This window comes from Solanum dulcamara, chromosome 5, assembly GCF_947179165.1.
Source record: "Solanum dulcamara chromosome 5, daSolDulc1.2, whole genome shotgun sequence".
Classification (NCBI taxonomy): Eukaryota; Viridiplantae; Streptophyta; class Magnoliopsida; order Solanales; family Solanaceae; genus Solanum; species Solanum dulcamara.
This window is the reverse complement of record NC_077241.1, coordinates 5167145-5311323: the sequence shown is the minus strand read 5'-3', so window position 1 is coordinate 5311323 and position 144179 is coordinate 5167145. Positions and strand designations below refer to the sequence as shown.

Here is a 144179-nt window from a genome sequence, read left to right as displayed (position 1 = left end):
TTGAGTTACATTTTTGTGATAAGGCTGTTGTATCCTGGAGGGGACAAGTCAAGAGGACTACTGCTGGACCAGTGAAAAGATTTACTGCAGTGAGCTTGAATCTCCTTAAAGAGAGCGAGATATCCGCGCCTCAGCCAAGAAGTGAAATTAATTTCTTCATTTTATTTTTCAATTGTAATTTGTAATTTTGTAATTTCAACAACAAGAAGGAAAAGAAAGGAAGCAGAACCGAGAAAGTAAAGATCCAAAGCACAATGCTATGCGGCTATGCCAAATAAGCAGAGGAACCAGGGCAACCAGTAGCAGAACCGCGGACTTAAAAAAGGCAAAAGCAGAACATTTTGTGGCCCTGGTTCTGTTAACAGAACATGCATAGACTTGAAAAGATTCGGTGGAGCAGTGTCAAAGGCCAAGTAAATGTAGATGAAGCACAAACACAAGATAAGACTACTCAGTGAGGAACTGTATATGTTGGGAGTTCAAAAAAGATGTACGGAAGAGGATGCAAGGTTGGACTTCAATAACAATTATGAGTAGCAAAGGATAAAATGACTAGTATGTTGATAAAAAAAAAGTGATATGAAATACGAATAGAGATAGTAGTTTACGCCACAGTTTCTTGTTTCTATTAGATGAAAAATGATATATGTATTACACACTTTAAACAACCAAACAAAAAGGAAAAAGATTCTATCCAAGACGTATTGTTTATAAAGACCACACAGAATAGTAGTGCATATGATAATGAAAAAGATCATCAAAGAAACAAGAGGCTGGTTAGATGAGAAAACTTACCCTGAAACTTTCTCTTTGAATTTTTTGAATCATTAACAACATGAAATTTCCATATAGGTGTCTCACCATCACTAACAATCTCAAACATAATACGATCTCCCAGATTTAAGCTATTATCAGCAATGAATTCACGCCATCCATCTCCAATAAAGGTTTGAGTTTCACAAGAATGTAGCTTTAAATTCCACGACCTTTGCTTTTCATCTCTTATAAGCAAATCATACTTCTTGTTCATGATACGATCGTTTGCAAATGCAACATGCTTAGGAATACGCTGACATAGTGTATAACCATTTACACACATCATTAAACAGTTCATATTCTTCATAGTCTCACTTAACAAAGATAAAAAAAAATAACAAAAATGGTGCACATGCTTCCTTTAGCCAGAAGATTCTTGAAGAGTTTACATGAAATTCATGAGTTTTGAGACTTACCAAGTAACCATATGTAAAGCAATATGGCCTAATATTGCATATAAAACAAGAATGACCAAAAGGCTTGTGGGTAGCAGCTTCAGAATGGGAAGAAGCCTTGTCTGATGACTCAATTCTGGCGCTCGATTTTTCTGTTACATCATCAGTAAATTAAATTTCTTAAAGGGCTTAAATGGTACATGGATGATGAGGATCAATATAGCCAACCTAACTTATTTGGGATTGAGGCATAGTTGCTTGTATTTATCATGATATTCAAATTATCTCTATTCAAGTTTTTCGTCTTATAACAGAAGTTTAGAACGCGGAATAGAGCACAAATAGGCCTTAAATAACCTTACCTTTGAATTCAAAATCCATGGAAGTTTCTTCAACAGTATGAGCTGCTTCTTCTTCTTCTTCGACGACATCATCATCGTCGTCGTCGTCGTCGTCTTGTTCTTCTTGTTTTTGTTCTTGTTCTATTTGCAAATACTCCACATATTCTCTGTCACAGTGAGTTGAATCAAATATGGAAACATCAAACTCCATGTCTCCTTCATGTCTGAAAACCAACAAATCTCCTAACTGCAAATCATGGTCCTTGGTGAACTTTTTCCATCCTTCTTTGAATCGCCGGCCATTCACTTTCACCAGCCATTTTTTACCAGCCCTTTTCAATAATGCATGTTCAATATGTTCATGTCCCCTCAAATACTTCAAGAAACCTATAGGAATATTCTGCAATACAACAATATATATAATCAGAATAACCTTGTTCCAATATGATATCCTCCTTTTTTACAAGCCATAAATTCTAAATGGGAGTTAAAGACACTACACTTATAACTATGTCTCCGTCGCAAACAAGCTGAGATCGACTTTACGAAATCTCACTTATTCATATAAGCTCATTTCATATCATCATACAACAACAAATTCAATATAATCACACAAGTGGAGTCCGGGGATGATAGAGCATACTCAGACCTTATCCTCCTAGTCCGAGACGCTATTTCCAATGAACCCTAGGCTCAAGAAAAAAGTCAAAACAGGTCCCAAAAAAAGAATTAACAGGAGTGAAGAAGTTGTAACAAAATACTATAGATAGCATATCAAAGCATTTTTACCAAAAAAAAAAAGCCTAACTACAACAAAATAATACAACTATCCAAAGAATTAAAAGGAGTGTAAAGAAGTCATGGCATATCAAAGCATTTTGACCAAAAAAATGCTTAACTACAACAAAATAATACTACTATCAAATGAAAAAGTGGTGACAAAATACTATAGAGTGCATATCAAAGCATTTTGACCGGAAAAAAAACATAACTACAACAAAATAATACTACTATCCAAGAAAACAACATTTAATAACAGACATAGAAGAACAAGAAACTCCCTACACATATATAAAACTAATAGTATAACTTTTCAGGGATACATAACAATAAAACAATAAAAGAACATGCATTTAGATTATACTTTTTTTCCCAACAAAGATTATATTTTGAACTCATAATAGTAAACTTCAACAACCAAGAACTTGAAATCTGAATCTTCCAAAGACTATATTATACATAGAGCAGATAAATTAAAGGAAAAAAGATGAAAAGTATTAGTACTACTTACAAGTCCATTCTTGAACCCTGGCAAAATAGGTTTGAAAAAATGAGGTTTTTTTGGAGGAATATTCATGGAAGACAGAGTTTATGTAATTTTAGAGAAGAGAAAAGATGGGTTTTTTTCCTTTTTCCCATTAGATATAGAATGAAGAAATTTCAGAGAAAAAATTTCAATGAAATATTGTACAGAATTTTGAAAGCTTAACAAATGAAATGAAAAACAGTCATGTCAGAGGGACTGCTGTAAACAAATACTCCACTAGTATGATTCTATCAAAAATAAACTGAAAGGATTCAAGTTTGATGAATACAAAAAGCAACAAGGAAATCAGTTTTTTGTATGTTAGCTGAATAAGGAAAACATATTTTTCTCATAAACATGTGTATTCATTTATGAAAAAATCGTCCCGGTTTTCAAAAATGCTTCACTGTAGTTGTAACTTGTACTACTTGTCCGTAAGAGTTGTGATGAAATGATAAATACTCTTTTATTTTTAATGGATGATCTTAGATTCGAGTTTTTCTAATACAAAATCTTTGTTAGGAAGCTCTTTACCCCTCTTCAATGTGTTATTTTTCAGCGTGAATTCAAATTTAGTCGGAATTTCAATATGATATCGGACATTGGATGAAAAAAGAAAAAACTTTGTACTATGAACTACTTTACAAAATATATTTAAATTATTATTTTTTTACGAATTTTTATAACTAAAAAATTATGTCCAAATATATTTTTGATCATCAACTTAAAGAAAAATGATATTCCCTAGGCTCGTTTTTGTTATCATGCTCGCTAAAAATAAGTCAAAATAGTTATTATTTTAAAAAATTAAAAATATAAAAAATTATTAATTTTCATCTTTAATTTAATCAAAATATATATTGTTCCCCAATATCATTATAATTATGGCTTAATTGATAATCTCTTAAACTTGCGAATAAGTTTTACTCCTTCGTTTTGAAATTCAAACAAGTCTTTCTTAAATTGTAAATTTTTTATTTGTCTTTCAAATATCTTAAATTATCAATTATTGTGACTTATAGTCTTTTTATGAATTTTTCAAATATGTAAATTTATTTCAAAAAACTTAAAAATTTCATATCCGAAGAAATTCGAATTGTGCCATATAAATTGAGATAAAGAGAGTATTTAGACACTCAAACTATGACATATTTTAAATAAGGACTTAAATATTTAATAAAATGTATACATACTGCATAGCGGGAGCTTAAGTGCACCGAGCTGCCCTTTTTTTTATACATACTGCATATCAAATTTTGAAAATGCTTTTGCTAATGTTTTCGAGTGCTTATCACGTAGATGTCACCTACTTTAATTATCTACATCAACATCATTTGAAAAACACATGAGGTTCTATGACTTAATGAGACTAATACATATAATTAATAAAGATAATATATTTTATATAGTTAACTTATCTATATAACGAATATTTGAGAACACGTGCAAAAAAATTCTAAATTTAAGTCAAATGTGTCTAAAAATAATATTATATTATATGTTCAGGTGCTTAATCAAACTAAATCATACTATAGAGGGAAAAAAATTTAAACCTATTAAAATGCATTTGGTAATAAGAAATCAAAAAAGGCATACAACTAAGGTAATGGGCCCATGTTTTCATATAGTTGTACTGAGCATCTATGTTTCTAAGAGATAAATTAGTCCAATAGATACAAAAATTGAGATGCAGCTACAGTATTTCCTTTTAAGCGAAACTTACATAAATATATAATATTAAAAAAATATTTATCATTTATAGCAATAAAAAAATAATTTCACTGAATACTTATAATACATTTATAATACAGTTTTAATACATATTGCAGAGAACTATTTATAAAACATATATAATACAAGTTTTATAGATGGATAATACATTTATCACATATTTTAATAGACTTATAATACATTATGTTAGTTTCTTACTACACAAACATAATATATATTTTAAAACACTTATAATACATTTATATTGTATGCATAATTCACTTTTAATACAAGTGTAGATTTATCATAATATTGCTATATATTGCTATAAATGGTAATAAATAAAAAATATCGCTAAAATCAGTAATTAATTTTTAAAAAGCACTCAGGTAATTTTTTCTTCCTTTAACTAACCAATTGAATTAATATGGGAAAATTACTCATTTACACATGTTATATTACCATATTTACTAATACTCCCAACTAGTTGGAAAAATATCAAAAATCCCTATTTTTTTAACTATCTCCCTATTTCACTGATACATCACTTTTACCTTATATCAGTTACCTAAATTTACGCCTATTCTTTAGCCTCCTTGATGGCAGTTTCTTGTTTTCAATTTCAGTCCATCTATTACTCAATTTCAAGAATCCAAGTAAGATATATTCAAGTTTTTCCTTTAATGGTGTCTCACTTTATTCTCACCTTCTTCGATTTCCTCTGTTTTCTTCTGTAATTTTTTTTCTCACATTGTTCACTGATTCACATGGAATCCGCTCCATCTTTTAGTGTTGGTCTCACTCAGTTGAATAAAAATCAAAAAAATCTTGATTCACCGGACGAGGTTAGATCCAAACATCGTAACGATCTATCAGTGATGGATAAGCTCCGTGAGAAATTGAAATCAAAATCTCAAGTTCAACATTCACCCAAAGAAGCCAACAAGAAGATTGAAGGAGTTTCAACACGCCCTTTTTTTAATGTGGTTTTTTACTGCTCCTGATACATATAATTTTATGTATCAGATTCGTATGTATCAAGCTTGCATGAGAATCTGATACATCCTGTTTATATTTTTTTAAATGTCATTTTTATAAAGTTTTACTAATTCCTGATACATATACTTTATGTATCAGATTCTTATCTATTTCATGATACATTGTCTTTTTGTATCAAATGCTCATATATCACGATTTACTGCTTCTGATACATGTTATTTATATATCAGATTCTCAAGTATCAAGCTTACATGAGAATTTGATACATCTTGTTTATATAATTTTTTTAAATGTCATTTTTCTAAAGTTTTACTGATTCCTGATACATCTATTCTATGTATCAGATTCTTATCTTTTTTTTGATACATCATTTTTTTTATCGGATTTTCATGTATCAAACGTTAATGCTCCTGATACATCTTGTTTATGTATTAAGATATAATGCTTCTGATACATCATGTTTAAATATAAAAATTAAGTTGTATTTAATCAGTTTTCATGTCAATGTAGGGAATGAAGTACGTCATCAAGAAGATCCCCTCACACTCCCTAAGATTCGGCACTACATATACGACTAATTTTATTGATGATTTCAAATCATAAATAAGTGATAAAGCTATACAATTATTTCGACAAACCATACTTGGTCACTATCTAGATATGCCACAGTGCAATTTTCAAGGGCAAATAATCAAATGCCTCTTACTTCTTGAGGTCGAGCAAAACAACAGAGAGGAATTGCACAATATGGGTGCATGTCTGTAATGTCTGGAAGGCCAAGGATGGTTATGTTAGCGACAACGATGATCCAAAAAAACCTAAGAGATATTTCATACATCCTGGTCAAGGAGAACCGATGGACGTCGAGTAGTTTTTTTTTTAATTTTATAGTAATAGAATGTACAATTATATTTTTGCACCAATAATAAATATTTTTTTTGGCTATTCAACAATTTAGCAGACTTTTAAGTTTTTCTAATATTTATGTATCATATTTTGATTTATCAAACTTGAATGCTTCCGATACATCTACTTCATGTATCACATTGTAATATATCAAGATTTAATGATTCTGATACATCTACATTTTTGTATCAAAATCTCATGCATCAATATTTACAGCTTCTGATACATATTGTTTATGTATCAGATTGTAATGTATCAAGATTTAATAATTCTGATACATCTACATTTATGTATCAGAATCTCATGCATCAATCTTTACAGCTTCTGATACATATTGTTAATATATCAGATTGTAATGTATCAAGATTTAATGATTCTGATACATCTACATTTATGTATCATAATTCATGCATCAATCTTTACAGCTTCTGATACATATTGTTTATGTATCAGATTGTAATGTATCAAGATTTAATGATTCTAATACATCTACATTTATGTATCAGAATCTCATGCATCAATCTTTACAACTTCTGATACATCTACAACCTATATCAATACAACATGTTATGTATCAACCATAATCCAGTTGACAAACTAATACAACAACCTTTAAAGTATCAACCTTAATACGTCGAATGTTTATGTATCTGCTATTCATATGTATCAGATTCGAAATTACTATCAATACCAAGTAACTTACAATGAACATAATTACCAACCATCCATATATCAATTATTGATATTCAATTACTATTCTGGTTAATTGATATATGTATCAAATACAACCCACAATGTAAAAAAAAACTATGTAAATGTAAGTACATGATCCAAATAAAATGTATCCTGGCATAACAAAATATTATTTCTCTTTGAGAATGAAATTACAAGTCTTTCTGTTATGGCCTTCATGGCCACAACGACTACAAGAATTTGTGCTCGTTCTTATCTTCTCACTAGAGTACTTTTTTCTTCCTTTCTTTGGTCTTCCTGGCATCCTTTTGTATCTTGGTGGCAAGACGAATTCTTCCAAAATTTCTTTCAGAATAGAACAATCTTTCTTATCTGGCATTGGAACCATTGGAAATTCATAAGTAATTGCCAACGCCTCTGGCTTGTAGTAATCAGAACAATATGGGTGCATGTCTGTAATGTTCTTGCTCTTCAACACTATAATTGCGTGTGGACATGGTATCTCGTCTAATTGAAACCTGCCACAATTGCATGTTTTTCTTTCAAGACACACAATGTATCTTATACCTGAATCATAAACAGAATAAAGATATTCTGATGAAGTGTAACATCCCCTAAAAACGTTGTATACGATGTTTCAATTCTCGCCTAAATATGATATAACCTCTATATTTTGGGCATAACTTTTCATAAGAATATCCAAATTAGGTGATTCAAATTTCTGAGTAACCACAAGATCTTTACCTACAACTCTTGTGAAGACCATATTTTAAGTTTCAGAGGTTAAGTAGGTCAAATAAATTAATTATTGTAAGAAAGAATGCTGTGACGGAAAAGAGTGTTTATAGAAGAAAAATCATATCTTACTGTAGGATTATCCAAATTGGTTGATTCTTGAACGACATAAAACTAGACTTCTATATCTACAATTCTTATGAAGACACCAAATCCTAATAAGGAATTTATCCTATTCAAACGCAGCTCCGAAAAGGAGTATTCTGTCAAAGATAACTCATTTCACCTACCATGGAAAGATCTAGATACATTTGACATCACTCATGACATAAATTGTCCTCCATTTAACATCATCCATGACATCAATATATTCCATTAAATTTTCAAATTTTTCTTTATAATTATTTTATTTATTGTTAGGTCTCTCTTTCCCACCTATAAATACCCACCTTATTTCCTCATTTTATTCATCAAGCTTTCTCAAGCAAGTCTTCTCTCTATACACTTCTTTACACATTCTCAAATATAGTTTTTGTTCTTAGTAGTGAAGAAATACTATTCCGGTGATTCATATACTCCGGGTAGTACACAAAACGTTCCGGCGGGGAGAAAAGTTAGGACTCAATAGTGTTCATTAAGTCTTTCGGTTTCGACTAAAGCTTCGGATTCCAGGTATGTAAGGCTTTAATGAGAGTATTCCTTCCACTCTCATGTCTAAATTATTTTGATTATATGATAAATTATATTTATTTTGTTTAAGCTCTACTCTAAGTTATGTGTGTGTTTATCCATGGGTTCTTCCACCCATGTAGTCCAAAAACTCTTTCAATTAAATATCTTGATTTCAAGTAATATTTTCTTATGGTAAATTCTTATTTTTACTTAATAGTATGAATCATGGTTAAACTAATGATTATTGCTCTATTTTGATGCAACATAATTTCATATATATGAATTGATGATTTACAAGTAATTCCTCTATTTATCTATTTAAAGGTTCTTGAAATTCATGGTGGGTTGTTTAAAGCATGATTTTTAATTAATGGATCAATAAGTATTTATGAATATTTATTTACATACATATTTGCAAGTTGAAGTGATTTGAACCCACCTAGTTTTACTATGTTTTTAATAAAGTTTGACTTGAAAGCTTTGACTCCAAATAAATGTTTATGAAAGCAATATCTATGATCAAAAAGGGAGTCTTATGAAATGAAAGAATGATGAAATGATATGAATGATGGATTCTTTATGCAATAAGGACAATTCTTGCATATTTGAATTATCAAATGTTTTAATGTGCTATTCTACCGAATATGATGTTTGAATTCTCAAGTTATATGCTATGAATATTTTGAAGTATTAAACTATTCCGTGGGATTGACTTAGCACCGAATGAGGCATTGAGGTGAGATTCGGTAAGGGAATCCTAGTAGCAACCCCTTGTCTCATTAACTATGTGCCAACATAGGAGCCCTTGTAGGCTTAGGCTAATGGATCCATAAATAGCCCTTAAAGTTAAAGTTAAAGAAATGAATGAAGTTGACGGAGTTCTACCCGGCAAGTAGTCTCCCCGGCCAACGTAGGGGGTTATGTTGGATTCCATGTAATAGCTCGCATGGTCTTAAATGTCGGTTATGGTTAATTTCCCACAAAATGAATGTTTTAAAGGATATATATATGATTTATTATGCATATATTAAATTATGTTCCATATTACATAAATGTTTTAATGTTTTCCTCAATGTTCATGCATCCTTACATACTTAGTACATTCAAAGTACTAACACATACTCTTTTGCCTACATGATATCACCATGTAGGGATCAGTGCTCCTCCTCGTTCTCCTCCACGTGGCTAGTTGATATTCCATTGAAGACTACTTTTGGTGAGTTCCCATGTTCCGGGAATAATACTCCTTTATCTTTCTAGCTTATGATATGTTAAGATATTTTACTATGGCATTTCTTCTATTATAATTAAGGGTGAGCTAGGGACTTGTTTTAGCCCCATTAAATCTAATAGTTAGAGGTATTGTTGGACATATGTAAGTTGAAGAATTACTATTATGATTTCCGCTTATTTATTTATCATCATTACCTATGAAAGGCTAAAAGAATGCTAAGAGGCTTGATTGAGGTACTTTCGGGTTCCTCATTCGCCATGTCACGTCTAGGCCCTAGGCTTGGGTCGTGACATGAAGCAACAATCTGCATTAAATAATTATCACAGATATGTATTAGCAATGATGTATCAAATACAGAAATGATGTATCAGAACTGATGTATCAGGTAATACTGATAACAGAAAATACAAAACTGATGTATCCTATAGCTATGTATCAAGCAACTATGTATCAAGTAGATAACTTTTCCAATTTAACTGTGATCTCTTTTATTTAGTTAACTAGCCTTTTTTTGGTGTGTGGTGAGATAACTGCTGCGATCCTCTGTTGTGCAGACAAAATTACTTAAAAAAAATAACTGGTGTGTACCTTCATTCTCGAACACTTCATTGTGTTTGATACTAGGATATCTTTAAATTTCCTACCCAAAGTATATTTTGTATAAGCTGTTATTTCCCTATTTTTGCAGTTCCAAGCACCAAATAACATTCTCGTTTGCTCCAAAAAGTCAATTATAGGCAGCTCTCGTGCTTCAACAAGACATCCATTGATATGCTCTATTTTTTAGTTTTCTTTCATAGTCAAGATCTGTTTCTTTTTTTAAAGAATTCTTTGCCTTAATTAGCATGGTAATTGATTGAAACAATCAATCATAACTTGAATTACGTTACTTTCCATAATTAACCCAACAACATTAATTGTTTTACACCCAAAAACTGATGTATCAGCTCAGCAAGTAATGTATCAGAAATTTGAAAAAAAAGGGAAATCGCGTAATTTCACAAAAATAAGGGATACATTGTAATTGAGCCTTTTCACTTTTCAGTATGTGATTTAGGTAAAGTTTACAATTAATATTACAAAAATAGCCTCTTAGGACTTTTCATTCGCTCTCTTAATAGTAGGAATATATATCCCCATTTACCAGTAGTTGATTCCACAAGCTCTTATTAATAGTAGGAATATATATCCTCATTTACATTCCACATCTGATTCTTGATTTATCTTGAATCTTTTCTAAAACTTTCCAACTCAACCCCTATGTCTTCTTCTTCTTCTACCCATTATCGGTGTTGACACAGCCGCCTCTTCTGCCATCTCCAACCATTAGGCAAGGCTGTTAATATCAAATTAAATATGAATTTGATTTGATTAAGAATGTGCATGCTTGATAGTCATCCATACGTAATTATTGATACGAAGTATACCAACATGCATTTTTAAAGTGCCATCTTTTCTAAATCTTAATCTTTATAATATTGAGTTAATGAAGTCCAACGTCGACTCTATGAAGTTATCCAATTAGGGATCACATTGAACAATGAAGCTGACAATCTTCCTACATTTCTCCGTTGTAGTAGTACTGGATGCATCTGGGCAATAAACCTATATGATTTTGATGTTTCGAATGATTATTCGGCAAAAAGTTCATTCACTTCTTGGTGAACATGGCTTTAATTTTGGGAAAGTAAGAAGCTTTGTGGTGATGGAGAATGACTTAGCCGCCCTACTAGTCACTTCTGGACTTGTAGGTAAAAGAAACAAAGTCAAAGCTTATATCGTGTGTTTCAAGGTGCGTTTGAGCTTATATCTTGTTGGGTGAGTTTCTTGAGGAATTGAAAATCAAATTCGGCTAATTTTATGATGGCAAGTATTTGATGAAAAATGTTCATCTTCTGGGGGTTTGAATATGGTGGCAGAGAGCATGAGTTTAAAATCTGCATTTTCCTTTCATTTTTTTTAAAAATAATTTTACCAAAGTTGCTAAAATATGAAATAATAATTACTCCCATTCTACTACTTTACACTACAATTAACTAGCGGCGGTCACGGATCTATTTGGGTCGGTTATTGGTCAAAATCATAACCAAATCAATTTTAATCGATTTTAAAAGGGAAACTTACATATATATACAATATTAAGAAAATATTTATCATCTATAGCAATAAAAAAAAATTTCACTGAACACTTATATTACATTTATAATACAGTTTTACTTTCTATGCTTTGATTACTCTATTTTACCTGTGACGCTTTCATTATTTATTTAATCGTTATTTGTTATTTGTATTTATTTATTTGTATTTATTTGTTATCTATTCGTTATTTGTTTGTTGTTTTTCTCATAAAGCTTTTAATTTCCTATTCTTATCTAACATTTTTTTATGCATTTATGCTTTTACTGAGCCGAGGGTCTCCAGGAAACAGCCGTCCTACCTTGATAGGAGTAAGGTCTGCGTACATTCTACCCTCCCCAGACCCCATGTTGTGGGATTTCACTGGGTTGTTGTTGTTGTTGTTGTTGTTGTTGTTGTTGTTGTATATAATACAAGTTCTATAGATGGATAATACATTTTTCACATACTTTAATAAACTTATAATACATTATGTCAGTTTCTTACTACACAAACATAATATATATTTTAAAACACTTATAATACATTTATATTATATGCATAATTCACTTTTAATACAAATGTATATTTATCATAATATTGTTATGTATTGCTATAAATTATAATAAATAAAAAATATCGTTAAAATCAGTAATTAATTTTTAAAAAGCACTCAATTAAGTAATTTTTCCATTTCAAAATTGGTATAACCAAACCATACTAAATAAAATATACATTCATCAATTTGGTTGTTATCGATTTCGATTTGGTTTGGTTCGGTTATTAACTATACACAAAAATAAAAGAAATGATTCATTCAAAAGAGAAAAAAGATAACAATTCATTCAAAATAAATAAATTGTCTTCGTAGCAATTTGAATCTTATACTAGAACTTTAATTATGTTTAACTTTCTACTTGTATGGTTAGTTAATCCAATGTACTAAACAACATAAAGTTACTGAATAATGCATAAGCTAATGATATTATTGTACAAATAAAAGACACATCATACCTTACTATTTTAAATTAGCGCATTTTTTTTTGCATAAAAAGTGTTCATAAAAAATAATATATTATGTATATGTAATTATAAAAAAATATGTATATAATTTGTTGGTTCAATTCGATTATTTCTTTGGTTTTTTGAACAAAACCAAAACCAAAACCAAAACCAAACTAAATATTATCGATTTTTAATAATGTAAAATCAAACCAAATAAAAAATTAATTTAATTTAATTTTTTGATTTAAATTAATTTTTATTCAAACCGTGAGCAATTAACTAAGGTGATCGACTACTGCTTAAATGGGAAGCCGTGCCTTATTAAATTTTCTCCACACTAACTATATTTGGTGTCATCAATTATTTTTACTTTTTCTTGGAAATTCGAAAAACACGTTTACTTTAGAATTTTTAAGAATTTCAAAAATAATAAAAAGGTGCTTCATTACCAAATACAACTCCAATTTTTAAAAAATCTTTTTTTTTCAACAATACTGTTTACTTGAGCATTCACTCTTAATTTCTTCAAATTAGGACTCGAACCTGAGACCTCTGATTAAGAAAGGAACAACTCATCCACTGCACTACATCCTTTGGTGATGTGAAATTTTCCTTCAAACATGGAAGGAAATTCAGATGACAATGTTTATAACCATAAGTACAATGTATTTATTGATTGAAAGCTCAATATGTCTATCGGATCATTTTTGCTTCTAATATTCATGAGTGTGACTTTAAGGCATTTTGATCGTCTAGGAGATTTTAAAAAGGCTGATGAGCAATCCCATCTTGACTAAGAAAAGGATTACTATAACTAATTAACTGTACACTTAACCGTTAGAACTAAAAAAAAAGCTGGGATGTATAATCTATGTATACGGACTAGGAAAAGTTAATAATGAACCTGGTGGCCTATTTGTGTAAAGGAAAAAAAATTGTATTCTTCTATGCTAATTTTCCTTGTAGATTACCAGCTGCTGATTTATATTTGTCAATCAGTCCCAGAATATTTACCTGCAAAATTTTGTACAAAACAACTAATTAAATAATAATTCAAATCTAATGGTAAATTTTTTCTTTCTGAAAATTTCATACATCCCTAGTCCCTACTATGAAATTTTTTCAATAGAGTTGCATAATATTTTTGACAACGCAGGATACCTCGAGATCCCCCTCTTATTCGGTGCATACTACGAGATCATTGAAATCTAAGGTAGATTCTTTCGTTCAGAGAATTTATTTCCTAAAGCAGAATATCCCAATTCCCAACTAATAAAATCTTTCAATAGAGTTGCATAATATTTTAAAGAAGACAGAATATCTTAAGACTCTCCTAAACTTGGCACGTTTTATTCAATGCATACTACGAGATCATTGAAATCTAAGGTAAATTCTTTCGTTCGGAAAATTTCCTAAAGAGATACATCCCAACTACTATTATTTTCAAGACAAAATACCTTGAGACCCTCCTAAACTTGACACGTTTTATTCGGTGCATATTACGTAGTCATTAAAATCTAAGGTAGATTCTTTCGTTCAGAGAATTTCTTCCAGAGATACATCCCAACTATTAAGACCTTTTCAATAGAGTTGCATAATATTTTCAAGAAGGCAAAATATCTCGAACTCTCCTAAACTTGACATGTTTTATTCCATGCATACTACGTAGCCATTAAAATCTAAGGTAGATTCTTTCATTCGGAGAATTTTCTAAAGCGAACATCCCAACTGTTAGAACCTTACAATAGAGTTGCATAACATTTTCAATAAGGCAGAATACTAAAACCTTTCAATTAATAGAGTTACATAACATTTTCAAGAATACCTCCACACCTCCCTAAACTTGACAGGTTTTATTCGATGCACACTACATAATCATTGAAATCTAAGGTAGATATTTTTGTTCGGAAAACTTCCTAAAGCGGTACATCCTGACTATTAGAACCTTCCAATAGAGTTACATAACATTTTCAAGAATCTCACTAGCACTTGCAGTATATGGCACAATAGTATGATGCCATCACTATAATAGATGAATTTGTTTGTGGTTCCACAAGATTTACCATTTTCTAATAGCTTAATTAAGTGGCAAAGAAGAAGAAAATGAAACATGTATAAGTAGAGGAACGCAATGAAAGAAAAGGAAGTAATCAAGTAAACATATCACAATGGAAATATGCTATAGGTATCGTGCCATTGTCGATGAGTTCAAACTTATAAGTATCTCCGACTTGGACAACATTTGCTTCCCTGAAATGTCGCCATCCCTTGGTAATTGCAATGTGATTCCCATTGGTGTTAGCCGCATTGACCATGATCTCTGTTTCTCATCTCTGAGAATCATCTTACAACGTCTATTCACCAAGCCACTTGATTTTAAAAAAAAAAAGAGAAAAAAAAAGAGAAGAGAGGAACTACTACTGAAGATCTTAGCTAATAAGGGCTTAACTAAATTTAATCCAAATTACTTACGAGAAAAGGACTGCGGATGCAATAGGGATTCATAGTAGAAACAAATTGAGGGTTAGCATTAGCAAATGTTGAAGCAGGTACATCTGCTTCATTACTTCGGGCTGAAACTCTTTAGCGTCCAAATTAGGCTCCTTTCCTTCGGGATGAAATGATGCATTTGCTCTCGTACCTAGTTTTTAAATTGAATTTTTTTTTGTTAGAACTGAAATGAGAGATTAATTCTAAACCATAAGTAGTAAGTTGAACTGTTGAAGTAGAAAAGAGTTGTTATTGTTACAATTCAGAAAGAAAATGAAGTTTGAGTGGAGAAGAGATGACAGAATTTCAGAGGCTAATTCACTCTTGATAATAGTAAGAGCACAACAATCTTGAGATTGTGTTTTTTAGACAAAGAAATCTCCGAGGGTCAGTGGTGCAAAGTTCGAAACTAGGTGGATGATGGTCAGTCCCTCTAACCTTCTCCACTTAAAAAATTTGAGATTGTTAATAACTGTGTATTTTCCCTGATTTATCAAAAGATTTAAAAGGAATATGTCACAAACAAAGGAACATATCAATAATTCAGCATGATAGAACCTGTCTTTAGACTGTCTTTCCTACTATATGCAGTTTTTTGTATAGTAAAACTACTTTTAAGTCTAGAAGTTCATATACCTACCAATTTCCAGTTCTCTTGGACTATCAGTCTAGAATAAGCTTGTTAATAGCAGAATGAAACAACAATGTCAGAACCGAAATATGAAGACGATTTAAAACCAACATAACGTTATTGAAGCAAAACAGAATTGTTATCGTCATAATTCAAAAGGAAAATAAATACCGAGGGGATAAAGAAAGAGATGAAGAAGTATAAAACGGAAGGACTATTTCAACTCCTAATGGTCGTGATGAGTAACAAAAAGAGATTGCTTCACACGAGCATTTCTCACTGGAGATTGATCCTGAAAATCTTATGAAGCGGGAAAAAAAACATGATGAAATAATCCTGGTTGACAACTATATTCAAGAACCTCACCAGCACAGCACTTCCAATATGTAGCACAATAGTATGATGCCATCACTATATACCATTTTCTAATAGCCTTAGTGGCAAAGAAGAAGAAAATAAAACGAGTATAAGTTGGAGGAACGTAATGGAAAGAAAGGGAAGTAAAACATATACTCACGATGAAAATACGCTACAGGTATCGTGCCATTGTCAATGAGTTCAAACTTATAAGTATCTCCTACTTGGACAGCATTTGTTTCTCTGAACTGTCGCCATCCCTTGGTAATTCCAAAACGACGTCCCACTTCTCCTAGTTGCACTGGCCACAATCTCTGTTTCTCATTCCTGAGAATCATCTTACAACATCTCATCAACCCATTTAATCTTGCAAAATCTGATGGAAGATACTGCTTGAGTTTATCCAAATATGTAGATCAATTCCACGTTATATCACACACACAAAAAAAGTACTACCGAAGATATTAAATATTAAGGGCTTAACTCAAATTACTTTTAATAAAAAGAAAAGAAAAAAGCATCTGAGGGTGAACCAATGAAGTGGGTTGACAATCATGAGGTCTTAGGTTCAAATCCCAGAAGAGACAAAAACACTAGGTGATTTCTTCCCATGTGTCCTATCCTAGCCTTGGTGTACAAAGTTACCTGGCAACCATTGTTGGTGGGAGGTGACAAGTATCTCGTGGAATCCATCGAGGTGCGGGCAAGCTAGCTCGGACACCACTATTATCAAAATAGAAAACAAAACAAAAAAAAAGTTAATTCAAATTACTTACAAAAAGAGCTCTGATGATGGCATAAGTCTTGATAATAGAAACAAATTGGCTATTGGCATTAGCAGATGTTGAAGCAGGTACATTTGCTTCTTTCCTTCGGGATAAAACTATTTCAGCATCCAAATTAGGCTTCTTTCCTTCGAGCTGAAGTGATGCATTTGCTCTCACGTCTAGTTTTAAATTGAAAAAACAATGTCAGAACTGAAGTATAACTAAAGACGAATCTAAAACCAAAGGCAGAACATTAAGTTGAAGTGGAAAAGAGTTGTAATTGTCTAATTCAGAAAGAAACTAAAGTTCGACGGGAGAAGAGGTGATAGAATTAAAGGGCTAATTCACTGTTGATAGTATTAAAGAGCTCAACAATCTTGAGAATGTTTTTTTTCTTCGTATGACCAAGAAATCCGAGAGGTCTAGTGGTTCAGGGTTCAAAACTAGATGGATAATGGCCCGTTCCTCTACCCTTCTCCACTTAGAAACCTTGAGATCATTTTACAGAAGCATTTATCTCAGCAGATTGATTTTGAAAATTTGAAGGGGGTAAAAATCTCGTTAACAACTGTGTATTTTACCCTGACAAATCAAAGATAAGGCAACACACACCGCGAAACTTTAAGGATAGTTACATAGACTTTAATACCTAGACGAATTGCATAAATAAAAATAATACTATCATTTCATTACATTATTATTTAAAGAAGGGAAAATAATAGGTAAAAAAGTGGAAAATGGATGAAATTTAAGAGAAGGGCTCAGATGAGAAACTTGCCGTAATATCTTAATACAGGATTCATTCCATTTTCAACTATCTCAAGCATTATTTGATCTCCTTCCTTTAAGCGATTTGCGATGTAGAATTCACTCCATATGCCTTTAATGTAGGTGTGTGCGCAAGACGAATATAGTGTAAATGTCCAAGACCTTTGCTCATCCCTTATCGTTATCGTACATTTCCTGTCCGTGAGACTGTTTTCCCGCGCAAATGGTACTAGAAGTTGCTGAAATAGTTTTCAAACCAATAGCACAAAAACAGTTCATGTTTATGCTTCATACTTTCAAATTATCAAGGAAAAAGTAGTTCATAACAAAATGAGTTTGTCCTTTTCCCTTTTACTTTTTTTTAATTGAGCATATCAAATGAAGTAGAACTTAGTTTCGAACTTACCACATGGTCCCTTGAAAGGCAATAAGGTGTGACAGTATAAATGAAACGAGGGTGACCGAGAGGCATGTTCTCTGCAGCTTCTACTTTGGGGAAAATCTCATGTGATGACTTGACCTTGGCCTTTGGCTTTTCTGTTGTTTTTGCTAGTAACAAAAAAATTACATGTAAAAGATATGAAAAAGAAGACTTATGGATAGTTTAACACGATTGAATCTGCGTCGAAGGCAATCTTTCTTACTATGTACAGCATTGTAAAATTATTTCTCGAAGTATGAGGTTGTATCATCTACTAGTTAGAAATTCTATTAATTGTACTACATGATCATCTTTTAGTCAAATATCGAGTTATCATTATTGTGAATAAATCAATTAATTTCCACAGTTTGGTTAATTAAGCTAGCATTCCTTGTGTGACACATCATTCATGAAAAGAAAAAAGTTCTGCGTTCAATTCTCTCCATTAGTTACTGTGTTTCAGCTTAGTAGCATATCTTAGCACAGAAATTATAATCATGTAATCCTTGTGGCTTGTAGTCTATGAGATCTACAAGAAACCTCGAAAAGCCTTATATCCAAGTCTATGTACCAAAGGATGTAGTTTAGTGGTCAATGAAGCGGGAAGAGTACCATGAGGTCTCAAGTTCAAATCCCACTGATGGCAAAAAAAAACAAAAAAAAAACTAAACTAGTCATGATTTTGTCCCATTCACCCAAGTCTTGATGAATAGAGTTACTTGGTATCTAGTGAAATAGTTGAAGTGCACGATAGCTGGACCCGGACACCACCGTTAGAAAAGAAAATAGGAATCTATGTGAAGGATAAGTAAGAATACTATTAAATCTCTCGAAATATTCAGGTAAAATGAGACCTATATACCTCAAGTCTTACTACAGAACTATAGAGCATCAAACAAGGGCTCAAACTATATACAAAGTTAGAAGTGGAAACAGACTATCTACTTGTTGTCACGCTCATCCAAGAGAAGGACATACACTTTCACTCTCTTAGGGCTATTATTGAAGATCGTAAATACTTGCTCAAAGTCAACAAGGCAAATATTTTTTCATATCTAGAGGAAGACAAATAAATGTGCAGATTTTCTGGGGAATGAAGGTCGAGATTTGGTACTCAGGAAAGATGCAATCATAAAGTTTTTGCTCCTAGGCAATTCAAGCAATATAGCTTATGCATGATTTTAAGCAGTTTAATATTTTGCAATGTACAATTGAAAAAGAAAATAAAAGTGACCAAATTCCAAACCTTGTGATATGAGTTTCTTGCAAGTATGATCTATTTCCTCTCTTCCTCCATTAACTCCTTCCGGAGTCTGTTCGTATTCTCTCTCAAAGTGATTTGAACCAAAGATGGAAACTTCAAACTCCATTTTTCCTTCATGTCTGAAAATCAAGCAATCTCCCAACTGTAAACCATGTTCCTTTGCAAATTTTCCCCAACCCTCTTCTAATAACCGTCCGTTCACTTTCACTAACCATTTCTTACCATCCCTTCTCAATACTACATGTTCTTGATTACATCCTTTCAGATGCTTGGAGAAAGCTACCGGAATTTTCTGCAAGATATATATAGTATTTAAAACACTCCAATCGACTAAATATAAAGATTATTGCAATTGAAAACATCAATAATCCTTAAATCCCTAATAGATTCAAGAAGTTTCACAAATCATTCTGGCATTGTCACTAGAATACGACCAACATGAATTTTTAAGGGTTCAAAATTCAGACCAGAGTCAAGATTTCAACTTTATAAAAGGGCAGCCCGGTGCACTAAAGCTCCCGCTATGTGCGGGGTCCGGGGAAGGGCCTGACCACAAGGGTCTATTGTACGCAGCCTTGCCTTGCATTTCTGCCAGAGGCTGTTTTCAAGGCTTGAACCCGTGACCTCCTGGTCACATGGCAGCAACTTTACCAGTTACTCCAAGGCTCCCCTTCAAGATTTCAACTTTATGAGTTCAGAATTTACAACAACGAGTTCAAGTACTAATAACTGGATTCCAGAAAGAAAAAAATAAAAAAACTTTCCTGTATCTCAAAATTCCTAGTTATATGTGGTAACAACTTAATAATAACAGCATCAACCCCCACCCCAAACCCAAGTTTGCATGTATTTACCAACATGGTTGTGGTACACGATTGTTCTTCCCTTAATCAGACGTCTCGGGTTCGAGTTCTGAGTATGAAAAAAATTCTATTAGAAGTGCCACCCCAAATGAGCCCTATAAAGCGCAATTCGAATTTACTCGTAGCTCTATCGGCTCCGCATACTGGGTGGAAACCAAAAAAAAAAGTTTACATGTATTTTTTTTTTTGCCTTCAAATCTTGTTGTATGACTTCTTGATCACTCAATTAAATGTTATTATCTAAGAAAGTGAATTCAACTATGTGACAAATCAACTCTCAAATATAATAAAGAGAGAAACTTTATCTTTTTATGTTAAAAAAAGAAGGAAAAAAAAAGCCCTCCTCCTCCATCCTCCTGGGATTTTGTATGTATACATAAAAGATGAACTAAAAAAGTAATAATAATAAGAAAAACTCACAATTCCATGCTTGAAATTTGGTAAAATAGGTTTAAAGAAGTGAGGCTTCTTTGGAGCAACTTTCATGGCGCTCTTCTCTTCTTTTTTTTTTTTTTCTCTTTTGGGTCCGCGCGGCAGTTAATATAAAGTAAATTTATAAGTTTTATTGAAGTAAGGGTCCTATAAAAATAATGCTAAATAGAATTTATTAGTAATGTTTGTATTAATAATATTTATATTAGTTATGCTTATATTAATTATATATAGAATATTTCTTATGCATTGTTTGATTTAGTGTATTAAAAATAGCATGCATTGCATAAAAATATTTATTTACAAAAATTTCTCTAATAATTATAGTGGAAAAGATGTAAATAGAATTTTGAGAGGTAATTAGGTCTTTAATCATGTAAATACATGCATTAAATTTCTTTGCAATACTAATACCTAAAGATTCATGGTATTAGTAATACACACCTTAATACACAGTAAAGTGAAACATTAGTTATACATAACATAAAAAAATATATCAAATAAGATACTATTAATACATCTAATTAATACATGCATTAAATTTTTTACTATTTTATTCCTAAAACATTTAGAAATAAACTACATAAAACGTAAACCCTATCTGTATGCTTCAATATTTTCAGTTTTTGAATTCTTAAAATGTTATATTAAAATCTAATCTAATCAATATGGTTTGATTTATACGGTTTGAGTATATAGCACCATAAAAAAGGAGTCACACACAATGCTATAAATATGTTATATCATCATCTAAACACTGATGGATACCAGGATGGTATAAAGTTAAATATCATCATTGCCTATAATAATCAATAATAAACACAAGGAATAAACGATTGCGAATTATAGTAGAATTTTGTGCATCTGTCCTTTTTTAGAGTCACGTGAGAGAATATTACCCAATGGTATGTTGAGTGAGAATACAACTTGTATATAAATAGAACATTACACGATGATACGTTGAGGGGGAATACAACATGTACATAAATAGAACGTTAGATATGTTGAGGGGGAATACAACATGTACATAAATAGAACGTTAGATATGTTGAGGGGGAATTCAACATGTATATAAATAGAACGTTACATGATGATATGTTGAGGGGGAATACAACATGTACATAAATAGAACGTTACACGATGATATGTTGAGAGGAATACAACATGTATATAAGGCGATGACGGAGCATCAACTTGAAGTAATGTTGCTAGACTTTCTGAATGTTGTATGTCATTGGTAACGTTTTGTATGCTAAAAATGATTAAATGGCATAGAAAGACCAAAATATGACCATTCCTGTAGTTCTCCCATGACAAAAAAGCAACAATTCCAAACTTAAGGAACCAACAGTTTAAAAGCATAATAAACATTTGCTCACACTGTAAAATACATATTGCTTTAGTAGTATAGCTAATCAAATATCTCATGATTTCACAGAAAATCGGGTGCACGATGTACATTACCGTCTCTCTCTACTGAAGAATCCTTAAGATAAACTTGGTATTATCCACAGTGGCAGCGAAAATGCAAAGTCGGATATATCTTCCTGAAGAAGAGGTTGTACCCTGAGATTCTGAACGTTGTAAATACCCATATCATAGCCATGTACTACATTGTAATGAACTCCGGAGAAGTCATCTGTGAAGTATATGCAATTACTCTCACATTCTGGGTAAGCAGAGCATGGAATTGAGAAGGAATGATTGTTTCCGACAAAAATAGACCAATCACCCAAAGATTTCACTTCTTCACACTTGTCGTTGCAGACATCCAACTTGTAAATTTTGAAACACCAAGTGTTTAGACAAGGAGTATCTGTGATTCTTGTATCAAACAAAAGCCTCATTATGGCATATATTTGGCCCTTTACCTCGACAAGATATGTAGTAGCATACACCAAATTATCCAGATCACGAGATGGTGGAAAAGCTATTCTCTTCAACAAAGAGCCGGCTAAGTCCCACATCAGAATTTCGCCAAAAGTGTCGATGGCATAAAACTTCCCATCGTGACACATGGCATCATCAACATGGCCATGGATGCAACTCAAGGGAGTCCAAGCAACATCACCTGGCTTTGTAAATGCCATCTTCCAATTATCAGAATAGATAGCAAAAAGAACACAATTTGACGAGCACGGACTAGCAGACAAGATAACTTTGTAAACAAACGAGTCGCGAAAGCTCTTTCCTGTACAAACCAGATTCAAATTAGGGCATTTATGCAGTGGGGGGAGTGAAATTTGGCCCCCTGATAATGGATTCAGCAAGTGCATCTCAAAATTGGCACCAAGAGTGACCAACCAACCATGAGAAGAACCCCAACAGCGTTTATCTAGAGCATCTGGCAAACATATATCATAACTCTTACAGTTGAAAGGACTACAAAATCTGCGCGAGCTTTCATGTTTCCTCTGAGGAAGCATCAGCCAAGGAAGGAATAAGCGTGAAGAATTGCCATTTTGTATTACACAAATTCTCCATGACTTACACACTGCTCCAAACCGCACCCAGTCTTCAGCAAAATGCAGCCGACTAGCAATTAACCCCAAAAGTTCCACTGGCAACTTACACCAATCTGATGTTAACTGGAAAAACAAAAGAAATAAAAATAAAACACAGAAAGGACAATTAGAACTTTTAAAAATCTGATTAAAGAGCTAGTATACTACACATCTTACTGAAATATCAGGGCTATGCAAGATGATCAACTATGTGTTCTGATATGGTAGACTGGTTTAATTCTCTTATTGGAATTTCAAAACTAACTCTCTGAACTATAGGTGTGGTCGCTATGGAGGATAATGTTCAAGAAAATTATCTTTGAAGATGCTTTACCTTTGGAGAATTTTTTTAAAAATCATTTTCAAGTGTTTGGATGGATATAGAAAGTTGGTAACAACCAGTAATCATACAAACTGTAGGATAAAGTATAAATATTGTATTTTGACGATATTATTAAGTACCAAAGGTAGATAATAATGAAGTGAGTGATGTGGAATCGGAGTTTGGATACTGATAAAGGAAAAATGACTTCCACCCTTATTTTTGAGAAACTGCTTTGCCTAACTCAAGATAACTTACGTCCATCATACCAAAAACATCCTTAAATTCCTTTTCCTATTCACATTCCTGAAAGTAGTAAGTAGAAACCTTACCATTACAGTACTGAACCACCGAAAGAGCTTGCAACGTTTTGCTCTGAAAATCTTGAAATTCTGAAATAAATAAATAAATAAGAGACTTAGACCCAAGATACAACATATTAGAGAGAGAAAATTGACCATTATAACTTCTAACCCTATCATAAGTTGGAACAACCTTGAACTTCCCTTCATAAAGTACATACAGAAAAATTCATGACCAATATAAAGAATTGTGTGGCTAAACGAAACAATATTTGACTTTGCACCAGAAAGGTGTGTATATGTATGTGTGTATAAGTAAATATATTCTCATTCTGAACCTCACTGACTCTAAATTCTGAAATAACATCAAGTCACACTCACACCCAACACCCTTATTACTTTTAGAAGCCTAAGGAGAGGCTGTTATCACTTGCCCTGAAACAAAAGACACCTCATACTATTAATCTTATGAGTTGTGAGAGACAAATGCTGATCAGGGTGCAAAAAAAAAAACTGAGTCTTTCTGCAGCAACTTTAACAGAGACATTTTATCACACAGTTGGGCGACAGTAAGGATCTCAAGAACTTGGATAACAAAAAGGAGTCTTTTTGCCTCAACTTTCACACAGACATTCTATCAATATTTGGGCGACAGTAAGGATCTCAATTCTCAAGAACTTAGATAACAAAAAAGAGTCTTTCTGCCCCAACTTATACAAAGACATTTTATCAAACAGTTGGACGACAATTAGGATCTCAAGTACTTAGTTAACAAAAAGGGAGTCTTCCTACCCCAACTTTCACAGACATTTTATCAAACAATTGGATGAAAGTAAAGAATCTCAAGAACTTAGATAACAAAAAAGAAGTCTTTCTGCGTCAACTTTCACAGACATTTTATCAAACAGTTGGGCAACAGGAAAGAATCTCAATAACTTAGATTGCAAAAAAAGAGTCTTTCTGCCACAACTTTCACACACACATTTTATCGAACAGTTGGATGACAGTAAAGGATCTCAAGAATTTGGATAACAAAAAAGGAGTCTTTCTGCTGCAACTTTCACACAGACATTTTATCAAACATTTGGGCTACAGTAAGATCTCAAGAATTTGGATAACAAAAAAAATTCTTACCTCGGAAAATTCCTGCCGGATAACAACCAAATCAATACATTTTTCGCAACACAGATCAGATTTCCCAGTAACCAGTTTATGCAGTAAGCCAGTCGAACAAAACTCCCAAAGTTTTAATAGGAAAGAATAACAAAGGCACAATGAATTACCTTTTGTTTACACTTTATGCCATTTTTATATTTTAACTTTATATTGATTATAAAAAAGTAAAAAATAAAAATAAACTAAAGAAATGTTAGATGTACAAAATTGTACTTCATTTTGTAGTCTTAAACATATTAGGTAAGAATTGAACAAATGTTTTTTTATAAGATGCACAAATTGAAACGGAAGAAGTATTTGTCTTCCAAAAAAAAGAAGTAAATTAATGATCTCCAAAAATATCATTTTTCTTTTAAAAAATAATCCACATAATTAAGAAAATTGCTTGCTCTACAATTTTATGTTAAAAGAAATTAATTTATTCAACTTTTGAACCATATACATTTTTCTCTTCTAATCTCAAAATGTGATCATTAATTGATGATATTATAAGATGTAGTTTTGTTTTATCTTTTTAGTTATCAATGTAAGCTTATTACATCCGTGTTATCGGCTAATAACTATTGACATAATAGAAAACATGTAATTCTAATAAGTAGCAACAGTATCAACGTCATGGGTTCAATGAAAGTGTACAATGATACAAATTAGAGTCATGATTAAACATGACCATATAATTAGTATACACTTCCTCTTCTTTTTTTTTGTGATGACAAGAGATTGTAAGTGTGTAACAGAAACAAACTACAAGGGAGCACAGCGGTAGAGTAGTTATTATTATTCTCCTTTTTTATACAATTGGGGGCAGAGGAAGGGGAAAATGAGGGAGGGGATTACAAGACGAAGAATCAAACCCCTCACCAACAAAGTGAAAGTTCAGGTAGCGCAACACTAGATACTACACAACTTATGTTGCAAAATTTGATCCCATTAACATCTCCTGGTCATTTGTGACTGCGCACTTGGGGACATCTAGTAATTGAGGAGGAGGATTCCTAAAAGTTGTATTTTCACTATCCAGATTTGTCACGGAAGCCATACATACTAAGATATTTTGCTCCATGTAGATATGATGCAGTGGTGGATCATCCAAAAGCTGAAAGAGGTACCTGCAGTCATCAAGAACAGGCCAATGAAGATCATTATGAGCATGTATCAATATAATTACCTCCTTAGCATCGATATTAATCTGCAAAGGTGTAAACCCATGCTGCAGGGTTAGCTGTAAAACCCGAAGCAAAGCATCTGTGTTACCATTTTTGGGAGGTTCCCATTAGACATACAACAGGATAGTTTTTCTTTCTTTTTTTTGCAGGGGAGTCCGTAAGATTTTGAAGAATTACATTCTGATTTAAAGTGAAAGTGAGTCCTTCAAAGATGTATCTATTGCGACTCTTCCATGTGAGTCACAAGGTAAGGGATAAAATGAGTAAAAGAGGGATGTTGGAAGCAGTACTATAGGCTGCTTTATTATTAGATTGATTAAGTAGAGCAGGCAACCAGTTGGCAACTTCCAGAGAACGAGTATCAAGTTGGTTTATGAAAGGTAGGAACACCTAATTGAGCCTAAATTGGGCGAACCTTGGGACACAAAAGGAATAGATGATTAATAGTTTCATCACAGTCAGTGTAGCAAAGTTTGCATTTTGGAGAAGGCACAATTTTGAGGAAATGCAAAAAGCAGGCTGTTGGGAGACAACCATGAAGACATTGCCAAGGGAAATGGATTACTTTTGGTGGGAGATGCAAATGTCACAGCCATGAAAAAATTGTTCATGTGAGTTGGTTGAAGTAGGCAGCGATAACAAGGGTTAACAGTAAATCGACCTGTAGAATAGTTTTGTCATACTGCCTTGAGTACTGGGGAATATATATATATGACTTCAATACGAGATGAGATATCTTCAGGTAATTCAAAGGAAAGAGAGGTCAAGTCTCAAGAGTTGTGCAGTCTATAATGAGCAATATTATGGCTATGGTCAAACTTGTGCAAAAGACCTCAATAATATACACTTCATCAATCCATATAACTCAATTCCTTAATTTAATGTTGTGCAGCTATTCAACCATCAATTTGTATCCTTATGATAACAATATAAGCATTCATATTTAAGCACTTTTATTTTAAGGTTAAGCAAATACAATTAATCTCATAGGATTTTGCATTGGGTCCTCCCTACAAGTTAATGCAACACTTTCAAGTTACTGTTTTCTCCCTCTCTAACAAAGGACCAGCTTGTAAATATTAGTATGTACGGAGCCTACCAGATGCATCATAGCTAATAAGTTATTCCAGAAAAAGAATTCTCGGATTTCCAGTTCATCTACATAGATAGAATATGGTAAATACAAATCATAGTAAAGAGAAAACACAAGGAGAACAAAAAATACATGCATGATGCTCTTAACGCATCTGCAGATTTAGGATTTAAATTTGATTAGTTCAACCTTTAAAGTTGTTAGACTGAACCCATTTTATTTTTGAAATTCGGGATTCAGAATTTAATATTTGTTGAAATCTTAGTGGATTTTCACAATTAACACACATTTAATTTCTGTAAAGAAATATTGTGTCCAGTTGAATCCATTAAATATAGGTTGCATCTGTCTGCTCAAATGTACATAAGAAAATATCGTATCACCAAGCATACCTGCTGCTATAGTCATAAAACCCTTCTAATTCCTTCATCATCACCACCGTCACCATAATGCACTTTGCAATGATTTTTTGCTTCCACATGCTTCTGAACTGCTTCTAAACTACCGAAAGAATGACATCCATCGGTGCAATACAGGCACATATAATACTAACCCGAGGACATAAAGAGAGCTTTAACTTTGTTATTGTCATCAGTTTTCTGATTAAATAAACCACCCATAAATATCTAAGTAAACTTGAAGAGTAGACAAGAAAAAGAAACCAATAATATTACCCTGAGACTAAGAAATGTGAGGAAGCCGTTAGGATCCTTCAGATACTTGACATCAGGTATGAAGAACCCATGCTTCCTGTGCATATGGACCAAAAATGTTACTGATGAATAACTTTTGGAAGATCTACTATACACCCGGTAGTATTTTGAAGGACCTGAGAAACAGAGTCTCAAAACATGTGTTTCTCTGCGGAAAAACTGCTCATGGGTACACATTAATACTGTTTTTCACATTCTCTTGAATTGCTTCTTTGTCCTTCCCAGCATAGCAGAGCTTCCATTTTAATCTGTGGTGGAGTCCACTGTACTCCATGTTAGTTAAGAAATATGCAGCATATCTGCTATGATCAGTTGCAGTGCAAAAATAGAGCTGTTGATGATGACAGTTTTGTACCATTTTAAGCCATGAGAACTCCAAGCTGCTGCCTTAGTTGACTCTCTCAAAAAAGAACTTGATGATACATAACACACCTATCTTCTTTGCAGACGATTGAAAGAACAAGGAAAAGAATCATTGATTTTCTCCATCGGTACTTCTAATATGCCTGTCTTCATGTCCACACATGGATCAATAAATTGAAACCATGCAAGTAGAATCAATTTGAAGAAACTAGGGGCAAAGAAAATTAACGTTTTGATTTAGCTTGTCCATCAATCAACCTGTTATAAGTAGCAATGTCAGGTATAAACCCCAAATCCAACATCTCTTCCACCAAAGCTTCAGATTCCTTCTTTCTACCCTCCCTCTTAAAACCTGATACTAAAATATTATATGTCACAGTATCAGGATCCAAGCCCTTGCTTAAACCCAATAACCTCATCTTATTCGCTTCCTTTGCTCTTCCTGCATCACACATGTCACTAAGTAGACAATTAAACGTTACACTATCCGGAAGCATACATTCCTGCAGCATTTTCTCCATAATTTCATATGCTTCGTCAATCTTTCTTGTTCTCCTTAAGCCTTCAATTAAGATTGTACAAGCGATCAAGCTTGGAGAATTCCCGTCCCTCCATAACTCAAGCACTAATTCCATTGCTCTGGCCACATTCCCTTCCTCACAAAGCCTCTCAACTAACCCAAAATAATCAAATGTTCTTGGCAGCACCCCTTTCCTTGAAAAGTCAACCAATAAATCACATGCTTTCAACATCATTCCTTTCCTGCAAAGCCCATCAACCAAAATCTCACAAGTCACTGCCGAAATCTCCCATCCCATCTCAGACATCTCATAGGCCATCCCAATCCCCTCCTCAATCTTACCATCCAAAAGAAACCATTTAATTAGAGTATTAAAACTAACTACATTTGGAGCACATCCATGAGTTTTCATCTCCTTAAACATTTGTAAAGCCAGGCCCAATTGCGAGTTCTTACAGTACCCAGAAATCAAAGTATTGAATGTAATTACATCAGGCTTTACTCGTTCTCCAATCATCCTATGGTAAAACTCCAGGGCCTTATCAAAATGCTTAAACTTCACAAATCCATGAATTATTATATTGCAAACAGCAACATCAGGCTTTCCATCAATCAATCTTCTCATTGTGTCAAAAGCTAACAATGCATCATCAAATCTACCAGCTTTGCAATAAGCATTGATGGCAAAACGAAAAATAGGTTCAGTTTTGGGGCAAGAGAAAATACCATCAGCACAAGGGCAGGGGTTAGAAGAAATAAATTGGAGGAGAGTAGTAAGAAATTGGAGGCGGTGGGTGGTGGCAAGAGTGCGGACCATCCACTCAAAGGTGGTGTGATCATGACGGAACGAATCGACAGAAGCAGCATAGTTGAAGAGGTAGAAGTCAAGGTTAGTGAGGATAGGGTGGTAATGGACACGGTTCTTGAGAAAAGAGAGAAAATCTTTGGCTGTGAAAGAGGGTTTGAGGTGGGTTTCCATGAGTTGGTTCAGTTGGTTTTGAGCAACAGACGTGAGGTTGTTAGTGGTGCACAATGAGGAATCTATCGTTCTCACAGTAAGAGGTAGCAGTGAAGTCCGATCAGAAGCTGTTGGTTTTGGAATGGATTTGAGAAATTTCTGAAATCCCATTTTCTCTTTGTTCAACGATCCTTGGCTGAATTTATCGTCCCTCACTTCTCAGGTAGCTATATTTTCATGAAAAACCTGTAACGTGAAATCATGTCATTCTAAAATCAAACTAACAATTAGTTACTTTGATCAAGAGATTGCATCGCACAAATTGTAGGATTAAGTAAAAAAATTCATGTTTTGTCGATACCGCTGGGTACCAAAGGCTGGTAACAATGTCTAAAGGTGTGTTCGGTTAAATGTTTTCCAATTTTTCCATGTTCGGTTGGTCAAATATTCTGGAAAATATTTTCTCTAGGAAAACAAGCTCCTTAAAAATGAGTAAAATAACTTCCCTAATGAAAGTAGGGAAAACAAGTTCCACTAGTGACATTCCACATAGATTGTATCCTCCCCACCCCCAGGATACCTCATCTTCACCCCCACCTACCATAGTCCTCATCCACACGACCCCACGACCCTACCCCCAACCTCCCCACCCCCACCTCCCATAGTATTTGTCTAAATTATATACAAATGCTTTTAGGATAATAATTTTTCTTACCTACCGATCACAAGAAAATAACACTTATTTTCCTAGAAAATATTTTTCAAGAAAACATTTCCCTTCATACTGAACACACCCTAAGTGTTAACAGAAGTGAGTGCTATAGAGTTGGAGTTTGGACACTGATCAAGGAAAAATGACATCCGCACATAAATAAGGAAGTTTTTCTTCCCCCTTTAGTGGAAAATATTTTTCTTTGCGAAAGTGTCTTCCATAATTTAAGGTAGCTAATTTCTATCATAACAAACCACCTTTAAATTTCTTTTCTTATTCTCATTCCTCAAAGCAGTAAGTGGAAACCTACCATTATAGTACTGAACCACAGGAAGAGTTTTGCAAGGTTTTGCTCTGAGAATCTTGTGATCCTGAAATCAATTTAAGCAAAACAAAAGAAAAACTTGATACAACGTATCCAGGATACCAATTGACCATTGGAAAATCTAATCCTATCACGTGTAGGAACAACCTTGAACTTTGATTCCGAAAATACATACAAAAAATTCACGAGCAATATAAAGAGTTATGTTGCTAAACTAAAGCCAAAGTTGATTTTGCATCCGAAATGTGTGTGTGTGTGTGTGTATATATATATATGCTTATACAACTAAATATTTTAATAACCTATTTGGCCAAGCTTTTAAGCAGCCAAAAGTGTTTATTTTAAAATAAGTGAATGTTTGGACAAGTTTTTGGGAGAAAAGAAGTGTTCCAGAAGCAAAAAGTTTGGTCAAACACTAACTGATGCTCAAAAGTATTTTTAAAATTTCAGTAGAGACAAAAATATACTAGGTGATTCTTTCCATGTGTCCTTAGTGGACATAGTTACTTAGTAGTTGTTGCTGGTGGGAGCTAGCATTTATCCCGTGGAATTTGTCGAGCAGCACAAAAGTTGGCCCGAATGCCACGGTCATAAAAAAAATAGTATTTTTTAAATTTATTAGTCAATCACAAATTGCTTCTCGCAAAAATTACTTAATGCTTTTCAAAATAAGTTTTGTTTTAGAAACTTGGCCAAACATGCCATGAACAATAGACTAAATTCTGAACTAAGATCAAGTCATATGCCAGCACCCATATAAGAAGCCTAAGTAAAGCCTGCTATCACTTGCCAATAAACACACCAGACCTCATACTAGTGATATAATAAGTTACAAGCAATAATTCTTACGTGGGTGCACAAAAAAGGAGTCTTTCTGCACCAACTTTCACAGAGACATTTTATCAAACAGTTGAGCGACAATAAGGATCTCAAGTACTTTGATAACAAAAAACTTTCTTACCTCGGAGAAGCAGCAATTTCTTGCAGCAGAAATCTTGCCGGAAAACAACCAAATCAATGCCTCGCTCTTAAAACTGATCGGATTTTCAAGATTCTTCTTTAGTGTGTGGCTTTTGTAGGAGGTATATATGTTTTCACAAAACAAAAAATATTATTACTAATATTAATAAAAAGAGACTTACATAAATGATTGCCAATTTTTTAATTATTTGGCTTAATACATTTTTTAAACTTGTTAGATGGTGTGTAAATAGGCTTTTATTAGCCCTGACTTAGAAAGGTTAAAGATATTATTTTTTATTGATCTCAAATTTATCATACAATGCCAAATATTTTTTATTTACGCAAAGAAAATAATTATGTGATTTAAAATTTAATGACTCAGTATTCGAAGATAAATATATATATCGACTTAGTATGATTTTATTATTTCTATATTTTTTTGTGCAATATCCATATATTTTTAGCATATATTTTTCATAAATAGTCTCTCATTAGTAAGACACTAAGACTAGAGGGACAATTAATCTAATTATTGTAGTTGTCTAATGAGAAAATTACTTTCAATCAAGCAAGTAATTCAAATAAGATAAATCATAATATGTCTATCCAACTACCGACAAAATGCTACGTTCATAGGCTAAAATGAATTGAGTCGCCCAGGCTGCAAGCCACAAAAAGAAAAATTTCAGACTAAAAAAGCAATGACTATCATTGTTGAAGTTAAGCATCACGAATAGTCTAAGCTAGTGGCTCAATTCAAAAAGTCAGATCGTCTATATTCAACATGAATTCTTTTTAATTATTTATATTTAATAGAACAAAATATTTTCTCTAAAAAAATAAATTTATTTTTTCAAACTTTTTATCATCAAAATAGGTAGGGAGTGAGTAATTTATTTACTTAACAAAATCTAAAAGTAAAATTACCTTTGGATTTCAATTATACGTGGCAATCTCTCATTGGCTAGACCTATATCCAACGGGTCCCACTTTTGATTCCGCAAAATCCACGTGTTTGGCTCAGAACAATCATCTAAACAAAAACAAGTTCTCCATCGTTCCTCTTCGAAATGCCAAAATCACCATGGCCACTTACGTCGTCGCCGGCACCACTGCCGCCACTGCTCTCATCGGAACTCCTCGTCGGAGATCCTCTTTAGCCTCTCAATCGAGTTCGCAGCTAGCACTTAACTTTCCTCAAAACCACTCTTACCGTCACCGGACGTCGAAAACATTTTCCCCAATCTATGCTTCTGTATCGGCATCGACGGCGCCGGTGACTAAACCGGATGACCTCGTCGGTACCATTCTTTCTAAGGTACATATACTGAACTTCATTTGCTGAACGATTTTTTTTAGAAGAAAGGGGGAAATTGATGAAATAATTAGTAAATTAGAGTTCCTTTTAGACATAATAGTAAGCTAGTTACTTTTTGCAGTCTATAACTAGTAATTAACCTTAATTTGGCGATACAAACAGCTTGTATGCTTAATTTACTCACTGAGTCCAAACTATCAACAGTGATAAACTGATAGCAAGCCTTGGGTTGAGAACCATGAGCTCTCGGGATGTCTCAGGTTCAAATCTCATCAGAGTCAAAATCTCGTTTACCCAAAACCTATGCCTGTTGAGAGGTAGCAAGTACCATGGAATTAGTCGAGGGGTGCCAAAGTGGCCTAGACACCACGTTTATATATATAAAAAGATCCCTTTATTTAAACACGGGAGCTCCCACCTTTTTGCTTCCTTAATTACTCGAACCCACAACCTTATAGTTGGGGCTGGAGGGTGCTTACCATCGCAGCAACTCCTCTTATCTGGTTCTTTGTGTTATGCAACCAAAAACATGAAGTTCACCATCTTTAACTTTCTTTGGCATCTTAACTACTATTGCTTGTTGTCTGTTCCAAACTGTTTGCTTAATGAAGCGTCTCCGATTGTTTAGTGCCTTTAAATTGACCTTTCCTCTTGTGGTTGTTAACCACTTACCCAAAGCCTCTTCAAATTAAGGCAGCAAAGTATGCCAAAATTTTTGATGAAGTAGGATGTTGTATTTGAAAGGCATCAAGGAGATGCAAACAAAAAAAACATGGTTAACAATCAGGGAGTTACCCACAAGAAAAAGAATGATCTCTGAGACATATTGAGGGAGCTAATGATATCTTAGAGGGGTAATATGTCATTTACAGGGTTTAAATTGCTCCAATGGAAGAGGTTAAGAAGGCAAAAGGATTTCAAACTGCTAATTGTAGTTGAGATACCATCAAAACATCTGAGATTCCTTTCCTTCCAAATACACCAAAAAATACATGATGGAATCATCTGCCAGGTCTTCTTGATGGGGCTATCAGCTTTTCTAAGATCTCCAACTTTCCACTGTTTCTTTGACACTCTGGGGGAGAATCCAGTTGATGCCAGCAATTGAAATGAACATATTCCAAAGAGCTTCTGCCACTGGACAGTGCAGAAACAAATGATTCACTGATTCCAGGCTATTGAGATTTGTGGCACATGAAGCATCTGTTTTCTAGCGGCAGTTTCCTCCTATTTAGATTGTCCAGCATTAGGGTAGCATTCCTGAGGGTAGTCTAGGTGAAGCACTTGATTTTAGCTGGTAGTCTAGTCTTCCAAATCAGTTTCCATGGCCACTGGTCTATCATGTCATTTGAAGAGCACAACTTGTGGTATCCTTCCTTCACTGTGTATATTCCTTTTTCAGAGCTGCCCCATTTTAAGCTATTAGGCAAGTGAGGGGACATTGAGGCTCCTTTTAGAAATCTGAAAAAATCAAAGAGCTCATTAAGCTCCCAGGCCTGAAAATTCCTCCTACAGTGAGGTGCCCATATTCCATCTTTTCTATTTTGTGTCAGAGGCTTTCTGGTAAATTAGAAGGTGGGAGACATTGACAGATTGATTGTTAAGCCACCTATCTTTCCAAAATTTAACTGAGCTACCATTTCCGATCCTGAAGGACACCTCTTGGAAGAACTCCTCCCTTAGATTGTTAATGTACTTCCAAGGTCCAACTCCATAAGGGTCAATATTCTGCTTGGTACTCCGTCTGTCTTGCCTCCCATATTTAGCATTCACCACCTCTTTCCAGATACTTGTTGGTTGGTTCCTGAGCATACCTCCACCACCCATTTCATTAACAGACTCTTTTTGTGTTTCTTTAAATCTCTGATTCCCAGACCTCCCTGCTGCTTTGGCAGCCTCCCATATTTAGCATTCACTACCTCTTTCCAGATACTTGTTGGTTGGTTCTTGAGCATACCTCCACCACCCATTTCACTAACAGACTCTTGTTGTGCTGCTTTAAATCTCTGATTCCCAGACCTCCCTGCTTCTTTGGCATAATTACATTTTCCCACTTCACAAGATGGAACTATGGCCCTCATAGCTCCCCTTCCAAAATTCAGCACAACCCTGGCCTATCATGGCAATTTGCTGCACTGGGTAAAAAACAGATACCTCTGTACTTCAGAAAGAACCCAAAAGGAAAAAAGAAGCTCAATAAAATTTGTGTGTGTGCATTCCCTAGGCTCACCCACTTTAACACCGGTCCTGTTTTGGGGATCAAATAGTTTGGAAAAAAATAGGCAAGTGCGTCCTGGTAGATTGTAAATGCTTGCCAAAAGATTAGGGGAAATCTTGACTAAGAGACTAACTGAATTGTGCTGCTTCATAAAGTAGTGAAACTAACATCTCAAGGTTAATGAAACACGATAGCTACCTACCCAACCATATGGGAAATGCCTTGCATAGAAGCAGTTAGCCAATCGGTTGTGTTTTAATAGCATGTGTTACTTACATTATAATTGCATTCTGAGTACTTTTGTTTGGAAGTTTTAATAACATCAACCAAGCATCATCACTTAACCAGGTTATGCAAACAGATCGAGGGGTTTTGCTGACAGGGGATGAGCACAAAAGTGTAGCCGAAGTGGCTCAAGAATTGCAACGTTTTTGTGTGGATGAACCTGTGAAATGCCCTCTTATATTTGGAGGTAAACATTAATGTTATTTGTTAGAAGAAACAGAGTTCCATTAAACTTTCTATGCCCCCTTTCATATTAATATCTCAACGTTTGACATATTAGTTATCAGTAATTATTTATCCTCATATGTCCGGCCTACTTATTTTCTCCTATATTGTGCCTATTTCTAGTAACGCATTGAGTGCGCCATTCTTCTGAAGAAATTCCTGCCAACTCCTTTTTTTGTTTAGAACAATTTGTGCACGCAAATTAACATACTCTGCATATATATTAGACTTTCCACTTCACAAGTCTGCAGATATGATCACTGATGAAATACTGTCCAAGAATGTATGAATTCGTATATCATAGAGCAAAATGCACCAAAATAGGGAATTACCTCTGTAGTTATAACTTATACGTGAGGTAGCTTGAAACATAGACAATCTAGAACCTGTTAAAGAAGTTGGATGCTCACATTGCCTATTTGCACTTAGCATCAACTGTTTTGGATGATAAGTAAAATAACTGCTTTAAAAACTTAGCACCTGTTGTGTGATTATCATGTAGTTATTTGTAATATGAGTCCGTGTGTGTGTATGTGAGCATTAAACTGTTAGATGTGCTGCTGACGAAAGATGTTAGTTATTTCTCTGGTTATCTGAAGAGCAATAGTTGCTGAAGTTTAATTCTAGCAGTTTTATGCATAAATGCCATAATTATGTTAACCATGTCTTATAGCAAATACGAAGCTCCTAAACTGCAATTAATAATGAATTCCTTGCAGAATGGGATGTGGTGTACTGTTCAAATCCCACTTCACCTGGGGGTGGCTATAGGAGTGCATTTGGTCGTCTTTTCTTCAAAACGAACGAAATGCTTCAGGTTGTTGAAGCCCCTGACATTGTCAGGAACAGAGTGTCCTTTTCGCTTTTTGGTTTCCTTGACGGTGAGGTTTCCCTAAAAGGTATGAAAATAGAGGCAAATTTATCTCTTCTTGCATATCCTTTTCTGCTTTATAGAGGAGAAATGTCTTGGTGTGTATATGGTAAATGTCAATTGCTGCATTAAGTTCCAAACATAAGAAGGGAACACTCTCAGTTGACATGTCACTGCGTGTAATTCACATATTCTCCATGACATATACGTTGACTGTTTCTCGCTTTTAAGTTATCTGTCTTTTTTGTTCTCAATCTGCTCTATGAAGTCCCTAAATAAGGATGTTGTGAAATATAAACAATGGGATCGATGTAGTACAATCCCCCGCCCTGACACTCAAAAATTCTTTTTGTATCTTCCGCTTTTCACCATTCCTGTGTTACGCCAGCTCGATAGCCGTTATGTAATCAATCAACCAATGTTTCAATAGAAAACGACTTGGGACTGACTATATGAATCCTATATATTCATTACGGTCCATTGTTTCAAGACTAATACATGATTTGTTCTTCTAAGGCAAAACTACTGGTTCTCCAAAACTATGCACCACTAGCCCTTGGAGATTTCTTGGTTATCAAATAAAAAACAGTTGAGCTTTAATATCTACTAGTTGCTTCTATTACGTTCTATTAAAGATTGTAATGCAATTCAGCATACGGGATGTGATCTTCTGTGCTAGGTAGCCATGTAGTCCTGAATCAGTTTCTAGCGTAATTATTTCTTAGATTTAAGTATTAGTATTGCGAGGTCGAGCATTTGATATATACTACTTTCATGCCCCAAAACAAAACTTGGTAGGTGTGTGATGTGTGTCCAGTTCTTTTTACCATTCTAATCTGGGGTTATTCTAACCACGAGCTTTCTGATGCAGGAAAATTGAATGTTTTAGATGAAAAATGGATCCAAGTTGTGTTTGAGCCACCTGAACTCAAGGTAGGAGGGTTAAATTTTCAGTATGGTGGTGAGAGTGAAGTTAAACTAGAAATCACATACGTTGATGAGAAGATCAGATTGGGAAAAGGCTCAAGAGGTTCCTTGTTTGTGTTTCAAAGACGTAAACCTTGAAATGAAGAAGTCTTTCGAGTTACTCCTCCTGACACTTTACAGCCAGTTGTATGTACAAACATATTGTAGAAAGTGAAACACAAATGTGGAGCATTGTTCTAAGAGGGCAACGCATTGCGTTATTCTGGATGTATAGTTTAAAACTGTCAACAGCTTCCAGCCTTTGTGATCATATTTATCAAACTCACAATGAAAGTGAATTGATCTTTTGTATCTCTGTGATTGAGGAATGAAAATTGCTGGTAGAAAATGTACTTTGCCCCACTTTTTAAAAGATGCATTCACCTCAGCAAAAACAGCTTGTTTGAGGTTCAATAACTATTGCTACATGTAGCATTTTTGTGCCATACTCCCTCCGCATTGAAGTACTTGTCATATTTCATTTTTGATTGACCAACCTTCTGAGATACATAATTTTTTTGTCATATTGATATGAAAAAAATTGCTAACATATAAAACTTTTCACATAATTTTTGAATATCTAAATTATAATTTTAATTTAATTTAACTCTAACAATTAACCAAATTGACTCTCAAGAAACAAACCTGACAACTAACATGGAAAGGCTGGGATAGAGGAAGGTGAAATGAGGGAAGAGATTCAATGTAGAAAATTAAATCCTCATTAACAAAGTGAAAGTTCAAATAGCTAACCAATTGAGCTACTAAGATTCCCTTAATCATTTGGAATCGTCAGCTGTTTTAGCAAAACTATTGGCGTAACTAGTTGAAATCACAATAACAGTAGTAATGTGACTTCTCAGAGAAGCAAGAGATATCGAAATTAACAAGGCATCGAGCCCAAGAAACAAGCAGCAGTTTACAGCTTAAGGCAACTTGACTTGAATTCAAGACTCAAAACAATCCATAGCATGCACAAAACGACAGGGAAAAATGGAGTTTCCAAAGACTGGTTCATCTTAGCCAGGACCAACTTTAGGAATGTCATAATGCTCGGTAAGATTAGCTAGGAATCGATTAAATTCTTGAATTCTATCGCGGTGGGACTTCGTGGCTTCTTTTGCCAGTCGTTTGATGTTAAGTTTCTCCCACTGCTCGAGGTATCTTCTCTCTGCTGGTGTCAGATGATCCTCATTCTTGGCTGCTTGTTCTCTCTTCAAGATATTGAGATTAAAATCGTCTATATCATCCTCAAGTTGGTTTGTTGTCAACGTGTTGTTTCCACCTGCCATCCACAAACAAGTTTTACATTCAGCATACAAAAGTTAGATCCAAGTCGAATGGACATAACATCCAAACATGGATGAGTTAAGATATTGTAGTAATGAACACTAGAGAAGACATAATTGAACAAGATTCATATATTACTAGCATACAAAAATCAATGTTCAATCTTGAAGAGCTATTCAATAATGATAATTACCCTTCCACAACTATGAACCATGATATTAATAAGGCATACTACGACACTCAAACTTAGCCTCAGCTAGAAAGTAAGCACTCCTACTTTGAGAGTGCACATATAGACACCTCAACTTGGTGTCAACTGACAACTAGACATTCCAACTCGTCTTCACTGCGTCTCATGGACACCCAATGCTGACGTGACACATAAATTTTGGAGGTGTCTAGATGACCATTTTGTAAAAGAGAGTGTTCAACTGTCGGTGTAGATGACTTTAGGTGTCTAGATGTGCATACTCAAAGTTGGAGTTTTTTTACTTGCCATCAGAGGCCAAATTTGAAGGTATGTTTATGTATTATGCCTATAACAACTAGCATTACTACCCTAACATCACCTAACATTTATCATAACAAATCATATGCCAGAAGATTTTAGTCAATAAGCAAATTGTAGGTGTTTATGTGTATTATCAAGATGAACTATAAGCAAGCTGGAGAAAAGAAAAGAGTGATGCACCAACTCAAAAGGGAAGAACAACATCTGATCACTTTGATGTTATTCTATACATGTAGATGATGGTATCTGATATAGATTGATTTTCTTCGATATCCTTCTTCATCTTCTTTGTATCATCTTCGCTGAAACAATAAGAAATAGCTGCTGATCTCAAATAAAATTACGTGTCTTATGCTCAATTCCCTTTGCTAAAATCCGCTAGACTTTAAATAACAAGGTTGTGAAACTTATATTGACACTACAAAGTATGAGATTGACAACGGAGACGCATAAGATAAAGTGAACTTAGTGAACAAGTTATTTGACGTTTACAAGGATGAGCATGAGCACGTGATGAAATACAACATTAATTCGCTGCAGTAAAACTCTACCACATGTTCTTCTCACATAAGTTATAACCACAAAGAATTGACTATTCAGTATAGGTCGTTAAGATTTTTCTTCTAAAGTTCAGATAGGTTGTTAAAGCGCATGACATAATTTTTCTCATGAAGTAGGTTGAATACCATAACGTATACATATACACTGCGGCTAGCAATAAGAAGTGCAGTTGAATGTTAAACCAACTACTATCTTAAAAAATGCTCACACCTAGCCTGCTCTTAGAATACCATTTTAACAAACTCAAGAAAACTAGAAACGAACAAAAAGCACCACCCATAAGTAGGGTAAAATGAAGTAACCAATTCTTATTTAGGCATGATAACAGAGAGAACAAGATATGATTTCCAATGAGCTAAAGAATGATGCTACAAACTCTTTGGGTTGGTTATTACCTGTCACTTGATTCACTAGATCATACTGATGCTTGTGCTTCTTTTTCTTTTTTATCCCGCTAGATTTCACATCTAAAGCTTTTCCCTTTAATCCCAACTTCCCAGCAACAAGGTTTTTGTAAGCCGACATCTCACCTGATAGAAGAAGTTCAAATAAAACTCAGAACCTTAAACTGGAAGACTCGCAATGTATAACTAGTTCAACACCCTCCCCCCTTTCCAGGTTATCATTTTGTTTTGGAAATGCTTTATCTATAATACATATTTTCTCCCCCCCCCCCCCCCCCCAAAAAAAAAAAAAACTTTGAAAGATTGAAGATTCCTCCCCTCCCTTCTCCCTCCAATCCCAAAATGAAAGATACAATGATAAATAAAGACAGCACCCCATAATCTGTAAGGACAAAGCATATTCTAGGACTTTAGTCAAGATGGAACTATTCAACAATGACTGCCCGAAGCAAAAACATTGCATTGCCGGGACTGACAACATATTAGGATTTGTTAGCAGTTTACATCATCTGAAATCAATATCACTTGATTATTTTTTTCCACTCCGATTTTTCACTGCTACTGTATTGAAGATATGTTGGACTAAATTGCCCTGATATCTTATGAATATAGGTTTAGAGCGAAGTCTCTTGTGCTATTTTGACAGGCAAGTAATTCCATTGCCGATAAGACTTTCTTTTTCCCTAGTGTTTAAAGAGTGAATAGGTTCAAAAGCTCATTTTACATCAAGCAACCATGAGGAAACATGAATAAAGTTAGTCATTCATATACTTCTGTTATAAACTTCAGTCTTTGGTTGGCCAAGGGAAGTGAAGCTCCTTCAAGTAAGCCTTTCCTTCTTTGCTTAATCATAGTTATAAATCACTCTGATACTTCTAATAGAAGCATTTATTTACCAGATATAAACCATTAGATGCCTTATATCCAGTTTCCAGTGAATAGTTTAAAGGGTATTGATTTAGATATTCTTTCTTTTAATCTAAAACACTCCCCTACCACCAACAAACCAGCGTAATTCCAAAAGTGTGATCTGAGAAGAATAGTGTGTACGCAGATCTTAATCTTATCTTATTGAGATAGGAGATTGTTTCCAAAGACCTTCGAGCTCAACGAAAGGTGAAAAGAACAACAATAACAACAAGCAGAAACAACAACATGATAAAAGGACAACCAAAGCAAAAAAAACAACAGAACCCTTGTTGGAATAAGGGAACATGTTATTTGAGGCTATTGAAGCGTACCTGATTGAATGTGACGAAGAGAGATCATTACAATCATCAATTGCTATGGAAGGAACCTCCATTTTAGAGCATCTGTTTGCTTTCTCGAACATTCTCGGAGTCGCTGGAAACCAAGAAAAAAAATGAGGAGGAAATAAGGGTAGGGTGAACTAAATTTTCTACACAAAATAGACCAAACTATTTACTTAAATTGAAGCTATCCTAACTTGTTTACCCTAATTGGACCGAAGGCCCAAAGTAATTATAGCACTGCTCTATTCTTTTTTCATGTGATCACGTTCATGTCTATTTTTGCGTGATCATAATGATACTGTCAGAATATATATTTATACTATGATGAGGCAGATGAGTGTTTGCTGTCAGCCCCAATCCTTCGGTTTCATATTAAGAAATAATTGAACTGTTTTTACTGTCGTATTTTTTTTTCATGATTCTATTAGAGTATATATACAGTCATATATATTCTGATAGTATTAAGAAGTAATTGAACAGTTTATTCAATGATTGATTGATTTTTACTCCTTGATAATAGCACAGTATATATATACTCTGAAGGTATTTAAAGACAATTAAGTATTTTAACTGCAAAGTTATTCAGATATTGATACTTTCATGATATACATATATATATAATGATAGTATCAAGAAATAATTAAACATTAGTTTTTCATTCATGATATTGTTATATATATACTTTGATGATATCAAGGAGACGCACAAACTCCTTTTTGGGGCATGAAAATAGTGAGGTATACAATGATAAATAGTTTCCCTTTTTGGTATAACAATAATTATCTCCTTTTTTTAATCCATGTCATATCTTTTTTATAAAATTATAAATTAATTTATTTATTAACTTTTTCTTGTTCATTATATAGTTTAAAATGATGATGATGATAAATAAAATACAAAATTATGTATTTATTCTACTATATTATTGTTATTAACTATATATTTTAAAACGTTAAGTTTAACTTTCAATACTTCAATAACTTTGGAAAATAGTTAACTACTAAACAAAGATACAAATGGCAAATATTATTAATTTACTCTGAATTTGCTAAAATTAACAATTAAAAAGAAAATCTAATTTTAATATATTAAAAATATAAAGAGAATAGAGGAAGTATCTCTCAAGGATAAAATCGAAAATTTCAAAATTAAAATTATTTTTAAATATGAATAAAAATATATTTTTTTTAAAAACTAACAAAAATATATCACATAAATTAAGCTATTGAAAAGTCTCTTTATTCAATAGTGATGATTTCGGATGCTTTATACAATAAAGAATTATATATATATGTTAAAAATTACCACACCCTTTTTTTTTTTTTAATAGAGAAACATTTTAAGTTTTTAATGAAATTTTTGTTAGAAAGTTAAACTTATTCTCTGGCCAGATTTCCAGCTTCCTAGTTTACTAATTCAAGAAGAAGATAAAAGGCATTTTTTCTAACAAGAAATAAAGGATAAACGTGTTAAAAAGTTTTGGAATAAAATTCAACAGCAATTTCACTACATTAATCTGGTCAAAGTAAGACGTTAACTTAGAACCCTCCTACAATTCTCACACTGAACTACTGCCATTCTCTTCCAGTTAGTTTTCTTCTTCACGAATCTGCGGCGACAGCAACTGCAGCAGTTTCTGGCAAGGAAAAGATTTTCACAGGTGAAGTTTGGGTTTTGAGTGGGATGTGTGAAGAACCAAGTAACTCCTTCTCCTTTTGAATACCAGCACCAACAATTTCAAGAACTTTCCGCACTTCATTTGCCAGCTCTATGATGTAATCATCTTCGTGATCAATATCGTACAGAGCCTTCTCCATTTTGAATATGTATTCTCTGTTGTTCCCACAGGGACCATGAGCAGTCGCAATTTGCCTGCAAATTTAGTTGTTTTGTATCTCAGACAAACGAAGGGTTTTATACATAAGAGATCTGGAAATGTCATTTTCTTTCTATTCAATTTGTAAGTACACAACAACAGACTACTTATGGAGCTGAAAATAAAGGAACCAAGTCTTTACCAGGCCATCTCTTCCAATGGGGCAGGCCCTAGATAGTACTTATTATTCACTTTGTCAGGAGTGGATGTAAACCTGAAATGAAAAATCGGAACAATCAACTCTGTGCTTTTTTTGTCCGCATTAATCAACTATGTGAAGTTCTTGCACTTAAACGGAGTGCGGAAGAGAAAGTATGAGAGCAGCTAAAGAACTTACACTATTACTCCTGTTAAAGCTGGCTGAGCAGAGTCTTCATCCTGAAAGAGTGAAAAAAGAGAACATAATGAGGAAAGGAATTTGTTTTCTTATCCAGTAAGATAATTCCCTGTTAACTTTCTTCGACAGGGTGCTTTGTTACCATTCCATAAAGCGATGCAATCAAAACTCAAATACGTTACAGACTTACCGTGTAGAAGTCTACTAAGGTCTTGCTGTCGTACTCGCACTCTCTTCTTTCAAGATACTGTAAAGTACAGATTAAAGATTCAACATCAGAGTCAAGACATGCAAGTGCTATGAAAGGATCTGTAGACTAATTAAAGCCAGAGGTCTGAAGATGGACAATGGAACAACCATGAACATTATGAGAGATCATTAAGGAATAATTCACATACCTCCATTGCCTTTTTTTCCTTTTCAGGCCCTCCTCGGACACAATAAACAGCACCCCACTGAAAGAAAATGCACATATTAGTAAATTGACATAAGAAATGGCAAGAACATTCTGCGAGAAATTGAAAAAACAACAAGAACTCAATATCACCATATTACAACATTAACCACCACCACAACAACAAACCCAGTGTAATCCCACAAGTGGGGTCGGGGGAGAAAAGAGTGTACGCAAATCTTACCCCTACCTTTGAGAAAGTAGAGAGGTTGTTTCCGAAAGACCCTCATATAACATTAACCACAAGCATAGTCTAAATCACCGAAAGTAGAGTGCAGCAATTATACTCTGAGCTATTGTTTTCACTACATGAGGATGCAACACAAAAGAGTCTTGCATTGTGATTGGCTTTCGAAGAGACTATGTTATACAATTTATGATAAGGTCTCCAGAGCATTAAAGAGACAAAGAAATAAATGCAACATTTCTGCTCAAAGACATTCTCATGTAGAATAGATTATACTCTGCAGGTAATGGAAGTAACTAAGATAACATCCACTTACGCAAATAGCTCCTTCACTTTCTTCCAATGTGCAAGTTCTTGCAGGGTGTTCTGGTGTACCTCTGTGATCAATGCAAGCTGATGCATTCACATAAACACAATTAACATCAAATTAAAAATTCTATGAACAAATATCAAAACTTGAAGCAATGATAAACCTCGGTGTAACAACATCATACCAAGATCAAACACACGCTTGTAATCCTTGATGTAACCAATCATTTTCTTATCATATTCAAAACCTGGATTCCATACCAAGGAGCCATAGCCAAAAATCCAGAAGACCATGATTGTGAAAGTTTCTTTGAGCTGAGAACTGCACTATCAACCATAAAATGAATTATTCAATATTTACAAACACAAAAATATACTTTTTTTTTCTTCTCAACAACAACTATAAAAGCAAAAATTTGCTTTTGTCCCCACTAGAGATAGAGACATCATTTCAGAGCAGGACAAAAAACATTAAAAAAATACAACTGGATTTGGTTCTTCTCTATTTGTCACATTGCAATGCACCAAAAAGGTTAAAGGGACCTGTTTGTTAAAGAAACAAAAAGGGAACATCTACTTTATTTCCTAAACAAATACTCCTAGTAGTTATTATTTTCCATAAAAGTAACAGCCAAAATATATATTTTCCTAAACAAACTCTTCCAAAGCGAACCCAAAAAGCACAAATTGTATTCCCAAAATAAAAAATGTTTTATAGCCATAAACATGTGGCTCGTACTCTTAAAAAATTGTCACGTGTTGGATCCTCCAAAAGTATTGCATTTTCAGAGAATCTGACACAAGTGCAGCTGCATTTATGGAAAGTCCAAGCAACATATAAAGCCACACAAAACAGTTCTAGTAAAAGGTGAAACCACAGTGTACGAGCAATAAAACACACTGTACAAGCTCTAAAGCACAATATACAAGTGATTAAGCTCAATGTCCAAGCATTACGAAAAGATACGTTTTTAGCACATTTTGCTTGTCAGAATGACATTAATCTTACTGTTCATCCACAAAAACCTAATTTGAAAGAAGAATAAATGTCCAGAAACAAGACTGTGGGCTAAAAATATGAAGAGAAAACCAGGAAACTTAGAAAATGATAAGTAATTTCTAAGATATGAGGAAATCGCAAAACCCCATGAAGAGAAATAAAACAAAATTAAATCCCCAGAAAAGAAAAATTCGCAAAATCTTAATAGCTCAGTTGATTTCAATTCCACGTCTTGTAAACCCGTCCCTATTTCCCTTACCCCCAATTTCATTTTTCTTTTTTTAAGAAAAAAAAACCGGAATAAAATGGAGATCAAGCTAAGACTTACCAATAAAATGGAGAAACCCATGAAGAAAAAAACAAAAAATCTTAGTGATTCAGTGTATTGACTAGTGAACTTTCACCTTGATGGTGAGTTCAGATTTTGATTCGATTCCCCATATTGTAATTCCCTCCTCATTTCCCCTTCCCCTACCCCCAATTTAATCAAAAAAAAGAAAAATCTGGAATAAAATGGAGATGAAGCAAAGACTTACCAATATATGCTTTATGTTCAAATGGATCAAAGGCAATGTCTTTCAATTCAGAAGAGAGGTAAATATGGAAGATTTGAGAAAAAAGAGAAACCCTAGAGGAGAGAGAAAGAGAGAAACAACGATGTTTGTTTCTTTTTGTATTTTCTCTCTTTCTCTATAATGGGTTTCCAGGGATGGAGGAGGAACAGGTTCTGCCGAAAATAAAGTATTTATAGGTGAACCAGAAAGAAAGGGAAATTCTATTCATTTTGTATCTAGACACCATTTGGATATATGGTCCATTAACATCTATGCATCTATCCACTTTTCATGTTTCATTGAGGGTTGGTTCTCATTCCACTTTTTTATCTGGAATCTGTATTATATTAGTTGTCCATATTATTGAAAATAAAATTAATTAGTATTTTTTAATTTTATTTTTATAATTAATTTTTTTTACTAAAAATATAAACAAGATTGTAAAGTTTCTGAAGGGGTGATTTCTTAACACTCGATTTGGACAGTTGTTACGTATTGTTTCATAATAGTATTGTACTTACTTTAATGAATATAATATTTGAATAGATTATATCGTTCTCCATCATTATATAATGTCATATATCAATAATTTAAATGATAAACCTACAAGAAATGTAGGATTAGGAAAGAGTTGTTTTAGGCACAGACCACGAACCTAATATACGGGGTAGAGCTATTATAAAAGGAAAGGTAAAGAATAAAATATGATTATTAAATACTCTCTTCATTCATTTTTAGTTGTAATGTATTGTCACGATCCGAGTCTATATCCTAGCAAAGATATGATACTTGAAATCACAAGTGATACCAAGCTAACCTTTGACATAGCATATCTAAGCATATCATATGAAAACTGAAGCGGAAGTTGTAAAGTAAAACCATAACTAAAATAGATTTCAAGAATAAGTCTATTACAATTGAATATTAATGTATAAAAGCCTTTAAAATGAATAAAATGATTTGCCGAGACAAAGCCCCAATCTAGCCATAAAATAAGGTGTCGTTTGGCCCCAAGTAGTTTTTGAAAAAAACTTGAAAATTTCTTGGGAACTACTAACTAGTGTTTGTCCATATAATTTATCATTACTTGACAAATATATTTGGTAAACATCCCAAGTTTCCAATCTAGAACTTGGGAAGTTTTAAAATTTTAAAAATTACCCCAAATTTTTATATTTTATAAAAACACTCATTATTTATTAACTCCAACTAATATTTATCTACCAACTTACTCAATTAATGTGGCCAACCAACACCATTAAATAATATGTTTATATATTAATAAATAATCGGACTATTCCTTTCTACCATATATCTATAAAGAATGTCCACCAACCCTCTTAAATGAAATTTATCTATAAAAATATCCACCAACCCTCTTAAATAAAACTTCTCTCAATGTGAAAATAAAAGCAGTGATAAAATATTCACTGAATATGAAAGTGATGATATGATCGTTGATGAAAATGATGAACAATCAACTCAGAGTAACAATATTATTTTATTTTTTCGGTCGTCTGATCTAGAAATGAAAGCTTGTTAGGAAGAGATTATTCGTAGAATGTGGGAATATTTTACAAAAGAATAGTTTGTTATTACCTCCTCCGAAAAAGAATAGTTTGAATGAAAAAATTGAAAAAAAAGAATAATTTATTTTTAATTCGATTAATATATTTCTCTTGCCCATATTGTTATTTTGTTGTTGTTGATTGATATCAATTATGTTATAAGATTTTTTTAAAGGAACATGTTCATTATAAAATGATAACACAAACTTATGGGTATTTTAAATAATTTTTAGAATTTACAAATACAAAATAATATTTTTTGAAATAGTCAAAAATTCTTGGAAAAATTGTGGCCAAACGCATGGTGAAACTTCATAAAAATTTCACCCAAAATAACTTGCCAAGAATATTTGTGAACTTGGGGCCAAAAACTTACTAAGTCTGAAATAAATATAGAAACAACTAAATTATGTCCCCGAATGAGGAGGACTCACCAACTGCTGAACTACATGAATGACTATTCTCTATCCACAAGCTTGAGAATGATCACTCGTATCTATATCACATAAAAAATGTAGCGCAGAAAAGGTATGTGATTTGTACATAAAAGGTACTGAGTATGTAGGAACAACAATAATATACCTAATGAAATTCCACTAAGTGGCATCTAGAAAGGGTAGAGTGTACATAGACCTTACCACTATCTCGAGGAGGTAAAGAGGTTGATTCTGATAGATCCTCGGCTCAAGTGCATCAAAATCAATGAAAATTTAATAATTAAAACAATGTAGAGTTTACAAGAAAGATCAGTAACATCAGCAATTGAGTGATAATCGGAACACGATAAACAACATATGATAATAACTACAAGGAACCTTCCCAAGGCAAGACAACACACCACCCCTACTAACCTTCTATCCTAATACGCGAACTCTACTCTTTTCTATTTAGAGTCACGCCCTCAGTAATCTGAAGTTGCGTCAAGTTATGTCCAATTATTTCTTCCCAATAATTTTTCAGCCTACTTCTATCCCTTTGCGTACCCCATACCATAAGCCTCTCACACCTCCTCATCGAGGCGTCAACACACCTCTTTTTCACACATCAAAACCATCTCAGTCACACTTTTCTCATCTTGTCCACCATAAAGACCACTCCAACGTTCTCTCAGATAACCTCATTTTTAATCTTATTTCTCCTATTATGTCCACACATCTATCTCAGCATCCCCATCTCCGCAACATGCATCTTTTGAACATATGAGTTCTTGACCGGCCAATACTTCACCCTATACAACAAGGAAGGTCTAACCACCACTCTGTAGAACTTACATTTAAGTTTAGGTACTGCATTTTTATCACACAAGACTCCAGAGGCAATCCTCCATGTCATCCATGTCTCCCTAATGCGATGTGTGACATCATCGTTGATGTCCCCATTATCCTGAATTGTAAACCCAAGATACTTAAAACTTGCTCTCTTGGGGATCGTATGAGCGGCAAGCCTTACTTCCACGTCCGCTTCATCCAATGCCACACTGCATTTGCACTCCAAATTTGGTCTTGCTCAATCTAGACTCTTTGAACTCCAAAATTTGTCTCCAAACCTCTAATCTAGTATTAACTCTATCCTGAATCTCATAAATCAGCACAATGTCGTTCGTAAATAACATACACCATGAAACTTCATTCTGAATAGACCGCGTGAACTCATCCATCACTAATACAAATAAGAAAGGCTAAGAACTAATCCCTAGTGCAACCTATCTCAACTGAAAAGTGATTCAAATCTCCTCTCATCATACATGTCCTTTATCGCCCTAATATAAACCATCAGGACACCCCTAACCTCCAAATACCTCCAGAGGACATCACTCAGGACTTTGTCATAGGCCTTTTAAGGTCAATGAACACCATATGCAAATCCCTCTTCCTTTTTCTATATTTCTCCACCAGTCTCTGCACAAGATAGATGACTTTAGTGGTTGATCATCCCGATATGAATTAAAATTGATTCTCGAAAATGAACACCCCTCTTCACATCTATATCATAAGTTGTGAGAGGGACCACAATGAATCTTTCTATTATATGTAAAATATCGATTGAGGAAGAATGCAGTGAAAGACCATAAATAAACATTTCTGAAAGAAAATGTATATTTGAGACCATACTTTTGAAATTATATTTGAAAGGATGCATACATGAAAATCATGCTATCTGACATCATATGTATGACTATATACGTAATCATATTTGTTTGAACTATAAAAATATATATAAAAATATAATATTTAAATGGAGAGTTTCTTATAACCGACATACACCATGTGGGCTTATGATGCACCAACTTACAATTCCAGTTGGGGAGAGCTGCTCTATACATGATCAGGGTATAAAACCTATCTATCTAGTGTGAATCCACTAACTGAGCTTCAAAGAGCTAAAGATGTTGACCATCGAAGCAACATACTCAAATACTACAATGACACATAGTTATTAGACTTGAATGGAAATAAAAATATAGTAATACGACATTAATTTTGATAACCAAAAGCAGTTAACGAATATCGCATTACAAACTACTTTTAGTGGTTTCTCTTTTTCGTTGATTCGTTGAAGTGCTCTTCTTTATCACATTATTTATCACCTAATCATTCGATTTCGCTCCATCCGCCTTGAAGATGATCCAGCCGCACCTTCCAATATGATTATCTGTCCATACGCTTATTAAACTAATTTTAACAACTTGGCCAAACATACACATCAGTATGATTGATATTTACGTTATTTTGATTGGAATTTTAGGTTTTTCCCAACTTGTACGTAAAAATAATGTATATTGATGATATATGCATGTTTGATGTGTGCATGGCACATACTTCTCCATTTTTACTTGTCGGGTTCATTTTTCGAAAGTCAATTTGACTAACTTTCAAATATAAGAATTAGATTACGTTTAATTCCGTTTTTTTAAAAAAATAAAATTTAAATATTTAAAAACTATTCAATAAGTACTTCCATATTAATATGATAAAAAAACACTTCTATAATATTAGTCAAAATACATATCATTTGACTCAAAAAAAAAAATGATGACAGGTAAAAAGAAACTGAGGGAGTAATAGTTTTGAATGAACTTAGTCGGTTTTGTTGAGTAAATTCATTTTTGCGCGTTTAAGACCAGAATTTAATGCAGGGTACATGGGAGTGGACCACCAATTTTGCTTCTAAAACTAGACTATATAATATAGATTGTGCTAATTTAATTACCCATAATAAAAAACTAAATTCATTGAACCTAGACAAGTGTAAAGGGAGGAATTAAAAAAGAGGCATAATACATAAATTGATCCTCAAACTTGACTTCAAATTTTAAGTATAACTTTCAATTTTCATAGTACACAAAGAGGCACTTTAACTATTTACTTAAACAAAAAAAACACGTGAATCCAACCGCCAAAATACGTGATATACAAATGCTTCCACGTGGATTTTTAAGCCACTCAGTGACTGCCACGTAATTAAAAAAATTACATGTATTTTATAATTAAAAAAAAGAAATTAAAGAAAAGGGATTCATTAAGGGTAAAATTGCCATTTCTGCTCTTTTTTTTTTACTGTTGTGGGCCTCAAAATTACACTTGATGCGCTTGAATTGCGTATCCATCATACGTTTTGCCAAGTTGGATTCACGTATTTTTTTGTTTAAGAAATGGATAGTTAAAATGCTTATTTGTGCACTATGAAAGTTGAAGGTCATATTTAAAATTTGAAGCCTAGTTTAGGAGCCAATTTATGTATTATGCCTAAAAAAAATATTAAAGTTTTAAAGAAATTATAGGATTATTAATGTTATAGATTCTCCAAAATATGTAGCTTTTGGAGGAATCAATACATATCTGATAGTAATTTTAAAAAGTCCTAACATATCTCTAACTCTAATCGAAGAAAAATGTATTTCATTTCACAATTTAATTTTTGGAGCATATTGCAAAATTTTAATGTAGAGTTTATGCTGTTACACAATAGGTAAGATGAAAGAAATTGAACTATTAAATGTACAAAAATAAATAAATTATTCTCCTCCTTACACCAAATCTTTGGAGATGAAATAAATAGAAATATAACGTGAATACAAAATTACAAACAAACAATTTCTTCTTATATTTGCTCCAAATCTGTACAAACTAAAAATAGGGGCTGTATAAAAGCATTTACATATTGGTAAAGAGGAAGAAAAATGTTACTTAACAAATAGTAATAGGACCAAAAGAGGAATAATGCAAGTTTAAAACTTTAGAACAAAATTCTCATCAGTTAGGTCCTCGTAGGACTCTTCAATTTCGATGGCACACCCGTATCAGATTCTCCAAAAATATGACACGCACCCGTTGACTTTTTTTTGAAGAGTCTGAGCAACATAACTTGTACTTTATTGGCTTTTTGAGCTCTCGTAGCTCGATGGCATTGTATTCGGGTAACTTAAGTTATCCTGCATTGATCATAGAGAAAAAAACGTTGTCAATAAAGATCTAATGAAGTTTAGCTTATGGATTTTACGTTATATATACTTGACAGTGTAAAGAAGGTTACACGATTAGTATATTTAGGTAACTTAGCTTATTGTACATGTTAACGATACATGTAGTTATCTCTTAGGTGGTCTAATAATGTATAAAAGTTATAAAATCTCGTAACGTATGCATCATGAGTACTTACCCGGGAGAGGGAAACTTGGCTATGATTTGGTGAGATATTTAGATTGTACATAAGTGATGGACATGTATTTTCTTCAGCTAGTGCTCTCAATCTTTCTAGCTCTGGCAAAACAACTTTGCCAAGATCCGGTCTGTCTTTTCGTCTTAGCTCAGAACATTGTAACGATAAATTGGCAAGACGCATAGCCTCATCGAGGGGCCAATCATGAATAGCTGGATCAAGCATTTCGTTGAATGTCCCTTTCTCAATTGCTCTTTCAACATAGTGAGTCAATCCCATTGGCGATCTGGCGGTTAGTATCTGCAAGAATATGATTCCTAGGGAGTATACATCAGATTTTACGCCAAGCATGCCTGTTTGTTGATATTCAGGATCGATATAGCAGAATGTTCCAGCAGTTGATGTCATTCTATATTGAGTGACAGTGTCTGCTACTGATGGAGGGACTAGTCGGGCTAAGCCAACGTCACTTATCTTACTCACAAAGTTGCGATCAAGTAAAATGTTGCCAGGCTTTAGATCACGATGAACTAGTGGCTCCGGTTTGCTTTGGTGTAGGAAAAGCAGACCAGTAGCTATTTCAGCAGCAATCCGAAACCTCTGCTGCCAAGAGAGTGGTGGTGTCTTTCCTCGATGGAATAAACGGTCATCTAAGCTTCCGTTAGACATAAATTCATATACTAAGCATCCGTATTCCGGACAGGCTCCTAGAAGAAGCACCATGTTAGGATGCCGTATGCAGCTCAAAACTTCAATCTGCAGTGGAATATAAGAGTTTCTCAATTTGGGAATTGTACTATACTAATTTAACAAGTTAAGATATATGCATTATGAAGTGAAGCCTTGGAGCAACAGTAAAGTTGTTTCCATGTGACCTATAGGTCACCAGTTTGATCTGTGGAAGCAACCACTAATGTTTGCATTAGAGTAGACTGTCTGCATCACACTCCTTAGGGTACTGCCCTTGACCGGACCCTGGGTAAATGTGAGATGCTTTGTGTACCGAGCTGCCCTTTTTATTTTATTTTTATATATGCATTATAGTTTGTAACTTTCACTGAATTACCTCTTGTTGAAACTGTTGTCGTCCATGAGTTGCATCAGGACGGAGGACCTTAACTGCAACAGGCGTGTGATCCAGGTAGCATTTATACACTGGCCCATAGCCTCCTTCTCCAATTTTACGAGTTTGAGCAAAGTAGTCTGTTGCAGATTCGATCTCCTCGATTGTATATTTCCTGTACCTGACATCAGAGTTTGAAAGTTTATTTAGTATCTTATTTTTCTCTTCTGCTTCTTTTAGAGCTTTCATTTCCGCACTGATTCTCTTCTGAGCTTCTAGTTCTGCAAGCCTCTGAGATGCCTCTGCATGCTCGATGGCTGCTCTAGACTTTGCCTTTTCCCTCTCCGCAAGTGCTAGTGCAGCTTCCTCGGCTAAACGTGCCTCTTCTAATCTTTGCTTTTCTTCCATTTTCCAGCGCTGGAGTTCCATTGTCTGCAATGGAAAGCATGTTAGTACATCCGTGGAATTATTATGATGTTGCGCGAGGTGTAATAGTTCCCTTTATCATGCCTTTTGTTTTGCTGTAAGCGCTTCCTTGCAAGCCGTACTATACATTTCCATTGTTTGCTTAAGCTCCTGCTTTAGCCTTCTCATTTCTGCTTCTAGATCATCCTGTAAGCCAAAGGAGAGGTTTAAATTTTGAATAAAAGATGCTTATAACCTTAACGATTGCCCCACTTGTGGGATTACGCTGGATATGTTGTGTTATATTTAGCCGTTCAATCAATAAGAAGGTTCAATCAGACGAAAACATATGTTTTAGAGATGGTTTTATCCTAGAATGGTCTAGCAATTTTGAGTCAGCTTTTACAATTAACAAAAACACAAGTTACAAATGCTTACTCCTGGTCCTTGGGAGACTGACGTTCTATCACCCTCCAACGATGCAAATGATAGCTCTGGTGGAGTCAGGGTGTCCACGGATCTCCGCCCAAACTGTGTGGAGTCAAAACTTTGGGTATCAAAATCTGAAAAGCCTGAAAGCCGAGGAGGGGTCGGTCCACCACTTTCATAGCTATCAGATAATGAAGAGTAGATATTGTCAATGCTTGGCCTACCAGAACTGACATATGATATGTCAGTATCTGGCAAAGATATCTCATATGGCTTTCCATTAGGGCCTTTCCTATGAGTGAATGGAGACCTGTTTAAAATAGTACATTCGACTTAGTCCTTCAGACGAATAAACTATGCAAAACTACAAATGTCAAAATGTTCGGAAGAACTTGCATCACTGACTATGACATCCTGATTGTGTATGCAACAGATTACGGTTATCACTTACTTGATACTCATTGTGTCACTTTGAAGTGTAGAAGGAGGAGGATCACAAACAGGCTTCGGACCTCCTGGAAAAGAACCTATACAAAACAGTTAAAGAACTAACATAAGGATGCAGCAAAAAACTTGATAGAAGGACTTGCTTTTTCTAGTATTTGGCTCACTTCTTGAATTAGTAGAAGAAGGTGTTGAAGTATCAAAAGGAGCAAATTTGGTGCTAGCAGGCTGCATCAACTGGTGACGTAGTGGATGGACAAAAGGCGCGGAGCGAGAAGCAGCACGTGTAGATGAGATCTTTCCAGATTTGGAGATGACATGTACAGTACAGAAATCAGGAGCCCCTTTTAACATACCTCCTGGTATGTCTTTGGCTTTAAATCTGCAATGCAGAAAGATCCACACATTCTAAGCCAAGTTTGTATCATACATATGCATTAATATCGACATATTCCTATGGTGAGTCTAGAAAGATTGTAATATTCGAGGGTCTTAAATTGAATAGACATATCTATTCGTGAAAGAGTATGACTTTTCATAAGGAAAATTTGCAGTATACTAGGCTTTGTTGGATACTATACACAGAGTCATACCTGAGAAGCCCGCTTCTCGTTGAAGCACCAACAATCAATACCTCTACTCCTGTTCGATTCACATATTCAACGACTGCCTTGGCTACATCCGTGTCATCTAACACAACATCATAACATTGTATCTGTTTTTTAAGTATTAGAAGAACCAAAGTTAGAACCGCGAAAGCTGAAAGGAAATAATTAGCAGGACTTGAAAAATTTTATGAAATGTTTGTTATACTTTTCAAATATTTATAGAGGAATTCATCAAAGGTTTTGAATTACTAACATCTTTCCGTGTACAAAATACTCGAAAAGGAAGAAACAAATCCTTTGTCTCTGGATCCAATTGAATATTTCCCGACCCACCTTCATCAGAATTCTGGTTTGTTTCTGAAATGTAAAATTTACACAGTTAATTCTGCAATTATGTGATTTTACACTAATTAGAACAACATTATGAAGTAGAAAAATCCCTCAAAAATCAGATTTGGATTAACCATTTCAGTACAAACAAATAACTAGCTTAACTTTTGGTAAGCTAATATCATTAGTCAAGTAAGATACAGCTCTAACACAAGGAAATCAAACAAAAAAAAGATTGATACAAGTCTAATAAGTTTTGACATGTGAAGTACCGATGGATGTGGCCTACTAGTCGATAAAGTGGGATTAAAACAAGGGGAGGCCAGGGTTCAAGCCCCGAAGGAAACAAAAAATGATTTCTTTCCATTTGCCTAAGCAACATTTAACTCTTAACTTTGTTCCAACCAATGCCATGAACTCCTATCTCTAACACAAGCAAATCAGACAAAAAGATTGATATTTGTCCAATAAGCTTTCGACATGTGAATGTATCCATGGTTATGGCCTACTAGTTAATGAAGTAAGATGAAATCCAAGGGAGCAGAGTGTTCAAGTCTCGTCAGAGGCAAAAAACACTAATTGATTTCATTTCATCTGCCTAAGTCTTGGTGGACAAAGTTATCTAGTATGCAATCAAGTTTTGTTAGTTTTGACGTTGCAAATATGCTTGCTACAATAACTAGCATAGATTTGACCAACATGTAAATCATTCATCGCGCTTAAATTTTTGCATCTTTAAGCTACAACATCAAAAACTTATCCAGCATCAACAACATTTCCAGCACAACTTGAAGTTGATTCTTGCTTCTATTTATGCTAGACATCATGGGAGCCCAAAATATACATAACCTACTTAATATTTTCATTTTGATTTGTACAAGTGACCATTCTACAACATCAATATACACAAACAAATACCATAACTATATATCTAGTACCCGAGGGAAGATGCATTCAATGAAATAATCCTTAATATCTTCATTTTGATTTGTACAAGTGACCATTCTACAACATCAACATGCACGAGCAAATACCATAACTATCTGGTAATCGTGTTGATGGAAGGTAGCACGTATTCAATCAAAACATACACATTCTACAACATCAACATGCACAAACAAATACCATAACTATTTGGTACTCGTGCGGATGGGAGGTAACACGTATTCAATCGAATAGTCTGCCTAAACATACACATTCTACAACGTTAGCATGCACAAACAAATGCCACAACTATTAGGTACCCATGCTGATGGGAGGTAACATGTATTCAATCAAATAGTCTGCCTAAACATACACATTCTACAACATCAACATGCACAAATGTATACCATAACTATCTGGTACTCGTGTTGATAGGAGGTAATCTGTATTCAATGAAATACTCCGCCTAAACATAGACATTCTACTTATTTTGATTTGTAAAAGTGGTCATTCTACAACATGAACATGCACAAACAAATCCCAGAGTCACCCGATACCTGTATCTATAGGAGGTAGCAGGTATTCCATGGGATAGTCGAGGTCCATGCAAGCTGGTGGTCGGACATCATTGTTATTAAAAAAACATAACATGCAGAAACAAACAAATACAAGAGAGAAAGATTAGAAGAATTACTTGTAGAAGGGGATTGAGAGGAATTGGAAGATTGTTTAAGTTTGACATGGATCAAAAGAACAGTTTGTCCTCTGGCTAATAGATGATCAACAGTCCATTTCAAAGCACTTTGGCTTCCTCTATCTTTATCTATTGACACTGCTATTAATTTATTTGGTAGTGGCATTCTTTCTCCATTCATATTTGGAGGTGATGGCCACATTTTTTCACTTTCAAGAATTTTACTCCCAAAAAACTCATATGTTTTTATGAATTGTCCAATTCTAACACATTTGTCTCTTTTTTTGTTTGAAATCTAATAAATTGTTGTTGTGGCTTTTTGTTTCTAATTCTATGTTCAACCCATTGTAGGATGTATTGATTCTTGAAAATTTATGATGACAAAATCATAGAATTGAAAATCTCCAAAAAAAAGGTGACACTTAGTTTAATTTGATATGTTCTTTAATTCACCTAGAGAAGAGCTATATGATTTTTAGTGATAAAAAAAATTAGAGAATTTGAGGGGAGCTCCATTTTTGGTGGATACTTAATTGGTTTTGTGTAATAGTAACCACTGTTAGTATTAATTATTATAACAAACTTTTAGTTTCAACTATAATTTCAATAGTTCTTCTAATATTTGAGCAATATATTTAATATTGAATTATGAATTTATTATCCCTTTGCTTGTGAATTTCATAAATTTAATAAAATTATTTGTTGTTCCACCATTTGATTATCACATGTGTTTTATTGAATATTATTTTATTAATTCATATATTTGAGGGTAATAAAGTTTTATAAAATAATCAAAATACAGCATTTTTCTTTTAATAGAAGAACCAAAATAATTAATTGAGACCAAAATCAAGAGAATTTACCAATAAGTGAGGGATAGAAATGCTATTATCCTATAAAAAAAATTAAATTATATACGCTACACTCTGTTTGGATCATTGTTACCCATTGTTTCATAATGTACTAAAATGTGTTATGTTATATATTGTATTGTACAAATTTATAGATATAATGTTTTGATAGATTGTATCGTGTGTTGTTGTTTAATAACATTTTTATTATTCGATATCGTTCTGTATTGTAATTGATAAATTTACTAAAATGTCCTAAACTATTGTAATTATTAATCAAATTAATTTAAGACGACTTCTTTCTGCTAACTTGTCACACATTACGCCTTGTAAATATATTAAGTTATTGAACGACTTTTCATTATAAAAATTTATTTAGCTACAATTAAACTTGAGTGATAATTAATCCAATCATCTTGCATGTCTGCAAAACATGAATTTTATTTATTTACAATAAATATCGCCCGACCTGAAATAATCACATGAATTTTATAGGTTGGAATAGCTAAGTACACAGAGTGGTTAATTATTTATTGTAATCTGAAATAATCCCAGGAATTTTATTTATTTATAATAAATAATTAATCACTCTTTGAACTTATCTATTCCGGCCTTTAAGGATTATTTCAAATTACTTCACTCTATATAAGATGTTGAATAATTTCATGGGATATCTATCACCAGATAACTCTATCCATCAAATTAGAACAAATAATAATAAATCGCCAATGCAAAGTATACTTTTAATAGTTTTATTTGTTAAGCAAAAGGTTACTTGAGTTTGCCTAATTATTATAGAAAATGCTTTATTTGTTTTCTAATTTGTAGTAATATATATTCTGTGATATTTAGGCAAGATGAAGCTGTGATTTTTTTGGTTACAAATCAAAGATAGTGGTGTGATATATTGTTATGTTATTAATTTGTGTAATGTTGAAGACCTTTTCATTATAGAATGTAGTTTAATGAATATGTACCATTGAAACATGAATTTAATTTATATACAAAAAATATCGTCTAATTTCGAAATAATCTATGCATTGGGTTGTATAACAAGGATTACATTGAAATTCTATCTTTTCATTCTTTGAATTTATCTATTCCTTCAATCTTTAAGGATTGTTCCAGATTACTTCAATTAACGATAATTACATGGACAATTAAATTATTTTTGATAAATATTTATTTTTTTGATTTAATGTCACGATCCAATTTCGGGTGTGATGACACCTGTCCTTTCCCACCGGACAAGTCAGCCTAAATCCCAACAATTCTATAAATAAAGAGGAAACAGTCGAAATAGGTAAATAATAATCAAAAACGGAAGTCTGTCAACTTAAAATTACCCCTAAATATTGGTTGTCACATGTACAAGCCGCTAAAGAAAGTAAAATTGAAATCAAAGTACAAGTCTCATTATGTCTTCAACTCTCAAACAGAGTAAAACATAAAAATACAGGAAGTATGAGAGTTCGCTGGATATTAATGGCTACCTCTCTCAATTCCCAGAAGCCTCGAATGATCAAGAAAAGAACAGTGATCAAAGTCCAGGCACGGAACCTACACAAGTGTAGAAGCAAGGGTGAGTACCAAACAACGCGGTACCCAACAAGCTAACTAGAAAAACTAAGTAATTCTAAAAGAATACACGAACTCCGTTTCCAATCCAACCGAACCTCCAGACTACAACCTGCACAGAAATCAGCCCAACCAAACAGTTCATACTACACAATTCAATAAGATATCGATCACAGCTCAATATCACAAGATGTATCATACAAGTACTCACAAGTCACAAACAAACATCAAACTATCAACACAGATATGTAGAATATGTATATGCACATTTAATGATCATGCATGTGTGCAATTGCCGGCAAATACCTCTGCATGATAAACTTTGATCGAAAATGACCTCAGCCTCATAATCTCTGACTGATAGTGACCTCAGTCCCACAACCTCGATGGAAATGACCTCGACAATGTTGTTACACCTCACCCTTTTAAACTCAGAATGTTTCATAAGTTCCTTGGACATTACCATATGAACCGGATATGCTACAACACTATCAAATGACTCCAACGAAGGGAGGATGTGATACCCCATAGTAGAGAAGGTTGGAAGGGGAATCATATAAGAATCCGGAAGGAATAGGAGGCCAAGTAACGAGTCGTAGGACTCGACTTATCTACGCAAGCTACTAATTTAGAAATCTTACATACGTGAGTTACTTGATTACATACCAAACTTATGTAGCACGGATTACATAGGCCCTTAAAATAAGACGAGATTACCAACCTACGAGAGGGAGCAAAAACTAGTTTCCGAACTTACGAAAGTGAAGCAAGCAGGTGACAAGCAGGCAGGTGACTCACCTACTTGGGATGGACCCACGCTGCCACGTGGCAGCCCCTAACTGGTTGCATAGATATGGTGGACCAATCACGGCTGGACACGTGTCACCCTAGGGGGCTGACACGTGTCACCCCCATAGCCACCCTATATATATGTGTATTGTGACTAATTAGTTCATTCTTAGCCAGAAAATCAGTCCAAAACATGGAGAGAAAACGTGAAAAATGAAGAAGGGAAAGGCAGCCATGTCTGGAAGAATTTAAGGGTAAGTTCTTCAATTTTCTTCCGTGAATTAATTATATACGGTGTACCTTAAGTACGTGGATACGTATATATGTATTTTAAGACCTTCATGGAAGTAAAACTCCAGCTTTGCAATTGGAATTTGGAAGAGAAAATAAGAGAAAACGTTAATTAATAAACCCGTTTTTGGAAGGGACAGTGGTTAGTAATATTGGTATAACTTCTTGTGTACAGATTCGTTTCGAGTGATTTAATATGTTTTGGAAAGGTATTTCGTGGTTCTATAACTTTCATTCATACCCCAAAATCCAGTTCTACTTGTATCAGCTTGAAAAGTGGTGATGAAGTGTAGAGGAGGTACTGCTCAAATTTGGTTTTGGAAATTCTACACGGACAGCTGTAAGTATTATGGTCATATCGTTTTGTACAAAATTGATCTAGGGATGATTCGAAATTGTTTGCGACCCTAATACATATGTCTATAACTTTCATGAAGGGCATAAATCCTGTTTCCCTCCATTACCCCTTCGAAACGAAGCGACAAGGTAAAACAGTAAGCTGTCCAGATTTCACATTTTGGATAGCTTTGGCGAGTTTGACAAGTTTAACGTAAGGTAAGGTTTCTTCTTTAAATTTGAGCTTTATGTGTTCTGATGGAGCATGTTACACTCCCTATTGGTGGCTGGAAATATGAAAATGGCTTAGAAATACTTGGCGTTCGGAATAAACTAATTTGTAGTCGTTATAGTTGAATTGTTGTCGAAACAAAGTGTTGTTCTTGTGAGTTGCTCTGCAGGGGTGTGGCTTGTTGTTGCAGGGCCTAAATATGTCCTAATGTGGGTTAGGGTGCTGCTGGTAGAAGCCACATGACCCCTCGTTATGTATAATTAAAGGCGTCATAAAATAAAGGCTAGACGCCCTATTGAGATATCGTATTTTTGGAATAAGTCGTTTGGAGTGTATGTTGTATATTGTTGGTATGACTTGCTGCAGGTTGTTGTTGTTGGTTGGCTGTAGGTCTTAGGGACCTAATTGGAAATTCGGATAGGGCACATTATAGGGGAGGTGCTGCCCAATTTTCGTTAACGCCTTAACAAACTAAAGGACTAGTCGAGGAAACAACTAAGGCAATAGATTCCATTAACATTAAGGCGTAATCCAAGATGCTGGAAAGTTAAGAGTAGTTGATATTCATATTACTTTCATATTGAATAGGTTCGGAAGACGACGAGACGAGCAGGATAAAGGGTAACTCCCAAAAGGTATGTAAAGCTTTCTTGTGGCATGTTTTGGTATAAGCACGTACAATTATCTTTCTTTCCTTTTGGCAAGTTTTAGCCTTAAGTGAATTATGTGTGGAATGTGGGGATAATTCCATTCCCAAAACTCCAAGTACGCCTCATAACCCCTATCCACTGCTTAGTTTTGGAATTTCTATAAGGATTGAGTATTGCCTAGTAAGGCTTCTACGTGTTAAACAGTAGTGTGTGAAAAACTATCTCTCATTTTTCTTGACACGTATTTGGTACAAAAATGAGATTATGATGCCATAATGATTCACCGAGCCCCATGATGGGCCGGGTATGAAATATGTGTATGCAGATCCCCTGAAGGAAAGTACAAACTACATAAAGCTTATTCTCTTTCTTCTTTTGGGCATGTCTTTGTCTTAGTTGTAAGTTCAATATAATCTGAGCTCTGGGGTAACTCCATCCTTAAACATCTCTTATTTACTTCTGAATATAGAACTCCTACAGTAGTCGAACTATTTCCCTGGAAACTTTTATATGTTAAAAAGGTAACAAATATACAGGCTCCAAGTCTTACAGACTATTTGTTAACAAATGTTTCTGGTTCCATAAGCGATTTGGCTTTACTTTAGTACATGTCTAGGAGCCCCGAGATTATAATTGATATTGCCCATAATGGCATTTAGAAGTCACTCGAGATGACTACACCGTTACTCGGGTCCTCAAATAAAAGCTTAACTTTCTTATGCTGTCGAGTCTCTGATAATGATTTAAATTGCATATAGTTACTCACTACTCTACTCGTGTATATTGTAATGCTTCTTTCCCTGAGTCCCGGGCCAGGATATGTTCTCGTGCACAGTTCACTGCATTATTCACTGAGTCCCTCAATAGAGGGCCAGGATACGTGTATAAATATATGATGATGTGTTGTAATAAGGTGGTGATGGCACTGGGGCCATGATGGTTTTACAGAGATGATTTTACAGAGATGATTCACCGGACCCCCGAAAGGGCCGGCTATATGATATGACTCGAACATGCATGTTTTTGTAATTCATAAAGTACAGGTACAGGTTTCTGAATTGATATCTTATCCCCTGATTCTCTATCTCAGATATGTTTCCAGTTGTATTATATTATGTTTTACATACTCAGTACACATATCATACTAACCCCCTTTCTCGGGGGGCTGCGTTCATGCCCGCAGGTACAGATACAAATTTTGGGAGTCCGTCAGCTTAGGATTCCATGCAGCTCAGCTGGAAGAGGCTCCATTGTATCGGAGCCTAGTTTTTGATGCTATCCACGGATGTATAGAAATTGTTTTATCCATTCAGGGGTACGGCGGGGGCCCTGTCCCGCCATATGTTGTCATTTATATGTTTAGAGGTCTGCAGACATGTATATGTGGGTTGTATATGTCAGTTTGATTCAGCTGGGTCTACATGATATATGATATATGTTATTATGTTATGGCAGCCTTGTCGGCTTGCGTGCCCTATCGGGTTGTGGTACAAATGAAAAGGGCTACAGGTTTATGAAAATGTTATCGCCCAGTGGGGCTCTATTAAATGATATTGTCTTATTTATGATTCAATGTGACCTCAGCTAATAGATATATGTACGGGGGGTCCAGGTAGGACCCCAGTCGCGGCCTACGGGGTTGGGTCGTGACAAATGTAATCTCTGACGAAAGTGACCTCAGTCCCACAACCTCGCTGGAAATGACCTCGACCATATGATCTCGCCGGAAATGACCTCGGTAATGTAATCTCGCCGAAAATGACCTCGACAACGTAATCTCGCCAGAAATGACCTCGATAATGTAATCTCACTGAAAATGACCTCAGCGCATCAATCTCTCACCAGAAATGACCTTGGCAATATAATCTCATCGAAAATGACCTTGGTCTCACAATCATATACCTCTCATCACAGTATTTCAGAACCAATGCAACAACATGCTCACGTAAGTAATGAGGAATAATCAATTCACCCAAACCGCAATCACAATTAGACTATCAAGTATTTCATCAAATACACATAGATATTTAGATTACGGCATGTAAGTTTCAATACTCACCAATATCACACATCATGTTTTATTAACCCCATCGATTCATTTTTAAATTAATTCATATCACAATTAAACTCGTAACCTCATCCCCATTACACCCCAACACATATACAATGGGATATTCAAAAATTCGAAGAGATTTACGGAGTTTTAAGAGTCCACTTGCCTTAGCCAAGATGCAATCAATCAATCCACGCGTGCCTTGCCCTTCCGATTATACTCCAAATCTCCACAATCTATTCAAGTATTGATTCACAATCAGAACTAACTCCAACGATTCTAAGAACGTGAAATTCGGTGAAAAGGGGTCAAAGGCTCAAAATTTGACTTCACAAAATAGGGGTTTAAATTCGGAAATTTTTGGATGAAATTGTTCCTCTTAATCTTAGGAACCCAACGACGAAAACCATTTCAAAAACCCAGCCCAAATCAAGTTACAATCAATGATTTAAGATTTTTTTTCAAGTTCTTGAAAAAAGGCTATTTTCACCCATTCAAATCCCTAAATACATGTTAGAATCATCAATTAATCAATGGGAAATGACGAAGTAGGGTCAAAATAACTTACCCAATGAAATCCCACGATAACTCCTTCTCCAAATCACCACAACCGAGATCCAAAGTTCAAAAATGGAGAAAATAGCTTAAACCTCGGCCAAAACCCCTCTGAGATGTCGCTTAAGAGACAGGGGTTCGCTTAAGCGGACCATTGCTTTTGTGGGATTTGGGTTGCCTTTGCGACCCCTGCCCCTTCGCTATAACGACCACTTTGGTCGCTTTAGCGATCCTTCAAAAAACCCAGACCTTCGCTTTTGCGACAGGGGGTTCGCTTAAGTGGAGGTCAATTTTGCGACACCCTCTTCGCTTAAGCGAAGACACTAGAACCAACAACTCTTTCAAGTCTCAAAGTTTCCGATTTGATCCTCGGGATTGGTTTGGGATCCTGTATATTCAAAACATATATGTATCCCAACTAAACTCGATATTTTGAATTCATCGGATCTATCAAAATACGATTTTGAGGCCTCTTTGACCTGAAAACCATAAAGTTGCAACTAACCCAATATTATGCCTCAAAAGACCAAAACGCCCTCGCAGTTTTCAAAAATTATACAGAAACTCTCCCTAGGCCTAAAATCACCCTCCAAAGCCAACAGAGTTGTTGGAATTCAATTTCGAGTATCCAATCCTCAAATATTTACCAAAGTCAAACCTATGGAAAAAAACTCAACTATTTCCAGCTCAACCCCTCAAATCCATGATATGACCCCAAATGCGATTTCGTCAACTCTCCTAGATCAATTTCAATATTTCAGAACTGATAAAATCGACAGAATTCCATTCTAAGACTCAAAACTCCAAACGACTTGACATACCACTTTTGAGTCATTCTAAATCTCTAAAACTCAAAATTTACCAAATATCTCAACTTTTTCAAGAAATCTATGGAACCGACATGAAATATCAATCAAATATGACTTGAGAAAACTACTGGGAGGGGTAAAATGGTCATTTTTATAAAAAATTCCAAAAATGATCTTTACGGTCATTACATCTCCACCACTAAAAATCATGTTCGTTCTCAAGTAAAACGTAAAAAAAAGTACGTGAAGCCTCGAAAAGCTATGGATATCAAGCCCGCATGTCGTCCTATGACTCCCAAGTCGCCTCTCCGACTGAGCGGTACCTCCACTGTACCTTCACAGAAGCTATCACCTCGGTCCTAAGCTTACGAAGTTGACTATCAAGGATGACTATGGGCTCCTCTTCAAAGTTCAAATCTGGACCCAACTCCACTGTGTCAAGAGATAACATATGAGACTCATCCGGTACATACTTTTGGAGTATGGAAACATAAAATACAGGACGTTCCATAGATAAGCTAGGTGGCAAGGCTAATATCTAAGACACCTCTCCTACTCGTCTTAAAATCTCAAATAGGCCAATAAATCGAGGGCTAAGCTTTCCCTTCTTTCCAAATTGCATTACGCCCTTCATGGGCGACACTCAGAGCAAAACATGGTCACCCTCCATGAACTCCATGGTCTAACCCTCCTTTCTATATAGCTCTTTTGTCTACTCTAGGATGTCAAGAGTCTACCCTGGATAATCTGAACCTTTTTCATGGTATCTCTAAGAAAGTCCGTGTCTAAAGAGTCTATCTTAAATGAGTCAAACCACTCAATAAGAGATCGACACCGCCTACCATACAATGCCTCAAATGGGGCCATCTGAATGCTGGATTGATAACTGTTGCTGTAGGCAAACTCTGCTAAGGGAAAATGTTGATCCCACCTAGCACCAAAATTAATAACACAAGCTCAGAGCATATCCTCCAATACCTGAATCATCCGCTTGGACTGACCATTAGTCTGTGGGTGAAAAACTGTACTAATATCAAGCCTATTGCCTAGGCCCTCATGTAGAGCCTACTAAAAGTGTAAAGTAAACACTGAAACTCGATCCAAAACAATGGATACTGGGACTCCATAAAGCTGAACGATGTGACTGATATACAACTAAGCTAGTTTGCCAGCCGTGTACTTCACCTTGATGGGAATAAAATGGGCAGACTTGGTCAGTCTGTTGACCACTACCCATATAGAATCATAACCACCCACGGTGGTAGGCAAACCCATAATGAAATCCATAGTGATCCGCTCCTACTTCCAAGTAGGAATGAGCATCCTCTGACTCACATCTCCAAGCCGCTGGTGCTCACACTCGACTTGTTAACAGGTGAAACACTTGGACACAAACTCTGCGATGTCCCTTTTCATCCCACACCACCAGTAATGCTGACTAAAGTCATAATTCATCTTTGCCGGCCCTAGATAAATAAAATATCAAGAGCAATGAGTCTCCTCTAGTATTAATCTAATCTAGTCGCCCACCTTGGGCACACAAATTTGGCCTCCAATCCTCAAGACACCCTCTTAATCAAGTCTAGCCTGCTTGGCTTCACCCCTCAACACCTTGTCTTGAATGAGACATAATCTTTCATCATCAAACTGCCTCTCTCGAATTTGCTCAACTAAGGAAGAACGGGCTTAAATAGAAGCAATGAATCCTCCACCCTCCTCAAAAACTCGCAATCGAACAAGGCTATTATCTAACCTCTGAATATCTCTACCCAAAGGCCTCCTTTTAACACTAACTGCCACGAGACTCCCCATACTAGGAGCATTCCTACTTAAAGCATCGGCCACCACATTGGCCTTCCCTAGGTGGTACAAGATAGTCCTTCAATAGCTCAATCCATCTATGCCGCCTCAGATTAAGATCCCTCTAACTGAAGATACATTGAAGACTCCGGTGATCAGTGAATACCTCACAATGCACACCATATAAGTAATGACACCATAGCTTCAACACAAATACCACCGCTGCCAACTCTAGATCATGGGTAGGGTAGTTCTTCTCATGAGCCTTCAACTGTCTAGATGCATAGGCAACTACCTTTCCTTTCTTCATTAGAACTCCACCTAACCCAACACTAAAAGCATCACAATTATAACACTCCAATATTTTTTCCTTTTTTTGCCAAGACTCGAACTATTCTTCATATGCATATAGACTCAAACTGAATGATTTATAATTATATACATGAGTTAGGATAAATTCCTAAGTATTTTAATAGTATTAGATGTGGTTTAGGGTCATAAGGGATCTCTAACACCAAGACAAGTTCAAAGAATTTCTATCGGCTAAGTTTTTGAATGAGTTTGTATAAGGATCAACTTCAAACTACCATATATCCTAGAATATAAAAAATTGGGTGGCCCATAACCTAAAATTATAGGTCGTTGAATTTTCTTTCCAATTCCACCAAGATTGCATTTTTTGGATTTAGGAGTAAAAGATTATGATCTTTTTACTAAAGCATGTCCGGACAGGATAATTCGGCGAGCTCACCAGCCAATTTAGCGACTCACCAAATAGTTCGGCAAACCACGACCTAGCTCGCCAAATAGTGCCCAAAATCCTTCAGAAACTATTGGATTGGGCGAGCTAAAGCAATATTTGGCGACTCGCCAAATCGGTTAGTGAAGAGACCTCCAGCTCGCTGAAATTGCACACGGAATTTATCAAATGGTGATTTTTCTCAATCTTTCACCCTAATAATATTCTTATGCGTAGAGATACTCTTAAAATCTCAAATTATTCTTCTCCTAAAGATCAAGAACTTCAAGAAAGGGATTTCTCCAGTAGTGGGAGATCTAAAGACTCCAAGTTCAAGATCTCCTTCACAAATCCATAGATGGGTTTCTCAACTTCATGCTACAAGGTTCTAAACCCAACACTTTTATCCAATAAATCCTAAGATTTAGGTATGTAAGGCTACTCACAATGTTGGATTGATTTCATCCACGTGCCTTATATCTTCATTGACTCGAGTTGAGTTGAGTTCTTGGGTTATCTATAATTTCTATTGAGTTTTTTTGTATATAAATTCATATTTATTAATGATGTTCTTGAGTTGAGTTTTGTTAAGAGTATGGATTCATGTATTTATTCACATGAACCCAAGATGAGATTTTATTATTTTTATAATTTGTCTTGAGGTTGAGATTGATGGTTTTCATGTAAATATTGCTTTCAAAGTAAGATGATGCATATTTTAATGAGTTTAATGAAATTGAACATAGAGTTAAATGAGGATTTTGGAGAAAGATGTTTGATGATGATGTAAATGATGTCTATCTTTAAAAATGTAAAATGATTGATTAAGAGGTAATGTTGATGATGATATCTTGAGATGGAGTGGATTGTAGTCTAATGTGACTATATGATATAATTTGCATAATTCGATTTGATTGGAGTTTTATGAGGATTTTGAGTATAAATGATTGTTTGAGAATGAGTTTTTAAAAAATAATTTATGAACGTTTTGAATAAATTATTTATGCACTATTTTTAGTTTAAAAAATGATTATTTTCATCTTTGATTTAGAAAGAGTTTAAGCATGAGTTGAGTTTGAAATATCTCTTAATTATTATTTTGAGCATGAGTATTTTGAGTATAAATGAGTTGAGCATTTTTACATTAAAACTCTATTTTGAGAATGAGTTGAGGGGTTAAAATTATGTTTTAAATGCATTTAATATTTACTGCATTGATTGAATTTTGAAAGAAAGTCAAATGAGACAAGATTGATTGAGTTTTGAAAAGAATCCAATGAGACTAAATGAGTTGATTTGAACTAAGTCCAAAAGAGAATAACCGAGTATTTTGAGTATTTTACTCACCTGATAGATATGAGCATATTGAGTCTTGGGATATTGAGCACCAAATTGGGTAAGAGTATAGTCCATTGTCATGCCCCGAGAGGGTACCTTAGCTATGGCTGGCACTTAGGAACCATCTCTGGCCTCCGAGAAAACCACTTGGTCTCATCACTCATTTGTTCATCAACGAAAGACGTAATAAAAATGAGGATATTTATGTGGGATCGCCATCATCAATATCAAAGGAAAGAAATAATCTTTACAAGAAGTAGTTTCAAAGGAGAACAACTCCAATTACATCATCAAACTTTATCTACGAAGCCTCTAACACTATCAGATGGTGCCAATGACATGTCCATGGCTACCTCAAAAGAAACATAGTATTCAACAATAAAAAAAGATAAGGAGTTCTTCCGAATACAAGAAGGACTCACCAAATAGCCGAAAAGTAATGATCTTCAATGATGCGCCTGTTGAGGATCTCTAACACCTGTATCTGTATCATAAAATGATGCAGGTCGAATGATGTCAGTACGTGAAATGTACGAGTATGTAAAATAGCAGGAAAGTAAGGACATAAATCAAGAAACTCCTCTGAGGAAGTCTCAGCTTAAAACTCAACAACATCTCAACATCAATATGTAATGCAAGTTTAAAAATAATAATAATAAGCAATGCTTACTTAGTTGGGAGTTTCTCTAACCGACAACCATTACTTATGAGCTAGTGATGTCGTTGCCACATTCATCCAATACCTTGCTAGAGTAAATGACATCACTATCTTGGATCCAATCATCAAAGTCCTCTTTTTGGGACTTAAGAGGCATAGCCTCCATCCTACGCTGGCTACGTAGTTCTGGGGTTTGAGTCAATTAAACTCTTAACCAACTCGGTGCTCAATACTACTTCCAAAATATGTGCTCATATTAACCTCTTCATCTAGTCTCATTGGACTTTAATTTAAATCATCAAACTCATCTCATTACCTCTTCATCAATCATTATACTTCAAAAATATCATTTACATCTCATCAAAATATCTTACTCAAAATATTAATTACTCAAATTCATTTAAAATCAATTCTTTTTCCCTTTCAAAACTCAATAAAATACATATATAATATTAATTCTAATCACTCTTTTTGTCAATGAATATTAAAAGCCAACATCATTACTCAAAACACGTGTAAAAATATTTATGAACATCAAATCAATTAGATTTCATGGGAAAGTAGCCATGAGCAATAATTTCAATAATATGGGAGATAATAATAATAATAATAATCTCAATACATAAATATATCTAACTCAATAGAAGAAGAATTAATTCATTTAGAATTCAAGATTTGGATAAAACTCAACTATAACTCAATTGCGATAAATTTAAATATTGGGCGAATGGACGAACTCATTCCAATGCTATGAATAATCTTACATACCTGAAATCTGAAGCTTTACTCCAGATGAGAACACTCTTGAACCCCTAGCCTTTTTATCCTCGCCGGAGCATTTTGTGTACTATTCGGAGTATAAGAATCACCGAAATAGTATTTCTATACTACTAAAACTAAAACTATATTTGAGAATGAGTAAAAAAGTATATATAGAGAAGAGTTGCTTGAAAAAGCTTGATGAATAAAATGAGGAAATAAGGTGGGTATTTATAGGTGTGGAGGAGAGACCTAACAATAAATAAAAATAATTACAAAAAATGATCTTGAAAATTCATTGGAGGATTTTGATGTCATGGATAATGTCAAATGGTTCTAGATCTTTCCATAGTAGGTGAGATAAACTCTCTTTTAACAAAATACCTTTTTGGGGGGCTGCATTTGAAAAAGAAAAATTCCTCATTAGGATTTGGTCTTTATAAGAATTGAGATCTAAAAGTATAGTTTCATGTTGTTCAAGAATCAACCAATTTTGAGTATCCTACCGTGAGATATGATTTTTCTTCTATAAAGACTCCATTTCTTCACAGCACCATGCCTTGCAAAACTTAATTTATTTGACTTACTTATACTCCGAATCTTTAGATATGATCTTCATAAAAGTTGTAGGTAATATTATTGAGGTTTTTTAGAAATTTGAATCACCTAATTTAGACTATTTTAGGAAAAGGTATGTCCAAAATACAGAAGCAATATTATTTTCGCCGAGAATTGAAATATCACATACAACATTTTAGGGGGTATTACAGAAAAGAATACTCTCATTGAAGTCTTACATACCTTAGAGTAAAGCTTAAAGAAAATAAACATAATTATTATAATTAAAATACTTTAGGCATGCGAGAGCATAATTATAATCAATATAGTTTAGGCATGAGAGAACATAATATAATCAAAGTACTTTATACATGAGAGAACATAATTATAATAAAAATAGTTTAAAACCTTTTCTTGTCTTCATATAAGGACATTTGATAAATTAAAAATTCAATGCATTTAAGATCCAACATAAGCTAATATAATATAGGTAATTAAACTTTAAATATTTAATAATCTATGCATTTGGAATCATGATGTGAAAATTCATAAAGTTTCATGCTTGAATTAAATAAAAAACTTTGATAATTCATTTGGGCTTAATGAATGAAAGGATTCATGAATCAATACCACATACAATATTTTAGGGGGTGTTACATCCATACTCAAATCCCATGAACTACGTCGCCAAAGTAGGGAGGAATTGGACCGTTAAAGTTGGATATTTCCCTATTTCATTATCTTGACATGATAGGACTTGATTGATTGATGGATTCATGATTGGTTGATTCATTCATATCCTAGCAAAGTATGAATGGACGTGGTAACAACGTCATCTTGTTGTACATCACTGACTCATAGGTAATGGTTGTCGGTTAGAAAAACTCCCAAATTGAGTGGATTGTGCATGATGTGATTGGTTTGATTAAGATTGTAGATGATTGAGTTGAATTGTAAAACATTGCAAAATTCTAATTTGCATCTCTGTTGAATCGAGTCCTTTGAGTTTATTATTGAATTGATTGAATGGTTTGATTGGTATTGTAGATGATTGATTCAATTGGTATAACATTTCTAAATTCTAATTCACATGTCTATTGAGTTGAGTCCTTTGACTTTATTCGTTGAGTTGATGATTGGATTGGATTGGATGGTATGTGATTGGATTGAAATGTATTGTATATGATTGGATTAGATTGGATGGTATGTGATTGAATTCAGTCGGATTGTGTATGATTGGATTGGAATGGATTGTGTATGATTGGATTGAAACAAATTGTATATGATTGGATTGAATCGAATTGTAAATGATTGGATTGGATTGTATATAATTGGTCTCTGTCTAAATCACATTCTTACTTTAGACTTATGACACCTTGATTGAGTCTGCCTTATCCTTTTGATTTGAGATATCTGAACTGGTATTATTCTACCTTGATGCATGTTTCATTCTGTCATATTACTTACTCGTACATTCCACGTACTGACGTCTATTTGGACCTACTTCATTTTATGATGCAAAAACAGGTTTAAGAGCTCATCAATAGGCGCACCATTGAGGATCTGTTCACACTCAGTTTATTGGTGAGCCCTCCCCTACATTCGGAGGATACCACTCATGTTATTCTTACATTGAGTTCAGTCTTTTCATTCTGATTTGAGGTTTCCATGAACCTATCATTTGCACCAATTAGATAGTAGTGATAGAGACTTCATAGACTAGATAATGATGGATCGATGGAGTATTTTATTTTCTTGATTTGTTCTTGTCAGATTATTTTAATGACATAGATTGGAGTTCAATTTATTGGCCCATGACCTTTCTTTCTTGAGTTAAATGGTTGATTGGGATTGCCCACCTAATTATCTCTTTATTTTAAGTCTTCCGTTAATTGAATGAATGAATAGATGTGTGATTAGGACAAGTGGTTCTCTTGGTAGCCAGTAGTGGTTTCTGAGTGCCAGCCACGTATAGGGTACCTTCCTAGGGTGTGACAACAATACACGGTGAAGTTTACACCCTCCTCGGGTATGGTCAAAGTAGGAGCTGAAGTCAACAAGGCCTTGAGATTTTGAAAGCTGACCTCATGCTCATCAGACCAATGAAAATCTACTGACTTCTGAATTAGTCTAGTCAATGGGACTGCAATAGTAGAGAATATCTGCACGAAGCATTGGTAATATCCAGCCAAACCTATAAAACTCCAAATCTTGGTGGGGGAAGTAGGCTTGGTCTAGCTTCTAACTGCCTCAATCTTGGATAGATCCACCCTAATACCCTCATTGGACACCACATGTCCTAAAATTGCCACAGAACCAAGCCAAAACTCACATTTGGAGAACTTGGCGTACAACTTTTGCTCCCTCAATTTCTGAAGCACCAACCTCAAATGAATAGAATGATCCTCCCATGTCTTGGAGTACTCCAAGATATCATCAATGAAAACAATCACAAAGGAGTCCAGATACGGCCTGAACACCTCATTCATCAACTCCATGAATGCTGCTGGGGCGTTGTTCAACCTAAATGACATAACTAGAAACTCATACTGGCTGTAACGAGTTTGCAAAGCAGTCTTAGGGATATCTAATGGTCTAATCCTCAACTGATCATACCCGAACCTCAAATCTATCTTGGAGAACAAGGCCACTCTTTGAATCTGGTCAAACAAATCATCAATACGAGGAAGAGGATATTTGTTCTCTACTGTTACCTTGTCCAATATCTATAATCAATGCACATCCTCGTAGACCTATCTTTCTTCTTCATGAATAGAATTGGTGCACCCCAAGGCAACACACTAGGGCGAATAAACCCCTTACTCAACAGATCCTGCAACTGATCCTTTAACTCTTCCAACTCTACCGGAGCCATGTGATAAGGTGGTATAGAGATGGGATTAGTGCATGGATCCAAATTAATAGAAAAGTCAATATCCCTATCCGATGGAACTCCTAGAAGGTCAGTAGGAAACTAATCGACGAACTCCGTAACCAAGGGAATAGAGTATATGGGAGGTGATTCAGCACTAGTATCCCGAATAAACACCAAATAGGACATACACCCTCTATTAATCAATCTCTGAGCACACATATAGGAGATGACCTTACTATGATAGGAACCATTAGTGGCCTTCTACTCGATCCTCGGAACACCCGGTATCTAAGGTCACAGTCTTAGCATAGCAATCAAGAATAACATGATAAGTAGAAGGCCAATCCATTCCTAATATCATATCAAAGTCTACCATCCCTAGTATAATTATGTCTACCCAAGTATCATACCCGGCAAGAGAAACAAGACAGAATTGATATACTCGACCACCACTAAAGGCTCACCCACTAGTTTAGAGACATGTACAGGCACGAGTATGCGATCATAAGTCAAATCAAATCTAGATGTAAAATAGGTAGACACATAGGAGAATATAGATCCAAGATCAAATAACACAGATGTAGGTCGATGGCAAATTGGGACGTTACCTGTAATAACCGTATCAAAAGCCTCAACCTCGGGTCTCCCCAAAAAAGCATAGCACTGAGCTCCTCTACCACCATCCGCCTGAACTGTACCCTTACCTCGCTGAACCTTAGTACTACCACCCGAGGCTCAACTACCTCTACCTGTCTGAGCTCTTCTCCGACCCCTAGTCGAAGGCGCTGAATCTCTTTCTAGAGCTATTGAATAAGTGTGTTGGGGCCTTGAATGAGTTTATAGTGGGCACTGACATATCAAATGACCCTGATCTCCACAACTAAAACACAACCTCAGGATAAAAGACTACTGCGATGACCTTGATGGAATACGATAACTACCTCGACCCAAACTCTGAGACCCTCGGACTAACTGACCACTATCTGCTGCCGGCATAGAAGCATGAACAGGTCTCTGGCGCTGAAACTGTTTGCCTCATCTATGTGACACTCTATCTCTAGATGAGGCAGCTGAAATTTGACTACTAGCACGTGCGCTCTTGGGGTCCCTAAACTCCTCTTTAACCATCAATTCTACCATCTTGGTGGTGCTCACAATGGATTGGAAGGAAGCCCCCTCTTAGGCAGATCTGAGCACATAGGATTGGATGAAGAAGGTCAAACCCTTCACGAACTTGCTAACTCTCTCCGCATCATCCAGGATCAATGTTGTAGCATGCCTCAACAATGAGCAAAAATGGGTCTCATACTCGGCAACTGACATGCCGCCTTGAGTCAAACTCTCAAATCTCAATTTACTCTCTTCTCGTACACTCCATGGGATGAAGCGATCCTTAAAAGCACTAGAAAAAACTCCCTACTCAACCGGAGGGGATCTTACTGGTATGGACCTTATGAATGTCTTCCACCACTCCCTGGCTGAACCACAGAGTTGGAGTGCAACAAATCTAACACCCCGAGCATCATCTATGCTCACTACCTCCAATATCTCATGACACAATGTCAAAAACTCATGTGCATCCTCGCTCTTACCACCCTATAACTGGGGAGGTTTCATTCTCTGAAACCTCTCATAGAACTGCTGATCAGCTATAGTCATATCCATATCTGGGGTAATCTGCGCATCGGTAGCTGGTTAGGGAACCAACAGTAGGTGGCCCATCTAAACTTGAGCCATGGGGACATGACGCTGCTCTAGAGTCTATACACCAGCTTTAGTCTGTGAACCCTATGGTGTGTCTGCATCACCCTGATTAAAACTCTCTAACATACCTAGCATCCTCAATAAGGTGTCCTGAGGCAACAGTGGTACAGGCTCTAGAGGAACCTGATCCTCAACAATCTCAACTTCTGGCTTTGGGGAGGCCTCTCTAGCACGACCTCGAGCAGGTGTCGCTCCTCTGGAACGACCCTTTCCAACAACCGCTCCGTGTCCTTATCCACTCACTTGGCCCCTACCTCTACCCCTAGTTGGGGTCTCAACAACTACCTAGGGGACTGCCTTCTCTCTACCAATGGACATGGATCTGGTCCTCGACATCTGCCAAAACAACACGTCACACTTAGTACTAGCTATAATGACTTGGCACGATTAGAAAGAATGAATAAAGGAAGTTTCCTAACTGTCTTCACAACCTCTCAAAGATAAGTACAGATGTCTCCATACCGATCCTTGAGACTCTACTTAGACTTGGCTTGTACACGTGAGACTTATGAACTTGAGGCTATAATACCAATTTTTTATGACCTAATTCCGGGTGTGATGACACCTATCCTTTCCCACCGAACAAGTTAGCCTAATCCTAACAATTCAATAAATAAAGCGAAAATAGTCGAAATAGGTAAATAATAATCAAAAGCAGAAGTCTTTCAACTTAAAATTACCCCTAAAGATTGGTTGTCACATGTACAAGCCGCTAAAGAAAGTAAAACTAAAATAAAAGTACAAGTCTCAATATGTATTCAACTTTCAAATAGAGTAAAACATAAAAATAGAGGAAGTACGAGAGTTCACTGGATATTAATGGCTATCTCTTTCAACTCTCAGAAGCCTCGAATGATCAAGAAAAGAGATAGTGAAGTCTAGGCACGAAACCTACACAAGTGTAGAAGCGAGGGTGGGTACCAAATAATGCGGTACCCAATAAGCTCACTAGAAAAACCAAGTAATTATAAAAGAATACATGAACTCCATTTCTAACCCACCTGCACGGAAATTAACCCAACCTAACAGTTCATACTACATAGTTCAATAAGATACCGATCACAACTTAATTTCACAAGATGTATCATACAAGTACTCACAAGTCACAAATAAGCATCAAACTGTCAGCATAGATATGCAGAATATGTATATGCATACTTAATGATCATACATGTGTGCAATTTCCGGCAAAGACCTTAACATGATAAACTCTAGCCGAAAATGACCTTGGACTCATAATCTCTAATCGGAAGTGACCTCAGTTCCACAACCTAGTCAAAAATAACCTCGGCCATATGATCTCGCTGGAAATAACCTCGGCAATGTAATCTCTGATCGGAAGTGAGCTCGGTCCTACAACCTCACTAGAAATGACCTCGTCCATATGATCTCACCGAAAATGACCTCGGCAATGTAATCTCATCGAAAATAAAGGATGTGATCTAGTATATATGTGACCTTTTAAGCTAAAGGCATGCCTAACGTATGAAGGATGTGTATATCATTTGTGATACGTTTCATTGCCCCCCAAAAAATAAATTTATATAAACTTTACAAATAAGCCAAATAAGGATACACGTAAGGGCAAGGGGAAAACATCAGTCCCATGCGGGGATACAATAGCAAATTATAAACTAAGTTTCCATATGGAGTTTTAATTCTTGAACTTCTACTACGCTTCCGAGCATACTTTGAATGGAGGTCTTCCTTTACTACAACAAAAGAAACTATATATAAAAATAAAAACCCAACCCAAGGGACAATGGTACGTACAAATCGACATACATATCCTTCAAATTCATCAAATAGTTGGATGATCGTCATTTTTGTCTGTGGGCCATTTAGACTCTTGGTGGTCTTCTAATGGACCCAACACGCCTTGGGTATTTGTCTAACTTAGGCAAATGCACCTAAATGATGTATTTGGCATAGGTCTAACCTAGGTAGACTAGAATAATTTTGAAAGACCGGTAACCCATGCGGACAACTTAGGCTGGAACTCACGACAACCATTGGACGCATGACGAACCAATAAATCGCCGATCGTTTTAGAAAAGGGTTAAATATACAAAAGCCTGACTGCGGTTCTGAAAACTGTTCTTTAATATACTATATATTCAGTTGGAATATGCCATGAAATGCAACAACAATAACAATATATTTAAAATTTAAACACATATTTGCGGAAAGTAATAATTATCCAAATAATAAAATCCTTTTGGTTAGAACCTAGATGAATCCCCAACAGAGTCACCATTTTGTTATGATCCAATTTCGATACCAAGTTTCAAAACCGTTTCATAACTTGTCAATCATAACTTGGCTATTTATTATTTTTGAAAATAAAGAAAAGTGAGTCGCCACTTAATTTTAGGAAAATTAAGAAACCATTTAAAAAGGAATTTTGAAAAGAAACCTTTAAATAAACCAAAGTTGGGTAAGGGTTCAAGCAATCATCTAAGAAAGTTTTTACGTACCTTAAAGGATCCGCTAACATGCAGTTGACCGTCGGGTTTAAAAGTTTGGCTAATTTTAAAGAAAACTTAAATTACTAAAAAAAACTTTTTTTTTAAAATAATTAAAATTCTTTTGACACTTGTAAAGTCTTAAAATAATTCTAATTTAACAATTTCATCCATAGTTAAGCTTTGAACTAAAATATTCGTTTCAACTCATAAACTTAGATTAAAAGAACCTTGTTCAACAACTATGAAAGGATATAGGAAATCCTTAAGTTATTCTTACAAAGTCCCAAAGTTCGTCTAAAAAGACAAACTAAATTAATTTTTAGAAAACTTACATTAAAAATGACTACATAAATAACATGAGTAAATGAGAAAGTGAAATAATCATTTAAAACCCAAAGAGTTGAGGATTCATCTATGTTAACAAAAGGAAGTAATCACAGGAACACAACAAAGAAACAAAACCAACAATATGAAAATCAGATAATATACTAAAGTTAGGCTTTTAACTCACTCATGGGTTTTAACTCAATAATATTAGCTTCCCTTTCCACTTTATGCCGTTCCAATTATGAAGAGGCAGACTCGAAAAAAGCGATGGTATGGCCTCCATGGTCCATTTGGTAATGCAAGGGTGAGATTGAGTAAAAAAGGGACTCGGATCAGTGTCACATGTAAAAGAAAAGATTAAATCACATAAGAACCTTGCTAATTCAAAGCTAATTAATGAAACACATAATGATATTTTAAAGTATAAGATTTAAGAGTATCCAATTGTATCAATCCAGAGAATGCAACTAAGAAGTGCAAGTGAGATAACCTTAACTTTTCTGAGAAAGAACCTTTAGGGAGAGAACAAATCACCAAATGAATAAAACAAATAGATATGATTAAATCACAGTAACTCATGATAGCAACAAAGGCAAAACAAGAACATATTTATGAATAAAGCATCCTTTCAGATGTTAGCAGCTTCTTACCAGAAATTCCGAATAAGATTTCTCATTTATGACAAAAGAGAACAAACAAATGGGTTAGAAACTAGTATTACACATAATCATGTTATCGAACCTAAATGTATAGGACTCGAGACCCATTTTAGAAAAAAAGTTAAAAAGATTTTCATTCATCAAATAAAATCTCTTCTTAATTAATTATGATCTTACAAATAGAGGCATAGAATGAGTAAGAAATCTTAATAATAAGGTTACAAATAGAGACATATGACAGTGATGAGATAAGCCATAACCATAATAGCGTGAGTTGAAACCAAGAAAAGATATGAACAACATTCAGATTGTAGAAGAACAATAACCCATACTACTTACTAAGAAAGATTAGGGATTAGAAATTATCTTCAACCTTAAATCTACCTAAAAACTCAACAACAGTAGGCAGGCAACAACAAATCCAACATAATAGCAGCAAATAAAGACTCCATAACTCATGTTCGATTGAATAACATTTGACTAAAGACCATATTTGATCAAAGCAAAGAACTTGAAGTAGAATCACATACGACAAATAATGGTGACTGAAAGATCAATATAACATTGAGCAAATTTAGTGACTTTGTGTCATGATCCGAATTCGGGTGTGATGACACTCATCTCAATTCACCGAGATAAGTCAGCCTAAAACTCAACGGAAAGTAAATGCGGAAGTAATTGAGATAAAAAAAGGTTTAACTTAGTCAAAAACAAATAAATAATCTTAAAATTCTCCAAGATTGGTTGTCACGTGTACAAGCCACTAATATATTATCAAAGTACGAAAGAAAAATACAGTCACAATGTCTTTGTCTCTAGAATTGGACTAAAATATATTAAAAGAGGAAGTGGTGTACGCTAGATGGATGTAACAACACCTCAACACTCAGGATGATAGCCTCGGAAGTGGTAGAAAACACTAAGAGATCAAGCAGGTCTGGGCTCACAATCTACACAAGTGTAGATGCAAGGGGTGAGTACCAAACAACACGGTACTCAACAAGTGGATAACTAAAACTAAGCAAAGCTTAATAGATACAAGTACCCCTGTCATTCCAACCGAACCTCCTTAACTACAACCTGCATAAAACTAACCCAACTCTACACTCTATACAATAATAATAATACATTCCGTAAATACTCATCAGTAGTCTCATCAAGTGAATCATATCAAGTCAAGTTCAACATACACAGAGCAATAAGTGGTAAACACAAATTCACAATTATCAATAAAATGCGATGCAATGAAATAAGATGATATATGTCTGTCCTATCGGTACACATCCGCTGAATTATAGTTCAAAACCCATGGGGGATATTTCTGTCCATGTTACCTTCCACGGAGCGTGTGGACTGTCCCCTCAATATACATATCCTACCGCAGAGCGTGTGGCCCAACTCTTTTGTTTCATAATACTTGCCACAGAGCGTGTGGCCCGAAACCTTTGTTTCATATCATTTTTAGTCTCAACACAGTATGTCAGAACCAATACAATCAATTTATGTTCATATGATTCACGATAATAACATGACAACAACAATAATTTTTTCCTATCTCACATAAACAGTCATTTCACATGTCCAAAATAAATCCATAATCTCATCACATCAATTACACCAATACGTGTCATTAGATCGCCATTTTATACCCCTCATCTCCATTTTTAAGGTTAATCATACAGTCAATAACCCAGTCCAATTCTCATTACTCTTCAGTGCACATAACACAAAAATACAAACACCTAAAAGCTTAAACTGAGGTTTAGAAATTCACTTACCTCAAATAATCAAGCAATCACTCCGGAACTTGAGCCTCCCCTTTTCGTTGGGCCTCCAAATCAATGTAATCTAGTCAAATAAATAATCACAATAAGATTTCGAAACTAACAACACCCATATTACTATATGTCTAGCCTAGACCAAAAACACTCACTCAAATCTATAGTCGGGTTCCCAATCTTGGCCAATCAACATGACAAGTAATCTTAAATTTCAATCCTAGGCCAAGTCTTAATTATTATTTTTTCCAAATATCATAAACCTAGTGAAATTCATATAATATAACACCCCACATTTAATTACCTATCTCAATATATAAAAGCTTAATCTATTATTTGATAACAAAATAAGAATGACTAAAAAATTAAAGCCACTGGTTAACGAAACCAGTGGCAGCAACTAGGAACAAAGTGCATCTTTCCCTCCACCATGATTACTATATAATATTAATAAATATTATATTGTTCTTTTTCTTTCATCACTCAAATAAAATATGATAATAAAATTTAGCCCTACATCTATTCACTAGCACAATATTTAAGTGTGATTAGCTTTTTACCTGATGCAAGTTTTGTTGCCCAAGTCCTTTCGTAAATATTTTTAATAGCAAAAACTCTAACCAATTCACATGTAATAATGACAATTGTCTAACTTCAATTCGCTATCACCCCATATACATATAAAAATTAGAAGTTGCAGCACGATATTCATAACAGACATTCCGAAACATGAAGCTAAAATACCAAAACTGTATCAATTTATGTAGGAATCCTACGCCCCACCCTTCTATGAATTTTCTTAATTGGATCATCATCATGCCATGAATGACCCACTACTTGTCCTCATAAACTTACAAAACCACCAAAACTTGCAACAACAACTATGCTTTAACGTTGAAATTACCAATTTTCTATCTAACTTAATTAATATAATAATGACAATTGGATTTTCATCTATTCAACATATATTAGCTATAGAAGATTAAACACTAACTACCAATTATTTATTTACCTGAAGATTTTTTTGTTTGCTTCAGTCGACGCCGTTCTCTTCATGTCACGCCCCGGGAGGGTACCCTAGACGTGACCGACACTTGAAAGCCATTTCTGACCTTCAAGTAAACCACCTAACTCAAACATTCCATCATTCAGTCATATACGCTCAAAGGAAGACTCAATTATAACATGTTATATACAACATGGGGGCCGAAGGCCAAACATGTTTAACTCAACAGAATAAACATAATAGGACTCCTCAAAGTAACAGTCCAACCTTTCCACACTCTAGTCTATAAAGCCTCTACCAAAGTCTAGAAGGTGCCAATGACAAGCCCATGGCTACCAACAATCAAGATAAAAGAAACAACAGCAACAAAACTATACAAGGAAACTCAACATCCTCCGGAAACTAGGAGGACTCACCAACTAGCTGGGAGTATAAGTGGATCTTCAATGGAGCGCCGATTGATGATCTCTAGTACTTGTCGCTGCATCATAAAATAATATAGGCCAAATGACGTCAGTACATGGAATGTACGAGTATGTAAAATGGCCGGAGGAAACAAACATCAAGAAAGCATCAATATCAACTCAGGATCTTAACTCATATATATATGCATAACAACTTACTCAAGTGCCCTAAGTCTAACAAGAAATGATTTAGACTGGACCAAATCTCATGCTACTCAACTCAACTGACTTGGAGTGCTATCAATACCTAAATGGAAGTTTCTCTTATCCGACAACCATCACTTATGAGCCAGTGATAGTACAATAATCAGACGTCGTTGCCACGTCCATCCATACCTTGCCAGGGCATAAACTCCTCCCTAATCATGGATTCCATCGATTAGTCAAGTCCTATCATTTTAGGACAAATAAATGGGAAACATCCGACTTTAATGGTTCGATCCCATGGGAAGCATCGGACTTTAACGGTTCCATCCCTACCTACGTTAGCGGCGTAGTTTCGAGGGTTCGAGTACGGACTATACTCTCGCCCGCCTCGGTGATTGATACTCCTCCCATAACTCTATGCTCATAAAACTCCATCCAATCATCTCAAACAAGCCCTCACAGCTAGTTTTATGTGGGACATTGCCAACTCATCAACTTTATTCTCATTTTAACTCAATTAAGTCATAATGGTAAGTTCCATTTAGGACCTCGTCCACTCGTCAATTCTATCCTCCAATTAACTCAATCAAGCCTCAATTAGATAAACATCTTTGACCTCTCCTCAAGACTCATCACAACTCTATGACTTTAGCTCAACAATTCAAGTAGGATAACACATTTAAGGGAATTGACTTAAGCAACATAATCACATGGCTAAAGAGGTCAACAAAACATAATAACAAGTCATCTCCATCAACTCATACTAACATGAAGGTTTTAGGAACTCCTTAGCTCAACAACATCAACACATATAGCATCAAATAAATAAAGGACAAAACTCCTTCAAACATAAACCATACCAAAAAACTCCATTTTCATGAACATCTAACCTCAAAGCAAGAGTAGGGCACATGGGTGGACTCAACCCATGTTTTGGATAGCCTTACATCCTGAGACAAGACTTGAAGAGAACCTTGGTGTTGGGTCTTCAATGGAGGACTCAAATCTTGAAGCTCTTGGAACTATTCTTGTTGGAAATGGAGAAGAAAAAGAAGAGAGAGAGAGAGAAACTCCTAGGGCTTTTCTAGAGAGAGACTGGGGGCTGAAAAATATGATTCCAAAATATTCTAGGGTGATACATATATAATTTAGGACAATTCCCAAATTGCCCCTCCTCAAAAGTTTTGAAAAATAGGCAAAAATGCACCTGGTGCGATAGTGGCACGTCGCGCCATTGCAGCGCCAGGCCGATTATGCCAAAAAAACCTGCATATCGATTAGTGGCGCGTCGCACCAAGGACCAAACTACTGAGGCACATTCTTGGCGCGATAGTGACACATCGCGCCCTTACAGCGCCAAGGCCAATATTTTTCTGGGTTCTAGAAATTTGCTTGTAAAACCCTGCACACCTTATAGTGGCGCGCCGCGCCAGAGCCTAAACTAATGAGGCATGTTTCTAGCATGATAGTGGCGCGTCGCGCCACTACGGCGCCAAGCCCAGTTTCCCAGCAACTGAAACCTAGGCTTGAAAATCGTTACTATGCTAGTTCATCTTAGGATTGTCATATCTTTTGACTCCGAATTCCAAAATTTACGTTCTTGATGGCGTTGGAAAGAAGACTCGACGACCTTTAATTTGATAGGTCGTGGGCCACCCAGATTGTCGTCTTTCAAAAGATAGGGTCATTAGAAGTCGATCCCATATACGAACTCATCCTAAAACTTAGCCACGACGGATCTTTCGGACTTAGCTTGGTCCTAGGGGTCCTTCATGACCCCACATCACCTCCAACACTCTTCAATTTCTCAAGGACTCATCTTAACTCAAGCACATACTTCGAAATAAATACGATGGACCCTACACGTGTACAAGAAAGATCCAAATCTTAAGGAAACATTTTGAGGGGTGTTACATTATCTCCCCCTTGGGATCATTCGTCCTCGAATGATGAGTAACCAGGAAGGGACTCATGGTATAGATCACAATCAAAATTCAGTCATTCAATCAATCAAATTCTCAAACAATTATCAATCAAGACTAAAAATGCACAAATGAATTCATGTCAAGGAAATAGGCATTACCTTCAACATTCTCATCGGTAGGCACGAATAGATGTGGATATTTAGATTTCATAGATTCCTCCTCTTCCCATGTGGCTTCCTCAACAAATTGGTTCCTCCATAGGACCTTGACTGAGGCGACCTCTTTGTTCCTCAATTTCGGATTTGGTGATCAAGAATTTGGACCGGAACCTCATCATAAGATAAGCTATCCTTAATCCCAATGCTATCAATGGGGACTACCAACGAGGGATTGCCCAAGCGCTTTTTCAACATTAAAACGTGGAACACCGGATGAATAGAGGCTAGCTCTGAGGGTAACTCCAATTCATAGGCAACACTCCCAATCCGCCTTAAAATCTGGTAAGGACCAATATATCGAGGACTGAGCTTCCCTTTCCTTTAAAACCTCATGACACCCTTCATGGGTGACACTTTCAAATACACCCAATCACCCACCTCAAACTCCAAGTCTCTCCTCCTCACGTCGGTGTAAGATTTTTGGCGGCTTTGGGCTGTCTTTAGCCTCTCTTGAATAACTCGCACCTTCTTCATGTCTTGATGAACGAAATTGGGCCCAATCAACTTGGCTTTACCAACCTCAAGCCACCCAATAGGCGATCTACACCTCCATCCATACAAGGCTTCATAAGGAGCCATTTGAATGCTTGCATGATAGCTATTGTTAAATGCAAACTCTATGAGAGGTAAGTGTTCATCCCAATTTCCCTTAAAGTCAAGAACATATGCCCTCAATATGTCTTCCAATATCTAGATGGTACGCTCCGCTTGGCCATTTGTGTGGGGATAAAAGGCTGTACTTAAGTTCACCTTCGAACCTAATCCCTTCTGAAAGGATTTCCAAAATTGGAAATTGAATTGGGCTCCTCTGTCTGAGATGATAGACAAAGGGACCCCATGCAATCTGACGATCTCCTGTATGTACAACTTTGCATAATCTTCTGTGGTGTTAGTAGTCTTAACCGCCAAGAAGTGAGCTGATTTTGTCATTCTATCCAGAATCACCCAAATAGAATTGTGTTGCTTTCGGGACCTCGGCAAGCTTGTAATAAAGTCAATGTTGATCATCTCCCAGTTCCATTTTGGAATTTCTATGTTTTGGGCTAAACCACATGGCCTTTGATGCTCAATCTTCACCTGTTGGCAATTCGGGTACTTGGAAATGAATTCCGTAATATCCCTCTTCATCCCACTCCACCAATAGATTTCCCTTAAGTCATGGTACAGTTTTGTAGAGACCGGATGAATAGAGTATCTGGAGCTATGCGCTTCTGTCATAATCCTCCCTCAAATATCATCGACATCAGGTACACACAATCTATCTTGGTACCTCAACACACCATCTCCCCCTTTGGTAAAACCATTTCCTCTTATTTGTGAACAACTCCCTTCAATTTGAGAAGGATGGGATCTTGGTCTTGTTTCTCCTTTACCTCTACCACAAGTGAGGATGTAGACCCATCCTGAAAAGTAACCCCGCCTTCATTGTTCTCTTCCAGACGAACCCCCAATCGGGCTAATCTTTGTACCTCCTTTGCCAATTCCCTCCTTCCCTCATCTACATGGGTAGTGCTACCCATAGACATCCTGCTAAGAGCATCGAAAACAACATTAGCTTTACCTGGATGGTAGAGGATGCTCATGTCGTAGTCCTTGAGTAGCTTGAGCCATCTCCTTTGCCTCTGGTTGAGTTCCCTCTGGCTGAAGACATATTATAAGCTCTTGTGATCGGTGAATACGTCAACATGCACTCCATACAAGTAGTAGCGCCTGATTTTAAGCGCGAATACCACAGCTGCCAGCTTAAGGTCATGAGTTGGGTAATTCCTCTCATGAACCTTAAGTTGTCTTGCAATATAGGCTATCACCTTCCCCCTTTGCATCAACACACAGCCCAACCCAATTTTGGATGCATCACAGTAGACTACAAAGCCCTCTGTTCCATCAGGCAAGGTCAGGACAGGGGCAGTGGTTAGCTTGGCCTTTAGTTTCCTAAAACTCTTTTCACAAGCATCGGACCATTGGAACTTAGCCTTCTTTTAGGTCAGCTTCGTCAATGGTGATGATATGGATGAGAATCCCTTCACAAACCTTCGATAATAGCCGGTCAATCCCAAGAAACTTCTTATCTCTGTCGGGGATGTGGGTCTGGGCCAATTTTTCACAGTTTCAATCTTCTGAGCGTCAACCTGAATACCATCTTCAGATACAATGTGGCCTAGGAAGGACACTGATGTAAGCCAAAATTCACATTTGGAGAACTTTGCATACAATACTTGGTCCCTCAAAGTTTGTAAAACGACTCTAAGATGATAGGCGTGCTCCCCTTCATTCTTGGAGTAGACCAGAATATTATCTATGAATACAATCACAAACATATCAAGATATAGTTTAAACACCCGGTTCATGAGAACCATGAAATCTGCGGGGGCATTTGTCAACCCAAAGGACATGACCAAAAACTCAAAGTGGCCATAACGAGTCCGAAAAGCGGTCTTCGGAATATCACATTCCCTCACCCTCAACTGATGGTAGCCGGATCTCAAGTCTATCTTTGAGAAACAGGTGACACCCTGAAGTTGGTCGAATAAGTCATCTATTCTGGGGAGAGGGTATTTGTTCTTTATAGTGACCTTGTTCAGCTGCCTGTAGTCAATACACATTCTAAGGGACCCATCTTTCTTTTGCACAAATAAGACCGGAGCACCCATGGTGAGACGCTCGGCTTAATGAATCTCTTATCTAGCAAGTCCTTCAACTGCTCCTTCAACTCTTTCAACTCGGCTGGAGCCATTCTATATGAGGGGGATTGAGATAGGCTGGGAATCAGAAAGGATGTCAATCCCTAAGTCGATCTCCCTATTAGGAGGGACTCCAGGCAAATCTTTGGGAAAGACGTCGGGAAACTTATTGACAATCGGGACTGACTCAAGAGGTGGATAATCGACATTACCATCTTTCACTTGGACAATGTGATAGATACACCCTTTTGAGATTAGCTTCCTGGCCCTAAGGTAAGAAATAAACTTACCCTTAGGCATAACAGGACTACCCTTCCACTCTATGACAACCTCATTTGGGAATTTGAACTTAACAAACCGAGTACTACAATCAATAGAGGCATAATAGACATACAACCAGTCTATGCCATAGATCACATCGAAATCAACCATGTCTAACTCAACCAAGTCAGCCAAGGTATCCCTGTGATGAATTAACACAGTGCAATCTCTATGGACTCTCTCAGCTAAGACAGAATCACCGACCAGAGTAGCTACACTAAAAGGCCCAAGAAGACATTCAGAAATTTTATTGAATTTACTAGCCAAATAAGGAGTCACAAAAGATAGGGTGGCACCCGGATCCATCAAAATATAACAATCAAGAGAAGAGACTCGTATCATACCCGTCACGACGTTTGGAGAGTTCTCTTGATCTTGACGACTACCCATGGCATATAGGTGGTTTGTACCTCCGCTCGTACCTGAAGTAGTGCTCCTCTGATTACCTCTAGCCGGTGGTGCGGTGGCAGAATGCTGGACTCTATTTCCCCCGGTTGGACACTCCTTCTAAAAATGGTCTATTTGGCCACATTTATAACAACCAACCCTTCCTGGTCTTCATTCTCCCAAGTGGAGCCTACTACACTTGCTGCATGGTGGCTTCCCCCTCGAACCTTAACTTACACTGGCCTGGGATTGAGAACCCTGGGGTTTGAAATTCTGGCGACTCTGACCCTACCAATCATACCTATTCTGCGGCATAGGTGCACTGGCGGTAGATGAGGCATAGTTGGAAGGCCTCCTCTAGAAGAAGGACATGTTGCCCTTGTTATGCCTCTGCTTATCCTCATGGCCCGCTGATCTTGCCTTCTTGCTCATATGCTCTTCTCTGTCTTTTCTCTTCTCATTCTCCACTTGTTGAGCATACACCATTAATTTGGAAATATCCATGTCCGAGATCAACAATGTTGTTTTGCATTCTTTCTTCACATGCCTCCCTAACCTGGAGACGAACTTCCTCATCCTTGACCTCATACCTGGGATCATTTCTGGGGCATACCTGGACAGTTGGATAAACTTCAGGCCATACTCCTTAACTGTCATGCTTTTCAGTTTCAGATTTACAAATTCCTCCACCTTTGCTTCCCTCAATTCTCGAGGAAAGAAGTGGTCGAGAAAGGCCACCTCAAATTTATCCCACCTAGCAGGTTCAGCATCCTCTCTTCTACCCTGTTCCCATTGGTTATATCAAATATTCGCCACATCTTTGAGTTGATAGGACACCAACTCAACCCCCTCAATTTTCGTAGCATGCATAGCTTTTAGAATTTTCCACATCTCATCAATAAAGTTTTGGGGGTCTTCATCAGCCTTAGAACCTGTGAATGCCGACGGATTCATTCTCAAGAAGTCTCAAATTTTGGCTGCAGCAGACGGCTCTTGGGAACTAGAGCTGGGAGTTGGCGAACTCTGGCTACCATTTCGGGCAGCTATTAATTGAGTGAGCATTGTAATCGCCCTACGAAATTCTGCCTCTGATGTGGGCGCAGGTGGAGTAGCAGGCACTTGAGGTGTCTCTACATATCTCGCAGGTCGGCCTCTAGCCCTTGCTGGGCGTACCTTTGACTGGGGCACCTCTACATTATCAATATTTCTCTGGCTAGCCGTACGTTTAGGAGGCATTATCTATAACGTATGAACGCACGAATTAGAAAGGAAGTTTATAGAGTTTAACTCTATCGCACGAATTTAGAGTATGAAAGAAGTGAAACAATTCCTAAGGTCTTATAGCCTCCTGATTATAGGTGTGGTGCACAACACACCCATAAGCAAAACTCTACTAGACACGACTTCATAAACTCCCTAGGACACTTAAACTATGGGCTCTGATACCATATTTGTCACGTCCCGGGAGGGTACCCTAGACGTGACCGGCACTTGAAAGTCATTTCTGACCTTCAAGCGAACCACCTAACTCAAACATTCCATCATTCAGTCATATATGCTCAAAGGAAGACTCAATTATAACATGTTATATACAACATAGGGGCCGAAGGCCAAACATGTTTAACTCAACAGAATAAACATAATAGGACTCCTTAAAATAACAGTCCAACCTTTCCATACTCTAGTCTATGAAGCCTCTACCAAAGTCTAGAAGGTGCCAATGACAAGCCCATGGCTACCAACAATCAAGAGAAAAGAAACAACAGCAACAAAACTATATAAGGAAACTCAACATCCTCCAGAAATTAGGAGGACTCACCAACTAGCTGGGAGTGTAAGTGGATCTTCAACGGAGCGCCGATTGATGATCTCTAGTACCTGTCGCTGCATCATAAAACGATGCAGGCCAAATGGCGTCAGTACATGAAATGTACAAGTATGTAAAATGGCCAGAGGAAACAAACATCAAAAAAGCATCAATATCAACTCACGATCTCAACTCATATATATATGCATAACAATTCACTCAAGTGCCCTAAGTCTAACAAGAAATGATTTAGACCAGACCAAATCTCATGCCACTCAACTCAACTGACTCGGAGTGCTATCAATACCTAAATGAGAGTTTCTCTTATTCGACAACCATCACTTATGAGCCAGTGATAGTACAACAATCAGACGTCGTTGCCACGTCCGTCCATACCTTGCCAGGGCATGAACGCCTCCCTAATCATGGATTCCATCGATTAGTCAAGTCCTATCATTTAAGGATAAATAAATGGGAAACATCCGACCTATTTTAATAAATAAAGTGGTATAATATATTAACTAAATTAAAAATTTAGTCCATCAATTAAATTAGTTATCTAAAGTTACCCCTCAACTAAATAACCATAATTATCGAATAGTCCAAATAACTCATTAAAATTTTACGGGAAGGGTCTCATATGAAAGGAGGAGGACTCGTTCTCAAAATGACCTAAGGGTCATTACACTTTGTCATATTCTGACCATTTTAGATGAAATAAAAAAATAAGACAACAACACAATTAAAAGAGCAAGGTTCTTTTTTATCCATATTTGATCAATAGGAAGAAAAAGAAAAATGGAAGACAGCAACATTGAGTGGCTAAATGTAGCCAAGAAACGTCTTCAAGAAAATTCAAACACAATATTCAACAAACAAAATAAAATTGGACCTTAATTTTAGGAATGTATAAGCATATGAACACACAACCCATTCTCCATCTTAATTTCAGAAACAATATATATATAAAAATCGAATACATAAAATAAGAAGCTATATGGCAGAGTTAAAACAAAGAAAACTAAAGCTAAACTAGGCTACTGAGAATACACACATCCTGAAGAATACAAGACAAAAAAAATAATTCTTATAAATCAAAGCAGCTAATAACCAAACAATAAACTCTAAATAACAGAAGAATAATTCGGAAAAAATGATAAAATGACAAGAAGGTTACCTAGTTCTGGGCAGCGAACCGGAATGATGGGTTGAGAAGATGATTCCACCGTTGACTTCGACGAAATAGCTGCAAATCAAAGAGATTTTAGCTATTAGACTAAGAACTCCCAAACATTATGGGGTGTTCTCTATTCTAGACCTCCAAATCCCATCCTAAAAACCTATTTTTATGGTAAAAATCTTGTACCCACCTTCCACTCAATGGAAATAAATAAACAATTTATAGCCAAAAATAGGGATTGAATTTCAAAAAAAGCCGTTTGAGAGAGGGGGAAAATCTTCTTTAAGATCTTGTTTGAATTCAAAATTCCACAGATTAAGAAAAGTAAGAGGAAAAGGTTGATAAAGGGATGGGATTACCTGCTCCCATATTGACTTGAGGGTGATGAATGACCTTGGAATCTTGCGGATTTTGGGGGATTTTGTAGGGAAAGAGTTTCTGGTGTTGTTTGTTGTTGAATGAAGGAAGAAGAGAATAGAGGAGTACAAACGATTTTGGATTTGGGAATAAGGAGATTGGGTCGGGTTTCAGGTAATTTTGGGCTAGGAAATTGGGCTACTTTAGTTGAAATGTTAATGAAAATTAAAGGGGTTAAGCGACCTGGTCCTTATTCTCTTCGACAATTAAAATGATTCGGTTTAAAATGATTTGATAAAACGGAAATGCGACAAACTTAAACTCAATTACTTATTTAAGCTTCTTAACTTTGACAACACAAAATAATTATTTTGAAATAAAAGATTATTTATTAATTAGATAGTTTTAAACGAAATAAAATAAAATAAAATGCATAATTAACTTAAATTTTATTTTTGATAAAACAATAATTCCAAATTTTATTAAAGTAATAAATACATAATTTAATAAATATATAGAGATATATTTTATAGGAAAAATGGCAAAGTTGTCTTGAAAACGATCTCAAAAGTATTTTTGATTTTTAAAAATAATTATGTCAAATTGTTGGAAATTAAAGAAGCTTAAAAATTAACTAAATTGTGGAGGGCCAAAATTGGGTGTCAACAAATAGTCATGAATTTCATTTTATTGTATTAAAGTGATTAAGTTATTCTTTTAAGAAAAAGTAATTCAATTTTATATAAGTACTTTTAATTGTTTTTTTGTAACCAAAAAGTAATTCAAACTTTACTAATTGTTTTTTGTAACTAAATTATTAATGTCCAGATATTTATTTATCGAATTTAATTTATATACAATAAACACCGTCTGATTTAAAAATACTTGTGCATTGGATTTAAAAATATTTATTTTGACTTTTAAGGATTGTTTTAGATTACTTCACTAAACAACAATTACATGAGTAAATTCATTTTGGTAATGCAATTTAGTAAATATATTTTGGCTTAATCATTAATTATTTGGAATATCTATGATGTTATTGATCACGGAGGTAAAATGTTCCATATTAAAAGGTTCTCTAATTTATTATTTTTCAATAATATCGATAGTTTGGTTCTTAGACTAATGATATTGAATTATCATTGTAATAAAATATTGTAACAATGCATCACTATCACTATTTTTTTCCTTGAAATTTCACACCGAAAAAATGTTCATCAGTTATTTTTTCATTGAAATTTCTCTTTTTTTATACTATGTAGCTTAATATTTCTCTTTTACCGTTATTTAGTTGGACCAAATATCCCTTATTGACACGAAAAGTAACAGGGAATAATTAGAATACTAGCTGGAAGTTGGTTACGAAACATAACAGAGCATAATTAGAATATTAATTGGAAGTTGGTTATGAACTTGCATGCATACATACTTATTTTAGTGTAGTATTCCTAAAATACAAAAACTGATTACTTTCACATATTAATATAATTATTTATAATAGTTGTATTAATTCAAGTTAATAAAATGTTATAATGACCTTGAGGGTTATTTTTAAAAATTTATGTGAAATTACCATTTTGTAATGACCCTTCGTTTGCTTTCCGAAGTTTCCGGTCTAATCCCGAGGCCCGTTGTGGAATTTTGCTTAAAATGGCATTGGATGTGGAACCCACTTTTCATTCAAATGAACTCGTATGAGAATTTCAAATGTGTCATTGAGTCTGGAACATCGAAATTAGTGGAGTATCATATCTGATTTATTTTTATCAGATTCTGAACGAATTTTGAAGGTCCGTTCGGAGACTTTAAAATGTAATAAAAGATGAAAATCTGGTGCGTAGTGCATATTTTTTTCATCTTTTCTCTCAACTTTGAACTCCAATTTCTTGAGTTTTTCAAGTCCAAATCTAGCGATTCAAGAGGCTATCTTCAAGAGAATTTCATGGGGAGTTCATTGGTGAGCTCAGAATCTTGATTAGAAGTTTCGTTGGAGGAATCCAGTGGTGAGCTCAGAAACTTGATTAGAAGCTTCGTGTGAGTGGGTTGTCATCCCGGGCGTTAAATTCGACAGTTACTTGACCGGTAGAGGTGTTCGAGTGCGGTTTCAGTAATTGAGGTAGGTTTGACTATCCTTCTTTGGTACTGAGATGAGATAATTAGTCATTCATATGTTATAGACTTTGGGATGGGGTTGTAGTATGACTTGAGACTGTTATTTATATTATGATGCCTATGTGGGGGCTTATTTATTACTGTGCTGTCGTGGGGGGCTTAATTATATCACATAGCCCATATGGGGCCCTTATTTGCTTTAAGAGCATGTGATTCATGATTTCCCTTTGAAAGAGGCTTGAGGATATTATTTAACTTGTGATGTCTGTCTGAGGGGTTGAGTTGGGGGTTTTGAGCATACTTGAGAACCGTAATGATTCAAAAAAAAGGGTGAATATTTATTTCAAATACAATTTTTTCCCATGCTTATCTATTGAGGGTGTAAATCATGTTGAGGTTAATTTTTTGAGAACTTGAAACCTTATATTACATGTTGAGTTGAATATTGACTTCATGCCAAATGTATTTTGATGCATTCATCCTCATTCATCATATCACGAAACACGGAAAATATGGAAATTCTTTTTGAGAAAGAAAATGAAACACCTTTAAATCTTTGTATCTTGAGTCCCTAACTGAGGCAGTTTTACGACAGGGTAATGGATACATTGTGATCTCTTGACTCCGAGGAGATGGCAAGGATGATGAGATATTATGATTAAAGTATATGGTCTGTGAGACCCCCATGGGTCCTATTTGGTAGCACAGCTCAACAGGTGTATACGATAGGTTGTGCGACAGTCTTGATTCCACTGTACCACCACATCATTGTATCATCATATTGCATTGCACTGCATCAATATCTGTATTATTTGACTTATCTAGTTAATTGTGATAATGAGTTGATATTATGGCTTTACTTTAATCGCGCTATTATATATATAAACTAGCGGCATCGATACCGAAGTGGGACTTTTCTGTATGCAGGTGGAAGAGTTCCTTAGTTTATTTCATAGGTTTGATTAATTCCTTATTCTCAGTCGGCTAAAACCTACTGAGTACATGTGTATTGTACTCACCGCTACTTCTGTGTCCCTTTTGATGCAGATACTAGTCAGGGTACCTCACATGGCATCTCATATTCTAGCAGATTATGTATTCTCATATTAGTGGTGAGTTTTCGGGATTCCAATTGTCACTAGTCTATCTATAATTCTCAGTCTTTTGTATTATTTAGAGACTTATGCTGTATCTTCAGACTCGAACCTTTTATTAGATGCCTTTTATACTTATGACACCAGGTTTTGGGATAATTTCATTGTTGTCCGTTTATTGTGTTTAACAGTGGCCTGTCTACCCTTTTGGAGTCTCATATGGTTTTATTTTTAGGCTTACACATTGGGATGAGATTTTGGATATGTGCCATGACCTCAATTTTTGGGCTCATAACACCCACCCTCACCCCACCCCAATATAACTATATAACTAAACCTCTTCTTCATCATTTAGTATCAAATATTTCGTCTAAGTCTCTAGAGTTGTATTGTTTTCTTTTGAATTAAAATTATGCATGGTTCAAGAAAATAGTACTTATGGTGTTTGTTGTGAGTTCAATGATCAATGTCGATCGTCATCGTCGAAAAAAATGAATTCCTCTTGTTGTGTTACACATGAATGTTTACCTTAGTCAATAGAGGAAATTAATGCAATTTCTTTAGAAGACGAAGAGGAAGAAGTAGAATTGAAGAGGCAAAAACATGGAGATTTGATTGATTATTATATAAAACGACATAAAGAGAAAGAAGAAGAATTAAAGAGGCGTGAAGAGTTGATTCAAAATGTGAAGTAAAAGAGAAAGAATGAAGTTTGTGTTGATGCTATTGAACACTTATATTACCTTATTCCTACGGGTAAGAGAAGAAAAATAAAAACAAAGTCGAAGTATAGAGTTTGTGCCTTAACTTCCTTGAAAAAGGAAAACAATAAGTTGAAAATAGTTCTTAAAGAAAAGGAGCCAATTCAAGATTTCGACTTTCCAGGAATCATAAAGGTTGAATGTTTATTGAAAAACGTACATGGGGATTTGGAAAATATCAAGAAGAGTGTGATTACCACAGATCCAATGGATAAAGAAAGAAATCTAAAGATTGAATCTTTCTTGAAAAGGGAAAACAAGAAGTTAAAAATAGTTCGTAAAAGAAAGGAGCTAATTCAAAATTTTGGGGTTCTAGGTATCATAAAGGTTGAATCTTTTTTGAAAAATGTACGTGGGGATTTGATGAAAATTCAAGAATTGGAGAAGTAAAAAACCCCAAAGATTGAATCTTTCATGAAAAGCAAAAAAATCAAGAAAATGGTTCAAAACAAAAACCCAAACAGAGTTTCACATGCTGTTTTGCCAGAGGAGTTCAAGAACAAGATTCCAGAATTAGGGGTTTCAATATCTGAAGTGTCATTAGTGACTGAGAAGCAACTTTTTATTACAGATTTAAGTGACAAACATATGTGTTTATCGATACAAGTGAAGCAAGTGCTTAATGTTGATGAATTCTTCACTCCACAAGAGAAACATATTTTGGATACAAGAGACAGTTGCAACAGAAGGTCACAAATAAATTTCAATTTGGTTGAGCCATCACTTAAAGTATGCAACATTCATTTGGCTAAGTGTCCAATGAATTCATGTTGTAGTTATGTGTTGTTGAATGACTGGATGTCAGTGTGCAAAAGAAATGATCTCAAGGTTAATAGGATGGTCCAGTTATGGTATTTTCGTAATGACTCGAATCTATGGATGGCACTTGTTGTGGTTCCTCCAGTTATGGTACTTCATCTCAATGAATATTCACTTTAGATTGCTTAGTCCATCTCATTATTAATTCATTGTTAAAACAATTTGATTATAAGAATTTTTGTCAATAATGATAGGCTAAAGTTTGGACATGTCTAATTATTATAACTACATTTAGTGTAGGTGTAGTTTGACATGATTAGTACTTATAATAGCTTTCGTTTTTATACTAGTTAGTACAATTGTTCACTTGCACTACTTGTGTAAGTGATAGTGCTATAATAAACTTCTATTGTTTAACATGTTTTTAGTCTTGACTCTTTTCCTTTTTTGTTGAAAATTTTTGATTAAATATTTTCTTGTGTAGTTTTCTCTACTTAGTGTTGATGGTAGAAAAAATTGTTTTGTTACCTTGCATTTGTTTTTTGTTAGAGTGGGTAAAAAGAGCCATACTGATTGGGGAATGTTTCAGTGGTTTCGTTGTATGGACTTGGCATCCTCTCCTCATGATCTAGCTTTTGAGGTTGAGTCAGGCCCAAGTGTCATATTTGTACGTGGTATCAAAGTCAGGTTCATCCCTATGGGCTTACGGTATACACTCTAGTTGGGCCTGGATATGAAAAGGGTGTTAAAGTGGGTAAAAAATCTCAAAGGATTGGTGGTCTCCTTAAATCCACTTGGGCAATCCCCCTCGTGAGCTAGCTTTTGGAGTTGATTTAGGCCCATGTGTTATATCTTTTCATTTTCCATATGTGTTCAATTATCGATGGATGCCATGACTAATTATAATGATCAGAGCCATCATTAATTATGATTAAAAATAAATTCGCAAGAATTTGACTTGACTAGGTCCCACTACCCCACCAGAGCGGGATGATTCCGTTGGGGCGTGCCACTAGAGAAAGAATAAGGCCGTTAGAGCGGGAAGTCGTGTGACAGAACTTAAGTCGCGAATTTTCTTATTTTCCCCACTTCTCCCAAGTGGAGGTTAGAGGCGAGAGTTTCTACAAAACCGTCCAAAAAGGCTGCTCTTGAATGAATAAGAGAAGATGAGGGAATCTCAGCTTTTGGAAAGCTTCAACCCATGGAATTCAATTTGGTCTTGTCCGTGGAATATTTGGAACCAATAATTTCAGCAGTGTTATCTCTCCTCGAATGGTTGGCGCCCAGGTAGGCTAGGATTCTCTTTTCTAAGTAGTAAACCTATACCTACAGTGTAATATAAAAGGAAAGTTAATGAGAATTCACATACTAAGTTGTGGGTCATGGTTACGAGTAGAAATCCGGTTGTGATAGGGTCAAATTCGAATGTGACTTGGGTAGAAATATGCTGCAGTGAATTGAGAAGTTACTGATTGTGATGTTTTTGTATGCAGCTGGTTAATCTATATCGAGCATAGAATCTCGTACAAAAAAGTAAAACTAGTAGATTTTAAGGTCAGACTTGTAAGGTTTGGTAGTGTGGACATTGACTATTTTTGAAATTGTCTTAAATGTGTAATTTAGTTACTTATGATATGCCTAAACGTGTACAGATAAGGGTAACAGGTTAGTCCTTATATAAATAAGCACTTGCTGGCCTATTTTTGTGATGAACTTATTTTTGGTGATATAATTATTATGAATAATGAATGTAATTGTGAATTTGGTATGTTTGGATCAAGTGTCACATTCCGACACGTATGTGGATTGGGTGTCATGTTTTGACACGCATTTGGATTGGGTGTCACATTTCGACACATTCTTGGATTGGGTGTCAATTTCTGACACAAATATGATGAATTGGGTTCCCTAAGTGGGCCAAGTAGGTGTGTGTGGATGGTCCCAGGAGAGGACCTAATGATATATGTATTTTCATGTAATAATAAGTTTTGTGGTAGATGACCCATGTACTAAGAACTATAAATGAACTCTTGAATTGTGGTCTGCTAGATATAGAGAATTATGATCATCAATACACTTATTGGTGAGTAAGAGGATGGGTCCTTTTAGGCCTGGATATGATATATATGGTCTAATCGTATTCTATATCGCTTATACACTTAGATTAGAAGTTGAGGTTTCTAGTTGCCAGAGAGTATTACCATTGTGATTTTCATGAATAACCGAGGTAGGGATAGTGGCTATCTAGAACTTAAGTGAGTTGGTGAGTGTGATTATGAGATGGATATGCCTTATGTTGTGAGACAATTAGACCAACTAGTGAGAGTTGGGAGAAATCATTGAATGGTTAAGGTTGCTAGTTGGTGACTATTGAGGTGATAAAATAACAGTAAGATGGGTACCTAACCCACAGGTTTAAGTTATGACTAGGGTGGTAGTGGAACCGTGTTGTTTAGGGTGGTGAATAACCTAAGGGTAAGAATAAGGACTGTACTTATTGGGATGGGTGACTAAATTGAGGAAGTTCAAGTAGATATCTCTTATTTCTCTGTTCATATATTATGCAGTGGGTATCAGATTGAATGATTATACCTACCAGTACGTGTCATTTGTACTGATACTACTCTTGCTATGCCACTTGGCATAGCTTGTTTGCAGGGTCAGTTATGTCTCTTAGGTGAAGACGAAGGCGATCCTCCAATAGCTTCTATTTTTCCTTTATCTTGGTGGAAGCTGGGTCATTGGTATTTTATTTTATTTCTACTCTTAGTAGCTCTTGTACCTGTTTATACTAGTATCCTTGGGGGATTTTATATAATTGTATAAGCTCATCTTTAATAGAGTTTTCTTTAGAAATTTTGGTTTAATTATTCAAGTTTGTTTTAAATTCTGCAACTGTTCTTATAGAAGGGGTTAAGGGTTCTCCTACTTAGGGTGTATAGTGGGTGCCTGTACGGCCCGGTGGGTTGGGTCATGATAATTTGGTATCAGATCCCAGGTTATCGGTCTCCCAATACAAGAGCGAGTATGGAATAGACTCCTACGGATTGGTGTGTTGACGTCTACATCTAATCTTCAAAATGCTATGAAGCATTTTAGGAACTAGTTCCATTCCTTCTCTCTTATTCGTACGGTCTGTCGCTTGTGGTATGGGTTGAGTCTAATTGGTATCTCTGGATTCCAATTAGTATCTCAACGAGGTAATCTGAATACCGTTGTCATGGCTAAAGGAACATAAGCAAGGAAATTGGAACCAAGAAGGTTCTAATTGGTATCTTGCCTTAGAGGCAGTGAGAATGCATATATGATCAATTAATGGTCATCTATGGAGAGAACTAAATTACTTTACTTGCTTGAGTTATGGAGTTGAACATTTGATTATGTGCATAGTGACTCCTGATTTAAAATGTGAAATACCCTTGCTTGTGTGTTAAATTTGTGTGGTATATGTTTTCTAATAAATTATATGAACTAGATGTCAAGGAGGAGTCATAACTGTATTATGTGCTTTGAATTGTGTAAGACCCAAGACTATTAAGGGATGAGTCCTAATGTGTTGAATGATATACTCATGTGAGGGAATGCAGCCTGTAAATGATGCATGGACTTAACCCGTGGGGACTGTGGAGAAACTCTAGTTTCAGGGAAGTTGGAATTTTGTTTGAAAGCAAGTAAGAAAAAGATCTAGTGTTGTACACTGGTCTAATGGTGGTCACGAAAGATCCTCAGCATATTTCATAACTGAGCTAAAACAAGGTATTGCTGAATTATGTCTATTTGATATAATGGCTTGAACCAGTGGCTTGAGTTAATGAGAATTTAATGTCACAAGTTGGTTTAAATGATGCCTTGTTTATCTTGATGTCCTTGGTTTTAAGGGGAGCGATAATCCCCTATATATAGTGGTGGGTTCGACTCTGGGACAGGCCACGTCAAAATTCTTGTGGAAAAAGGAGTTAGAGGGGTTGAGTTTAACCTTAGGAGTCTAAGGGGGAATAGAGGGCAGGAAATATGCCCAAGATAATTCTCTAAAGCTACTGTCTCGATGAATCCCACACCAGCGGGCATACCCGGCCAGAGTGGACCCGCCAGAGCAGGAATTATCCAGCCAGAGTGGGATCTCGCGAGACAGAATACTCAGAAAGAGGTTCCTTATTTTTGGCATTGATCTTTTAAGCGCAATGGTTAGCTCTAAGGTTGTGTAGTGATCGACTAAGACCGAATAGCCATAAAAAGGTAGTGATAATATGTATGGAGATGTGAAGGAACTAAAAAACATTCGGTGCTTACAAATTTAAGGGAAATAGTAAAGGAAAGAGATAAATTGTTTGTTCCTTACCCAAACGGGACAACCTAATCAAATAATAAATCCTAACGGGGGCGAGAGGGAGTGTCGACATCTGAATCTAGGTCCTCCGGGGGGTACTCTCCTGCCGAGGCCTCATTCAGGAAGGGGAAATTGCGAAAATCATCAGGTTCCAATCTGGGCAATTCCCTCTGGGGAGCGACACTGGAGAAGATGACATTGATAGTCTTCCACATCTTCATCATGAGGCGGTCCCTCTCTATGCTCTTCCTCCTCTCCCACCGCAGCTGACGACGAAGCATCTCCACCTCCATGACAGTAGCTGGTGGCACTGGAGAAGGGGTCTGGGCAAAGTGGCCTCCTAGTATCCTCTGAACCGCGGCTAAGTCCTCCTCCAAGAGAGGGTCAACTGGTGGCTGTGACTGAGTGAGAGGGGCATCATCCTCGTACTCGTCATCGTCCTCTACTACTGCTGACCGACTGCTCTCGACCCCATCAGTCCTCCCCTTCTTTGGTATCCTAGAGGAGGCACTATGAATGAATGGATACCTATTTCAAATAGTACATTCGACTTAGTCCTTCAGACGAGTAAACTATGCAAAACTACAAATGTCAAAATGTTCGGAAGAACTTGCATCACTGACTATGACATCCTGATTGTGTATGCAACAGATTACAGTTATCACTTACATGATACTCATTGGGTCACTTTGAAGTGTAGAAGGAAGAAGATCACAGAAAAGCTTCGGATCTCCAGGAAAAGAACCTATACAAAACAGTTAAAGAATTAACATAAGGATGCAGCAAAAAACTTGATAGAAGGACATGTTTCTTCTAGTATTTGGATCACTTCTTGAATTAGTAGAAGAAGGTGTTGAAGTATCAAAAGGAGCAAATTTGGTGATAGCAGGCTGCATCAACTGGTGACATAGTGGATGGACAAAAGGCGCGGAGCGAGAAGCAGCACGTGTAGATGAGATCTTTCCAGATTTGGAGATGACATGTACAGTACAGAAATCAGGAGCCCCTTTTGACACACCTCCTGGTATGTCTTCTTGCTTTAAATCTGCAATGTAGAAAGATCCACAGATTCAAAGCCAAGTTTGTAGCATACATATGCATTAATATCGACATATTCCTATGGTGAGTCTAGAAAGATTGTAATATTCGAGGGTCTTAAATTGAAAAGACATATCTATTCGTGAAAGAGTATGACTTTTCATAAGGAAAATCTGCAGTATACTAGGCTTTGTTGGATACTATGTACAGAGTCATACCTGAGAGACCGCCTCTCGTTGAAGCACCAACAATCAATACCTCTACTCCTGTTCGATTCACATATTCAACGATTGCCTTGGCTACATCCGTGTCATCTAACACAACATCATAACATTGTATCTGTTTTTTAAGTATTAGAAGAACCAAAGTTAGAACTGCGAAAGCTGAAAGGAAATAATTAGCAGGACTTGAAAAATTTTATGAAATGTTTATTATACTTTTCACATAGTTATAGACGAATTCATCAAAGGTTTTGAGTTACTAACATCTTTCCGTGTACAAAATACTCGAAAAGGAAGAAACAAATCCTTTGTCTGCGGATCCAATTGAATATTTTCCGATCCACCTTCATTAGAATTCTGGTTTGTTTCTGAAATGTAAAATGTACACAGTTAATTATGCAATTATGTGATTTTACGCTAATTAGAACAACATTATGAAGTAGAAAAATCTCTCAAAAATCAGATTTGGATTAACCATTTCAGCACAAACAAATAACTAGCTTAACTTTTGGTATGCCAATATCATTAGTCAAGTAAGATACAGCTCTAACACAAGGAAATCAAACAAAAAAAAGATTGATACAAGTCTAATAAGTTTTGACATGTGAAGTACCGATGGATGTGGCCTACTAGTTGATAAAGTAGGATTAAAACAAGGGGAGGCCAGGGTTCCAGCCCCGAAGGAAACAAAAAATGATTTCTTTCCATTTGCCTAAGCAACAATTAACTCTTAACTTTGTTCCAACCAATGCCATGAACTCCTATCTCTAACACAAGCAAATTAGACAAAATGATTGATATTTGTCCAATAAGCTTTCGACATGTGAATGTATCCATGGTTGTGGCCTACTAGTTAATGAAGTAAGATGAAGTCCAAGGGAGAAGAGTGTTCAAATCTCGTCAGAGACAAAAAACACTAATTGATTTCATTTCATCTACCTACGTCTTGATGGACAAAGTTATCCAGTATGCAATCACGTTTTGTTAGTTTTGACGTTGCAAATATGCTTGCTACAATAACTAGCATAGATTTGACTAACATGTAAATCATTCATCGCGCTTAAATTTTTGCACCTTTAAGCTACAACATCAAAAACTTATCCAGCATCAACAACATTTTCAGCACAACTTGAAGTTGATTCCTGCGTCTATTTATGCTAGACATCATGGGAGCCCAAAATATGTATAACCTACTTAATATTTTCATTTTGAATTGTACAAGTGACCATTCTACAACATCAATATACACAAACAAATACCATAACTATATATCTAGTACCCGTGATGACGGGAGGGAAGATATATTCAATGAAATAGTCCTTAATATCTTCATTTTGATTTGTACAAGTGACCATTCTACAACATAAACATGCATAAGCAAATACCATAACTATCTGGTACTCGTGTTAATGGAAGGTAGCACGTATTCAATCAAAACATACACATTCTACAACATCAACATGCACAAACAAATACCATAACTATTTGGTACTCGTGCGGATGAGAGGTAACACGTATTCAATCGAATAGTCTGCCTAACCATACACATTCTACAACGTCAACATGCACAAACAAATACCACCACTACCAAGTGCCCGTGCTGATGGGAGGTAACATGTATTCAATCAAATAGTCCGCCTAAACATACACATTCTACAACATCAACATGCACAAATGTATACCATAACTATCTGGTACCCATGCTGATGAGAGGTAATTTGTATTCAATGAAATACTCCGCCTAAACATACACATTCTACTTATTTTGATTTGTAAAAGTGGTCATTCTACAACATGAACATGCACAAACAAATTCCAAAGTCACCCGATACCTGTATTTGTAGGAGGTAGCAGGTATTTCATGGGATAGTCGAGGTCCATGCAAGCTGGTGGTCGGACATCACTGTTATTAAAATAACATAACATGCAGAAACAAACAAATACAAGAGAGAAAGATTAGAAGAATTACTTGTAGAAGGGGATTGAGAGGAATTGGAAGATTGTTTAAGTTTGACATGGATCAAAAGAACAGTTTGTCCTCTGGCTAATAGATGATCAACAGTCCATTTCAAAGCACTTTGGCTTCCTCTATCTTTATCTATTGACACTGCTATTAATTTATTTGGTAGTGGCATTCTTTCTCCATTCATATTTGGTGGTGAAGGCCCCATTTTTTCACTTACAAGAATTTTACTCCCAAAAAATTCATATGTTTTTAAGAATTGTCCAATTCTAACACATTTGTCTCTTTTTTTGTTTGAAATCTAATAAATTGTTGTTGTGGCTTTTTGTTTCTAATTCTATGTTCAACCCATTGTAGGATGTATTGATTCTTGAAAATTTATGATGACAAAATCATAGAATTGAAAATCTCCAAAAAAGGTGACAGTTTAATTTGATATGTTCTTTAATTCACCATAGAGAAGAAAGATATGATTTTTAGTGATAAACCGTTTTAGAGAATTTGAGGGGAGCTCCATCTTTGGTGGATACTTAATTGGTTTTGTGTAATAGTAACCACTGTTAGTATTAATTATTATAATAAACTTCTAGTTTCAACTATAATTCCAATAGTTCTTCTAATATTTGAGCAATATATTTAATATTTAATTAATTCAAATATGAATTTATTATCCCTTTGCTTGTGAATTTCATAAATTTAATAAAATTATTTGTTGTTCCACCATTTGATTATCACATGTGTTTTATTAAATATTGTTTTATTAATTCATATATTTGAAGGTAATAAAATTTTATAAAATAATCAAAATACAATATTTTTCTTTTAATAGAAGAACCAAAATAATTAATTGAGACCAAAATCAAGAAAATTTACCAATAAGTGAGGAATAGAAATGCTATTATCCTATAAAAAAAATTAAATTATATATGCTACACTCTGTTTGGATCATTGTTACTCATTGTTTCATAATGTACTAAAATGTGTTATGTTATATATTGTATTGTACAAATTTATAGATATAATGTTTTGATAGATTGTATCGTGTGTTGTTGTTTAATAACATTTTTATTATTCGATATCGTTCTGTATTGTACTTGATAAATTTATTAAAATGTCCTAAACTATTGTAATTATTAATCAAATTAATTTAACACGACTTCTTTCTGCTAACTTGTCACACATTACGCCTTGTAAATATATTAAGTTATTGAACGACTTTTCATTATAAAAATTTATTTAGCTACAATTAAACTTGAGTGATAATTAATCCAATCATCTTGCATGTCTGCAAAACATGAATTTTATTTATTTACAATAAATATCGCCCGACCTGAAATAATCACATAAATTTTAAAGGTTAGAATAGATAAGTACACAGAGTGGTTAATTATTTATTGTAATCTGAAATAATCCCAGAAATTTTATTTATTTACAATAAATAATTAATCACTCTTTGAACTTATCTATTCCGACCTTTAAGAATTATTTCAAATTACTTCACTCTATATAAGATGTTGAATAATTTCATGGGATATCTATCACCAGATAACTCTATCCATCAAACTAGAACAAATAATAATAAATCGCCAAGCAAAAGGTTAGTTGAGTTTGCCTAATTATTATACAAAATGCTTTATTTGTTTTCTAATTTGTAGTAATATATATTCTGTGATATTTAGGCAAGATGAAGCTGTGATTTTTTTGGTTACAAATCAAAGATAGTGGTGTGATATATTGTTATGTTATTAATTTGTGTAATGTTGAAGACCTTTTCATTATAGAATGTAGTTTAATGAATATGTACCATTGAAACATGAATTTAATTTATATACAAAAAATATCGTCTAATTTCGAAATAATCTATGCATTGGGTTGTATAACAAGGATTACATTGAAATTCTATCTTTTCATTCTTTGAATTTATCTATTCCTTCAATCTTTAAGGATTGTTCCAGATTACTTCAATTAACGATAATTACATGGACAATTAAATTATTTTTGATAAATATTTATTTTTTTGATTTAATGTCACGATCCAATTTCGGGTGTGATGACACCTGTCCTTTCCCACCGGACAAGTCAGCCTAAATCCCAACAATTCTATAAATAAAGAGGAAACAGTCGAAATAGGTAAATAATAATCAAAAACGGAAGTCTGTCAACTTAAAATTACCCCTAAATATTGGTTGTCACATGTACAAGCCGCTAAAGAAAGTAAAATTGAAATCAAAGTACAAGTCTCATTATGTCTTCAACTCTCAAACAGAGTAAAACATAAAAATACAGGAAGTATGAGAGTTCGCTGGATATTAATGGCTACCTCTCTCAACTCCCAGAAGCCTCAAATAATCAAGAAAAGAACAGTGATCAAAGTCCAGGCACGGAACCTACACAAGTGTAGAAGCAAGGGTGAGTACCAAACAACGCGGTACCCAACAAGCTAACTAGAAAAACTAAGTAATTCTAAAAGAATACACGAACTCCGTTTCCAATCCAACCGAACCTCCAGACTACAACCTGCACAGAAATCAGCCCAACCTAACAGTTCATACTACACAATTCAATAAGATATCGATCACAGCTCAATATCACAAGATGTATCATACAAGTACTCACAAGTCACAAACAAACATCAAATTATCAACACAGATATGCAGAATATGTATATGCACATTTAATGATCATGCATGTGTGCAATTGCCGGCAAAGACCTCGGCATGATAAACTTTGATCAAAAATGACCTTATCCTCATAATCTCTGACTGATAGTGACCTCAGTCCCACAACCTCGATAGAAATAACCTCGGCAATGTAATCTCTGACGAAAGTGACCTCAGTCCCACAACCTCGCCGGAAATGACTTCGACCATATGATCTCGCCGGAAATGATCTCGGAAATGTAATCTCACCGAAAATGACCTTGGCAATGTAATCTCGCCAAAAATGGCCTCGACAATGTAATCTCACTGAAAATGACCTCGGCGCATCAATCTCTCACCAGAAATGACCTTGACAATATAATCTCACCGAAAATGACCTCGGTCTCACAATCATATACCTCTCATCACAGTGTTTCAGAACCAATGCAACAATATGCTCACATAAGTAATGAGGAATAATCAATTCACCCAAATCACATTCACAATTAGACTACCAAGTATTTCATCAAATACACATAGATATTTAGATTACATCATGTAAGTTTCAATACTCACCAATATCACACATCATATTTTATTAACCCCATCGATTCATTTTTAGATTAATTCATATCACAATTAAACTCGTAACCTCATCCCCATTACACCCCAACACATATACAATGGGATATTCAGAAATTCGAAGAGATTTACGGAGTTTTAAGAGTCCACTTGCCTTAGCCAAGATGCAATCAATCAATCCACGCGTGCCTTGCCCTTCCGATTATACTCCAAATCTCCACAATCTATTCAAGTATTGATTCACAATCAGAAACTAACTCCAACGATTCTAAGAACGTGAAATTCGGTGAAAAAGGGGTCAAAGGCTCAAAATTTAACTTCACAAAATAGGGGTTTAAATTCGGAAATTTTTGGATGAAATTGTTCCTCTTAGTCTTAGGAACCCAACAGCGAAAACCGTTTAAAAAACCCAGCCCAAATCAAGTTACAATCAATGATTTAAGATTTTTTTTCAAGTTCTTGAAAAAAAGGCTATTTTCACCCATTCAAATCCCTAAATACATGTTAGAATCATAATTAATCAATGGGAAATGACGAAGTAGGGTCAAAATAACTTACCCAATGAAATCCCACGATAACTCCTTCTCCAAATCACCACAACCGAGCTCCAAAGTTCAAAAATAGAGAAAATAGCTTAAACCTCGGCCAAAACCCCTCTCAGATGTTGCTTAAGCGACAGGGGTTTGCTTAAGCGGACCATTGCTTTTGCGGGATTTGGGTTGCCTTTGCGACCTCTGCCCCTTCGCTACAGCGACCACTTTGGTTGCTTTTGCGATCCTTCACAAAACCAAGACCTTCGCTTTTGCGACAGGGGGTTCGATTAAGTGGAGGTTGCTTTTGCGATACCCTCTTCGCTTAAGCGAAGGCACTAGAACCAGCAACTCTTTCAAGTCTCAAAGTTTCCGATTTGATCCTTGGGATTCGTTTGGGATCCTGTATATTCAAAACATATATGTATCCCAACTAAACTCGACATTTTAAATTCATCGGATCCATCAAAATTCAATTTCGAGGCCTCTTTGACCTGAAAACCAAAGTCGTAACTAACCCAATATTATGCCTCAAAAGACCAAAACGCCCTAGGAGCTTCCAAAAATTATATAGGAACTCTCCGTAGGCCTAAAATCACCGTCCAAAGCCAACTGAGTTGTTGGAATTCAATTTCAAGTATCCGATCCCCAAATATTGACCAAAGTCAAATCTATGGAAAAAAACTCAACTATTTCCATCTTAACCCCTCAAATCCATGATATGACCCCAAATGCGATTTCGTCAACTCTCCTAGATCAATTTCAACATTTCAAAACTGATAAAATCAATAGAATTCCATTCTAAGACTCAAAACTCCGAACGACTTGACATACCACTTTTGAGTCATTGTAAATCTTTAAAACTCAAAATTTACCAAATATGTCAACTTTTTCAAGAAAACTATGGAACCGACATCAAATATCAATCAAATATGACTCGAGAAAACTACTAGGAGGGGTAAAATGGTCATTTTTATAAAAAATTCCAAAAATAATCTTTACGGTCATTACATCTCCACCATTAAAAATCATGTTCGTCCTCAAACAAAACGTAAAAGAAAGTACGTGAAGCCTCGAAAAGCCATGGATATTAAGCCCACATGTCGTCCTCTGACTCCCAAGTCACCTCTCCGACTGAGCGGTACCTCCACTGTACCTTCAAAGAAGCTATCACTTCGGTCCTAAGCTTACGGAGTTGACTATCAAGGATGGCTATGGGCTCCTCCTCAAAGGTCAAATCTGGACCCAACTCCACCGTGTCAAGAGATAACATATAAGACTCATCCGGTATATACTTCTGGAGTATGGAAACATAAAATACAGAATGTGCCACAGATAAGCTAGGTGGCAAGGCTAATATCTAAAACACCTTTCCTACTCGTCTCAAAATCTCAAATAGGCCAATAAATCGAGGGCAAAGCTTTCCTTTCTTTCCAAATTGCATTACGCCCTTCATGGGCGACACTCGGAGCAAAACATGGTCACCTTCTATGAACTCCAATAGTCGAACCCTCCTATCTGTATAGCTTTTTTGCCTACTCTGGGATGTCAAGAGTCTACCCTGGATAATATGAACCTTCTCCATGGTATCTCTAAGAAAGTCCGTGTCTAAAAAGTCTATCTCAAATGAGTCGAACCACTCAATAAGAGATCGACACCGCCTACCATACAATACCTCGAATGGGGCCATCTGAATGCTGGATTGATAACTGTTGCTGTAGGCAAACTTTGCTAAGGGAAAATCCTGATCCCACCTAGCACCAAAATCAATAACACAAGCTCGGAGCATATCCTCCAACACTTGAATCATCGGCTTGGACTGACCATCAGTCTGTGGGTGAAAAACTGTACTAATATCAAGCCTATTGCCTAGGCCCTCCTGTAGAGCCTACCAAAAGTGTGAAGTAAACACTGAACCTCAATCGGAAACAATGGATACTGGGACTCGATGAAGCCGAATGATCTGAATGATATACAACTAAGCTAGTCTGCTAGCCGTGTACTTCACCTTAATAGGAATAAAATATGCAATCTTGGTCAGTCTGTTGACCACTACCCATATAGAATCATAACCACCCACGGTGGTAGGCAAACCCACAATGAAATCCATGGTGATCCGATCCTACTTCCAAGTAGTTATGGGCATCCTCTGACTCACATCTCTAAGTCGCTGGTGCTCACACTCGACCTGTTGACAGGTGAAACACTTGGACACAAACTCTGCAATGTCCCTCTTAATCCCACACTACCAGTAATGCTGACTAAGGTCATAATTCATCCCACACCACCAGTAATGCTCAACTAAGGAAAAATGGGCTTTAATAGAAGCAATAAATCCTCCACCCTCCTCAGAAACTCATAATCGAACAAGGCTATTATCTAACCTCTGAAGATCTCTAGCCAAAGGCCTCCTTCTCTGCTAAGGGAAAATGTTGATCCCACCTAGCACCAAAATTAATAACACAAGTTCGGAGCATATCCTCCAATACCTGAATCATCCGCTTGGACTGACCATCAGTCTGTGGGTGAAAAACTGTACTAATATCAAGCCTATTGCCTAGGCCCTCATGTAGAGCCTACTAAAAGTGTGAAGTAAACACTGAAACTCGATCCAAAACAATGGATACTGGGACTCCATAAAGCTGAACGATGTGACTGATATACAACTAAGCTAGTCTGCCAGCCGTGTACTTCACGTTGATGGGAATAAAATGGGCAGACTTGGTCAGTCTGTTGACCACTACCCATATAGAATCATAACCACCCACGGTGGTAGGCAAACCCATAATGAAATCCATAGTGATCCGCTCCTACTTCCAAGTAGGAATGGGCATCCTCTGACTCACATCTCCAAGTAGGAATGCTGGATTGATAACTGTTGCTGTAGGCAAACTCTGCTAAGGGAAAATGTTGATCCCACCTAGAACCAAAATTAATAACACAAGCTCGGAGCATATCCTCCAATACCTGAATCATCCGCTTGGACTGACCATCAGTCTGTGGGTGAAAAATTGTACTAATATCAAGCCTATTGCCTAGGCCCTCATGTAGAGCCTACTAAAAGTGTGAAGTAAACACTGAAACTCGATCCAAAACAATGGATACTGGGACTCCATAAAGCTGAACGATGTGACTGATATACAACTAAGCTAGTCTGCCAGCCGTGTACTTCACGTTGATGGGAATAAAATGGGCAGACTTGGTCAGTCTGTTGACCACTGCCCATATAGAATCATAACCACCCACGGTGGTAGGCAAACCCATAATGAAATCCATAGTGATCCGCTCCTACTTCCAAGTAGGAATGGGCATCCTCTGACTCACATCTCTAAGTCGCTGGTGCTCACACTCGACCTGTTGACAGGTGAAACACTTGGACACAAACTCTGCGATGTCCCTCTTCATCCCACACTACCAGTAATGCTGACTAAGGTCATAATTCATCCCACACCACCAATAATGCTCAACTAAGGAAGAATGGGCTTTAGTAGAAGCAATAAATCCTCCACCCTCCTCAGAAACTCATAATCGAACAAGGCTATTATCTAACCTCTGAAGATCTCGAGCCAAAGGCCTCCTTTCAACACTAACTGCCGCGAGACTCCCTATACTAGGAGCATTCCTACTTAAAGCATCGGCCACCACATTGGCCTTCCCTAGGTAGTACAAGATAGTCCTTCAGTAGCTCAATCCATCTACGCTGCCTCAGATTTAAATCCCTCTAACTGAAGATACACTAAAGACTCTGGTGATCAGTGAATACCTCACAATGCATACCATATAAGTAATGACGCCATAGCTTCAACATAAATACCACCGCCGCCAACTCTAGATCATGGGTAGGGTAGTTCTTCTCATGAGCCTTCAACTATCTAGATGCATAGGCAACTACCTTTCCTTTCTTCATTAGAACTCCACCCAACCCAACACCAAAAGCATTACAATTGTAACACTCTAATTTTTTTTCCTTTTTTCGCCAAGACTCGAACCATTCTTCATATGCGTATAGACTCGAACTGAATGACTTCTAATTGTATACATGAGTTAGGATAAATTCTTAAGTATTTTAATAGTATTAGATGTGGTTTAGGGTCATAAGAGATCTCTAACACCAAGCCAAGTTCAAAGAATTTCTATCGGCTAAGTTTTTGAATAAATTCATATAAGGGTCAACTTCAAACTACTATACATCCTAGTATATAAAAAATTGGGTGGCCCATCACCTAAAAAATTATAGGTCTTTGAGTTTTCTTTCCAATTCCACCAAGATTGCATTTTTTGGATTTAGGAGTAAAAGGTTATGATCTTTTTACTGAAGCATGTCCGGACAGGACAATTCGGCGAGCTCACCAGCCAATTTGGCAACTCGCCAAATAGTTCAGCGAACCACGACCTAGCTCGCCAAATAGTGCCGGAAATCCTTTAGAAACTATTAGATTGGGAGAGCTAAAGCAACATTTGGCAACTCACCGAATCGGTTAGTGAGGAGACCTCCAGCTCGCCGAAATTGCACACGAAATTTATCAAAAGGTGATTTTTCTCAATCTTTCACCCTAATAATATTCTTATGCATAGAGATACTCTTAAAATATCAAATTCTTCTTCTCTTAAAGATCAAGAACTTCAAGAAAGGGATTTCTCCAATAGTGGGAGATCTAAAGACTCCAAGTTCAAGATCTCCTTCACAAATCCATAGATGGGTTTCTCAACTTCAAGCTACAAGGTTCCAAACCCAACACTTTTATCCAATAAATCCTAAGATTCAGGTATGTAAGGCTACTCACAACATTGGATTGATTTCATTCACGTGCCTTATATCTTCATTGACTCGAGTTGAGTTGAGTTTTGAGATTCCATGAGTTGAGTTCTTGGGTTATCTATAATTTCTATTGAGTTTTTTTGTATATAAATTCATATTTATTAATGCTGTTCTTGAGTTGAGTTTTGTTAAGAGTATAAATTCATGTATTCATTCACATGAACCCAAGATGAGATTTTATTTTTTTCATAATTTGTCTTGAGGTTGAGATTGATAGTTTTCATGTAAATATTGCTTTCAAAGTAAGATGATGCATATTTTAATGAGTTTAATGAAATTAAACATAGAGTTAAATGAGGATTTTGGAGCAAGATGTTTGATGATGATGTAAATAATGTCTATCTTTAAAAATGTTAAATGATTGATTAAGAGGTAATGCTGATGATGATATCTTGAGATGGAGTGGATTGTAGTCTAATGTGACTACATGATAAAATTTGCATAATTTGATTTGATTGGAGTCTTATGAGGATTTTGAGTATAAATGATTGTTTGAGAAGGAGTTTTTAAAAAATAATTTGTGAACTTTTTGAATAAATTATTTATGCACTATTTTTAGTTTAAAGAATGATTATTTTCATCTTTGATTTAGAAAGAGTTTAAGCATGAGTTGAGTTTGAAATGTCTCTTAATTATGAATTTGAGCATGAGTATTTTGAGTATAAATGAGTTGAGCATTTTTACATTAAAACTCTATTTTGAGAATGAGTTGAGGGGTTAACATTATGTTTTAAATGCATTTAATATTTACCGCATTGATTGAGTTTTGAAAGAAAGTCAAATGAGACAAGATTGATTGAGTTTTGAAAAGATTCCAATGAGACTAAATGAGTTGATTTGAACTAAGTCCAAAAGAGAATAACCGAGTATTTTGAGTATTTTACTCACCTGATAGATATGAGCATATTGAGTCTTGGATATTGAGCACCGAATTGGGTAAGAGTATAGTCCATTGTCATGCCCCGAGAGGGTACCCTAGTCATGGCCGACACTCAGGAACCATCTCTGGCCTCCGAGAGAACCACTTGGTCTCATCACTCATTTGTTCATCAATGAAAGACGTAATAAAAATGAGGATACTTATGTGGGCTTGCTATCATCAATATCAAAGGAAAGAAATAATCTTTATAAGAAGTAGTTTCAAAGGAGAACTACTCCAATTACATCATCAAACTTTATCTACGAAGCCTCTAACACTATCAGATAGTGCCAATGATATGTCCATGGCTACCTCAAAAGAAACATAATATTCAACAATAATAAAAAGATAAGGAGTTCTTTCGAATACAAGAAGGACTCACCAAATAGCTGGAAAGTAATGATCTTCAATGATACGCCTGTTGAGGATCTCTAACACCTGTATCTGCATCATAAAATGATGCAGGTCGAATGATGTCAGTACGTAGAATGTACGAGTATGTAAAATGGCAGGAAAGTAAGGACATGAATCAAGAAACTCCTCTGAGGAAGTCTCGGCTCAGAACTCAACAACATCTCAACATTAATATGTAATGCAAGTTTAAAAATAATAATAATAAGCAATGCTTACTTAGTTGGGAGTTTCTCTAACCGACAACCATCATTTATGAGCTAGTGATGTCGTTGTCACATCCATCCAATACCTTGCGAGAGTAAATGACATCACCATATTGGATCCAATCATCAAAGTCCTCTTTTTGGGATTTAAGAGGCATAACTTCCATCCTACGCTGGCTATGTAATTCTGGGGTTTGAGTCAATTAAACTCTTAACCAACTCGGTGCTCAATACTACTTCCAAAATATGTGCTCATATTAACCTCTTCATCTAGTCTCATTGGACTTTAATTTAAATTATCAAACTCATCTCATTACCTCTTCATCAATCATTATACTTCAAAAACATCATTTACATCTCATCAAAATATCTTGCTCAAAATATCATTTACTCAAATTCATTTAAACTCAATTATTTTTCCCTTTCAAAACTCAATAAAATACATATATAATATTTATTCAATCACTCTTTTTGTCAATGAATATTAAAAGCCAACATCATTACTCAAAACACGTGTAAAAATATTTATGAACATCAAATCAATTAGGTTTCATGGAAAGTAGTCATGAACAATAATTTCAATAATATGAGAGATAATAATAATAATAATCTCAATGCATAAATATATCTAACTCAATAGAAGAAGAATTAATTCATTTAGAATTCAAGATTTGGATAAAACTCAACTATAACTCAATTACGATAAATTTAAATATTGGGCGCATGGACGAACTCAATCCAATGCTATGAATAGCCTTACATACCTGAAATCCGAAGCTTTACTCCGAATGAGAACACTCTTGAACCCTAGCCTATTTATCCTCTCCGGAGCATTTTGTGTACTATTCGGAGTATAAGAATCACCGAAATAGTATTTCTATACTACTAAAACTAAAACTATATTTGAGAATGAGTAAAAAAGTGTATAGAGAGAAGAGTTGCTTGAGAAAGCTTGATGAATAAAATGAGGAAATAAGGTGGGTATTTATAGGTGTGGAGGAGAGACCTAACAATAAATAAAAATAATTACAAAAAATGATCTTGAAAATTCAATGGAGGATTTTGATGTCATGAATAATGTCAAATGGTTCTAGATCTTTCCATAGTAGGTAAGATAAACTCTCTTTTAACAGAATACCTTTTTTAGGGCTGCGTTTGAAAAAGAAAAATTCCTCATTAGGATTTGGTCTTTATAAGAATTGAAGATCTAAAAGTATAGTTTCATGTCGTTCAAGAATTAACCAATTTTTAGTATCCTACCGTGAGATATGATTTTTTCTCTACAAAGACTCCATTTCTTCACAGCACCATGTCTTGCAAAACTTAATTTATTTGACCTACTTATCCTCCGAATATTTAGATATGATCTTCATGAAAGTTGTAGGTAATGTCATTGGGGTTATTTAAAAATTTGAATCACCTAATTTGGACTATTTTAGGAAAAGGTATGCCCAAAATACAGAAGCAATATTATTTTCGCCGAGAATTGAAATACCACATACAATGTTTTAGGGGGTGTTACAGAAAAGAATACTCTCATTGAAGTCTTACATACCTTAGAGTAAAGATTAAAGAAAATAAACATAATTATTATAATTAAAATACTTTAGGAATGAGAGAACATAATTATAATCAAAATACTTTACGAATGAGAGAACTTAATTATAATCAAAATACTTTAGGCATGAGAGAACATAATTATAATCAAAATACTTTAGGCATGAGAGAACATAATATAATCAAAGTACTTTATACATGAGAGAACATAATTATAATCAAAATACTTTAAAACCTTTTCATGCCTTCATATAAGGAACTTTGATAAATCAAAAATTCAATGCATTTAAGATTCAACATAAGCTAATATAAGATAGGTAATTAAACTTTAAATATTTAATAATCTATGCATTTGGAATCATGATGTGAAAACTCATAAAGTTTCATGCTTGAATTAAATAGAAAACTTTGATAATTCATTTGGGCTTAATGAATGAAAGGATTCATGAATCAATACCACATACAATATTTTAGGGGGTGTTACATCCATACTCGAATACCATGAACTACGTCACCAATGTAGGAAGGGATTGGTCCATTAAAGTCGAATATTTCCCTATTTCATTATCTTGACATGATAGGACTTGATTGATTGATGGATTTATGATTGGTTGATTCATTCATATCCTGGCAAAGTATGAATGGACGTGGTAACAACGTCAGCTTGTTGCACATCACTGACTCATAGGGGATGGTTGTCGGTTAGAGAAACTCCCAAATTGAGTGGATTATGCATGATGTGATTGGTTTGATTAAGATTGTAGATGATTGAGTTGAATTGTAAAACATTGCAAAATTCTAATTTGCATCTCTGTTGAGTCGAGTCCTTTGAGTTTATTATTAAATTGATTGAATACTTGGCTGATTGGTATTGTAGATGATTGATTCAATTGGTATAACATTTCTAAATTCTAATTCATATATCTATTGAGTTGAGTCCTTTGACTTTATTCATTGAGTTGATGATTGGATTGGATTGGATTGGATGGTATGTGATTGGATTGAAACGTATTGTATATGATTGGATTGGATTGGATGGTATGTGATTGAATTCAGTCGGATTGTGTATGATTGGATTGAAACGGATTGTATATGATTGGATTGGAACAAATTGTATATGATTGGATTGAATTGAATTGTATATGATTGGATTGTAAATGATTGGATTGGATTGTATATAATTGGTCTCTGTCTAAATTACATTCTTACTTTAGACTAATGACACCTTGATTGAGTCTGCCTTATCCTTCTGATTTGAGATATCTGAACTGGTATTATTCTACCTTGATGCATGTTTCATTCTGCTATATTACTTACTCGTACATTCCACGTACTGACGTCTATTTGGACCTGCTTCATTTCATGATGCAGAAACAGGTTTAAGAGCTCATCAATAGGCGCACCATTGAGGATCTGTTCACACTCAGTTTATTAGTGAGACCTCCTCTACATTCGGAGGATACCACTCATGTTATTCTTGCATTGAGTTTAGTCTTTTCATTTTTATTTGAGGTTGCCATGAACCTATTATTTGCACCAATTAGATAGTAGTGATAGAGGCTTCATAGACTAGATAGTGATGGGTCGATGGAGTATTTTATTTCCTTGAATTGTTCTTATCAGATTATTTTAATGACATAGATTGGAGTTCGATTTATTGGCCCATGACCTTTCTTTCTTGAGTTAGATGGTTGATTGGGATTGCCCACCTAATTATCTCTTTATTTTAAGTCTTCCGTTAATTGAATGAATGAATAGATGTGTGATTAGGCCAAGTGGTTCTCTTGGGATTCAGTAATGGTTTCTGAGTGCCAGCCACGTATAGGGTACCTTTCTAGGGTGTGACAACAATACACAGTGAAGTCTACACCCTCCTCGGGTATGGTCAAAGTAGGAGCTGAAGTCAACAAGGCCTTGAGATTTTGAAAGCTGACCTCATACTCATTAGACCAATGAAAATCTACTGACTTCTAAATTAATCTAGTCAATGGGGCTGCAATAGTAGAGAATATCTGCATGAAACATTGGTAATATCTAGCCAAACCTATAAAACTCCAAATCTCGGTGGGGGAAGTAGGCTTGGTCTAGCCTCTAACTGCCTTAATATTGGCTGGATCCACCCTAATACCCTCATTGGACACCACATGTCCTAAAATTGCCACAGAACCAAGCCAAAACTCACATTTGGAGAACTTGGCGTACAACTTTTGCTCCCTCAATTTCTGAAGCACCAACCTCAAATGAATAGAATGATCCTCCCCTGTCTTGGAGTACTCCAAGATATCATCAATGAAAACAATCACAAAGGAGTCCAGATACGGCTTGAACACCTCATTCATAAACTCTATGAGTGTTACTGGGGCGTTGTTCAACCTAAATAACATAATTAGAAACTCATACTGGCCGTAACGAGTCCGAAAAGTGGTATTAGGAATATTTGATGGTCTAATCCTCAACTGATGATACCCGAACCTCAAATCTATCTTGGAGAACAAGGCCGCTCTTTGAAGCTGGTCAAACAAATCATCAATATGAGCAAGAGGATATTTGTTCTCTACTGTTACCTTGTCCAATATCTATAATCAATGCACATCCTCGTAGACCTATCTTTCTTCTTCATGAATAGAATCGGTGCACCCCAAGGCAACACACTAGGGCGAATAAACCCCTTACTCAACAGATCCTGCAACTGATCCTTTAACTCTTCCAACTCTGCCGGAGCCATGCGATAAGGTGGTATAGAGATGGGATTAGTGCCTGGATCTAAGTCAATAGAAAAGTCAATATCCCTATCCGATGGAACTCCTAGAAGATCAGTAGGAAACTAATCGACGAACTCCGTAACCAAGGGAATAGACTATATGGGAGGTGATTCAGCACTAGTATCCCGAATAAACACCAAATAGGACATACACCCTCTATTAATCAATCTCTGAGCACACATATAGGAGATGACCTTACTATGATAGGAACCATTAGTGGCCTTCTACTCGATCCTCGGAACACCCGGTATCTAAGGTCACAGTCTTAGCATAGCAATCAAGAATAGCATGATAAGTAGAAGGCCAATCCATTCCTAATATCATATCAAAGTCTACCATCCCTAGTATAATTATGTCTACCCAAGTATCATACCCGGCAAGAAAAACAAGACAGAATTGATATACTCGACCACTACTAAAGGCTCACATAGGAGTTTAGAGACATGTACAGGCACGGGCATGCGATCATAAGTCAAATCAAATCTAGATGTAAAATAGGTAGACACATAGGAGAATATAGATCCAAGATCAAATAACACAGATGTAGGTCGATGGCAAATTGGGACGATACCTGTAATAACCGCATCAAAAGCCTCAACCTCGGGTCTCCCCAAAAAAGCATAGCACTGAGCTCCTCTACCACCACCCTCCTAAACTGTACCCTTACCTCACTGAACCTTAGTACTACCACCCGAGGCTCAACCACATCTACCTATCTGAGCTCTTTCCCGACCTCTCGTTGAAGGTGCTGAATCTCTTTCTAGAGCTATTGAATAAGTGTGATGGGGCCTTGAATGAGTTTATAGTGGGCACTAGCGTATCAAATGACCCTGATCTCCACAATTAAAACATGACCTCAGGATAAAAGACTATTGTGACAACCCTGATGGAATACGATAACTACCTCGGCCCGAACTCTGAGACCCTCGGACTAACTGACCACTATCTGTTGCCGGCATAGAAGCGTGAACAGGTCTCTGGTGCTGAAACTGATTGCCTCATCTATGTGACACTCTTTCTCTAGATGAGGCATCTGAAATCTGACTACTAGCATAGGCGCTCTTGGGGTCCCTAAACTCCTCTTTAACCATCAATTCTGCCATCTTGGCGGTGCTCACAATGGATTGGAAGGAAGCCCCCTCTTAGGCAGATCTGAACACATAGGATTGGATGGAGAAGATCAAACCCTTCACGAACCTGCTAACTCTCTCCGCATCATCCAGGATCAATATTGTAGCATGCCTCGACAATGGGCAGAAATGGGTCTCATACTCGGCAACTGATATGCCGCCTTGAGTCAAACTCTCAAATCTCAATTTACTCTCTTCCGTACACTCCATGGGATGAAGCGATCCTTAAAAGCACTAGAAAAAACTCCCTACTCAACCGGAGGGGATCTTACTGGTATGGACCTTATGAATGTCTTCCACCACTCCCTGGCTGACCCACAGAGTTGGAGTGCAACAAATCTAACACCCCGAGCATCAACCATGCTCACTGCCTCCAAAATCTCATGACACAATGTCAAAAACTCATGTGCATCCTCGCTCTTACCACCCTATAACTGGGGAGGTTTATGAAACCTCTCATAGCATTGCTGATCAGCTATAGTCATATCCATGTCTGGGGTAATCTGCGCATCGGCAGCTGGTGCTGGAATCAACGGTAGGTGGCCCATTTGAACTTGAGCCATGGGGACATGACATTGATCTGGAGTCTATACACCAGCTTTAGTCTGTGAACCCTGTGGTGTGCCTGCATCACCTTGATTAAAACTCTCTAACATACCTAGCATCCTCAATAAGGTGTCTTGAGGCAACAGTGGTGTCACGACCCGAGCCTAGGGCCTAGACGTGACACGGCGAATGAGACACCCAGAGGTACGTTATCCAAGCCTCTTAGTATTCATTAAGCATTTCATTGGTAATGGTAAACAATAATAAGCGGAAATAAAAAAAACATTTTCCATTTGTGTCCAAACATACCTCTACTAATAGACTTGGCGGGGGCTAAGACATGTCCCTAGCTCACCCTCAATATAAGTGTCAAGAAATGCCTTAATAAAAGTCTTACTATTCTACATAACATAAGCTTAGAATAAAAAGGATGTTGTTCCCGAAACATGGGAACTCACCACAGGCAACCTTCAAACTAACTTGAGCTAGCCACATGGAGAAGGTCGAGGAGTGACGTCGGTTCCTACATGGTGATATCATGTAGGCAAAAGTATGCGTTAGTACTTTGAATATACTAAGTATGTGAGTATGCTATGAAACGAAGAACATACGAAGGACATGAGAAATCAATATGCATAAGTGAATGCATGCATTAGACATCATCATAGGAAACCTTAAAATATTCATTTTTGTGGGAAAGTGACTATAACCGACATTTAAGACCATGCGAGCTATTACATGGAATCCAACATAACCTCCTACGTTGGCACGGGGAGACTACTTGCCGGGTAGAACTCCATTCAGTTTACATTCAATTATTTAACATTTGGTGGCTACAAAGGCCTAGCCGACAAGGGCTCCTATGGTGGCACATAGTTAATGCAACATGAGACTTTACTTAAGAACCCCTTAGGTCGAGTCCCCATCTACATGTTACATTCGGTGCTAGGTCAAATCCCACGGAATAACATTTATATATCATAACAACATAAGCATTGTATAACTTTAGACATCAAATTATCATCGGTGGAATAGCTCATTAAAATCTTTGGTTTATAATATCATCATGACTACCACACCCTATTTACCGTTCTACTAATGAACCTTGATTTATAAGAAAATTAGGTCTACAATCAGTGATGGCATTCCGTGTACCATGCTAGTCGGACCTTTCATTTTGGAAAAATGTTCAAAAGCATTGACGGCCTATGGGGAGGTCAAACATGTCATATCATAACCTTAAACATTTCATTCGACTTAATGTGAGAATTTTCCTTTCACATTGAAACCTTACTTTGGCTAAGAAGCCCTTTCATCAATTAAGCATTTTATAGAGACATTTCATTTGATTCAATGTGAGATTTGTCCTTTCACATTAAATCCTTTCTTTGGCTAAAAGCCCTTTCAACATCATTTAATCATTTCACACGACTCCTTTAAACATAGGCATTTGCTTCATAGACTTTCATTTGGAATCAAAAATTTCAATTCAACTTCATTTCAATATAAGAAAACTAGTTGGGTTCATTTCATATAACTTTCAAATACATTTAAAGAATACTTGTATGCATAAGAGTGATATGAATGCATCAAATCAAACATCTAAAAAAATACCCCACCATATGCACTTTAAAACTACTTTCAAGCCTTCATATAAGTAGCTTGATAAACCATCCATTTTATGTAAATAAGAATCAACATAATTCAATATAGGTAATAAACTTCAAATATTCAGGAATCTATATATTTGGAATCGTTGTATGGAAATTCATAAAATTTCTCATCACTTGAAATTAAGAGGCAATATGCATATATATCAATAGGAGTAAATAAACCTACAATATACCATAATCTATGCATTTGGAACCATTATGTAAAATACCATAAGATTTCATCATTTAGAATATATATACAAAGTTGAGAAAAACATTTGGGCTCCATGGGTGGAAGAACCCATGGATGAAAACCCACATACCTTGGGGACATAAAATCTCTATGAGAACTTGAGGAAGAATTGAGACTTGAATGTCTTGAATTGGAAAACCTAACCTTGCCTTGAAGCTCTTGGGAGATTTTGAGAGGAGAGGAGTTTAGTATATTGAGTCTAATTGTGAGAAATAAGAGGTTTAGAAGGTTTAGGATCTTTAGATAGGGTCAATTCAGTCCCCAAAACGACCTCACTTTGGGTACAACTCAAGAAATGGCTAAAATGACCCTAAAATCTGGAAAATAGGCCAAAAAACTGATGGCGCTATAGCTGGCACGACGCGCCAGCACCCAAACTACTGAGGCTAGTTTGCCTGAAATTTCTGTAGAGATAGTCTGTGGTAAAATGGTCATAACTCTTTACTCCGAACTCCAACAATTGTAATCTCGGTGGAGTTGGAAAGAAGACACAAAGAACTTTAATTTGGTAGGTCATGGGCCACCCAGTTCGTTATATTCAAAGAGATATGGTAATTGGAAGTTGACCCTTATACGAACTCATTCGGAAACTTAGCCGAGACTAGTTCTTTGGACTTGGCTTGGTTTTAGGGATCCCTTATGACCCTAAATCACATATAATACCCTTGAATTACTTAGGAATTGATCCTAACTCATGAATGCACTTTAAAGTCATCGAGTACGATCCTATACATACATGAAAAATGCTTCAGGTCTTGGCGTAGAAATATTTTGGGTGTTACAATCTCAACCTGTGCTCTGGGGAGGCCTCTCTAGCACGACCTTAAGCAGGTGTCGCTCCTCTGGCACGACCCTTTCCAACAACCGCTCCATGGCCTCCTCCGCTCACTTAGCCCCTACCTCTACCCCTAGTTGGGGTCTCAACAACTGCCCAGGGGACTGCCTCCTCTCTACCAATAGACATGGATCTGGTCCTCGGCATCTGCCAAAACAACACGTCACACTTAGCACTAGCTATAATGGCACGATTAGAAATAATGAATAAAGAAAGTTTCCTAACTGTCTTCACAACCTCTCGAAGATAAGTACAGATGTCTCCATACCGATCCTCGAGACTCTACTTAGACTTGGCTTGTACACGTGAGACTTATGAACCTGGGGCTCTAATACCAATTTTTCACGACCTGATTCTGGGTGTGATGACACCTATCCTTTCCCACCGGACAAGTCAGCCTAATCCTAACAATTCAATAAATAAAGCGAAAACAGTCAAAATAGGTAAATAATAATCAAAAGCAGAAGTCTTTCAACTTAAAATTACCCCTAAAGATTGGTTGTCACATGTACAAGCCGCTAAAGAAATTAAAACTGAAATAAAAGTACAAGTCTCAATATGTATTCAACTTTCAAATAGAGTAAAGCATAAAAATACAGGAAGTACGAGAGTTCACTGGATATTAATGGCTACCTCTGTCAACTCTCAGAAGCCTCGAATGATCAAGAAAAGAGATAGTGAAGTCCAGGAACGAAACCTACACAAGTGTAGAAGCGAGGGTGGGTACCAAATAATGCGGTACCCAATAAGCTAACTAGAAAAACCAAGTAATTATAAAAGAATACATGAACTCCATTTCCAACCCACCTGAATAGAAATCAACCTGCACGGAAATCAACACAACCTAACAGTTCATACTACACAGTTCAATAAGATACCGATCATAACTCAAGATCACAAGATGTATCATACAAGTACTCATAAGTCACAAACAAGCATCAAACTGTCAGCATAGATATGCAGAATATGTATATGCATACTTAATGATCATACATGTGTGCAATTTCCGGCAAAGACCTCAACATGATAAACTCTGGCCGAAAATGACCTCGGACTCATAATCTCTAACCGAAAGTGACCTCGGTCCCACAATCTAGTCAGAAATGACCTCGGTCATATGATCTCGCTGGAAATAACCTCGGCAATGTAATCTCTGATCGGAAGTGAGCTCCGTCCTATAACCTCACCAGAAATGACCTCGTCTATATGATCTCGCCGAAAATGACCTCGGCAATTTAATCTCATCGAAAATAAAGGATGTGATCTAGTATATATATGACCTTTTAAGCCAAAGGCATGCCTAACGTATGAAGGATGTGTATATCATTTGTGATACGTTTCATTGCCCCCCAAAAAATAAATTTATATAAACTTTACAAATAAGCCAAATAAGGATACACGTAAGGGCAAGGGGAAAAACATCAGTCCCATGCAGGGATACAATAGCAAATTATAAACTAAGTTTCCATATGAAGTTTTAATTCTTGAACTTCTACTACGCTTCCGAACATACTTTGAATGGAGGTCTTCCTTTACTACAACAAAAGAAACTATATATAAAAATAAAAACCCAACCCAAGGGACAATGGTACGTACAAATCGACATACATATCCTCCAAATTCATCAAATAGTTGGATGATCATCATTTTTGTCTGTGGGCCATTTAGACTCTTGGTGGTCTTCTAATGGACCCAATACGCCTTGGGTATTTGTCTAACTTAGGCAAATGCACCTAAATGATGTATTTGGCATAGGTCTAACCTAGGTAGACTAGAATAATTTTGAAAGACCGGTAACCCATGCGGACAACTTAGGCTGGAACTCACGACAACCATTGGACGCATGACGAACCAATAAATCGCCGATCGTTTTAGAAAAGGGTTAAATATACAAAAGCCTGACTGCGGTTCTGAAAACTGTTCTTTAATATACTATATATTCAGTTGGAATATGCCATGAAATGCAACAACAATAACAATATATTTAAAATTTAAACACATAATTGCGGAAAGTAACAATTAATACAAGTAAATAATTAGCCAAATAATAAAGTCCTTTTGGTTAGAACCTAGATGAATCCCCAACAGAGTCACCATTTTGTTATGATCCAATTTCGATACCAAGTTTCAAAACTGTTTCATAACTTGTCAATCATAACTTGGCTATTTATTATTTTTGAAAATAAAGAAAAGTGAGTCGCCACTTAATTTTAGGAAAATTAAGAAACCAATTAAAAAGGAATTTTGAAAAGAAACCTTTAAATAAACCAAAGTTGGGTAAGGGTTCAAGCAATCATCTAAGGAAGTTTTTAAGTACCTTAAAGGATCCGCTAACATGCAGTTGACCGTCGAATTTAAAAGTTTGGCTAATTTTAAAGAAAACTTAAATTACTAAAAAAAACCTTTTTTTTAGAAATAATTAAAATTCTTTTGACACTTGTAAAGTCTTAAAATAATTCTAATTTAACAATTTCATCCATAGTTAAGCTTTTGAACTAAAATATTCGTTTCAACTCATAAACTTAGATTAAAAGAACCTTGTTCAACAACTATGAAAGGATATAGGAAATCCTTGAGTTATTCTTACAAAGTCCCAAAGTTCGTCTAAAAAGACAAACTAAATTATTTTTTAGAAAACTTACATTAAAAATGACTACATAAATAACATGAGTAAATGAGAAAGTGAAATAATCATTTAAAACCCAAAGAGTTGAGGATTCATCTACGTTAATAAAAGGAAGTAATCACAGTAACACAACAAAGAAACGAAACCAACAATATGAAAATCAGATAATATACTAAAGTTAGGCTTTTAAGCCTAAAATTAGCCATTTTTGGCCCTTGCACTCTGCTACTGCCTCACTCATGGGTTTTAACTCAATAATATTAGCTTCCCTTTCCACTTTACGTCGTTCCAATTACGAAAAGGCAGACTCGAAAAAAGCGATGGTATGGCCTCCACGGTCCATTTGGTAATGCAAGGGTGAGATTGAGTAAAAAAGGGATTCGGATCAGTGTCACATGTAAAAGAAAAGATTAAATCACATAAGAACCTTTCTCATTCAAAGCTAATTAATGAAACACATAATGATATTTTAAAGTATCAGATTTAAGAGTATCCAATTGTATCAATCCAGAGAATGCAACTAAGAAGTGCAAGTGAGATAACCTTAACTTTACTGAGAAAGAACCTTTAGGGAGAGAACAAATCACCAAATGAATAAAACAAATAGATATGATTAAATCACAGTAACTCATGATAGCAACAAAGGCAAAACAAGAACATATTTATGAATAAAGCATCCTTTCAGATGTTAGCAGCTTCTTACCAGAAATTCCGAATAAGATTTCTCATATATGACAAAAGAGAACAAACAAATGGGTTGGAAACTAGTATTACACATAATCATGTTATCGAACCTAAATGTATAGGATTCGAGACCCATTTTAGAAAAAAAGTTAAAAAGATTTTCATTCATCAAATAAAATCTCTTCTTAATTAATTATGATCTTACAAACAGAGGCATAGAATGAGTAAGAAATCTTAATAATAAGGTTACAAATAGAGACATAGGACAGTGATGAGATAAGCCTTAACCATAATAGCGTGAGTTTAAACCAAGAAAAGATATGAACAACATTCAGATTGTAGAAGAACAATAACCCATACTACTTACTAAGAAAGATTTGGGATTAGAAATTATCTTCAACCTTAAATCTACCTAAAAACACAACAACAGTAGGCAGGCAACAACAAATCCAACATAATAGCAGCAAATAAAGACTCCATAACTCATGTTCGATTGAATAACATTTGACTAAAGACCATATTTGATCAAAGCAAAGAACTTGAAGTAGAATCACATACGACAAATAATGGTGACTGAAAGATCAATATAACATTGAGCAAATTTAGTGACTTTGTGTCATGACCCGAATCCGAGTGTGATGGCACTCATCTCAATTCACCGAGATAAGTCAGCCTAAAACTCAACGGAAAGTAAATGCGGAAGTAATTAAGATAAAAAAAGGTTTAACTTAGTCAAAAACAAATAAATAATCTCAAAATTCTCCAAGATTGGTTGTCACGTGTACAAACTACTAATATATTACCAAAGTACGAAAGAAAAATACAGTCACAATGTCTTTGTTTCTAGAATAGGACTAAAATATATTAAAAGAGGAAGTGGTGTCCGCTAGATGGATGTAACAACACCTCAACACTCGGGATGATAGCCTCGGAAGTGGTAGAAAACACTAAGAGATCAAGCAGGTCCGGGCTCACAATCTACACAAGTGTAGATGCAAGGGGTGAGTACCAAACAACACGGTACTCAACAAGTGGATAACTAAAACTAAGCAAAGCTTAATAGATACAAGTACCCCTGTCATTCCAACCGAACCTCCTTAACTACAACCTGCATAAAACTAACCCAACTCTACACTCTATACAATAATAATAATAATACATTCCGTAAATACTCATCAGTAGTCTCATCAAGTGAATCATATCAAGTCAAGTTCAACATACACAGAGCAGTAAGTGGTAAACACAAATTCACAATTATCAATAAAATGCGATGCAATGAAATGAGATGATGCATACCTGTCCTATCGGTACACATCCGCTGAATTATAGTTCAAAACCCAAGGGGGACATTTCTGTCCATGTTACCTTCCATGGAGCGTGTGGACTGTCCCCTCAATATACATATTCTACCGTAGAGCGTGTGACCCAACTCCTTTATTTCATAATACTTGCCACGGAGCGTGTGGCCCGACCCCTTTATTTCATATCATTTTTAGTCTCAACACAGTATGTCAGAACCAATACAACTAATTCATGTTCATATGATTCACGATAATAACATGACAACAACAATAATTTTTTCCTATCTCACAACAACAGTTATTTCACATGTCCAAAATAAATCCATAATCTCATCACATCAATTACACCAATACATGTCATTAGATTGCCATTTTATACCCCTCATCTCCATTTTTAAGGTTAATCATACAGTCAATAACCCAGTCCAATTCTCATTACTCTTCAGTGCACATAACACGAAAATACAAACATCTACAAGTTTAAACTGAGGTTTAGAAATTCACTTACCTCAAATAATCAAGCAATCACTCCGGGACATGAGCCTCCCCGTTTCGTTGGGCCTCCAAATCAATGTAATCTAGTCAAATAAATAATCACAATAAGATTTCGAAACTAACAACACCCATATTACTATATGTCTAGCCTAGACCAAAAAAAACTCACTCAAATCTATAGTCGGGTTCCCAATCTTGATGCCAATCAACATGTCAAGTCTCATATTTCTTAAATTTTAAGCTTAGGCCAAGTCTTAATTATTATTTTTTCCAAATATAATAAATCTAGTGAAATTCATATAACATAACATCCCACATTTAATTACCTATCTCAATATATAAAAGCTTAATCTATTATTTGATAACAAAATAAGAATGACTAAAAAATTGTAGCCACTGGTTAACGAAACCAGTGGCAGCAACTAGGAACAAAGTGCATCTTTCCCTCCACCATGATTACTATATAATATTAATAAATATTATGTTGTTCCTTTTCTTTCATCACTCAAATAAAATATGATAATGAAATTTAGCCCTACATCTATTCACTAGCACAATATGTAAGTGTGATTAGCTTTTTACCTGATGCAAGTTTTGTTGCCCAAGTGTTGTCGTAAATATTTTTAATAACACAAAATTTAACCAATTCACATGTAATAATGACAATTGTCTAACTTCAATTCGCCATCACCCCATATACATATAAAAATTAGAAGTTGCAGCACGATATTCATAATAGACATTCCCAAACATGAAGCTAAAATACCAAAACTGTATCAATTTATGTAGGAATCCTACGCCCCACCCTTCTATGAATTTTCTTAATTGGATCATCATCATGCCATAAATGACCCACTACTTGTCCTCATAAACTTACAAAACCACCAAAACTTGCAACAACAACTATGCTTTAACGTTGAAATTACCAATTTTCTATCTAACTTAATTAATATATTGGATTTTCATCTATTCAACATATATTAGCTATTGAAGATTAAACACTAACTACCAATTATTTATTTACCTGAAGATTTTTTTGTTTGCTTCAGTCGACGCCGTTCTCTTCGTCTTAGGGTAGAAGTAGTTTGTGGCATGACTAAAAATTAAATCCTATTAACTTATTTTAATAAATAAAGTGGTATAAGATATTAAGTAAATTAAAATTTAGTCCATCAATTAAATTAGTTACCTAAAGTTACCCCTCAACTAAATAACCATAATTATCGAATAGTCCAAATAACTCATTAAAATTTTACGGAAAGGGTCTCATATGAAAGGAGGAGGACTCGTTCTCAAAATGACCTAAGGGTCATTACACTTTGTCATATTCTGACCATTTTAGATGAAATAAAAAAATAAGATAACAACACAATTAAAAGAGCAAGGTTCTTTTTTATCCATATTTGATCAATAGGAAGAAAAAGAAAAATGGAAGACAGCAACATTGAGTGGCTAAATGTAGCCAAGAAACGTCTTCAAGAAAATTCAAACACAATATTCAACAAACAAAATAAAATTGGACCTTAATTTTAGGAATGTATAAGCATATGAACACACAACCCATTCTCCATCTTAATTTCAGAAACAATATATATATAAAAATCGAATACATAAAATAAGAAGCTATATGGCAGAGTTAAAACAAAGAAAACTAAAGCTAAACTAGGCTACTGAGAATACACACATCCTGAAGAATACAAGACAAAAAAAATAATTCTTATAAATCAAAGCAGCTAATAACCAAACAATAAATTCTAAATAACAGAAGAATAATTCGGAAAAAATGATAAAATGACAAGAAGGTTACCTAGTTCTGGGCAGCGAACCGGAATGATGGGTTGAGAAGATGATTCCACCGTTGACTTCGACGAAATAGCTGCAAATCAAAGAGGTTTCATCTATTAGACTAAGAACTCCCAAACATTATGGGGTGTTCTCTGTTCTAGACCTCCAAATTCCATCCTAAAAACCTATTTTTATGGTAAAAATCTTGTACCCACCTTCCACTCAATGGAAATAAATAAACAATTTATAGCCAAAAATAGGGATTGAATTTCAAAAAAAAAAGCCGTTTGAGAGAGGGGGGAAATCTTCCATATTGACTTGAGGGTGATGAATGACCTTGGAATCTTGCGGATTTTGGGGGATTATGTAGGGAAAGAGTTTCTGGTGTTGTTTGTTGTTGAATGAAGGAAGAAGAGAATAGAGGAGTACAAAGGATTTTGGATTTGGGAATAAGGAGATTGGGTCGGGTTTCAGGTAATTTTGGGCTAGGAAATTGGGCTACTTTAGTTGAAATGTTAATGAAAATTAAAGGGGTTAAGCGACCTGGTCCTTATTCTCTTCGACAATTAAAATGATTCGGTTTAAAATGATTTGATAAAACGGAAATGCGACAAACTTAAACTCAATTACTTATTTAAGCTTCTTAACTTTGACAACACAAAATAATTATTTTGAAATAAAAGATTATTTATTAATTAGATAGTTTTAAACGAAATAAAATAAAATAAAATGCATAATTAACTTAAATTTTATTTTTGATAAAACAATAATTCCAAATTTTATTAAAGTAATAAATACATAATTTAATAAATATATAGAGATATATTTTATAGGAAAAATGGCAAAGTTGTCTTGAAAACGATCTCAAAAGTATTTTTGATTTTTAAAAATAATTATGTCAAATTGTTGGAAATTAAAGAAGCTTAAAAATTAACTAAATTGTGGAGGGCCAAAATTGGGTGTCAACAAATAGTCATGAATTTCATTTTATTGTATTAAAGTGATTAAGTTATTCTTTTAAGAAAAAGTAATTCAATTTTATATAAGTACTTTTAATTGTTTTTTTGTAACCAAAAAGTAATTCAAACTTTACTAATTGTTTTTTGTAACTAAATTATTAATGTCCAGATATTTATTTATCGAATTTAATTTATATACAATAAACACCGTCTGATTTAAAAATACTTGTGCATTGGATTTAAAAATATTTATTTTGACTTTTAAGGATTGTTTTAGATTACTTCACTAAACAACAATTACATGAGTAAATTCATTTTGGTAATGCAATTTAGTAAATATATTTTGGCTTAATCATTAATTATTTGGAATATCTATGATGTTATTGATCACGGAGGTAAAATGTTCCATATTAAAAGGTTCTCTAATTTATTATTTTTCAATAATATCGATAGTTTGGTTCTTAGACTAATGATATTGAATTATCATTGTAATAAAATATTGTAACAATGCATCACTATCACTATTTTTTTCCTTGAAATTTCACACCGAAAAAATGTTCATCAGTTATTTTTTCATTGAAATTTCTCTTTTTTTATACTATGTAGCTTAATATTTCTCTTTTACCGTTATTTAGTTGGACCAAATATCCCTTATTGACACGAAAAGTAACAGGGAATAATTAGAATACTAGCTGGAAGTTGGTTACGAAACATAACAGAGCATAATTAGAATATTAATTGGAAGTTGGTTATGAACTTGCATGCATACATACTTATTTTAGTGTAGTATTCCTAAAATACAAAAACTGATTACTTTCACATATTAATATAATTATTTATAATAGTTGTATTAATTCAAGTTAATAAAATGTTATAATGACCTTGAGGGTTATTTTTAAAAATTTATGTGAAATTACCATTTTGTAATGACCCTTCGTTTGCTTTCCGAAGTTTCCGGTCTAATCCCGAGGCCCGTTGTGGAATTTTGCTTAAAATGGCATTGGATGTGGAACCCACTTTTCATTCAAATGAACTCGTATGAGAATTTCAAATGTGTCATTGAGTCTGGAACATCGAAATTAGTGGAGTATCATATCTGATTTATTTTTATCAGATTCTGAACGAATTTCGAAGGTCCGTTCGGAGACTTTAAAATGTAATAAAAGATGAAAATCTGGTGCGTAGTGCATATTTTTTTCATCTTTTCTCTCAACTTTGAACCCCAATTTCTTGAGCTTTTCAAGTCCAAATCTAGCGATTCAAGAGGCTATCTTCAAGAGAATTTAGTTCATTAGTGAGTGGGTTGTCATTTCGGGCGTTAAATTCGACAGTTGCTTGACTGGTGGAGGTGTTCGAGTGCGGTTTCAGTAATTGAGGTAGATTTGGCTATCCTTCTTTGGTACTGAGATGAGATAATTAGTCATTTATATGTTATAGACTTTGGGATGGGGTTGTAGTATGAGTTGAGACTGTTATTTATATTGTGATGCCTATATGGGGGCTTATTTATTACTGTGTTGCCGTGTGGGGGCTTAATTATATCACATAGCCCATGTGGGGGCCTTATTTGCTATCTTATTTGCTTTGAGAGCATATGATTCATGATTTCCCTTTGAAAAAGGCTTGAAGATATTATTTAACTTGTGATGCCTGTCTGAGGGGTTGAGTTGGGGGGTTTGAGCATACTTGAGTACCGTAATGATTCAAAAAAAAGGGTGAATATTTATTTCAAATACAATTCTTTCCCATGCTTATCTATTGAGGGTGTAAATCATGTTGAGGTTAATTTTTTGAGAACTTGAAACCTTATATTACATGTTAAGTTGATTATTGCTTTCATGCCAAATGTGTTTTGATGCATTCATCCTCATTCATCATATCATGAAACACGGAAAATATAGAAATTTTTTTTGAGAAAGAAAATGAAACACCTTTAAATCTTTGTATCTTGAGTCCCTAACTGAGGCAGTTTTACGGCAGGGTAGTGGATACATTGTGATCTCTTGAATCCGAGGAGATGGCAAAGATGATGAGATATTGTGATTAAAGTATATGGTCTGTGAGACCCCCATAGGTCCTATTTGGTAGCACATCTCAACAGGTGTATACGACAGGTTGTGCGCCAGTCTTGATTCCACTGTACCACCACATCATTGTATCATCATATTGCATTGCACTGCATCGATATTTGTATTATTTGACTTATCTGATTAATTGTGATAATGAGTTGATATTATGGCTTTACTTTAATCGCGCCATTATATATATAAACTGGCGGCATCGATGCCGAAGTGAGACTTTTCTGTATGCAAGTGGAAGAGTTCCTTAGTTTATTTCATAGGTTTGATTAATTCCTTATACTCAGTCGGCTAAAACCTACTGAGTACATGTGTATTGTACTCACCCATACTTCTGTGTCCCTTTTTGATGCAGATACTAGTCAGGGTACCTCACGTGGCATCTCATATTCTAGCAGATTATGTATTCTTATATTAGTGGTGAGTTTCCGGATTCCGATTGTCACTAGTCTATCTATAATTCTCAGTCTTTTGTATTATTCAGAGACTTATGTTGTATCTTCAGAGTCGAACCTTTTATTAGATGCCCTTTATACTTATGACACCAGGTTTTAGGATAATTTCATTGTTGTCTGTTTATTGTTTTTAACAGTGGCCTGTCTACCCTTTTGGAGTCTCATATGGTTTTATTTTTAGCCTTACACATCGGGATGAGATTTTGGATGTGTGTCATCATGACCTCAATTTTTGGGGTCGTGACACCCACCCTCACCCCACCCCAATATAACTATATAACTAAACCTCTTCTTCATCATTTAGTATCAAATATTTCGTATAAATCTCTAGAGTTGTGTTGTTTTCTTTTGAATTAAAATTATGCATGGTTCAAGAAAATAGTACTTATGGTGTCTGTTGTGAGTTCAATGATCAATGTGGATCGTTATCGTCGAAAAAAATGAATTCCTCTTGTTGTGTTACACATGAATGTTTACCTTAGTCAATAGAGGAAATTAATGCAATTTCTTTAGAAGACGAAGAGGAAGAAGTAGAATTGAAGAGGCAAAAACATGGAGAGTTGATTGATTATTATATAAAACGACATAAAGAGAGTGTGAGTTCAATGATCAATGTGGATCGTTATCGTCGAAAAAAATGAATTCCTCTTGTTGTGTTACACATGAATGTTTACCTTAGTCAATAGAGGAAATTAATGCAATTTCTTTAGAAGACGAAGAGGAAGAAGTAGAATTGAAGAGGCAAAAACATGGAGAGTTGATTGATTATTATATAAAACGACATAAAGAGAAAGAAAACGAATTAAAGAGGCGCGAAGAGTTGATTCAAAATGTGAAGGAAAAGAGAAAGAATGAAGTTTGTGTTGATGCTATTGAACACTTATATTACCTTATTCCTACGGGTAAGAGAAGAAAAATAAAAACAAAGTCGAAGTACAGAGTTTGTGCCTTGACTTCCTTGAAAAAGGAAAACAAGAAGTTGAAAATAGTTCTTAAAGAAAAGGAGCCAATTCAAGATTTCGAGTTTCCAGGAATCATAAAGGTTGAATGTTTATTGAAAAACGTACATGGGGATTTGGAAAATATCAAGAAGAGTGTGATTACCACAGATCCAATGGAGAAAGAAAGAATTCTAAAGATTGAATCTTTCTTGAAAAGGGAAAATAAGAAGTTAAAAATAGTTCGTAAAAGAAAGGAGCTAATTCAAGATTTTGGGGTTCTAGGTATCATAAAGGTTGAATCTTTTTTGAAAAATGTACGTGGGGATTTGATGAAAATTCAAGAATTGGAGAAGTAAAAAACCCCAAAGATTGAATCTTTCATGAAAAAAAAAAAATCAAGAAAATGGTTCAAAACAAAAAGCCAAACAGAGTTTCACATGCTGTTTTGCCAGAGGAATTCAAGAACAAGATTCCAGAATTAGGGGTTTCAATATCTGAAGTGTCATTAGTGATTGAGAATCAACTTTTTAGTACAGATTTAAAAGACAAACATATGCGTTTATCGATACAAGTGAAGCAAGTGCTTAATGTTGATGAATTCTTCACTCCACAAGAGAAACATATTTTGGATACAATAGACAGTTGCAATAGAAGGTCACAGATAAATTTCATTTTGGTTGAGCCATCACTTGAAGTATGCAACATTCATTTGGCTAAGTGTCCAATGAATTCATGTTGTAGTTATGTGTTGTTGAATGACTGGATGTCAGTGTGCAAAAGAAATAATCTCAAGGTTAATAGGATGGTCCAGTTATTGATACTACTTTTGCTATGCCACTTTGCATACTATGGTTGCAGGGTCAGTGATGTTTCGTAGGTGAAGATGAAGATGAATCTCCAACAGCTTCTACTCTTCATTCTTTATGGTGGGAGTTGTGTCTTGCTTTTATTTATACTTTGTATCTTTAGAAGCTCTTTTATCTGTTTAAACTAGTATCCTTGGGGGTGTTAAGTGACAAACATATGTGTTTATCGATACTAGTAAAGCAAGTGCTTAATGTTGATGAATTCTTGACTCCACAAGAGAAGCTAATTTTTGATACAAGAGACAGTTGCAACAGAAGGTCACAGATAAACTTCAATTTGGTTGATCCATCACTTGAAGTATGCAATATTCATTTGGCTAAGTGTCCAATGAATTCAAGTTGTTGTTATGTGTTGTTGAATGACTGGATGTCAGTGTCAAGAGAAATGATCTCAAGGTTAATAGGATGGTCCAGTTATTGTATTTTCGTAATGACTCGAATCTATGGATGGCAATTGTTGTGGTTCCTCCAGTTATGGTACTTCATCTCAATGAATATTCACTTTAGATTGCTTAGTCCATCTCATTATTAATTCAGTGTTAAAACAATTTGATTATAAGAATTTTTGTCAATAATGATAGGCTAAAGTTTGGACATGTCTAATTACTATAACTACATCTAGTGTAGGTGTAGTTTGACATGATTAGTACTTATAATAGCTTTCTTTTTTATACTAGTTAGTACAATTGTTCACTTGCACTACTTGTGTAAGTGATAGTGCTATAATAAACTTCTATTGTTTAACATGTTTTTAGTCTTGACTCTTTTCCTTTTTTGTTGAAAATTTTTGATTAAATATTTTCTTGTGTAGTTATAATGTTACGGCATGGATCGGGATTAAAAAATTTTCCATTTTCATCCATTAAATAATATTTAAATTTAATCACTTGAAAAGTTTCTCTGCTTAGTGTTGATGGTAGAAAAAATTGTTTTGGTACCTTGCATTTGTTTTTTGTTAGAGTGGGTAAAAAGAGCCATACTGATTGGGGAATGTTTTGGTGGTTTCGTTGTATGGACTTGGCATCCTCCCCTCATGATCTAGCTTTTGGGGTTGAGTCAGACTCAAGTATCATATTTTTACGTGGTATCAAAGTCAGGTCCATCCCTATGGGCTTACGGTATACACTCTAGTTGGGCCTGGGTATGAAAAGGGTGTTAAAGTGGGTAAAACATCTCACAGGATTGGTGGTCTCCTTATATCCACTTGGGCAATCCCCCTCGTGAGCTAGCTTTTGGAGTTGTGTTAGGCCCATGTGTTATATCTTTTCATTTTCCATATGTGTTAAATTATAGATGGATGCCATGACTAATTGTAATGATCAGAGCCATCATTAATTATGATTAAAAATAAATTCGCAAGAATTTGACTTGACTGGGTCCCACCACCCCGCCAGAGCGGGATGATTCCGCTGGGGCGTGCCACTAGAGCAAGAATAAGGCCATTAGAGAGGGAAGTCATGTGACAGAACTTAAGTCGCAAATTTTCTTATTTTCCTCACTTCTCCCAAGTGGAGGTTAGAGGTGAGGGTTTCTGCAAAATCGTCCAAAAAGGCTGCTCTTGAATGAATAAGAGAAGAGGAGGGAATCTCAACTTTTGGAAAGCTTCAACCCATGGAATTCAATCTGGTCTTGTCCGTGGAATATTTGGAACCAATAATTTCAACAGTGTTATCTCTCCTCAAATGGTTGGCGCCCAGGTAGGCTAGGATTCTCTTTTCTAAGTAGTAAACCTATACCTACAGTGTAATATAGAAGGAAAGTTAATGAGAATTCACATACTAAGTTGTGGATCATTGGTTACGAGCAGAAATCCGGTTGTGATAGGGTCAAATTCGAATGTGACCTGGGTAGAAATGTGTTGCGGTGAATTGAGAAGTTACTGATTGTGATATTTTTGTGTGCAGCTGGTTAATCTATATCGAGCATAGAATCTCGTACAGAAAAGTAAAACTAGTAGATTTTGAGGTCAGACTTGTAAGGTTTGGTAGTGTGGACATTGACTATTTTTGAAATTGTCTTAAATGTGTAATTGAGTTACTTATGATATGCCTAAACGTGTACGGATAAGGGTAACGGGTTAGTCCTTATATAAATAAGCACTTGCTGGCCTATTTTTGTGATGAACTTGTTTTTGGTAATATAATTATTATGAATAATGAATGTAATTATGAATATGGTATGTTTGTATCGAGTGTCACGTTCCGACACGTATATGAATTGGGTGTCATGTTTTGACATGTATTTGGATTGGGTGTCATATTTCGACACATTCTTGAATCGGGTGTCAATTTCTGACACAAATATGATGAATTGGGTTCCTGAGTGGGCCAAGTATGTGTGTGTGGATGGTCCCAGGAGAGGACCCGATGATATATGTATTTTCATGTAATAATAAGTTTTGTGGTAGATGACCCATGTACTAAGAACTATAAATAAACTCTTGAATTGTGGTCTGCTAGATATAGAGAATTATGATCATCAATACACTTATTGGTGAGTAAGAGTATGGGTCCTTATAGGCCTGGATGTGATTTATATGGTCTAATCGTATTCTATATCGCTTATACACTTAGATTAGTAGTTGAGGTTTCTAGTTGCCAGAGAGTATTACCATTGTGATTTTCATGAATAACCGAGGTAGGGATAATGGCTATCTAGAACTTAAGTGAGTTGGAGAGTGTGGTTATGAGACGGATATGCCTTATGTTGTGAGACAATTATACCAACTAGTGAGGGTTGGGAGAAATTATTGAACGGTTAAGGTTGCTAGTTGGTGACTATTGAGGTGATAGAATAACAGTAAGGTGGGTACCTAACCCACAAGTTTAAGTTATGACTAGGGTGGTAGTGGAACCGTGTTGTTTAGGGTGGTGAATACCCTAAGGGTGAGAATAAGGAGTGTACTTATTGGGCTGGGTGACTAAATTGAGGAAGTTCAGGTAGATATCTCTTATTTCTCTGTTCATATATTATGTAGTGGGTATCAGATTGAACGATTATGCCTACCAGTATGTGTCGTTTGTACTGATACTACTTTTTCTATGCCACTTGGCATAGCTTGTTTGCAGGGTCAGTTATGTCTCTTAGGTGAAGACGAAAGCGATCCTCCAATAGCTTCTATTTTTCCTTTATCTTGGTGGAAGCTGGGTCATTGGTCTTTTATTTTATTTCTACTCTTTGTAGCTCTTGTACCTGTTTAGACTAGTATCCTTGGGGGATTTTATATAATTGTATAAGCTCATCTTTAATAGAGTTTTCTTTAGAAATTTTGGTTTAATTATTCAAGTTTGTTTTAAATTCTACAACTGTTCTTATAGAAGGGGTTAAGGGTTCTCCTACTTATGGTGTATAGTGGGTGCCTGTATGGCCCGGTGGGTTGGATCGTGATAATTTGGTATTAGATCCTAGGTTACCGGTCTCCCAGTACAAGAGCGAGTGTGGAATAGACTCCTACGGATTGGTGTGTTGACGTCTACATCTAATCATCAGAATGCTATGAAGCATTTTAGGAACTAGTTCCATTCCTTCTCTCTTATTCGTGCGGTCTGTCGCTTGTGGTATGGGTTGAGTCCAATTGGTATCTCTGGATTCCAATTAGTATCTCAACGAGGTAAGCTGAATGCTGTTGTCATGGCTGAAGGAACATAAGAAAGGAAATTGGAACCAAGAAGGTTCTAATTGGTATCTTGCCTTAGAGGCGATGAGAGTGCATATATGATCAATTAATGATCATCTATGGAGCGAACTAAATTACTTTACTTGCTTGAGTTATGGAGTTGAACATTTGATTATATGCATAGTGACTCCTGATTTAAAGTGTGAAATGCCCTTGCTTGTGTGTTAAATTTGTGTGGTATATGTTTTCTAATAAATTATATGAACTAGATGTCAAGGAGGAGTCATAACTGTATTATGTGCTTTGAATTGTGTAAGACCCAAGACTATTAAGGGATGAGTCCTAATGTGTTGAATGATATACTCATGTGAGGGAATGCGATCTGTAAATGATGCATGGACTTAACCCGTGGGGACTGTGGAGAAACTCTAATTTCGGGGAAGTCGGAATTTTGTTTGAAATCAGATAAGAAAAAGATCTAGTGTTGTACACTGGTCTAATGGTGGTCACGAAAGATCCTCAGCATATTTCATAACTGAGCTAAAACAAGGTATTGCTGAATTATGTCTATTTGATATAATGGATTGAACCAGTGGCTTGAGTTAATGAGAATTTGATGTCACAAGTTGGTTTAAATGATGCCTTGTTTATCTTGTTGTCCTTGGTTTTAAGGGGAGAGATAATCCCCTATATATAGTGGTGGGTTTGACTTTGGGACAGGCCACGTCAAAATTCTCGTGGAAAAAGGAGTTAGAGGGGTTGAGTTTAACCTTGAGAGTCTAAGGGGGAATAGAGGGCAGGAAGAATGCCTAAGAGAATTCTCTGAAGCTACTGTCTCGGTGAATCCCGCACCAGAGGGCATACCTGGCCAGAGTGGACCCGCCAGAGCAGGAATTATCCAGCCAGAGTGGGATCTCGCGAGACAGAATACTCAGAAAGAGGTTCCTTGTTTTTGGCATTGATCTTTTAAGCGCAATGGTTAGCTCTAAGGTTGTGTAGTGATCGACTAAGACCGAATAGCCATAAAACGGTAGTGATAATATGTATGGAGATGTGAAGGAACTAAAAAGCATTCAGTGCTTACAAATTTAAGGGAAATAGTAAAGGAAAGAGATAAATTGTTTGTTCCTTACCCAAACGGGACAACCTAATCAAATAATAAATCCTAACGGGGGCGAGGGGGAGTGTCGACATCTAAATCTAGGTCCTCCGGGGGGTACTCTCCTGCCGAGGCCTCATTCAGGAAGGGGAAATTGCGAAAATCATCAGGTTCCAACCTGGGCAATTCCCTTTGGGGAGCGACACTAGAGAAGATGACGTTGATAGTCTTCCACATCTTCATCATGAGGCGGTCCCTCTCTATGCTCTTCCTCCTCTCCCACCGCAGCTGACGACGAAGCATCTCCACCTCCATGACAGTAGCTGGTGGAACTGGAGCAGGGGTCTGGGCAAAGTGGCCTCCTAGTATCCTATGAACTGTGGCTAAGTCCTCCTCCAAGAGAGGGTCAACTGGTGGCTGTGACTGAGTGAGAGGGGCATCATCCTCGTACTCGTCATCGTCCTCTACTACTGCTGACCGACTGCTCTCGACCCCATCAGTCCTCCCCTTCTTTGGTATCCTAGAGGAGGCACTATGAATGAATGGATACCTATTTCAAATAGTACATTCGACTTAGTCCTTCAGACGAGTAAACTATGCAAAACTACAAATGTCAAAATGTTCGGAAGAACTTGCATCACTGACTATGACATCCTGATTGTGTATGCAACAGATTACAGTTATCACTTACATGATACTCATTGGGTCACTTTGAAGTGTAGAAGGAAGAGGATCACAGAAAAGCTTCGGATCTCCAGGAAAAGAACCTATACAAAACAGTTAAAGAATTAACATAAGGATGCAGCAAAAAACTTGATAGAAGGACATGTTTCTTCTAGTATTTGGATCACTTCTTGAATTAGTAGAAGAAGGTGTTGAAGTATCAAAAGGAGCAAATTTGGTGATAGCAGGCTGCATCAACTGGTGACATAGTGGATGGACAAAAGGCGCGGAGCGAGAAGCAGCACGTGTAGATGAGATCTTTCCAGATTTGGAGATGACATGTACAGTACAGAAATCAGGAGCCCCTTTTGACACACCTCCTGGTATGTCTTCTTGCTTTAAATCTGCAATGTAGAAAGATCCACAGATTCAAAGCCAAGTTTGTAGCATACATATGCATTAATATCGACATATTCCTATGGTGAGTCTAGAAAGATTGTAATATTCGAGGGTCTTAAATTGAAAAGACATATCTATTCGTGAAAGAGTATGACTTTTCATAAGGAAAATCTGCAGTATACTAGGCTTTGTTGGATACTATGTACAGAGTCATACCTGAGAGACCGCCTCTCGTTGAAGCACCAACAATCAATACCTCTACTCCTGTTCGATTCACATATTCAACGATTGCCTTGGCTACATCCGTGTCATCTAACACAACATCATAACATTGTATCTGTTTTTTAAGTATTAGAAGAACCAAAGTTAGAACTGCGAAAGCTGAAAGGAAATAATTAGCAGGACTTGAAAAATTTTATGAAATGTTTATTATACTTTTCACATAGTTATAGACGAATTCATCAAAGGTTTTGAGTTACTAACATCTTTCCGTGTACAAAATACTCGAAAAGGAAGAAACAAATCCTTTGTCTGCGGATCCAATTGAATATTTTCCGATCCACCTTCATTAGAATTCTGGTTTGTTTCTGAAATGTAAAATGTACACAGTTAATTATGCAATTATGTGATTTTACGCTAATTAGAACAACATTATGAAGTAGAAAAATCTCTCAAAAATCAGATTTGGATTAACCATTTCAGCACAAACAAATAACTAGCTTAACTTTTGGTATGCCAATATCATTAGTCAAGTAAGATACAGCTCTAACACAAGGAAATCAAACAAAAAAAAGATTGATACAAGTCTAATAAGTTTTGACATGTGAAGTACCGATGGATGTGGCCTACTAGTTGATAAAGTAGGATTAAAACAAGGGGAGGCCAGGGTTCCAGCCCCGAAGGAAACAAAAAATGATTTCTTTCCATTTGCCTAAGCAACAATTAACTCTTAACTTTGTTCCAACCAATGCCATGAACTCCTATCTCTAAGACAAGCAAATTAGACAAAATGATTGATATTTGTCCAATAAGCTTTCGACATGTGAATGTATCCATGGTTGTGGCCTACTAGTTAATGAAGTAAGATGAAGTCCAAGGGAGAAGAGTGTTCAAATCTCGTCAGAGACAAAAAACACTAATTGATTTCATTTCATCTACCTACGTCTTGATGGACAAAGTTATCCAGTATGCAATCACGTTTTGTTAGTTTTGACGTTGCAAATATGCTTGCTACAATAACTAGCATAGATTTGACTAACATGTAAATCATTCATCGCGCTTAAATTTTTGCACCTTTAAGCTACAACATCAAAAACTTATCCAGCATCAACAACATTTTCAGCACAACTTGAAGTTGATTCCTGCGTCTATTTATGCTAGACATCATGGGAGCCCAAAATATGTATAACCTACTTAATATTTTCATTTTGAATTGTACAAGTGACCATTCTACAACATCAATATACACAAACAAATACCATAACTATATATCTAGTACCCGTGATGACGGGAGGGAAGATATATTCAATGAAATAGTCCTTAATATCTTCATTTTGATTTGTACAAGTGACCATTCTACAACATAAACATGCATAAGCAAATACCATAACTATCTGGTACTCGTGTTAATGGAAGGTAGCACGTATTCAATCAAAACATACACATTCTACAACATCAACATGCACAAACAAATACCATAACTATTTGGTACTCGTGCGGATGAGAGGTAACACGTATTCAATCGAATAGTCTGCCTAACCATACACATTCTACAACGTCAACATGCACAAACAAATACCACCACTACCAAGTGCCCGTGCTGATGGGAGGTAACATGTATTCAATCAAATAGTCCGCCTAAACATACACATTCTACAACATCAACATGCACAAATGTATACCATAACTATCTGGTACCCATGCTGATGAGAGGTAATTTGTATTCAATGAAATACTCCGCCTAAACATACACATTCTACTTATTTTGATTTGTAAAAGTGGTCATTCTACAACATGAACATGCACAAACAAATTCCAAAGTCACCCGATACCTGTATTTGTAGGAGGTAGCAGGTATTTCATGGGATAGTCGAGGTCCATGCAAGCTGGTGGTCGGACATCACTGTTATTAAAATAACATAACATGCAGAAACAAACAAATACAAGAGAGAAAGATTAGAAGAATTACTTGTAGAAGGGGATTGAGAGGAATTGGAAGATTGTTTAAGTTTGACATGGATCAAAAGAACAGTTTGTCCTCTGGCTAATAGATGATCAACAGTCCATTTCAAAGCACTTTGGCTTCCTCTATCTTTATCTATTGACACTGCTATTAATTTATTTGGTAGTGGCATTCTTTCTCCATTCATATTTGGTGGTGAAGGCCCCATTTTTTCACTTACAAGAATTTTACTCCCAAAAAATTCATATGTTTTTAAGAATTGTCCAATTCTAACACATTTGTCTCTTTTTTTGTTTGAAATCTAATAAATTGTTGTTGTGGCTTTTTGTTTCTAATTCTATGTTCAACCCATTGTAGGATGTATTGATTCTTGAAAATTTATGATGACAAAATCATAGAATTGAAAATCTCCAAAAAAGGTGACAGTTTAATTTGATATGTTCTTTAATTCACCATAGAGAAGAAAGATATGATTTTTAGTGATAAACCGTTTTAGAGAATTTGAGGGGAGCTCCATCTTTGGTGGATACTTAATTGGTTTTGTGTAATAGTAACCACTGTTAGTATTAATTATTATAATAAACTTCTAGTTTCAACTATAATTCCAATAGTTCTTCTAATATTTGAGCAATATATTTAATATTTAATTAATTCAAATATGAATTTATTATCCCTTTGCTTGTGAATTTCATAAATTTAATAAAATTATTTGTTGTTCCACCATTTGATTATCACATGTGTTTTATTAAATATTGTTTTATTAATTCATAT

At 35.5% G+C, this 144179-nt stretch overlaps 7 protein-coding genes, 2 long non-coding RNA genes and 1 pseudogene across 18 annotated transcripts; 1 reads left to right on the top strand and 9 right to left on the bottom strand.

The window, feature by feature from the left end:
- Positions 1–2958, bottom strand: part of LOC129890258 (B3 domain-containing protein REM14-like) — a 6649-nt pseudogene extending 3691 nt beyond the window's left edge.
- An 11908-nt stretch (positions 2959–14866) lies between these two features.
- Positions 14867–20996, bottom strand: LOC129888869 (B3 domain-containing protein REM5-like). The gene is made up of 7 exons (XM_055963918.1): positions 20909–20996; positions 19608–19917; positions 18347–18489; positions 17951–18179; positions 17182–17351; positions 16566–16732; positions 14867–15568 (listed from the first exon to the last, which is right to left on the bottom strand). Exons 1-6 carry the CDS (start codon positions 20972–20974, stop codon positions 16727–16729), a joined length of 924 nt encoding a protein of 307 aa, XP_055819893.1. The 5' UTR covers positions 20975–20996; the 3' UTR covers positions 14867–15568; positions 16566–16726.
- An 894-nt stretch (positions 20997–21890) lies between these two features.
- LOC129888868 (putative F-box protein At3g25750) lies at positions 21891–25336 on the bottom strand. Its single transcript, XM_055963917.1, has 3 exons — positions 25183–25336; positions 24079–24138; positions 21891–23508 (listed from the first exon to the last, which is right to left on the bottom strand). The coding sequence occupies exons 2-3, from the start codon at positions 24079–24081 to the stop codon at positions 22408–22410; spliced, it is 1104 nt and encodes a 367-aa protein (XP_055819892.1). The 5' UTR covers positions 24082–24138; positions 25183–25336; the 3' UTR covers positions 21891–22407.
- A 2705-nt stretch (positions 25337–28041) lies between these two features.
- On the bottom strand, positions 28042–32245 carry LOC129888867 (pentatricopeptide repeat-containing protein At2g36240). 5 transcript variants are annotated; one of them, XR_008766744.1, is made up of 4 exons: positions 32036–32245; positions 31060–31120; positions 28158–30283; positions 28042–28082 (listed from the first exon to the last, which is right to left on the bottom strand). XR_008766744.1 is itself a non-coding variant. In XM_055963914.1 (3 exons), the coding sequence occupies exon 3, from the start codon at positions 30206–30208 to the stop codon at positions 28784–28786; it is 1425 nt and encodes a 474-aa protein (XP_055819889.1). In that variant the 5' UTR covers positions 30209–30283; positions 31060–31120; positions 32036–32245; the 3' UTR covers positions 28042–28783. The 5 variants fall into 5 exon arrangements, 2 of the variants coding, with proteins under 2 accessions (XP_055819889.1, XP_055819890.1); XR_008766745.1 differs by having other exon boundaries at positions 28042–28459; positions 28552–30283; XR_008766746.1 differs by having other exon boundaries at positions 28042–28444; positions 28552–30283.
- Positions 32246–33088: 843 nt separating this feature from the next.
- On the top strand, positions 33089–38241 carry LOC129888866 (probable plastid-lipid-associated protein 8, chloroplastic). The gene is made up of 4 exons (XM_055963913.1): positions 33089–33355; positions 35922–36045; positions 36803–36982; positions 37826–38241. Exons 1-4 carry the CDS (start codon positions 33122–33124, stop codon positions 38017–38019), a joined length of 732 nt encoding a protein of 243 aa, XP_055819888.1. The 5' UTR covers positions 33089–33121; the 3' UTR covers positions 38020–38241.
- Positions 38242–38776: 535 nt separating this feature from the next.
- LOC129888865 (uncharacterized) lies at positions 38777–42170 on the bottom strand. Of its 3 annotated transcripts, none has more exons than XR_008766742.1 (4): positions 41928–42161; positions 40678–40812; positions 39902–40023; positions 39085–39205 (listed from the first exon to the last, which is right to left on the bottom strand). XR_008766742.1 is itself a non-coding variant. In XM_055963912.1 (3 exons), the coding sequence occupies exons 1-3, from the start codon at positions 41962–41964 to the stop codon at positions 38940–38942; spliced, it is 438 nt and encodes a 145-aa protein (XP_055819887.1). In that variant the 5' UTR covers positions 41965–42100; the 3' UTR covers positions 38777–38939. The 3 variants fall into 3 exon arrangements, 1 of the variants encoding a protein (XP_055819887.1); XR_008766743.1 differs by having other exon boundaries at positions 39117–39205; positions 39906–40023; positions 41928–42170; XM_055963912.1 differs by lacking the exon at positions 39902–40023 and having other exon boundaries at positions 38777–39205; positions 41928–42100.
- A 1236-nt stretch (positions 42171–43406) lies between these two features.
- On the bottom strand, positions 43407–46828 carry LOC129888864 (gamma-glutamylcyclotransferase 2-1-like). 2 transcript variants are annotated; one of them, XM_055963911.1, is made up of 8 exons: positions 46639–46828; positions 45288–45429; positions 45110–45186; positions 44551–44607; positions 44343–44399; positions 44153–44193; positions 43958–44029; positions 43407–43811 (listed from the first exon to the last, which is right to left on the bottom strand). In XM_055963911.1, the coding sequence occupies exons 2-8, from the start codon at positions 45394–45396 to the stop codon at positions 43541–43543; spliced, it is 684 nt and encodes a 227-aa protein (XP_055819886.1). In that variant the 5' UTR covers positions 45397–45429; positions 46639–46828; the 3' UTR covers positions 43407–43540. The 2 variants fall into 2 exon arrangements, with proteins under 2 accessions (XP_055819886.1, XP_055819884.1); XM_055963909.1 differs by having other exon boundaries at positions 45288–45424.
- Positions 46829–52283: 5455 nt separating this feature from the next.
- Positions 52284–57982, bottom strand: LOC129890255 (U-box domain-containing protein 52-like). Its single transcript, XM_055965834.1, has 11 exons — positions 57781–57982; positions 57644–57697; positions 56086–56189; positions 55818–55939; positions 55392–55606; positions 55232–55307; positions 54790–55090; positions 54457–54558; positions 53950–54378; positions 52884–53639; positions 52284–52656 (listed from the first exon to the last, which is right to left on the bottom strand). The coding sequence occupies exons 1-11, from the start codon at positions 57980–57982 to the stop codon at positions 52597–52599; spliced, it is 2421 nt and encodes an 806-aa protein (XP_055821809.1). The 3' UTR covers positions 52284–52596.
- A 1960-nt stretch (positions 57983–59942) lies between these two features.
- Positions 59943–92309, bottom strand: LOC129888862 (uncharacterized). Its single transcript, XR_008766738.1, has 7 exons — positions 92143–92309; positions 91781–91849; positions 90616–90680; positions 82660–83134; positions 81648–81717; positions 70224–70285; positions 59943–60191 (listed from the first exon to the last, which is right to left on the bottom strand). It is a non-coding gene; the product is annotated as an uncharacterized LOC129888862 (long non-coding RNA).
- A 21898-nt stretch (positions 92310–114207) lies between these two features.
- On the bottom strand, positions 114208–130322 carry LOC129888863 (uncharacterized). 3 transcript variants are annotated; one of them, XR_008766741.1, is made up of 4 exons: positions 130173–130322; positions 128379–128448; positions 123893–123956; positions 114208–114351 (listed from the first exon to the last, which is right to left on the bottom strand). It is a non-coding gene; the product is annotated as an uncharacterized LOC129888863 (long non-coding RNA). The 3 variants fall into 3 exon arrangements; XR_008766739.1 differs by lacking the exon at positions 114208–114351 and adding an exon at positions 122389–123406; XR_008766740.1 differs by lacking the exons at positions 114208–114351; positions 123893–123956 and adding an exon at positions 127010–127547.
- Between the last annotated feature and the right edge of the window lie 13857 nt (positions 130323–144179).

What these genes read in the sequence shown, in the direction of transcription:
- LOC129888867 (XM_055963914.1), bottom strand. Translation starts at nt 30,208, where the DNA reads ATGGGATTTCAGAAATTTCTCAAATCCATTCCAAAACCAACAGCTTCT.
- LOC129888865 (XM_055963912.1), bottom strand. Translation starts at nt 41,964, where the DNA reads ATGATTGTAATGATCTCTCTTCGTCACATTCAATCAG. An exon ending in TCTTCGTCACATTCAATCAG is followed by an intron (nt 40,813 to 41,927) that starts GTACGCTTCAAT and finishes TTCTTCTATCAG; the next exon opens with GTGAGATGTCGGCTTACAAA. An exon ending in TCTAGTGAATCAAGTGACAG is followed by an intron (nt 39,206 to 40,677) that starts GTAATAACCAAC and finishes TGTGGATGGCAG; the next exon opens with GTGGAAACAACACGTTGACA.
- LOC129888869 (XM_055963918.1), bottom strand. Translation starts at nt 20,974, where the DNA reads ATGAAAGTTGCTCCAAAGAAGCCTCACTTCTTTAAACCTATTTTACCA. An exon ending in CAAATTTCAAGCATGGAATT is followed by an intron (nt 19,918 to 20,908) that starts GTGAGTTTTTCT and finishes TATATCTTGCAG; the next exon opens with AAAATTCCGGTAGCTTTCTC. An exon ending in GCCTTTCAAGGGACCATGTG is followed by an intron (nt 18,180 to 18,346) that starts GTAAGTTCGAAA and finishes AAACTATTTCAG; the next exon opens with CAACTTCTAGTACCATTTGC.
- LOC129888866 (XM_055963913.1), top strand. Translation starts at nt 33,122, where the DNA reads ATGGCCACTTACGTCGTCGCCGGCACCACTGCCGCCACTGCTCTCATC. An exon ending in TCGGTACCATTCTTTCTAAG is followed by an intron (nt 33,356 to 35,921) that starts GTACATATACTG and finishes TCACTTAACCAG; the next exon opens with GTTATGCAAACAGATCGAGG. An exon ending in ATGCCCTCTTATATTTGGAG is followed by an intron (nt 36,046 to 36,802) that starts GTAAACATTAAT and finishes AATTCCTTGCAG; the next exon opens with AATGGGATGTGGTGTACTGT.
- LOC129888864 (XM_055963911.1), bottom strand. Translation starts at nt 45,396, where the DNA reads ATGGTCTTCTGGATTTTTGGCTATGGCTCCTTGGTATGGAATCCAGGT. An exon ending in CAAGCGTGTGTTTGATCTTG is followed by an intron (nt 45,187 to 45,287) that starts GTATGATGTTGT and finishes TGAATGCATCAG; the next exon opens with CTTGCATTGATCACAGAGGT. An exon ending in CCTTAGTAGACTTCTACACG is followed by an intron (nt 44,194 to 44,342) that starts GTAAGTCTGTAA and finishes TCACTCTTTCAG; the next exon opens with GATGAAGACTCTGCTCAGCC.
- LOC129890255 (XM_055965834.1), bottom strand. Translation starts at nt 57,982, where the DNA reads ATGTGGCCATCACCTCCAAATATGAATGGAGAAAGAATGCCACTACCA. An exon ending in TATTTTGTACACGGAAAGAT is followed by an intron (nt 55,940 to 56,085) that starts GTTAGTAATTCA and finishes CTTAAAAAACAG; the next exon opens with ATACAATGTTATGATGTTGT. An exon ending in GCCAAGTTTCCCTCTCCCGG is followed by an intron (nt 52,657 to 52,883) that starts GTAAGTACTCAT and finishes TGATCAATGCAG; the next exon opens with GATAACTTAAGTTACCCGAA.